Raw genomic sequence first — 144,179 nt, 5'->3', positions numbered from 1 at the left:
CATTATGTATAACTGACCACGCTCGAAGAGACATGTATCTCGATTCGCAGTAGCGAAATGCGTTCACTTCCGAATTCTTGGTTACGTGTTGCATAACACTTTTTGTTACCATTTTTTTGCGTGTTTGTGTGTTTATTCTCTGTGATTGATTGATACAGAATCAGAATTGAGTAAGTGGTGTTAACGTAAGACATTATTGTGACAAATTCGTGTTACGTGTAACCGGTGTCGTTGCCATTTTTTATTTGACGTGCTTGCTTGAATTAGAATTTAAAAAGAGAGCCTGCGTTAACCAGATACACCTCTTTTTATTACCATTATCTAATAATAATTTTACCTGACGTTTTGAAAGTGTTTATAAACTAAGCTAATTGTAAACTAAGAAACAAAACTATTGTAAACTAAGAAATAAATGAATTTTGACTTTGGTTTTATGAAGGCTGAAAGTATGTCAGCCCGTGATTTACCCATGGTACTACGGTAGCCAACAAGAATGCTCATCAGCTAATACAACCGTCTCAGGCACCTACGTAAAGTCTATGGAGATAATAATATGATATATAAATAAGGATAAGAATAAGAATAAGAATTGTTTTATTTGAATAAACTCGGTACATATAAATAGCAATGACGTCCTGGCCCTTAAACTAGGTAAGCCCGTGTCTTAAGGGCCAGTGACTTCCCTGGGTACATTTGCTCTGGCTAAATAATTGGTTTAATAAGAGTATGTTTCTTGTAGATAAGTACAATCACGAGTCAAGACTTTAGCTGGTGGGAGGCTTCGGCCGTGGCTAGTTACCACCCTACTGACAAAGACGTACCGCCAAGCGATTTAGCGTTCCGGTACGATGTCGTGTAGAAACCGATAAGAGCGTGGATTTTCATCCTCCTCCTAACAAGTTAGCCCGCTTCCATCTTAGATTACATCATCACTTACCATCAGGTGAGATTGTAGTCAAGGGCTAACTTGTAAAAAAAAAAAAATACCAAGAGTATCACTCTTCTTATTCAACAGGTTCGCTGGTGTATCAAAGCAGTGAAGTAAATTTGAAGCTGTATTATTTGTTTAGTATTACTTTTTCTGTTACCAACAAGCTTAACAAACAAACAAGCAAACGAAGAAATAAACTAACATGATTCTTCAAAAGGCTCAGGCTTCAGGCTGTATGGCCAAGAACATTAAATGTCACCGTTGCGACAAATTAAAGATGAATGTCGTAAAGCGTTGTAGCAAACTTTTTTACATAAAGCATAAAGTTTTCATTATTAAAGCAGAATTATCAAGTTTCTTAGATATAAGTAAATTGCCTCCCCCCCACTAGGTGGACCGCAGGGAGCCGCTGGATGCTGGCGGCTCGAGACCGTTGTGCTTGGAGGTCCTTGGAAGAGGCCTATGTCCAGCAGTGGACGTCTATCGGCTGATAAGGTAAGTAAATTGCCGGGTAGGGTAGGCCGGGCATGGGTATTTTCCTTTTGAAGTTTGGACCGTGGTGGCTTTGGAAGGAAGCGGATTTTAAGGGTACAGGTCCTTAATTATACAAAAAAAAAACGTAATGTTTTGATATTTTCAACAATAATCTTCGGGTTTACGTGAAGCTTTGTGGCGACGAATGGGGACTAGATTTCTTATACTTATAACTGTTGAGGGTCTGGAAACCTGCTACTTGTAGGAACATAGATTGACTTTTCTGCTATCATAAAATGAAGTATGTCTGGGTATTGCAGGCTCTTAGTCCATAGACATCTTATTACGTGTAACCAGTTTTTTTCTTTAGACTGCTTTTGAATATTCAGATCAGACTACATCTGCACCATAAAAAATGTTTTTTTTCCGCGACTTCGTTTTTATTTTATCGATATACTTTGATAATCGTTTATAACCGATTGTGTTAAACGATATTAGTAATGTAGTTATGAGGTTGTGATATGGAATTATAAAAATCGATGGAAGATAATTTTTCTAGAGATGACAAAATATGAATATGAAAAAACAAAACGCCATTTTTTCGTTCGAGTAACTGAGACTTTTCTCAATTCTGTACTATATATGAGCCTAATCCCTCTCATTCTGAGAGAAGACTCGTGCTCAACAGTTAGCCGAATATGGGTTGATAATGATGATGATGATGATTGTTACTCTGTGTTACTCGAAATATGAGTTAAAAAGATTAATATATAAATGTTAGATAGTGTCCCCCTCTGATCATATAGTTATGTACTAAATAGCTATATGTATGTTTACATAATATTTTCTGCCTTTATACATAGATGGCGTTAGTTATATTTGTAGTTCAAAAGCTCAAACAAGATAGCGCCACTACTACATACTCAGTAGAAATTATGAAAAAAAATAGGTAGATCAAGGAACCCTCTGACTTTAACTAGCCCTCTTCCCAAATAGGTCTTATTAGATGTTTATTTTTTTATAAATAAGGTATTCGTTATAAAAATATATGGTTAGTAGTATGAACGTAGTATCCAGTAACTAAGTAGCTTAGTAGTTTTTTCTAACAGAGCTTCAAGGGTAAGAACTACTGTTAAGCTTATATCTGTAGTCAAGCAATACTGTGTTCCAATTCAAAGAGCATGTTTTGTTTGTTTTAAAACTTTAATGCCTATGTACATAGGCATGAAATATTAGCTGTAATAATAAAATAAGGTCCATTTAATTGGCATAACACAATTTCTAGGGCAAATTTTCATTTTGAAATGGTTTTCCGGTAGTTATGTGCTATGCTAACAAATAAACTCCTTCTATTATAACATAATGCCAAGGAATTTTCATGCGCATAGATGCCGTTTAATTACAGGCATATAAGGCTGTTCAGGCTGATTGATACATGGAGGCAATAGGCAGTGGCGTGCACAAGGTTTTTAACTAGGGTAGGCACGATACATACAAGTTGTACCTATAAATGGAAAATTTCTCTCTCAATATAGGTTCGGAATGAATCCTCAGGGTATGCAGTGAATTTGTGCATCTATGAAGTGCACGCCCCTGGCAAAAGGAGGACGTGTTCCTTGCATGCTCTATTGCTCTGTTTTTATTACAAGTTAGCCCTTGACTACAATCTCACCTGATGGTAAGTGATGATGCAATCTAAGATGAAAGCGGTCTAACTTGTTAGGAGGAGGATGAAAATTCACACCCCTTTCGGTTTCTACCCGACATCGTACCGATACGCTAAATCGCTTGACGGCACGTCCCGACATACCGGAACGTGAAATCGCTCCACTACACGTGATTGCCGGTAGGGTGGTAACTAGCCACGGCCGAAGCCTCCCACCACCTAGAACTGGACCAATTAAGAAAACCTCAATGGGTCCAGCCGGGGACCGAACCTAAAACCTCCATCTTGTAAAGTCTGCGTCACGGAGGCCGTCAAATAATTATCCATACACCCGCCGTTTATAAGCGATGGTATTTATAACATTAGGTGGGTCATCTGCTTGGTTTATCAATAACTTAAATATGTATGAGAAATGGCGAAAGGATGTTTCTCATCTATGTATCTATAATTATCATCATCTCCTTACCCTTATCCCACTTAAGTGAGGTCGGAAAAATATGTCAATCTTTTCTATTCGTCTCTATTACTCGTCAACTCATCATCCACTCCTTTTACACACATGTCCTCTTTCACACAATCCAACCATCTCTTTTCTAGTAATATGACTTTCCTCCCTACTTATCTATGTATCTACAATTATGAAACTAAAATGAATCATTTGCGTGATTTCGAGGCTATGTTATTCATTGTTCATTTAGGAATACTCCAATATTCGCTACTCTAATTGGCATAAGTAGGTACTGTTTGCTAAATACTTACGCTGCACCTTGTGCTATTTTGTATTCTGTGGCTGGTAATGAACAAAATAGTGTAATTTTGGAATTATGAATTTTGAAAATGCGAGTCTTTAATTTCCAATGTCCCCTAACGCTATGTCAGAAGTTTATTGTATCAACAATCTATGATACAAAAACACTACGTTATTTTAAGTATCATCATCATTATCACTACCCAATATAGAAAAATATGGTGGGATGTGGAGTTTAGATCCACGACGGTATTCTAAAGCGGATTATCGGGCTTAATATTCGAAGTATAGTAAGAAAAAAAGGGTAGACAGTGCTCATCCGGAGACGATAGAACGTCTAATCCTAACGCCAATCCTAATTTGTGATGCCAAACAACATTGTAGTGTTGTCGATGTAGTTACAAGCACGTACCGTGTTATTTATGGTATATACCTATACCGCATCACATAGAACAAGTTCCTTGGATGCCAGAATGTCTGGATGCCTGGATGGATGAAGGTTACTTAACATCAGTTTAGACGATTTCTTTGTTCCTTTAAATTAGTAAGGATGTTTGTGATTCCTTTAACCAGCAACAATTACATCGATTTGGCTGTTTAGAATGGATATAGATTTTACCCTGGATTAACAAATTGGCTACTTATCACGGAAACATCCATGGATTCTGTGTAATTGTAAAAAAATAGAACAAACTCGAATGAAGTCGCTGGTGGCCTCTATCTATACTAATATTATAAAGCTGAAGAGTTTGTTTGTTTGTTTGTTTGATTGATTGAACGCGCTAATCTTAGGAAATACTGGTCCGATTTCCAAAATTCTTTCAGTATTAGATAGCCCATTTATCGAGGAAGGCTATAGACTATATTTTATCCCCGTATTCTACGGAAACGGGAACCACGTGGGTGAAACCGCGCGGCATCTACTAGTTTACTAATAAAAGTATAGAAGCATGAAAAGCGTGAAAGCTATATTTTATTTTTAAACTGTAGATTGTTGTCGCAGCACTTCGGATCCACACGTAATCACTGACGGCGGTGTTTAGGAAACCTCGGTCATTTCGGACTTCTTATGCACTTAATTAAATATCTATTATAGCCGCAATAATATATTTAATATCTCTGATGGGAATGTAAACGTGTAAATCGTCTAGTGCTCGCAAATCGCAGTGCGTTTCCGCCACCGTACAGGAAACTGGCGTTCTCAGAGAAACTGGATCTGTTACGTTGCAGGACAAAGACCTATCGGTCACTTCCCTGTGTACTTCCATCTGGAACCGAAGGAAAGTTGCCCATTGCCGCCCATATAAATGCGTGAACTTGATATTCACTAACACTTTTCCGAGCACCGGTGAATAGAGCACTTTTACTTTAAGTAATCTCAATCGAGAAATGTGATTGCACAAAATGGTGAAAAAAGGATTCTTTGTAAGTTTTCCATTGATCTACTTTGAATAGAGATATCGTTTTGGTTATTAGCGTTTCGCGTTCGTTATTAGTTTCGTAACATTTAACCTTCGACCTAAGGCCTAGTTTATATCAAGCGAGTTGTGCGTAAACGAGCTATTGCTATTAACTCATAGTTTACTTTGAACTACAGCACGCGCCAAACTAATCTTCCGCCATTCACCTACAGCTTTTTACGTCCATAATGCAGTGGATCGAATTAAGCTCCAATAGATTTATTTATAGCTTCATATTCATCTGGTGTAAACTATTTTTGTATACTACTAAATTCTTATGTATTACTAGCTGTGCCCGCATAGGTTTTTTAACCGGGTCTTATTAGATCTCAATTCAGTGGGAATATCGGTATAAAAATTAGTCTATGTGCTATTTCAGACTATAATTCAGCCAAATATCATCCGGATCCATTCAGCCGTTCTGGAATTATAACTGATATAACTTACTCCACTTTGTTTTATAAATGCACTTAACAGTAGCTAGTGTCGAACAATCATTCTTTACGCTTATTTGGTATTTTGTGTGACTAATCGTAAAGGGGAAAATCGGGATAAAAGTATTCTATGTTCTTTTCCACTATGGATACTATAATTTTGCCAATTAACATCTGGATCCGTTCAGCCATTCTGGCATCATAAGTGGTAAAGGTAAAACCTTACTTTGTTTTATAAATGTACATACGTTACAGAAGCTAGTGTCGAGCGATCATTCTTAACGCTCATTTGGAATTTTGTGTGACGAATCGTAAAGCTGATCATTTGTTTCAGATCTTTGCCGCTTTCGCTGCACTCGCGCTGGCTAGCGAGATCGAAGACAACGACCAAAAGAAGAGGGGAGCTGGGAAGACGACCACCCTAAACGCCATCCCAACAGGGGCTCAAAAGCCCGATTATACTTACAGTATTTATGCTCAAAGCCCTAGTGCACAAAGTAGCCCAACTCAATCCTATCAAAGTCAAGTGCCAAACTCTTTCTACCCCAGTCAAATCGCAAGCCAGTATTACGCTCCGTCTAACAATGCTGATGCACCACCATCGCACCTTCATACTCAAGTATCTCCAAATGTAAACTCACAGATTCCACAGCACACGCAATCTCAGTTCGTCCCTATTAATTTCGTCCCCAATCCCGGCTATCAATCGAAATACCAAATTGTATCCCCAAAGCCGAGTGGAAACGTACAGTTTGCTATATTACAGCAACCTGCAATACAACCTTCGTCAATACTGCAGTACCCTAATACATTTTACTCATCAGGCCACACAAATCATATCGCCCCTCAAAGTGCAATTTTAGGTTCGCAGGGGCATTTTAGTTTTCCTTCTTTCCAACCTTTATCGTTAGGAGGTAGTTTCCTGCAACCGTCGATGGTTGTTCTACCTCAAGGCCACGGGCTTTACAACAATTTGGTGTACCCTAATCCTACTCAAAGCTTTTATAACTATTACCCATCGGCTCTGCAAGCGAAATACAGCTATGCGTCAGGGCCGACTGTATCACAGTCCACAGACCAGTCTCAAAACACAATCTCTCAGTCGGTTACAAAGGAAGACTCCACTAGCGCGCAGAGTAGTGACTATATAACTCCTTCGGACACCAGTTCTGGATACAAGAACGCTTACACCAGAAGTACTTATTCCAAAATTTGAAGATGCCAAAAATTGCTTTTAGTTTATTTGTTGTTAATTGTTAATCCATTTATTTATTTGTTCGACGTATTCACTAAGTTGTTGGTTTTGTGTATATTAACAAATATATTGTTATAAATATTTACTATGGCCTTTTATTTATAAACGAGGTGTTTGATGAACTATCAATGAGTTATAGTTTTAGCCGAGGGCAGTTGTAGCATTATTGACATTAAGGTATGATTAGTTGGTTATGAAAAAGTGTTCGGGGTCATATTCTTTAAGTCTGTGGTTATTTAGTTATGTTTTTCGAAAATGTTATTAGGACAGATTGCATGATTTTTTAAGATTGTGGATTTAATGCAAATAAGTTTAGTAAACATATCTCACTGTAGAAGACTGAAGACTGCTGACAAAATACTTGTAGTAATTATAATGTATCTTCTACCTCTTTGTGATATTAGATTTTTGATGGTTTTATTAGATTTTACGAGCTTTTTTCAATCTATAGATGACAATATTTTGGAAATAACGTCCAACGCGTTGTGGACTAGTTTCATGACCAGGGTAAGGCTTCAAATAACGCTACGAGAAGACCGAGTAAGAAACAGCCTGTTTTTAAAGGTCTAGGCAGTTAATATGAGGCGGCGGGGATTTTGCAATATATTTATCAAAAAAACCAGATGAGTGTGTCAATACTTATCGAAATGCGTGACCGTAACATCTTGAACTTAGTGAAAGGAATACATAAGTGGCCGTTAATTGCTGCTTGTACAATTCGTATCATTTCTAGATACACAATCTATGCTACGATAACATTACAAATGCTTTCGATTGTATTTTTAGGGCAACATAACATGGGTAAAGAAATATATTTGACAGGTGATTTGAAATATGTACGAGTGTGTAATTTTTCAACATCTTGTTAAACATCCTGAATTTATTAATGAAGACCACTTTTAGGTATGAACCTATTCTTATTTTTATATATACAGGGTGCTCGGAAGTATTTCCCATAACTTCAAGGTGTTGACGAGTTCACTTATAGGGGCTGAACTGCATAACTAATATATTTTTAACTAAAAAATAAAATATTTTTATGTTTTCATACAAAGTAATTCAAATAAGTTCGTTATCAACCCATATACGGCTTACTGCTGAGCTCGAGTCTCCTCTCAGAATGAGAGGGGTTAGGCCAATAGTCCACCACGCTGGCCCAATGCGGATTGGCAGACTTTACACACGCAGAGAATAGAGAAATTCTCTGGTGTGCAGGTTTCCTCACGATGTTTTCTTTCACCGTTTGAGACACGTGATATTTAATTTCTTAAAATACACACAACTGAAAAGTTGGAGGTGCATGCCCCAGACCGGATTCGAACCCACACCCTCCGGGATCGGAGGCAGAGGTCATATCCACTGGGCTATCACGTCTTTTATTCAATTAAGTAGTCGAAGCAATTAGACCTTATTCAGATAAATATGTGTATGATATTATATGTTACCTCCGATAAAAGTAAGTGAACTTACGAAAATAGTTCATGGCCGGATATAAAATCCTGATGGATTTGAGCCATTCTTAACCGTGAAGTTACTGAGATTATGAAATAGATTTTTTTTTTTTTTTTTTTTATTTATTTTGTACCAATAATAGTAACACACAAAAGTAAAAAAGAAAAACAGTGAACAAGGAAACACTTATCTCTATAAGAGATCTCTGCCAGTGACCCTTGGCAGTGGGAGAAATTTTAAACAAAAGAAATGGATAGGTACAACAGAAAAAAAGTGAGAAAACATATTATACTTAATACATAAATAATAAAAGTAAATAATATTAAATACATTAAAAATAACACTAATAAATAAATTGAAATAAATATATAAATTATAACAGTACATATAAATACTATATATAAATAATAACTTTTATAATACTTTTATAATAATAATAACTTTAATTTTTATAATAATAATAACTTTATTTTTTATTGATTATAGACATCCATTCATCTTACACGGATACTATAGTACGCGCGTTAACAACTGAGTCTTAGGGCCATAAATCATTTCTCTATATCTATCTCGCTTGCACTTATGGGTCTTATGGAGCCGTCTAGTGAAGGGTGTAACAATGAAAGACATATTATCGATAAGTAAAGTTTATTATCGTATCTTGTTCACAAAATTAAAAAAATTAACAATATTTGATTTAATATAATACATATTTCATATTATATAATTATTAACTAAATAAAATTAATCTTCATCTGAGTCTTCATCATCAGAATCTTCGTCTTCTGCCAAATTTATTATAAGCGGCGCGTGATCTCTAATTAGAGCTTTTTGTAAAATGAAGCTACAGTTCGCTTCAACACACTTTTATCAAAATCGTCAATATTAGTGACGGTTTGTGGTTTCTTAAAATTTGTTCTTGGTATACAGGTACTGCCTGATTGTGATACTTCCGTCTTGATTCGGTCCACTGTCGCTCTGCTCACACCACAAACAAATGCGGCCATTTCACGTGGTTTGTTGAAATTTAGAGAAGCCACTTTATTCGGATCACTTTTCAATTCATTGAGAAACAGGAATACGTTGTGAATCAGTGTTCGAGCTTGAGGGCTAATATCGCCATGTAATTTCTTCAGATCAACGTTAGAAAATAAAGTATCCATAGTGCGCAACGAGTAACACATGAATGTATTTATTTAATTGCAGTAAACACATTTATAGCAAAAAAAATACGCAATGCAATTACATTAGAAACCGACCAATCAGAATCGTCCAAATCATTATTGACTCATCATTAGCACGTGCGCAGGTAGCCGTTTATCGATAATTAGGGTGCGCAGGTAGGCGCGCTGCACATTCCTATCTTTTTTGACTTTTATGACCGGACGACTCAGATGATAACGCGCATACTATAAACTAGTGTACGATAAATCGATTGACGGAAGTACTCGTATACAACTACCTCATTTACATTGTCTACACAATCCGCAGACGGTCAACAAGAGAGCGACTATGTCATTATTCATCATTATGAGACTAGTTGGCCTATTCACTAACTTTGGTATGTGATACACATGAAGTTTACCAAATACCTACTGGGCCAAATGGCCTATTCACTAACTTTTGTATTTGATATACACAAAGTCTATAATTATTTGCTTTGATTGTGTATATACATCAAATATTGTAAGTAATTCTTAAATTACCTGATTCGTATTCACTATTAATTTACTGTCAACTGATCAATACTAACCGGTGTGGAATACGATACGGTTCTTATTGATTTTATGTTAATTATATTAGGAGGTAATAACTGGGACCGATGGCTTAACGTGCTCTCCGAGGCACGGCGTATAACACCACCAACCTTTCAATCATTATCATCATCATCATTATCATTAATAACCCATATTCGGCTCACTGTTGAGCACGAATCTCATCTTAGAATGACAGTGGTTAGGCCACGCTGGCCACAAAATTCTCATAGTGTGCAGGATTACTCCGAAAGTTTTCCCACAGTTTGAGACACGTGATATTTAATTTCTTAAAATGCACAGAACTGATAAGTTGGAGGTGCATGCCCTGGACTGTATTCGAACCTACGAATCGAAGGCAGTAGCCATATTCACTGGGCTATCACGTCACATCTTCCGAATTCCGATCTGAGAATTTTAACTGAAAATTTCTTAGAAGACATAAATGTATCACATAGATCCAGGATTTTAACCTACTACCTCGTGATCCGAATCTACATAAGCTTACCAGTGGACCGACAAGACAGTTGAGCGATTATGTGAAAATTCTGTATCATTACATCTATGTTGCAATGTAACACTGTTGCGTAACGACGCCATAGGAAATTGTTCGAGCGAACACTTCATAAGCGAAGTATGAAATTGTATCTTCATTTGGGTGTGAGGCAATTTGGAAGATTGACAGAAGTCGAGCATCCGTTTGTGCCTACTTTCAAGTTATACGGCGTTTTGTAGGGCGATAATGGCTGACGTAGAATAGTGTAATAATTGAGCTTTTAACTTCCCGCTAGTTACTTAGTACCTATTAACGATTGATTGATTGATTATTTCATCAAAAATGGAGTTTTCGTTCGAATCTCGTTTTAAGACCCTAGAAGTTTTCAAGCTCGAAGAGCTTAGCGCTAGAAGCAACATTTCGAATGCTTTGTACTCGAAATTTGTGAGAAATTGCCTAGAGATTCAAGCGTCGATTTTATGATACAAATGCCCCTATACATATAATAGCTCCACAATTAATGGCCTCACTCTAATACGAGTAATCTTCCTCAACGAATCGAATGAATTTTGATAAAACAGCTGTATTTTATTTCTCATACAAATTTATTCAGATTTAGAAAAAAGTTCAAGCAAGACAGAAGACACAAGGTTGCTATAGTGCACTATAGGCAATACTTCAACATTCTATTGAACCTTTCGTATTAGATTTCGGCCATTTATTCACACTGGAGATACTGAGGCTTTAATTTTTAGCTTTCAATTTGTAATTTTTGATCGGAAACTAAATTTTCCGTAATTGCGCGACTTCGTCCGCGTGAAATTAATTTTTTCACAAATCCCGCGGGAACCAAGAAATTTTCCGAGAGTAAATAAAAATAAATAAATAAATAAATTCCAAATTTCAGCCAAATCGCTTCACCAGTAGCGGCGTCAAAGAGTAACAAACATCCATACAAACTTTCGCGTTTATAATACTAGTATGATTCAATAATGTGCAAATAGAAAAATGCCTATACAGTTGAGCTAAGTTATGAATGGAATGCTGTTGCCTATTGATGTTACCAAAGATCTTCATTAGATTCTTATCAAAATGAATAGGATCGATCAAATAACAGATACTCACATTCTTTTAATGAAAAGATTATGTCATATAAATCTTCGAAGTTCGTGCTGCTGTAATGTATATTTATAAAAAAAGTTGGTACCTACATATTTCCTTTATAAAAATAATAGATATGGTATTTCAATTGACAGTATAAAGAAGATACATAGCTATGCTTAGACTAGACCAGAGAATTTCGGATTTACGGATAGATCTTTACGTCCAGTCTCTACGTAGTATCTCAAAAGAATATCTGTTATTTTCAGAGACTCGCATTACGAGAAAGACAAAATCACTGGGATATAATTTATTTAAAGGAAAACGAACCGATCTATTTAGTCGACATTCAAATTTCCACTTCCATAATATTAGCGGAATTATTGGTAGATGGTTGGAAACCGCAAGGTTTCGATAATTCAATACCATCAGCCAACGAAACAGAAGTAGGAAAAGTCAGGTATTGGATACAAGGGTCACAAAGAGAGATCGCAATAGGATATCCACGTAGTATCGTAAAATAATATCTATTTAGTATTTTCGACTTCGAGTGAGACTTACATTAAGAGAGTGACTCATAAGAAGGCTCAGAGTCACACAGCGAACGATGGAATGAGCTATGTTAGGAGTATCTCTGAGTGATCGAATCAGAATTGAGGAGATCCGCAGAAGAATTAAAGTCACCGACATAGCTCAACGAGTTGCGAAGCTGTAGTGGCAATGGGCGGGGCACATAATTCGAAGAGCCGATGGACGTTAGGGTCCCAAATGACGACCCCGCACTAGTAAGCGCAGTGTTGGTCGACCCTCCACCAGGTGGACTGACAACATCAAGCGAGTCGCAGGGATTCGCTGGATGCTGATGACTCAGTATCGTGATGTTTGGAAGTCCCTACAAAAGGCCTATGTCCTGCAGTGGACGTCCATCGGCTGATATGATGATGATGATGACATTAAGAGAAAACCAAAAAAACTAGATATATTTTTTGAAAGGAAAACGCCAACATACAAAAAACCTTCACAGTTTTATTATTAGCAGGATAGTTGATAGATGGATAGAAACCGCAAGGTCTCGATAATTCAATACCAGGAGCCAACGAAACAGGAGCAGGGAAAGGCAGGTATCGGATGCAAGGGTCACAAAGAGAGATCGCAATAGGATATCGGCTCCGCTCAGGTGGGTTAGAAAGTGCAGTGAAACCGATAGTGACTGACACTCTAGGGCTTGGATATTTTTACATGAACGCGAAATGCGTACACTGTTAACGTACTTTTACTCGAATATTTTTTTCTTAGCCGTTGGACACTGGTGGATTACGATCGTGGTGTTAAAAAGTCCTCAAAGTTACGATTTGGCAGACGAATGCTGATGATTCAAGACCGTAGTGTTCAGAAATCCTTAAGATGTTTAAGTCTAGCAATGGATGTCCATCGGATAATTATGATGATAATGTTTTCTTTTATTTTAGGATTCATCCATAATACTGAAATAGAAAAACGGCTTGTGAATGTGTCGAAGTATGGACCAATTCGGAGGTTTTTAGTCATGAGCTTTGATGCTATGATGATATGCATGAGCTACATTTGTATAATCTAAGTAAACCAAACTTTACGTGAGTGAAGCAAATTTTTTTAATTACTATTAAAAAAAGTATATTAACAATATGAGGAAAATTCCCGCTTTCTCTCCAATTAGTCGTAAATACTGAATTACGGCAATAGACGAGGATCGAATCCATGTCCTTTCGTTATTGAGTCCGACTTTTTAGCTGTGGTGGTATCCGATCTCTTTTCCGTTAACTATACTTTTTAAAAAATAAACATACAACCGAACATAGAACCTCCTATTTTTTGAAAATCGGCTTAAAACAACATTATTAATTACCATCGATGTACCTACATGTTAATTGCCGTGAGACATCGATCCAAAGTGGAGACTCTCATGGTTTAGGCAAGGAGCTTCCTGCAATACATCTTGTGGGGCCCATAGCGGAAGGAGAGTTCTGTGATGTCGGTCGTAGGAAGAGAACATGATAATATAACGTCATTACGTAATGTCCGCGCGTGGACTTGATTTGACGCCGTCAATCATAATTAGGGACGGTTGCCTACTCCGTAGACAGAGGAGTAAATAGACAAATAGTAATCATCCATTCAAAAAAGCATTCTCTGAAAAAAAGAGAACATTTGATAAATAGGGACGATTTGATATTTGAAGTCACGACGCGACGCCATTTTTTTGGGAGTAACGATAGTCTAAACAGGAATAAACAAACATATTGTGAAAGAGAAATTACAGCCTATATTTGCAAATTAGATATAAGTAAAAAATTAACTTATTGTTTTTTATATTATTTTAATATTGGTAAAGAAATGATTTAGAGAACTCTGTCTACTTATTTAGTTTACTTCTCTGTCTACGGCCCGCTTATTCTGGGCGCTAGAGTTACAAGTAAGGGTGTATGCAAAGTATGAGAACCGAATTCCATCGATGAATTTGAGTTAAGAATAGGTTAATATGTGTAAAGGGAAATGTTTGTAATGTTGTTGGAAGAGTTTGTTGTAGTAACCTACTATAAAAATACCTTGAATTCAGACCTCTCAGGTTTGAGTCTGGTTTTTTAACCGTTGATATATTGAGGGTTTAAGTTCAAGATAAGGGTTCTTTTGACATATCCAGCTGCTGTTCAATTTTGTATTTTTCAAAATATTTCAGCCATAAAACTTGTATGACTATAACAAATAACTTTTTGTCTTGATTCTACTCAGGTCTAGTACCTTAGGAACTATAGCTCTGTAGATTAACCGCTAAACTAAACTTCATTCGTTACACTTCCGATAGGCCGCGCGGACCAGGGGGCGTGTAGCGATGAATGAAAAACCGACGACTGATGCACCTCATTTCCCCGCACGTACGATTTCACACCCGCGCAGTCTTTCCTCTCGTCGCCCGCATATCATGGGAGTGTCATCAACGACCTTTCCAGGTCATAATTCGCTTTTAATATTTTAGTGTCTTAAAATATTAATAATAGGATTATTTTTGTTTCGCAAATACAAAGTGTAGGTGACATTTCACCCCGAAACCAATTTTAACTACCCAACTATAGTTTCGACATAATACATAAGTACAGGTAGCTTCGGTTATAATATTATTGCTTATTTGAATAAATTATGATTATTTATTATGTATTTTTTATAGGTTATTTAAATGGCTAAACCTAGAAAATTTAAATATTAAATTTGGCTAACAATTCGCAACATCTGTCGGTTTAAATATGATTTATGAGTTGATGAAACATAAGCATTATGAAGAAATATTAACGGTATATTAGTTTTAGCGAAAATAAACATACCAATAAAATAAGTGAACGTCAATGCAATTAGTTTTATATGCTGTTATAGTAATTAATTCATTTTATTGCAATTATAAAGTGAGGCGTTTATATCTATAAAAGAATCGCTAAGCATCGATCGTGTCGTATCGAATCTATAATAGGTTTAGAAATAACGAATCAATTTAAATGTCTTTGAATATAGTAATAGTAGAAAAGTAGTAATAGTGATGTCCAAACTCTTGAATTACTTTTATGTAAGTAATATTAGAGATCCGTAGTATCTCAGTGGATGTGATCTCTGCCTCCGATTCCAGAGGGTGTGGGTTGGAGGACATGCACCTCCAACTTTTCAGTTGTGTGCATTTTAAGAAATTAAATATCACATGTTTCAAACGGTGAAGAAAAAACATCGTGAGGAAACTTGCATATCTGAGAATTTTCTTAAGTCACTGCGTGTGTGAAGTCTGTCAAACCGCATGGGGCAGCTAGGTGGACTATTGGCCTTACCTAACCTAACCTCTCTCATTCTGAGAGGAGACTCGAGCTCAGCAGTGAGCCGAATACGAGCTGATAATGATGAAGTAATATTGAAAATGCGTCGCTGGTACGGTAGTAAGCCTATGATGCTTTGGATCACGGGGTCCCAGGTTCGTTCGAATCTCGAGTCGTGTCATGAAATACTAAGCTTTTCTTTCTTTTAAGATAATAATTTACAGTAATATTATCTGCCTGGAGTTGGGACTTGGGAAGTTGGTATACACCCGTGCCTCGGATAGCACGATAACTCTGCAACGAGCGTGCTCTCCGAGGCATGTCAAAGCCTGACCCGGGACTTTATAATCCAAAGCTACATATCATAACCACTATACCAGCGAGTGTCTTATGTAAATAATGTGAACTTGCTTTGTCTTTTTATAGTCCGCTTTCTTAGGTATGCCGCCATATTGAATTTACAATGAATTTTTAGCTGCTGGGAGGCTTCGGTACTGGTTAGTTACCCTACCGACAAAGACGTACCGCCAAGCGATTTAGCGTTCCGGTACGATGTCGTGTAGAAACCGAAAGGGGTGTGGATTTTCATCCTCCTCCTAACAAGTTAGCCTGCTTCCATCTTAGATTACATTATCAATTACTATCAGGTGAGATTGTAGTCAAGAGCTAACTTGTAAGATATAAAAAAGGTCACAAAGTCCATGCATGCATGGATGTGATGATGATGCATGCAATCAAACTGAACTAGTTTGTACATACTTGTTGAATTTGATTGCATGCATATACAAAATTTAGCTCAATTGGTTGAAGATATCTGCTTTGAAATTTAGCTACAAGATTTTTCCCGAACTAACACATACATACAAACACATATATATAGACATATATACATTGCATGTTAAATTAAAGCGTGTAATATGAACTTGCTTTGTATTGTTTATGACTATATCATGATATTATTATCCCCTAATAACCAATAATGCCAGAGAATTGTATTCGAAAATTATAGATATGTATGCACTTCGGAAATGTTCATTTAAATTGCTCTAGACCACTAACATTTCGATAGGCAAATGTCAAATATGTAGAACGAAATTGCGAGAACTTTTGTATTGTAACTTTCATTATAAACACTTTGCGATTTCTACAACTTTTGAGTACCGTTTTGTTTAGTTAGTTAAGTTACGAAAAGCGAGCCTATTTACAAGAAAATTTGCGATATAAAATAATTAATCAGAAACAATGCTTTGTAATTAAAGTTATAATAAATAATTCCTTATTTGCATTACAAAACTAAGGTACATCCATCCAGCTTCCCGACCACCAAGTGGGTAACTTCAAGTTAAGAGTGAAAACGCACCTTCTCAGCAAACTCTAAATATGACCTAACTTAATTGCAGACAAGCAATAACTTATTGGTATCCATTGTAATAATATGCACAGTTTAAAAAACTAAAAAAACGCTTGATACCCATATTATGGGGGTGCATTTCAAATAGCTTGTCTGCCATCTTGTACGTCCGCCATATTGGATTTAAGTCACGTTACATGACGATTTTAAGTCACGTCACGTTCGTATTCCTGACAGCAAACTCTTTAATTCGATATACATATCATGGGGGTGGATTTCAAACAGCCAGTCCTCTATCTGGGTGAGGCTGCCATATTGGATTTGTAAAGACGTTTCTTAGCTAGTCATGTACAATACATTACTAGCTAAGAAACGTCATCAGAACTCTGAGCGTGTGCAAAATTTCGCCCTAATCGAAGACCGGGAAGTGGGTCAAATTAAGATTCCCATATTTTCTTACATCCATAGTTAGTTACAATATAAGCGTGTTAAAAAAAAGGTGTCCTTCTAACATTTTCCAAAAAAATGTTTATATTTCTGTAAGGTAACCAAAATAGTAAGCAAAAACGAACATAAGTATTAGTTATGAAGCATAAAAATGCATTACGTGAACGCACCTAATGCTTGCTATGTGAAATAATAAGTATAGTTTAAGCGACTATGTGAGCCGCGATGACTCGATATTTTTAAAACGTAGCTTGATAATAATCCTATTGTCTTTCTGTTATCAAATTGTATACTTTTAATCTAGATATCGTAACTAAGATGACAGGCTGTTAAACCAAAGTTTAAATGTCAGAGGCTGACAGCTGTTGTAAAAAGTCAATAACATCTGACGGGAATTTGAGCCGGTGCCTACTGTAAAAAATGTATATTTTTCTGTTTTATTTCATCATCATCATCATCATCACTAGCAACCCATTTTCGGCTATCTGTTGAGCAGTCTCCACTCAGAATGAGAGGGGTTAGGCCAATAGTCCACCACGCTGGCCCAATGCGGCTTGGCAGACTTTACACACGTAGAGAATTAAGAAAATTCTCAGGTATGCAGGTTTCTTCACGGTGTTTTTCCCTCACCGTTTGAGACACGTAATATTTCAATTCTCAAAATGCACATAGCTGAAAAGTTGGAGGTCCTCCGAAACTACGCCCTATGAATCGAAGGCAGAGGTCATATCCACTGGGCTATCACGGCTCTCAAAAGTAAAGTTATTTATCAGTAAAAGTAGCCCATGTTATTTCTTAACAACTCTTTATAGCATCAGCTACTTGTTAATGATTGTCTCGTAAAAAAGGTTCAGCCACTTCAGAGATTAGCCAAAACATACAGACGGATTGATTGTTTAATAAATTCCGTATGTAGATACTTTCATATGCATTGTAAATAGATAAGAAATACGTTGTTGGTCACGTATTGGGGTGGGCGTTCATCCCTACGTTGGTTTTTTGTTCTATGACTCGTACAAAGCGTTTTTCGTCTTCTTTTATCATACGCGCGGCTACAATCTAGATTTTCCTCCGGAAGTATGTTTCCTACCCAGGTGAATACACTAAAGGGAACATTACATAAAATTTTCTAGGCATAGTGTCAACTTAAATCACATCTACACTTATCATTGGACGATTAAGGGTCCCCGTGTCTCAAACGGTGAATAAAAAATATCGTGAGGAAACCTGCGGGTTGGTGGGATACTATGCCTAGATATATATTGAAAAATAATTGTGTATTTTTGCAATTCAATGATTTAAATTATACAATAAATATACAATTATATTATTAAACTGTACCATATTTGTGGAATATAATATTTATATTGTAAAACTTGCGTATGTCCTACGCCTTTCGTAAGTCGATATGTAGAGTAGTGTATTTAACAACTGAACAAGTGATACGCGCGTCCACTTTTGTATCTCACGGGCGAGCGTACGAACGCGCGATCCTTTGCCTTTCATTCAGAAAAAAAAGTAATCTATTTTTTTTAATTTCACTGCCATCGGACTAACGTCTATTCTCTACCTGTTCAGTCTATTATATCTTTTGTTTTTGTTTTGTTTATGTTTTAATTAAAAAAAATTTAATCCATAAATGAATAGAGCATATTATTTTTTTAGACCTTAATTCTTCTAAATTTAGGTCATAATTTGTTCAGCCTATTATAATTTTTTAATTCCTTAATAAATAAACTATATAGACAGTAATTAATTATTTCATGTCTGTAAACCAATTAATGTGCCTAGTCAATAGTAGAAAATGATTTTAATGATGGTTTGTTCAAATTATAGGGTTTCTACGGCTTCGCTTGGCCAGACGGGTGTAAATATATGGTGCAAGTAAATATGCGGTGACTGCTCCCGTGCCTACAGTGATTGAAGTGCGACGAACTCAAAGCTTTTGTGGAGTGCTTGATTAGCTATCATGATGGTATCATTGAAGGTAAGCATTTTTTTGTATTAATTTCAACAGTATTTACGAAGAATTTAGTGTTACTTAAATAATTTTTCTGCAAAATAAGGTTAAACGAAATCAATAACTTAATTATTTTTAAAAACAACGCGCCTTTTTTTCTAGAATTACCTCTTCTATAGACTGACAATAATTATAAAAACAATAATTTATCTAAGTTTATTAAAATAAAAACTTTATACTACTGATATTTTAGTTCAACCTTGGCTGAGTTTGTTGTGGGCTCTTCTCGGACCAAGGCGCGTTTGGAACCCTCATAACTTTAGTTTTAAGTTTTCGACTATTATTACCACCAATAGATTAAATTTTTAAACACAATATACCTGGTTAGTAATAGACGTTCTTTAGAGATGGATACGCAAGTAATTATTTAAGCGAAAACCTTTGAATGGATATGATAGTATTGCAGTGGTGTTGTGAATTGATTCTAGAATTTTTTTAGTGAGATATAGGCTAGCGATTCATTGCAATCGGATTTGCATTGCAAAAACGGTAAGCGATGACGCAGCCGATACGCGATGGTTTACCATTTTTACCATTTACGCGCGATACCCATATTATAGGTGGCAGGGAAAACGGTAGCTTAAGAGACATTCCATATTATTGCAGTGAGTAACTAATAAGAACCAGATACGAGGAACCTAACCGCTGAGTACCTACGGGTCCAAAGGATATCGTCTACATAATGGTGCAGATCTCTAAGTACCTACAGTATTCGCTTTCAGTATATACATTAAAATTGACATATAAAGACTTGGTCCACACATTGCTCTAGTGATTATATGAAACACGAAATCTTAATTCCCTTTAACTTAAATTATATAAATTACCCTAGATCATAATTATGTATTTAAAATATTTATTAAATTAATAAATTAATAATAGTGTGAATATATCAACATATTCACACTGATATTATAAAGGCGAAAGTTTGTTTTAAGTGTGTATGTTTGTTTCTCCTTTACGCTGAGGCTACTAAAGCGATTTGGCTGACATCTTAAATGGTAATAGATTTGTACTTGTACACTCTGTATCAACACATTTTACTCTGTATCAACACATAGGCTACTTTTCATCTCGGAAAAATCCATGGTTCCCACGGGGTTTGTGAAAAAGTGAATTCCACGCGGACGAAGTCGCGGGCGTCCGCAAGTATTTTTATGAATGCAAGTTAAAATTTAAAATTGTAATACTTACGTACACTTTAATTTTGCAAAAGGCAATTTATGTGTGACCTACATTTAAACAAGTTTCTAGTTCTGTGGTTGAAATCTGACCGACTAGCCAAAAATAAATTCGTTTGCTGTCGTACCACAAAAACCAGAAATTTTACATAATTTACGTACGTTTATGTACGTTGAGTAGTCCGATTTTGATAGGGTATATCCCGTTCCCATTTACGTTCTTAGATTGTTTTTTATTCTGAGCAAAGTTATAAATGCGAATGAGCTATTTATTTTCAATAGAATTTGCCGCCTTATGCATCAGGATGCTGAGACCTAGAATATGGAAATATTATTACGAGTAGGTAGTAGGTACATATGAGATGACTGTCTCATCATAATCTTACAAATACATTTTTTTTTATTCTTTACAATATTTTCTTTTATCTCATCTGATGGTAAGTGATGATGCAGTCTAAGATGGAAGTGGGCTAACTTGTTAGGAGGAGGATGAAAATCTACACCCCTTTCGGTTTCTACACGGCATCGTACCGGAACGCTAAATCGCTTGGCGGTACGTCTTAGCCGGTAAGGTGGTAACTAGCCACGGCCGAAGCCTCCCACCAGCCAGACCTAGACAAATTAAGAAAATCTCAATCTGCCCAGCCGGGGATCGAACCCAGGACCTCCGTCTTGTATATCCACCGCGCATACCACTGCGCCACGGAGGTCGTCAATAAATCCATATTTCCAAAAATTGTCAAGCGACATCGGTAGTTTAAATATTTTTGTCATTTTATTTCTGAATACAAGCTAGAAGAAACAAACAAACAAACAAAGCTCATACCTTTGTTACTTTTTTGTAAACATAGGTACCTCATTGACCAAATGCATTTCATTCAGAAATTTTTCCAAGATCTTACTCGTACATAAATATCTAACACATCCCAAATCTGAGTAGAAATATTTAATTAACCTAATCGTTAACATTTCGCATTTATTCTCGTATTAGCATAGAAATTAATAATTTATTTAATTTTGACTCAGTTGCAAAAGCCTGAGAAGCAAATAAATTTTATTTGCTTGTTTAGATAGCTACAAACATATTCCCAAATTAAATATATTAGATTATCTTCGTAAAATCTATCCTCAAAACAAAGCAGCAACTCAATTGAAAGTTATAATTATTAAAATTTCAAATGCTTATTACATCTTTTCCCCAAGTTGAATAGGTATGAGATTATCTCCAAAAAACTATATCCAAGTCCAAAAAACATGCACAAACATGGCTAACGTTCATTTCAATAACAGTAACAACTAATCCGTGATAGCCCAGTGAATATGACCTCTGCCTCCGATTCCGGAGGGTGTGGGTTCGAATCCGGTCCGGGGCATGCACCTCCTACTTTTCAGTTGTGTTCATTTTAAGTAATTAAATATCACGTGTTTCAAACGGTAAAGGAAAACATTGCGAGGAAACCTACATACCAGAGAATTTTCTCAATTCTCTGCGTGTGTGAAGTCTGCCAATACGCATTGGGCCAGCGTGGTGGACTATTGGCCTAACCCCTCTCATTCTGAGAGGAGACTCGAGCTCAGCAGTGAGCCGAATATGGGTTGATAATGATGATGATGAACAACTAAGAAGAATTATGGAATTAAGAACACTATAGTGATTTTATTAAATTCAATGGCGAAACACATATTCGCATTCTGGCAAATATTAACATATTTCGCATATCAAGTGGAACAATTTCATAATGATTGTCAAATATCTTTTACATCATAAACCTTGATATAATGGTGAATATATGTATTTTATTTATAAAACTATGTCATTTATAGTCTTGAAATCTTGATACCTTTTATGTAGACAACTTAGTTGAAATTGAAGTGATTTTTAGGTTGTTTTAACAGTCCTCTTGACTACTTTCTTTTAACTGTAGGTCAGAAGTACGGTTTGTATATTATCTAGTTTATCTAGGAAACTTATAACTTTTTCAACAAGTATAATTTTTATAAAAGCTTATACATTTACTTCGTGATTTCCGGTTTGGTAACGAAAAATGTTTCTTCCTCTTATGGATTGTTAATGACTTCATTAGCTTACGAGCATCGGTACAAAATAGGTCTCGCGCTGCGTGTACTTGTTTATGAAGCTGTATAAATGGACGTAACTAAAGTTTCAGCATGTAACTATCAGTTTTCATACACTCGTAGTACTGCTACTAAGAAGCACCGCTATATTTTGAGGTTATGGTTTCGGGGGAAGTGACAGAAACCTGAAACTTAACATGTATGGTATTTGGGTATAGGTCATTGTTCTTGTTGGTTATGTTATGTTATGTTATGATATGGTTATGCAAGTGTGTCCTACGACATTTTTCGTTAAAGGTATAACAATGAGCAAAGGCAAAGTCAAAGTCAAAGTCAAAATTCATTTATTTCAAATAGGCTTAGTTTACAAGCTCTTTCGAAACGTCAGGTAATAATATTAAACTTAAGATAGTGGTGATAATAATTATTCGAAAACTTAAAGTTAAAGTTACGAGGGTTCGAAACGCGCCTTGGTCCGAGAAGAGCCCACAACAAACTCAGCCAGGTTTATCCTTTTTTTTAAGCAATTAAGTCCAGTTGCTTATTGTATCTGTTCCGATTTTAGAAGTATCTAAACTTAAAATATTATCTTAACCACCAGAACATAAAGCACTTATTTTAACCCACTACTAGTAGGTTTAATTTTTGTTGATTGCAAAGACTTGACCCCATAGATTTCTATGCTTGTTCCTTAATAAGGTAAAATTGCAGATCCTAATTTGCTATAATATCGAATTCCACATAAAAAAACCCAATATAAGCTTATGAAAATGACCCTTTTATGTTTAAGTATTATGTAATCGATTTACAAATATCTCTGCATTATGGTTAGTTTAACATGGCTGTAAATAATCGTCTAGTCTATGAGTGCACCTACGCAGGCGTTATTTACTAATAGGTATATCATTTATACCGATGGCATCAATTTCAATAATAGTTCTGAGTAGGTTTGGACTATTTCACAACTATTATGATTAAATGGCAGTTTTTATATATTTAGGTATATAGCCGTGATAGCCCAGTGATAAGCCATGATAGCCCAGTAGATATAACCTCTGCCTCCGGTTCCGGAGGGTATGGGTTCGGGTGAAATGGTGCTGATTTGATCTGACCAACGCATCAGTTCCTCCCACTTTGCCAGTGATAACAAGTTTCTCTAAGTTATCTCCTTCTCTAACTCGAGGATCCTCTGAAGAAAGATAGTGGAAAATCTGTTTGAGATGTTGAGTTGTTTCAACACCGATGCATTGGTCCTTTGCACTGTCCACGGAATACGGAGCATTCTTCTCCAGCACCACATCTCGGAGGCGTCTATGCGATGCCGATCAGCTGATTTGATAATCCATGCCTCAGATACATACGTAAATATTGGAAAGATTAGAGTCCAGACAAATCTTTCTGTATTGTTTCCTCTGGTTCTATAGTAGTCATTTAATCACTATTTTATTATTATTATCAACCCATATTTGGCACGCTGCTGAGCTCGAGTCTCCTCTCAGAATGAAAGGGGTTAAGCCAATAGTCCACCACGCTGGCCTAATGCGGATTGGATGACTCACACACGCAGAGAATTAAGAAAATTATCTGGTATGCAGGTTTCCCCACGATATTTTTCTTTCACCGTTTGAGACACGTGATATTTAATTTCTTAAAATGCACACAACTGAAAAGTTGGAGGTGCGTGCCCCAGACCGGATTGGAACCCACACCTTCCGGAATCGGAGGCAGAGGTCATATCCACTGGGCCATCACGGCTCACTTTGCATCACTGCTACTAATTGGAACAAAACCTTATTCTTATTTTAATGAAGAATCTAAATTAAGTACAAAACTGATAAGCTTTTCTCATTGCGTAATTAGAAACAAAGTTTTGACATTTAAATAAATATCTTTATCTCTTTAGTTATAATCTTTTAAGTACGCGTGGGAAAATATTTTTGAAAATATTTCGTAATCTGTAAAGCTAAACATACAGAAAGGCACAACAAATTTTTGTCTTACGACCTTTAAGACCTTGTTATAATTTGACGGATGGACACGGTAATTACTCTTGATATTATTTGTTAATTGTGATAAAGTTGATGGTATATTACCTCAAGAATCGTCGTAAGATACTTACTCACAGCACAACCACATGCTACTTTTTTCCGTTAGTTATATATTGCGTGGAGTTATTTCTGAAGCTGCTGAACAAAGAAAGACAATTTCATTTTCAGTATTTCTTTGGTGCAGTTGCATAATAATACTGACTTGAGATAATGCAGTAAGTAGTTCTTGAATTTTGTGGTTTTTGGGAGGTATGCATAATATGATAACTTTTTTGTGTAAACTTTCGTAGATAACATACACCAAGGCTTTGTTTCAATTCTGGGTAACAAATATCAGATTCCTTAAAAAATCTGTCGCAATTTTATTGCGGGTCTTGTGGCAGTCGGTAAAAAACTTTTGACAGGCACAAAGTAACGTGGAAGCTACTTTTTGGACTTTATATAATGATTGGTTATACATATATTCGTAATAACTGTTGAGGAGGTCACCATAACTACAAGGAATACTTTTATTTAGTAATTTCATTAAATTTAAATATTAGTATTGATTCCATACAAAGCTCTCTACACTTGTACTTCCGAATGCAACGATAAGTACTTAGTAGTCTGCAACCAATCAAAAATAACTCCACGATTGAGGAGCCGGACTCAAAAGGGCTAAATCTAATTTTTTTACCAGAAATATTGTAGGATATTTACATAAGGAACGCCGGTATGTAGATACTGTGCAAGGTATACACAAATCCATTGCAAATTTTGGGTACTCTTTGCCTAACGTCTTTAGTATCGCCGGCACAAAGCACGAACTGAGTCCAGCGTAGCGAGGTTTTATTAAGATTTTGCATTTATTTTACAAGACTTAGAGTTGGACATATGGAAAACTAGGTAAGGTTATCTTAGCGTGTTTGATGAAGAGAATAACGACTAGGTATTCTTACTAGGTATATAACTTCTCGCTTAGTTAATTTGTTAAAAATTAAGTTAATTTAATATAATTTTTATTAATGTTGGGGTATTCGCACGTTAGGTATATTATGTAATAAATTAATTTTTATACTTATCTTATTTATGATTCATAAAAGTAAGTTTTTATCGTAATTTATAACTAAACATTGTCATAAGAATACGCATAATACCTATATTCACAGAATACTCTTCGCTTGAATAGCATCGTTGTGAAACTTCGAAAACAAAAGGTGGTTTCATAACGAATGGACTCTTTTATTTATTTCACATAATATCAATCTGTTACATAGTGGATTTGCATGTTTTAAATTTCATTGTCTTCCGTGAGATGTGACTATGACAAGAGCTATTTATTTTTGAGTTACTCTGCCAGCGGACGCCACGCGGTTTCGCGTGCGTAGTTCTCGTTCCCGTAGTATGGTTGATAATGTAGCTTCGCACTAGTAAAATAGTTCATAAATCGCACTCACATTCGCAAAAAATAATATTATTTTGAAAATTTATCCTTGATTTATTTGATATCTTTTATTATTTAGTGGAAATAGCAAATTGGGAATTTTGTGCCACTTAATTAGGGTTATACCACTTTTGTAATTATAAAGAGTTATATACTATAAAGAAAATAGAGAATAGAATGGAGGAAAAGGAAACAAATCTATAGGAAATTTCTAACAGCGACTATTGATGACATTTGAAAGGAATTGTGTATTAATATAAATAAACTATAATATAAAAACAATTTAAATAAACAGAATAAAAATAAGGAAAATGTAGTAGTAGTCCGAATAGTTACAACTTCATAGAGTTTGGATGTGTAATTTGGTGGCACAAACATTGTGAAGTATAATGCAACGGTGGTTAATTAAGGAAACCACATGAAAATACCTATCCACCGGAAAGTGGAATGCAATTAGATAACCACATAAATTGAGAGTAAAAGCTGGCGCGCTCCCTTTTCCAAGTGCCTGCCGCTGCAGCGACCGGTTTCATCTTAGGCTTTAGTATATTTTTTGCCATTCACCTGTTTACTATAAGAAACTCGTCTGTGCTGGCCACACCTCCTTTAGCCGGCTTTTGCGACAAAGTGCAGTGACCATTAACGGACGTCCACGTTTAAGGAAGGTATTAAATACTTGCTTCGTTGGTCAAGTGGTTAAAGTATGCGGTTTCGAATCATCGAGACGTTAGGTTCTTTTTTATTGAGAAAGAATACACCAAGGAACTTAAGCTAACTAATCCTAATAACGATACAAATCACGGAATGATGATCAGAATACTAGCTGCATTTCTGCCAGGCTGATCTTATCTGCAAAAAATGAGCCAGCCGTTCAATCACCAGACAAGGCAACTAGTCGCGATAAAACAATTATGTTGGGTTATGAAATATTGAGTTTTCCTTCTTTCTAAGACTTATCAGTTGTAACTTGCAGCAACCTGCATTTAGGAATGGGTAATATGACACCAACGTATCTCGGAGATCATCTTAAACCGTCAGTCTTGGCCATTATCATGGATATTTTTTTTTTATTCTTTACAAGTTAGCCCTTGACTACAACCTCACCTGATAGTAAGTGATGATGCAGTCTAAGATGGAAGCGGGCTAACTTGTTAGGAGGAGGATGAAAATCCACACCCCTTTCGGTTTTTACACGGCATCGTACCGGAACGCTAAATCGCTTGGCGGTACGTCTTAGCTGGTAGGGTGGTAACTACCACGGCCGAAGCCTCCCACCAGCCAGACCTGGACAAATTAAGAAAATCTCAATCTGCCCAGCCGGGGATCAAACCCAGGACCTCCGTCTTGTATATCCACCGTGCATACCACTGAGCCACGGAGGCCGTCATATAATATGATAGTGATTGTTACAGGGACAACCATGACCCTACGTCAATCAACTTATATTGCAAACAACATGGTTGTGAGTCTAAGCTCTATTTTCCTCTCATATACTGAGGGAGTTGTGGGCCTGTTGTGGGCCAATAAATATACGCTGTTGAAGATCATTAACTAATACAATATTTTTTTTTCATTTCCAGATTACGTTCAGTATTCTGTTGGTCGTAGTAGCAGCGGGCGCTGAGAAAAAGATCGAACTGCAAGACATAGAAGAAGATAACTTAAGAAATGAAAAGCAAAAGGACTATGATAAACCAGACAGTCGAGCCCAAGGTCCGAGCGCTGGCTCAGCTCCTGCCTCGCCACCACTTGATTTCATAAAAAACGGTTTTCTTCATTACTTTGAGGGTCCAGCACAACAGGCACAGCAACCGCGATACGTCCAACAATACGATGTAACCGAACAACCAGAAAGGGCGCCAAAACCTCAATATGGACCACCAGCGCAGCAAGCAATGCTAGGTTACTTGTCAAATGTGCCGATGCAAATATACTTAGTTCCCCAATACTATAACGAGCCTACAGAGCAAGTAGCACATCAGCAGAATGAAGTACAGATAGCGGCACCCGCTGCAGCAAGAGTACCAGTATATCAGCAACAAGAAGAACAACAAACTAATTACATTGAAGTACCAACGTATGTAACTCCAACTGGAAAGCCATACGTACAACCGTACACTTCACCAGTTATTTACGTAAGTCAAGCTCAACCAACGATTGCACCAGCGCCACCAACTGCGACACCAGTTTTCACTTACCAAGTACCTGTTGTCCAATATTCCACTGCCATATCCGCACCACCACCAAAGGGTTATTACCAAAGTCCACAGTATACGGAAACAAATTCTGTCGATGAAGTACAAGGAAACGAATTGAATATACAGAAACAGTATTCTAGTCACACTGAAATTCCATCAAAACAAGGTCCAGATTTTCCTCGATACTACAACTCTCGTGCACCTATTAGAGAAGATTACAGACCTCAATTTGAACTGCCTCACCCAAGCTCTCTTCTCATAAAGGCACCACCACCACATCTATCTCACATTCCCAAAGCTTTGCCAGAATATCGTCCTATATCGAAACCAGTCTACGCATCAGGAGGTTTTGTATCAAATGCTTTAACTCCAAGACCAAGTGAATCATACGTTACATTTAAAAGGCGTCCAACATCTTTATTAGATTCATACATTCCATCTAGTGTTCAAATAGAGTATATGAAGCGAGGATTTACTAAGGATCCATTAGCCGCATACGAAGCGTTGTCGAGTGCTCGATTCTTATCACAAACGCCTGTGATCCCAAGGCATTACGAACGTGGTTTCTTGCCGAATCAGCTCTACCATACCGCTGCAGGTGGTATCACATTTGGCCATCACAAACGAGCGCCAAAAATAGAAAAGCATTCACAACATTAGACGAAAAAGTGCAAAATATTTAAAGTAAACTAAGGATTTACAAATAATATAGTCTGAGTTAAACTTGTAAGTTCATCTTTAAAATAATGTTATACAATTTTGTTGATTTCATGTAAATACTCATTATTATATTTTAAGTTAAATGTTATTTAATTATAATTGTTATTAGTCGTGAGGTCAGTATTTTAATCTGCATTGTTGTCAATAAAAATTAATGTTAATATTACGTTATTGTTAATTAAAATAAAACACGTCATGTGGTAGAGACGCCATTTATGAAGTTGGTATTACTTTATTGCTATCCATTATCAGAATTATATAACGGATATAAGCTATAAGAGGCGATATGAACTTAAATGCATGTAGCTTTCTTGAGGGTTGTATAATCTCCTTATTTATGCAAACAAACACAGGTATAGCAATTTCAACTTCAATATTCAATCAATTCGTATTACGTATATAAAAACCGATTGGCACCTTACACAAAGATACTATATTTTTACTACATTTGTAAAAATTAGTATTTGTACTACCAGAACATTACTGAAAATAATGTCAGTCAAGATTTTACAAAATTATAAAAAGTTGTTTTTTAATTTAAATCATGAGTTATTTGTACAACGATTAGTGGACCATACTTTTTTTTACTCATATAAAACATGTGAAAATATTATTAGAAGGGGGTGAAATTGGGGATGAAAGCTTTCATCGATTTTCCCGAAGACAAAGTCGTGGGCCTCAGCTAGTATTCAATAAATTCGTACTACGTATATAATAGTCTATTGGTATCTAACATTTAGCTTACCTGTTGACCAATTTATCAGGTATTGAAACACAAAGGTCACTCTATCAGATATTTTGCAAAAAATCTACATGAATATTATATAAGTTTCCACACTTCGTGCAGGTATGCAAAATCGATTTTCAAACGTCTTTTTTTACGGTAATAACTAGTTAAACCTTAGTCAGCAATGAGCTGGATTTCAATAAAATATGAGCACTTTATCAGTTAAGTAACCCTTTTTTTTTATCTTTTATAGCTATGAGCTTATGAGTGGGTTTGATTCCGTGTGCATGACTGTACTTATCTGTATGATGTAAATCCAATGTTCAGAATATTTAATATTGGGTATCAACACCCCATTTAAGCTCATTGTTAAACACGAGTCTCTTCTCAAAATGAGAGGAGTTAGACTAACAGTCCACCACGCTGGCTCAATGCGGATTAGCAGACTTCACATCTAGAAAATTAGGAAAATTCTCAAGTATGCAGGTTTCCTCACGATGCGTTTTTCCTTTTCCGTTGAGACACGTGATATTTAATTTCTTAAAATTACTTAAAAGTAGGAGGTGCATGCTCCGGACCAGACTTTAATCTATGCCCTCCGAATCGAAGGCAGAAGTTATATCCACTGGGCTATCTCGGCTCTCTTGGGTATGGGTAATTCCTATATAATTTTATTTGTACCTAAGTCGATGAGGTTGAAGGCTGAGCTGCCGGCGTGACTACGAGTAATACTAGTAATTGTTAAGTATGGAGGTTCGTAAGTATTGAGATACCTAATAGTTAAAACATCACTCTTTGAATTTACTGGATTATATTTTTAAGCAAAACCTTTTTATTTATATGAAAATATTCAAGCCATTGAACTTTTTTAGAATTTAAACTATCGTGAGTGTTATTCATATTAAATGATTATGAAACACGGCTAAAACTCACGTGATATTACGTCGGAGTATGCCCGACTAGTTTCGAACCCATACGGGGCCCTAAGTCATGAGCTGGTTCTTGCATCGCGGCACGATCCAAACTCACGACAAACCATTGAACTTTTTTATTTACTTGGTCATAGGTTGCAAAACTTACTCGAAAAAACTGTTGCAAAAATAACTGCTTCGTTGGTCCAAAAGTAAGCCTATGCCTTAGATCACAAGACTAGGGTTGATCTACGAAATAATAAACATTTATTTATTTCATTAAATTTTCAGTAAAAATTCTCGATCAAATATTTAGAGAAACCGGCTAGCTGCGTCTCGAGCCATGTCTAGGCTTTGTAAAATTGTAAAATGTGTTAAAGACGTAGATTTTATGAAGTTGTAAGGGTAATCTCTATAGAGACGTGATAACCCGTGGATATGACCTCTGCCTTCGATTCGGGGGACGTAGGTTTAAGAAATTAAATATCCCGTGTCTCAAACGGTGAAGGAAAAACATCGTCATTTCTGTCTGTTATAGGCAATATTTTATCCCCGTATTCCCACGGAAATGGAAACTACTCACGAGAAACTTCGGAGCATCTGCTAGTATTAAATCTATATCTATAATTATAATAAAACTGTAACAGTTCCGATTCTGTACATTGAAGATATTTGAAAATTTTTGTTGGAGGGCATTACATGTATAATCGATACTAAAGAGATTAAGTATATGTATAATAATCGATGTTGTCTGCATGTTTGTCTGATATTTAAAGTTGACCGGGCATCACGCTGAAAGTACAGTATGAATTTTAATGAAACTTGGAGTAATTTGAGACCATAATACGTAGAAAATTATAGGATACTTTTAGTCGCGAAAATCAAATCTGAAGGGGGTGAAACAGGGGTTCAAATTTTGTATGGTATCCTATTAATATTATAAACGCGAAAGTAATGTATTTTTGGATGTTACTCTTTAACGCAGCTACTACTGAAGCGATTTGGCTGATAGGTATTTTAATCCCGAAAAAATTCATGGATTTCCGAGATTTGCGAAAACATGATGATTTTGATGGTATGAATATTTGTTACTTTTTCACGCCTCGGCTACTGAACCGAATCGCCTGAAATTTGAAGTACAGATAGACCGGAAAAATCCCGTGGGATTAGTGAAAAACTGAATTCCACGCGGACGAAGTCGCGGGCGTCCGCTAGTATTATATAATTCATGAAATAAGTAAACGCCATCTGTGGAAAAGCCGACAAAGTTCATTCGCGATATAATAACGCGACTTATGCACATTGTATGTTGAGAACCATTCCGTTAGCCTTTACTTTCTACAGCTAAACCTGTCTGATGGTTGATTTGAAAAGAATATGAAGAAGTTAGTAAAGGTTTTCATAGATGGCGCTCAATAAATCGTTACTTTTCGATTACATTACGTTATTATTATTTCGTTTTACCAGTTCTTATCTTTATAGATATATGTAAAAAAGAATTGTACTTGTTTTATTAGTTCTAAATTAAAAACTATAATGGTTTGATAAAAGAAACCTACAGTGTTACCAGGTATTTAATTAATTTATTTATCAAAAAACTTTCATTATGAAATGACAAAAATTGTTATTTATTTACATACATTAAAATTAAAAAGTTAAATTAGATTTTGTTTAATAAAAACGTTTTTTTAACGTTTACGTAAAATTGTTGTTATGAGTCATCATCATCATTATCAACCAAATTCGGCTCACTGCTGAGCTCGAGTCTTCTCTCAGAATTAGAGGAGTTAGGCCAATAGCCACGCTGGCCCAATGCGGATTGGCAGACTTCACACACGCAGGGAATTAAGAAAATTCTCTGGTATGCAGGTTTCGTCACGATGTTTTTATGAATGGTTTTTGAGAATTAGGCTAAATATAAAAATATATAATAATAAAAATGTACTGAAAATCATATTCATATTCTGTATACTTCCCGTTTTCAGATCAATCTTGTTCGTGTATCTCTGAATTGCTAAAGAACTCACGCAAGACTACCTATCTGAGTATTGGAGCAAAAAGCAGAGTACATCTACCTACTAGTGGTCGCAATTGAAAAAAACGGCCATAAAATTCCGTTACATCATAATGCACCTGACTACTGTAGCAAATATCAAGGCAGTGTAAACTTTAGGCAAGACAAATACGTCTTGATACGAAATACTTAGTTTTTGATATCTGTTTTATGTTTTACCACAGATACTACTGTGCTACTATTAGCACAGGTACTTAAGGACCTCCCAACTTCGATCGTGGATTTTATTTTCTAATAAATTACGGTAATTTTCAGTGGGACCTCAAAATACATGTTGATGAGCCAAACTAGTAAATCATAGATATAGATTTAGATCTGCGTACGTATATATTTTTTTCTGGATGATATATCAGCCTCTGATAACGGGAAAATATTTAATCATTATAAAGAAACGTACGTATCAGTGGCGTAGGATGGAATTTAGATGAATGAATGCATTGATTTTTAGAGGTAACCCGACAGAAATCAGCTTGCATGAACTCTTCGCCGCTGGTACATAATATAAAGTACGTACCAATTATGGATTTTATAGTTCACAAAAAAAAGAATACATATAACAGTAAACTATTCTTTATTTTACACAAAAATAATAAAATAAAGAAAATATTCGGCTTTGATTCAAATCATTTAATACCCCAGATTTGAATTAAGGTTTTGCGAAGTTAACAAAACAATTATCAATTTTATTGTCTTAAGACACTTTTGTATAGTGTCTGCGCTTGTTAGTGAGATTCGTCCCACCACGTTCTCATGAATAATACATTAATACATGTCTTCGGTTATTACACCCGAATACATAAATTTCAACGAGATGCCTCCATCTTGGAGGAAAAGTGAAAACCTAAGAGCGTGCCGAAAGTCGTATGTCATTCAGCAATTATAAGAGTAGCCAATTACTGTAAAATATACCTAATATAACTAGCATTTCTTGTTTTACTCATACGTTTATATGGTTTATCATATATTAGTCGGTCTCTTTGTGATAGACCTTTTTCGATTTTTTTTTTCTTATCTGTAGAGATAGCCTTTGGTAAGTGATGCTGCAATCTAAGATAGAAGCGGGCTAACTTATAAGGGGTAGGATAAAATCCACATCCCTTTCGGTTTCTTGATCAAACGTACCGGAACGCTAAATCGCTTGACTTCAAGACCCGGTACATCTTTGCCGGTAGGGTGGTAACTAGCCACGGCCAAAGCCTCCCACCAGCCAGACTTGGTCAATTAAGAAAACCTCAATCGGCCCAGTCGGAGATCGAGAACCTAGGACCTCCGTTTTGTGAATCCCTCGCGCACACAAATACGAATAGAAAATATTTTGCATATCATATATTTCAAAGAATATGCAAAGAGAGTTAAATTCTGTACTACACAATTTTTTTCGGTTTCCGACCTAGTGTCATACCTAATTCATCTAGTGATAGTACTATCATATTTACAGTTGTATCTGGCGATAAGCAAGGACAGTACTTGAGCTTTTAGGTTAGAAGGCTGGTAAAATTAAAGACAATTTAATACCCATGCACCATGTTTTAGTTTGAAAGAGGTTAATAAATCATTGTTGGCATGTTCTCAGCCAATAATATGTTCTAGGTGTATTACCCTATTGCAGGCGGTAGTTTCCAAAAATAAATAGTTTATGTGCAAATATTACCTGTTTTTTTTTTATTGAGAAAGAATACAATAAGGAACTAATGCTAACTTATGTTAATAATCTTAATAACTATACAAATCATGCCCACGTGGAATGGTGGCAAGAGCACTGACTGTATTTCCGCGCTGGATAGCCAGGCTGATCCTCGGCAAAAATAAGCCAGGCCTTCTGTCACCAGTTGAGGTAACTAGCCGCGGTGTAATGATTCAGTAAATTTTTTTGGCTCTGCGACTCCATGGCTCCACGGCAAAAGGTACAAACATGTAACTCTCTGTCAGGAGGTACTTGAGCCACTTACCGGTGTCAACTTTTTCCGCTGCGGCTCCCGGTCTTTCTGTCTCCCTGATATGACACAGTGCTAATGTTTCTAAAAAAAAAATCATAAGTTCCTTGACATACTTCAATATTTTTTTATTTCGTTATTTAAACCGTGTGTGTATCTACCTAATTTCCTTAATGACGTAACTTTATAATATAAATTCTATAAGTTCTCACGGCATTCACCCAATACAAATTTAGGTTATGGGGCATAATATTTTATAACCGCCAAAAATATGATTTGTGACTATTTAAACCTACTTTGATATGATGTTGACATACGTATTCCGGTCACAAAAATGGTAATATTTTTTGGGCAGGAAATAGTAAGAAATACACAAATTAATGTAACACATTCTCATCATCATCATCATTGACAACCCATATTCGGCTCAGTTTAATTGTAAGCGCTAATCTCAGGAACTACATTGAAAAATTCTTCCAGTTTTAGATAGCCCATTTATTGAGGAAGGCTATATTTTATTCTCATATTCCTACGGGAACAGAAACCACGCGGATGAAACTGTGCGGCGTCAGCTAGTATTATTATAATATTTAGAAATATAACAAAAAACTATATAATACAAGGAATCTATAGAACAGACGGCTCTACCTTATTCTCGTTTGTTTATAAACAAATGCCGCTGAACCGGGGCGTTGTTTTTTGATATAAACATCTATATCATTGGATTAAAAATCTCTATCATGGAATTCACAAAACTGCTGCGGATGAAATTACATAATTTACATATTATTGTAATTATAGGATCAATTTATGAGGTTCTTATGGGCAATTATACAGAATACAAGTTTAAATTAGCATTATTATATCATTGCCAATGTCAAAAGTTTTTGTACGCGCCTACAATCTGCCTTAAATCTAAGGATTCAAGATCATTTAGAGCTGAAACTTCAGCAAAAGAGCCATCTATTGTGTAAGTTACTTTTTAAAGTATTCAGATTAATATTGTATGTATAAGAATTAACATACATTTTAAAGTCAATATTGGTATTTACAATGACCTAACTGCATATACTCGTACTTAGCTTTTGCATAATTATTTGTACATGTTTGTCACATTAAACTGGCTGCTAATTTTTTTTCATTTATCTATACTAATATTATAAAGAGGAAAGATTTGATTGTTTGTTTGCATTGAATAGGCTCTGAAACTACTAGACCGATTTGAAAAAATCTTTTGCCATTAGAATCCTTATTCTATTGTTCATTATTCCTAGTGAACAAAGGCTTTATTTTATACTATCGTAGTCCCACGGAACTACGCGTGTAAAACCGCGTGGCGTCTGCTAGTAAATTATAAAACTTTTAAATCCCCTTCTCTTATATGACATGGGGCATGTACCAAATTGATATTAATTACGTTGATATTGCGAATTTCGGATAAATTAACACATCACTCAAATTGTTGCTACATACGCCTATTGTTCTCGCGTAATTTGTTGTATGGGCGAAACTCGGACAAAAGCTGGTATGTGAATATATTTGCAGAAAGATTGATTGCGGCACTGTTAAACGGTGTAATAGAATAAATCACATAAGCCAATCTATCACACTACTAATATACAGACGATAATTTTGTGTGTTGGTGTAAGTGTGTATGTTTGTTTGTCTGAACTGAGCCGATTTGGCTTAAATTTGTCAAAACTTGGCAGATTTGGAATGGAGATAGATTCCCTAGAATAACACGTAATAGTAATACTGCTACTTTTATTCCGGAAATTATAGTACTTGCAGGATGTTTAAAAAACAAAATTTTACACGAACATTCTCTACTTAGTACTATAAAATAAGTCTAAAAATTAGACTTGTGTATGTTAAAAATGTAATCAAAGACAAAACATAAAAACTATTTATTTTTCCGTTTGTCAGATGTGCTTGTATTTTCGCCCAAATATCTGGACCTACTAAAAAAATTTCACGCAATTTCTAAAGGTAGATTTTAAAGTCAATATTGTTTTAAAGTCAACTGCATATAAGTACTTCGCTTTTGCATAATTATTTGTACATGTTTGTCACATTAAACAGGCTGCTAATTTATTTATTTAAGTTATGAACTATACCTACATATAGAGAAAAATTCTTTTGTTAAGTTTGGGGCAAAATACTTGCATAGACTTGGTTTCATCAAATTATTAGGAAAGTTCAGAATATCACGCGGAAGAAGTCATGAGGGTTCGCTTGTATGTGATATTGGTGGATTAAATTGTTTTATGCGATCCATCACAGCTACCAAAGCAATTTGTCTCTACTGTCCGATTCACACCTTGATTTATTTTTCTATTAAGATTTCAGACAAGATGTGCTGTTATGAAACGATGTGCAAATGAGATAAATTGCCATAACTTGAACATAAAGCAAAGTGTCACCGTTTGCATAATTAGCGTAACTCCGTTAGAATTACAAAATTTAAGATTCCCAATTACAAACTGTGTTATTTACCATTGATATATAACATCGACGTTTTAATAGTGTATGTAAAATGTTAGGTACGCTACAATTTAACGTCTAAATATGTTAACGGGGTAAGAGGTTGGTTAATATTTTTTATGTAATTACAGGGGTGCTTGTAATTACATAGAACCGCAACCCTGCAACCCTGTGACCAACACTCAGCTTTCCGGTGCGGTATCGCCATTCCAGCACCTTGGGATCCCAACGTCCATCGGCTTTTCGAACTATATGGCCTGCTCATTGCAACTTCGCTTTGTGACTCGCTGAGCTTTATTTGACTTTGGTTGGTCTGCGGATCTCGTCATTTCTGATTCAATCGCGTAGAGAAACTTCAAGCGCTCCATCGCTTGCTGAGAGACTTTGAGTTTTCTAATAAGGCTCATAGTTAATTCTTGATTAATTTTTATTGTTTTTTTATCTAATTTAGTTTCTTATACAAGTTACATAAAATATGTTTTCTTTCGTTTCCATTCAAAAAAATTTCGTTTCCATCTCCTTCATAATTCATGCAATAATGGGTTAACCTCAGGAATAATATTTTTTTTTGTCTTTACAAATAAGCTTGCAGTGAGTAATTTTCAAGAGTTAGCTTTTTTCATGTATAAAGGAGTTTTTATTAAACTTTACTACTGCTTTTTGCTTTTGCGTCATCGTGAAAGAAGTGTCTTCTGTTATTAATATTAATAAAATTATTAGGTATTGCGTTTATAATTGCAATAATATTACTACGCACCCATCTTTATAGACCGGTAGCTAGATTTACGTGCTTGGTTATCTAAGTTTATGGTTAGGCGTGATCAAATTGCGTAGTTTATAAGAATGTTGTCTAGATACAATTTATATTTTGCGTCAGAGATGGCAAACCTTTTAAAGACTTTATTCACTATGGCGCAGACTGGACGCGAAGGTTTTTGGTTTGTTATTTATAAGTGTATGTAAAAAACAAACCACGAAAGAGTTTATGTGTGTTTAAGTGTGTGACTTTGTTACGATCATATGTTAAAGATAATGACCGAGAAAGACGGCTTTACGTGTTCTTCAAGGGACAAGGGTACTAACATAACGAACATTGTGACATGGATGGCCGCGTGGCGCAGTGGGTAGTGACCCTGCTTTCTGCATCCACGGCTGTGGGTTCGATTCCCACAACTGGAAAGTATTTGTGTGATGAGCATTGGTGTTTTCCAGTGTCTGTGTGTATTTATACATTATATAAGTATTTATATGTAGCATATAATTGTATATTAATATTATAATATCAACTATCTTAGCACCCATAATACTCTGTATGCTTACTTTGGGGCTAGATAGCGATGTGTATTGTTTAAGTATATTTATTATTTATTTATTTATTTATTGTAACTCCGGGATTCTATCTACTCATTTAAATTTTAATTTCTTGGAAAGAGAAAGAAAATCTCCTTATGTATTATGAACGTAGAGAATAGCCCGGTCCAGGTTTTAATATAAAGACCCTAGGATCAGAATCCCCATAGGAGTCAGTCTGGATACGTTAAAGCGCAACAAAGCCTATATAAATTTATTAACTAACTCCTATGGTCTTGCGACTACTACTTTTGGGTTCTTTCCAACAGAACGTAAGCTATCGGTTCCTGTCATTATTATTTAAATATGGTAGTGATTGTTATAGAGATTCCATCAAAATACATTATAAATATAAAAGTGGAAATTGTGGAAAGAGTGGCCAAACTCCATATTACAAATGCGTGCCGCTATCGTCTTTGCCGACAATATAAATCTTAGTGGGTGCAATACATTCTAAGTTCTATAGATTACATAGAACGTAGAAAAGTTCAAGATTTGACTTTCTTTTTTTAACGTATACCTTGATACTACCTACAACGGTCATCACTGCGGCCAAGTGCGGAAAAGAAGAAAAGTCATAAATTACCCGACAATCTGCATTAGCATCACCACACTTCACATTCGCTCTAAGTTCCAAATCATGCTTCTCTTATTAATAGATAGGAGGCCTGTGTGTCCTGTAGTAGGCGCTAAAAATAAGCCGATAACTATAGTTTATAGATATCTATAGTTTATAAATAATCTAGATATAAAGTAGAATTTGCACGAAACCTGCAATTTTCTGGTATATTAATAAGGTTAACCTGAAAAGCAAAATAATAATAAAATCATTTATTCACCCAATAAACATAAAATAATAAAAGAAAACATGAGACTTAAGGTTCCGGCTGAATGCTCTAAAAGATGATGAAAACTGAATATATACAGGATCTACCGGTTGTGCAATTCATTGTGAAGAGAAATCTAGTTTTATTCAAATTAAATCTAGAATTCTAGATGCATACTTAAACAAGATATTATTTAAAATTTATTATATTTATTTTATATTTTCTTTATATTTTTTGCGATCTACTCCGCACATAACTGCATTATTATCAAATAATATACGCATTCTATATGCATTTAAATTGTTTTATAAAAGTCGCTAATGATTTATGTAATTTAGTCCACTTCCTAATTTTGTTAAAAATATTTGGTAAGCACAAAACTCGAGAACAGCTCGACCTTAAAAGGCTGTAAAGGCGTTAAAGCACCAGAAAGACTGATATGGAGAGTCAAAACAACACTTGTTTTCTCATACAAACCAGTGATTTGACAGATCGGTCAGTTGGTTGCCCTAAAGAGGCCCTTAAAGTTTAAATCTTCAACAGTATTTTCTGAAGAGTTGCCACGAATCTAAATAACTGGTGACCGAGTATATCATTTCTCATATATTATTTTCTGATTGTGTAAGTGCCGTAGGTTCCTTATGGGACTTCAGTGGAGTCACCGGGGGGGGTTTGGGCGAGCGCAGAAGCATAAAAACTTGGACTATGGAGAGTTAAGACACTTGAAACATCCCAAAGGGTTTTTTAATCTGATTTGTAAGTGCTGTAGACTTCTTAATGGAATCTCAGCGGTGTCAACTGGGGGTTCGGGTGCACCCAAAGCATCGCCTTCACCAGATTTTTTTATTTATTTTTTTATTTTTTTACTAGTTAGCGCTTGATTACAATCTCACCAGATGTAAGTGATGATGCAATCTTAGATGGAAGCGGGTTAACTTGTTAGGAGGAGGATGAAAATCGGTTTCTACCCGTAACCCGACATCGTACCGGAACGCTAAATCGCTTGGCAGTTCGGCTTTGTAGGGTGGTACCTAACTAGCCACGGCCGAAGCCTCCCACTAGCTAGGCCTGGACCAATTAGGAAAACCTCAATCGGCCACCAGGGATCGAACCTAGGCCCTCCGTCTTGTAAATTCACCGCACATACCACTGCGCCACGGAGGCCGTTAAATTATAACAATTGGAATTGCACGAGAGTATATGCCATACTATAGCCTTAACAATACAAAAATTTCAATTAAAAATACAGTTTTACAATTATATTTTTAAATTATATAAGTTACCTAGAGATAATATACGTATCTCTCTCTATAGTCGTTGCTTCATTACTGAAGATCGTGGTCCTGGTAAGATCCCAGCCTCCTGCGGGTCCACGCCTTCCATCGGCTTCTGTTGGTGGCCATCTATATACGTCATCAACATACGTATATCTAAGCATAAAACAAATGTAGACGTCAACCTAAACTGGTCATATTTGCGTGGTTAACGTAACATTTTAAGATTTTTAACTCGCATTAATTGTTTATACAAACTTTATTAGATGGCCTCCGGTTATATAATGTCATGAGATAATTTTACTACCGGAAATTTCAACAGAAATTTTTGTCGCTTACCTAGGTGTATTTTATCTTGTCACAAAGAAAAGGAACATTAATTATAATAATTAATTATTATTATTAAATTATTAAAATGGCATAAAGACCGTCGAAGAACTTTTCCGCCTAGCCATGGACAAAGAAAAGTTTAGAAAGCTGACCGCCGACCTACAGTAATGGAGAGGCACTCTAAGAAGAAGATTAAATTATTATCGCCTTGATAAAGACCAATACTTGCATAGGCATACATAGTAGCTAAGATAATCCACTAACAGCTTGCTCTTCAGTATGGCCTTATTGATTCTGAGATGCCTTACTATAGGTACAACCCAGCATTAATTCTTGAAAATAGCAGTACATTGTTCTACTGTCTACTGGGACCAAACGATTATCACTGACAGGTATATTGTAGCCAATAGACCTGATATAGTGCTAGTCGATCGGTCAGTGCGCTGTGCAATAGTTGTTGATATTACAGTTCCACATGACGATAATCTGATTAGAGCCGAAAAGGAAAAAGTATCAAAATACGTGGACCTTGCTCACGAGATTACCGCCATATGAAATGTTGAGTCAACTATTATTATTCCGATAGTTGTTTCAGTCAATGGTCTGGTTGGATCAAGAGTCGGACACGGTAGTGACTCTTGAGACGGCGCGTATTGTGAGGAGGCTCCTCACTCTGGATTCCTGACCGCTGGTTCTTTGGGTACTCAAAAGTCCCGCAGCGGGAGAGTTGATTTTTTTAAAATTTTTAATAGTTTTTTGTATTAACATTGTTCAAAATTAAAAAAAGGGCATATAAATAAGTGATAGAAAAAAAAATATTAAGAAGGGGTTACTAAGATAGATATATAATTATCATCAGTAAGGTTTAATTAGTCTGTAACCCTTTTTAAATAGTCTGTCGGAAGTCATTGAGACAAAAGTTATAATATTTTTAAAATTAGTTCAAGGAACAATTCTTTTGTAATCATTAAAATTCAAATATGTAATTATTAATAATGTTACTATCATTTTACTGTTACTCTTTTCACGTGAAAAAGTTCTCATCAATGAGGACGAATCTCCTCTCAGAATGAGAGGGTTTCTGCTAATATTCCACCAGGTTGATCCAATGCGAATTGGCAGACTTCACACTTAGAGAATTAAAAAATTCTCAGGTATGCAGATTCTCACGATGTTTTTCCTTCACCGTTTGAGACACATGATATTTAATTTTTTAAAATGCACATAACTGGAGGTGCATTGAACCTACGCCCTCGGAATTAAAGGCAGTTTCTGATTATTATATAGGTTTTATATTTTCTTTATTTAGAAAATATAAAACCTATATAATAATCTACTATGTAACCTATATAATAATCTACTATGTAACTAAGTATATTCATACCTATAAAATAAAGATTATTATATAGGTATGAATATACTTAGTTATATAGCTAAATTAAGTAACATATTATCGTTACATATTTTATCGCTACTCTGGACCTATCAAAATGATTACGCAGTTTTAATACATGATTGAATGATACAACTCATTTGAACGGGTTGTGTCATTCAATCATCGATCAAAACTATCATTCGAGATGCATTTAAGCAATAATATTGAAAGATGGACCATTCTAATTTCCTATCGCACTGCGCTGTTGCTAATGATACATCGGGACTGATTTTCTAATGATCTAATGCTGGTAATGATTCAACTATGATTAAGCTGTAACTTGGAAGTGTATATTATTTTGTGCCTGCTATACAGTCTTTATAATCAATCATTTATTTACTGTCACTACAAGCGACATAATCATATATATACAAGAGAAGTGATAAAATAATGGTTTATTAATACTATTTTTTGATATTTATAAATGTGTGAAACAGGGTAGACGATTACTAGCTACGTCGCGCGGTGTCACCCGCGTGATTTTTGTTCCTGTATTAATACGGGGATAATATATAGCCTTTCTCGATAAATAGGCTATCTAACACTTAATGATTTTTTAAAATCGGATCAGTAGTTCCTGATATTAGCGCGTTCAAGCAAACAAACAAACTCTTCAGCTTTACAATTATTAGTATTGATGATTGCACAGTTTACATAAATGATTCAAAAATCATACAGTTACATCTACCTACCTGGTCTACCTGATGTTCAGTGAAAGCCATCACAATAACCTGAGGCAAAATGGTTGTTTTCCGCATTGGGCCGGCGTGGTGGACCAACCCCTACGTTACGCTAGAAATGATAATGTTTCTCTAGAAATTATAAATATAAGTATATAATTCGTTTATTAATAAATAGAACTGCGTTTGTAATCTGATAATATGTAACTTAAAACAATAAAAGAAATAACATATTAAGCGAACGCTTTGAGCGCGTTGAAGTCTTTTATATTGGAAAGTAAAACTTCAGTCTACGATTGTTTATAATTATTACAACCTATTTTTTGTAAGCCAAAACATCACCAACTCTGCCAAAGAGGTCCTTAGAGTAAAATAAACTGTGGCTGATCCTCAGATAAAAACGAAAGTGGCATTCACAGAAACAGTTCACAAGAATTAAAAGCTCGCTAGTTTTAGAAACTATTATTACACTTAATTAATTTAAAATAAACGCTTACACAACACTAATTTAGTTACATGAAACTGTCTCTTTTCTCTACTTTAATAATGTAATCACTTTGGCTCCGAACAACGGGCAAGTTCCCATCTTTGTTTATAAAGTAAAGGTGTGCGCATGTTACTCAATTTGTTTTTGATACTTCGCAAAACAATATTTACTTGTTTATTTTAGAATTTAAAAAATCGTGAGTGTTATTCATATTAATGTATTATGAAAACGACTTAAACTCACGTGATACTATGTCGGAGTATGCTCAATTAGTTTCGAACCTCTACGAGGCCCTAAGTCATGAGCTGGTTCTTGCAACGTGGCACGATCCAAACGACGTTGTATCATTTGAGTTTTAGACGTTTTCATAATAAATGAATATTAGTTGTATGTAAAAAAATATTTTGATTCGTTTAGTGAAAAATAAGTTGACTTAGTTTACTAGCGCTTTTGAAACGTTTGAGGCTCAACCACTGTATAGAAGGCAGCTGTAAATCTTCAGCGTTGTGACATGAGTTCGTTCTTTGGCGTCCTTTAAACATAAAGTTCAAATGTGAATAAAACGTGTTACACGCGAAAAGTTCGTCGTCGAGTGTAAATACCGGAATAGCGCGGCTGGTGAGAAGAACCGGCAATACACCTGACAGTTGTTCTTTTAAAATACCTTTATTTAATGAAAATATTTATTATGACTTTAGGTCTGTTTATTTTAAGAATATTACCTACTAATAGTCTGCTGCGACTTAGTGCTCTTGGACAACACTTTCTAACATATGCAATATTATTTATTTTAAATAAAATAATCGACTTTTTACAACATTTCTGCACTTAATCAGACAATTACCTAATTATTGTTTCTAAGTTTAGATTTATATTCCTCAAATATGCTAATGTTATAATGCTGAAGAGTTTGTTTGTTTGTTTGCTTGAACGCGCTAATCTCGGGAACTACTGGTCCGATTTGAAAAAATATTTCAGTGCAAGATAGCCCATTTATCGAGGAAGGCTTTATATGATCTCCGTATTTCTACGGGGACAGGAATGAAATCGCGCGGCGTCCGCTAATATAGTTAGTTATTGGATATTATAAGGATGGTTGTAATATTTTTTAAAGGCCACTTTTACATTAAATAGTTCAATAGCTTCAAATTCGTTTCATAAAAAACCAGTAATTGACTTTTGGCTATAAGTATAGTGGTACAAAGAAGATTTGAAAGTGTATTGTACAATTCACCATTTAAAGCTCAAGGACCAAGGAAAGGGGACAAGTACGAATCAAGAGCTTATTTAATTAAATACCCAATTATTACAATGTCAAATACGTCTATTTATGTGTATGTATGTACGTAAGACTTAATCAAAAAATAATTATTAGTTTATCATTGCAGTTTATATTATACAAATTTTTAACAGAATTAACATAATAATTGTCAAGATTATCGGATTGCAGTACAACATTTTAATCTTAAAATTTTCTGACATTACATTATAATCTAAAAATTAATTATGTTCTACAGCATTATAGTTTTAATTGTTTGTTACTTAATTGTAAATGTTATGTGGTTTTTTAGATGAATAAAATGTACAATGAGAAGATAACTCAGAGTAAACAAGTTGCTTTAATAGCTCCGCAGCTAATATCCGCAATGTCCTGAGTTCGAACCGTGAACTATTCGTATCCACTTTTATTGTAGTATATTCGATATTTAGCATAGGAAAGTGAATATGGGTTATGCCCAAAATATTTATAGTTGTAAAATAAATGAACTTACTTCGTTTTTTAACCGACGTTAAGAAACGAAGAAGAAACTATTCGATTACAAAGGTTTTGTATATAAAAATCAGTTTCTAAACAGTCTATAACATAACAGTTTGTAAACTTGTGTACCATAAGTGAATGTATGTTTCGGGTATTTCGAAGATTATAAGTAACAAATTTTTGTTTCTTTCTGTATAACGAACTTCGAAGATTATAAGGCCATGATTTGAGAAAAGTTCTATAAACTCAAAGTCTAGGTTGAGACATATACGTAGGCCCTTATACCAGTCGAATAGCGGGACCGTTTACGTGACGTAGATTGACTGATCGAAACGTATCCTTAAACTAGTTTGTGCTTGCATAATTCGTACTTGTTCAGTAATAAAATCGAGTGCAGTAAAAGTTTTTATCATCAACAGCAACTTTCTCACCGACCGAGAAGAAATTTGCAAAAATATTTAAACCACAAAACAATTTGCAAAATGTTTATCATTGTACGCCCGAAACTCCATGCGTGTTCCGTCTTTCGCTAATCCCGCGGGAATGAAGGACCTTTCTGGAATACAAAGTATCATATATTGTACTCCAAGGTCTAATTTTGTCTAGACCAGCAATCAAAATCTTTATAGGTTTAGCGCTGTGAAAAGGTGAGAAAGAAATGAATCGCCGCATCCAACTTTGTTGGACAGTGTTCGTGCAACTCTTGATGACAAAAGTCTTCGAACAGTACGTTTTACCAATACCTACCTATGGATCCGAGACCTGGTCAGAGTTACTCAGGGCAATAGAGGGAGCGATGGTCGGTGTATCTCTGCGTGATCGAATCATAAATTAGAAGATCAGCAAAAGAACTAAAGTCACCGACTTAATACAACGAGTCGTGACACTAAAGCCGCAATGGTTGAGGCATATAGTTCGCGCCATTAGACTTTTTGTTTACAAGATTTTCGAATGGACCCCGAACCGGAAAACGCAATGAAGGTTAACCCTCATCGATGACATTAAGGAAGATAGAAGAGAGAGCTGCTGGATAGGTACATAGGAATCGGGATTTGGTTTGGAAGCCCTTACACGAGACCTATGTCTTATGCATTGGATCTCCATCCATTGAAAATTATCCACATTTTATTTTGTTAATCCTATAGGATTAGGATCTACGTTATTAAACCGCAGGGCTAGTATTTAATTATACTTATTAGGGAGGAAATATGATGCAAATACACAATATGCTCATCCAATGCGCGGTGTGGTCTCGCATAAAAATTCAAAGTCATTACATTCACATTACCGAATTGCCATATAGGTATTTGGGGCGTTAGCCAATATTAGCCAATGTACTCTGTAATTTGGTGTTTTAGTATAATTTTATGACTTTTTAAAGTTATTATTGAATCCTTAGACCTCAACAGTTGTGGTTAAAAAAAGACCTTGGGTTTTTAATAGAATAGTTCTCAAACTGTGGAATTTTATGTTGGGTCAATTTTAAGATTATTTACATATTTGGAGTATATAATACTGTCAATATATTTATCTGTATGTGACAAAATTACTTATTTTGACAAATATTGATAAATATCATAATATTAAGTTTACATACAAATAAGAAAGATAATCGAAAATCTTTGTAAAATGTATCGGATTGCAATATAATCGTTAAATTTAGATAAATATTACAATGGAATATAAAGTAATATTTGTTTTTTTTTTCTGATTTTAAATAACTATGAACATGATTTAATATCACATTAAAGTTAGATGGACTGTATACATATACTAGGTATGGTCTTAAAGAGCTCTCTTATTTTTCCAAAATGAATTAAATATTTTTCAAGTTCCAGAAACCAACGATGTTGCAGGAATTCGTAAGAAATGCATATTTTCAAACAAATGCAGTAAACGGCGTAGGATTCTACTTATATGCAAATAACTTGAAAGTAACTCTGCCGTGGTCGTGGCCTATGGCACGTTCGCGAAATAAAGGTGCTATTTTTCTATTGAAACACTAGTGACCGTTCGCAACTTCTATTGCTATAATAGACTATTTTTTTCAAAAAACCATATGGCTTCAAGTCAAACTTAATCTACCTCAGGAAAATACATGAAAATTCAGATTTTCTTTTTTTTATCATTCTATGACATGCTCAACAGAGTAAATGGTGAGATATTTTTTCTGGTCTTTCTAGTCCCTCTTTTATTTTTCCCTTTTAATAGCTAACATACTTTTTGTATCTTTATTTATTTATTCATTTAAGTTACATCTCCATTATAATATTTAACACATGTCATAGATAAAATGCCTTAATTATTACAAATGGAACCCTGTGAGTATAAGTAAAACTTAACTCAACATAACATAAGATAAGTAGAGAGGCGGATTTATTGTTTTTCGGTCAAAACTTGGTTACAAGCAAGGTTTTAATGTTATGTAATGTGATGTGTAATGTTATGGATCAACAAAATTCAATTAGTGAATTAAAGACTTCTCTTAACGAGTGAAGGTTCATATTAAATCTAGAAATATACCCTCACAAAATAATTTATATATTTCAATCTCAGGTTTAACGTTCTTACGTCATAATTTATGTTTTACGTCTGTTTATGGCAACCCAGGACGTCCGCTCGGTGAAAGCGCGCAATCAAGTCTGTCGAACGCACCATAGCCCGTAAGTGCTTTTGGCCAACGAAACCTCTTCGCATCTCGGACTCTTCCCCGGTATAAAAGAACGTAACATAGTGATTCACAGACCCATTGCTTTACACGTACTCGACCACTAGAACACGGAATCAGGTAGGAACACAGAAATATTAGCATACAGTTTTAGTTTCTACGGTCATTGTAATAGAGAATAGTTTTGTATGTATCGTTTTAGTTGTAAGGTCAGGTGTATAAGTGATTAAGTGTTGTGAAGTGTTGTGATTGATGCCCAAGGGATTAAAAGGTTGTTTTCTTTTGACAGAAAGTGAAGCGGTTTACACAGTTTGCAGTCCAAGATGCGGTGGTTAACAATGGTAAATATTTACATAATTTTTCAATTTTTATGTTGACGGAATTGATAAGATAAGAAAACATTTAGCTTATTGACCTGTGAGACAGTTTGCTTGAATTTAACATATACGAGTACATTATATTTGAAATTTATTGAGTTACGAGTACATACCTACCTAAATAATAACTTTAGTTATTTTAATAATATTGTTAGTATATTCTTCATGTGCGCTGTACTGTAAAAATACGTTGATGATGATGATGACTGCTGAATTATGATGAAGATGATGACCTAATATTTATCAATAAGTTGCTTTGCAACGTTATCAACAATACAATGATGAAAACTTAACAAAGAGATAAGCTATTGGAAACTGCTGTAAGGAAATAGCCTTCAACGGATTGATGTTAATTAGACCTGGATTAAATTAATCGATGAGTCGATGATTACTCAAAGCATAATAAATACTTGGTTGGTCCATTAGCCTAGATTAGCCTAGCCATTTAGATATGACTTCTGCCTCCGATTCCGGAGAGTGTGGTTTAGATTTCCGCTCCGGGGCATGCACGTCCAACTTTTCTGTTGTGTACATTTTAGGAAATTAAATATCACGTGTCCCAAACGGTTAAGGAAAAACTTCGTGAGGAAACCTACACATATACGAGGAGCATACACGAGAATTTTCTTAATTCTCTGCGTGTGTGAAGTCTGCCAATCCGCATTGGGCCAGTGTGGTGGACTATTGGCCTAGCCGCTCTCATTCTGAGAGGAGACCCGAGCTCAACCGTAAGCCGAATAGGGGTTGATAATGAATGATGAATAGAATCAAACATTAAACACAACAACCCACACGGGTAGAGCCTTGATATGTGAGATGAAAGGCCCGAGTCTGTAGTGACATGGAGATTAATTAATATATTTTAATTTTTATATAATACTTTTATGGATTTGCATAATTATGAATATACGAAGTCAGAACGATCAGATAATATTTATTTCTTACTTAATACGAGCAATTTATAATGAATTTGAAAACAAGTTTTTTCCACCGCCAGCGGAATGGAACCCTTAAGGACTCCATACATCCTTCTCCTCCTAAGGGTCCACGTAATGGTCTTACTTTTATTTCCACCAAGTCAAGCTGAAAGGACTGAGCGAACAGAAAGAGTTGGAATAAGCTCAGTTCTTGTGAGCGAAGCAGATTCCTAGGTTCGTTTAACTCGCGAAGATAAAATCCATAGCAAAGTTTTTACAGTGAAACAGGTTATCGGGACTCACAAAGAGTTCTCTTGTCATCTTCTCATTGCAGTGCAAGCCAAAAAGCAAACCTCGTAGGGAGGTGGATATGCAAACTATTTAAAAGGAGAGAAAATTGTTTTTAAAGAGTACAATTTGTTCGTCCATTTAAAAACAATCATTTAGAGGTTGCTGCGTTTGCTATGGAAACGGGCTCAACTATTTTTTCAACTGTAAAATTGAATGTAGCAATAATGATTTTTCATAGACATAAATTAAATAGCATTAGTCCATTGAAATGTTACAATTTTTTAGGTCTTATCCTGCGTTTTTAAAAGAACGCAATTTTATTTTTTTGATGTGTAGGGTTCAGTTGAAAGCTAAAACCAAGTTTGTGGGGTCGCCACCTTTATCTTACAGCTAGACTTAAATAATAATAATAATAATAATAGCCCTTGAAGAAAAATTACCTGTGAAATGACCCAACGTGAATAACGCTTAGAAGGCTGTTACTATATCAGAAAATAACTCTGAACACTATGCTGTTATTTCTGAGCGGTACAGTGGCGAGTACGCGAGTAAATGGAATTTCTCAAGTACGGCTTTGTTATAGTGTTAAAGATGATTAAAAATAAATGTCGAAAATCCTAGTGCCGTACTAAAATGGTGGTGCCGGAAGTCAGAACAAACTTTTGATTGTCGACAATTGCAGAAGCAAAATTTATTAATTTGTTTATTAATTTATTACTGTACGGCATTTGTGCAATTCGTTTTGTACATATATACAGATACTTTACCCGAAACCCGTACATTTTTCCAGCGCAGGAGTCGAAATATAAGGGTCGCAAACCTTACTTTTCATTCGCAAACTCACCTGTACCGCTCAGAAATGACAGCATAGTGCTCAGAGTTATTTTATAATATAGTAACAGCCTTCTAAGCATTATTCAGTTGGATCATTTCACATGTAATTTTTGTTCAAGGGCTTGTAGTCTAAGCCGCAGCATCTTGAAAATGGGGTTGAAATGTTTTTAAAATAGCGTCCTCTAAAAAACGCAACCCCAAATGAATTTCAATAGAGTACATTTAGTGATAATTTTTCATAATCGCGGCAGTTTTTTTTATTTATATATAAATGAACATTATCATCATAGCTACTTACCAACTTACTTTCTATTTATTTCTAAATGAATACAAAACTAAATGTTACACAAGAATTAGAGAAATTCAAAACATTTACAAGTCGTCATATAAGTAAAACTGTTATATAACATTTTTCTGAATTATCACATTAAAAGTGTTAATTATCTAACTACTCGCTAAACGTGCCGATTCGAGTAATTAAGAATTATGTGTCGCGAATACCGAACAGGCTGTTCTTTATTCTCAAGTTATCTTAAGTAATATTATAAATGCGAATGTGAATTCGTTAGATTGTTTGTTTGTTACGCTTTCATGCCTTAACTAAACTAATCAATGAGCAAGATATTTTATACGTTGTGGAGGGTAGGTACGAGTACTATTTTTTTATTCTCTACAAGTTAGCCCTTGACTACAATCTCATCTGATGGTAAGTGATGATGCAATCTAAGATGGAAGCGGGCTACCTTGTTAAGAGTAAGATGAAATCGACTCTCCTTTCGGTTTCTACACGACATCGTACTAGAATGCTAAATCGCTTGGCGATACGTCTTTGTCGGTAGGGTGGTAACTAGCCACGGCCGAAGCCTCCCACCAGCCAGACCTGGACATATTAAGAAAATCTCAATCGGCCCAACCGGGGATCGAACCCCGGCGTCTTGTAAATCCACCACGCATACCACTGCGCCACGGAGGCCGTCGAAAAACTAAAAAGGGTATCATCAGCTCTCATCCAGATAAAAATTTCCGCGTGATAACCTTTAAAAGGTAATTCTTCATAAAATCTATTCTGATATCACAAAGTTTGTGGTATTAGGTGGTAATCTCTAGATCTACTGAACCGAATTTGAAAATTCTTTTACCATTATAAATCCACGTTATTGTATCTCCATATTTTCACAGGAACGGTAATTGTATAATGTAATTTGTGGCAGTCTATGATAACTTTGACCTTGCAATTTTATACGAAGAGCCATTCGATCAATGATTTTAATTATTATCAAAACTTTTTCTGTGATACGGGGCATTTTCTACTTATATTAATTTTGTGGTCCAGTAGGTATATTTCAGAGGTTCTTGAAAAATCCACGCACATGATACCCTGATTATTATTTTAGCTATATCATGTACTTATATGATACTGTGGCTATAGAAATTTCCCATATTTGTGCTGAAACATTTTTACCGTTTCTTGTAGGAAAGAAAACCTCAGTATTTTACAGCTCGATAGATGACTTGAACCTAGGAACTTGTGAATCTGAGCAGTGGCGTACACAGGGTTCTTAACTAGGGTAGGAACTGTCCGTACGAATAATACAAAATAGAAAACTCCTCCTCCTATACAGGCTCGTGATAAATTCTTAGGGTATGCAGTGCGTTTATGCATCTATGAAGTTCACGCCACTGAATCTGAAGCCATATAGGTCAACCATCCCGCGGTGTTCATTGAGGCAGCTAGACTGTAATTATTTTAAAAGTAGGTAAATGTGAAACTAAAATATTGATATTTAAAAACATACCAGAACGATAACGGTTTCTTGGCAAACGATCGAACTGTTCTTGTTGTGTTACCTAGATTTTGGTATGCACTACCTATCTAGCAGACTTGACCTCTTTTGAGTCGGGTTGTTCGTTTTATTCCGATCATAATTACAAATATTGTTTGTTTTGTTGACCTAGTGATACAAAAATGTTTCGCATAAAGAAGTTACGGAATTTATTTTTTATTGAGATAAATAGTTAAGCAAGTGCTTTACGTATTAGTTATTTTTTACTAACAGTAAATAATAAAGGTTTAAACGAAACGACGAAACAACGAAATTAAGAAACAAAATAATTACTTTACAAAACTAAAACATATTTATTTTTTTAACTAATGGCCAACTTGGCATAGGTACACTTTGCAAAGGTCTGACTTTATTTTTATAAGAGAGGGGAATTGGAACTTATATTAGACTAGCGGACGCCCGCGACTTCGCCTGCTTGAAAATCGATGTAAACTATTTCACACCCTTCTATTTATATTTTTGCAAGATTTTTAAAGTATAATAAATAGTTCACTAATCATTTTACATTTACAAATTTACCTTGAAAACTAAAGGATTTTCCATACAAACTTTCATCCCATTTTTTATCACCTTAGGGGTAGAATTTATCAAAACCCTTTCGTAAAGGGTAACTGCGTCATAACATCTACCTGCATTCCAAATTTCAGCCTGATCTGTCCAGTGGTTAGAGCTCATGACAGTCAGTCAGTCAGTCACCTTTGAGTTATACATATTTAGATTAGGCTTAGGTTGATGTTTCGCTCTGTAATGTTATAACCGGGACCAATAGCTCAACGTACTATTCGAGGCACAAGGATGAAACGCCATCAAATTAAAAAAGAAAGAAAATTCCAGAAAAATATTTCACCACAGGAATCGAATCCAGGATAGGAAAAATGCGGCAGTTAAGTTTCACAAATTGAATTTTATTATTTAATTTGTAAAATATTACCGCATATCGTGACTATACCCAATCTCGCTATAATTGCAATATAAATCAATTGTACATAGTTAAGATTAAGATATCAGCAATTAATTAACGTTTACGGATGATTAGACATCTGAAGAAAAATTGCCTGTCTACTATACACTTACAAGATTATATATCGATAGCTAAAGTTACAACACTACTTGGATGCCCAAAGCCCAATAATTTTTAAAAAAATATATAATAAAATGAATAATGAAATAAAAGTTAATTAATTAAAAATAATGATAATAATAATTGATGCATGGCCGATGTGGTAATATTGGCCATGATTTCGAAAACACAAGACAAGGTTTTCTTAACTTAAGTAAACTTGTTCTCTACTTTTTTAAACTTTCGAGGAATTAAAAGATAATATTATGGAAATATATCCCCTCATTGTCAATTTAAACGAATTTTTTTAACATAACTTGAATAAATAAACACACTCAATGCATATCTCTCAATAAATATCTTTGCCATTTTATGAAACTGTTGAAATCTTGAGAATTATTGTCTTGCGGAAAAAAAGGCTTAATATCTATTTTGCTCGTAAAAATTAAGCCAGTGCGTTTGTTTTTCCAGATATACATAAAACATATTAAGTGTGTATCTTACATAAAGCCTTCATTCCTTGATAGTTGCATAAAACAAGTGAAGCATAACATTATTCGTATAAAGTTACGAGACTGTCACATGATCTATTTAATATTTTGGCAAACGATATATCAGCAGAAGGTAATGTATCACAGTAACATAAAACGTCATCTAGGCAAAAATAAACTTACCATATGGTAAGGTGATGCAGGAATAACATTGCATGTATCAGAGTCGTTGCAAAACATTATTGAAAAACGTGTTAGAGAGAACACAAAGCCCGAATTTTTAGCGAAAGCTTTTAGAGCTTTTCATCATCATCATCATCATCATTGTCAGCCGATGGACGTCCACTGCTGGACATAGGCCTCTTGCATGGACTTCCAAACAAAACGGTCTCGAGCCGCCAGCATCCAGCGGCTCCCTGCAACCCGCTTGATGTCTTCGGTCCACCTAGTGGGGGGTCGACCAACACTGCGCTTTCCGGTGCGGGGTCGCCATTTATTTATATTTATTTATATTTATATTTATTTTTTATTTATATTTATTTATACTTATTTATATTTATTTATTTATATTTATTTTTATTTTAGAGCTTTTAGTTTTGGAAATGCACCTCTTCGATTTATTTCCAAAACCAACTCTCATTCTCAACTTTAACTCTGACATAAAATATTCTCCTTTCAAATGAGTAGAGTGAAGTTGATAGCAGACTGACTGCATTCGATTTCCACTTTTTGTTCTGGGGCGCCGTTTCAGACACTATCATGTAACTCCTATTAGAAGATATTCCAAGTGCTTTTAGAGTTGCATTTATAGGTGATCTGTATGTTTGTTTGCTCACAATGTCAATATGTAATCAGTACATATAAGTACAATTGAATTAGTATATGACTGTGATTTCGAAATAGCCGATATGATACAAATAAGTAGGTAAATGGTATATACATAAACATTTAATAAAGTTGTTTTCATCATCATTAGCAACCCATTTTCGGCTCACTGTTGAGCACGAGTCTCTTCTCAGAATAAGAGGGGTTAGACCAATAGTTTACCACGCTGGCCCAATGCGAATTGGTAGACTTCACACACGTGGAGAATTAAGAACATTTTCAGGTATGTAAGTTTTCTCACGATGTATTTCCTTCACCGTTTGAAGCACGTGACATTTTATTTTTAGAATTTCTTGAAATGCATATAATTAAAAAGTTGGAGGTGTATGCCCCAGACCGGATTCAAACCTATGCCCTCCGAATCGAAGGCAGAGGTCATATCCACTGAGCTATCTCGGCTTGTAACTTTATAGCTCTTTTAAATTAGCCTGCTATCTCATCTTTTTTTTTATTCTTTACAAGTTAGCTCTTGATTACAATTTCACCTGATGGTAAGTGATGATACAGTCTAAGATGAAAGGGGGCTAACTTTTAGGAGGAGGATGAAAATTCACACCCCTTTCGATTTCTACACGACATCGTATCGGAACGCTAAATCGCTTGGCGGTACGTCTTTGCCGGTAGGGTTGTAGTAGGGTAGGGTAGCCTCCTACCAGCCAAAAATTCTAAAATTGAATTTTCGCGAAAATTTAGCCAAAGGCTAGGTTTTCAATAGATAAACTGCGACTGCTGTTCTTTAACTTAATCGAGAATAACATTCGTTCTAGTCTCTCCTATAGTACACATCTAGTAACCATCATAATTAACAATGTAATACTTTGCTATAGACGTCATGTTAATAGATAGACCATGAAAAGTCAAGTGTAATTGACCGACATCAAATATATAACATCTTACTCACGTTTTTAAAATCTATACCTCCAGTATTGCGTAACTGAGACGGATTTTTTTCATTGCTCACACTCGTAATTTGTGAGTGAAGCAACCTAATGATAATATGCAACTGTCAAACTTCAATCACTTATACTTATCATTACGTGGATAATTACTGATTACTACTGCACTTGGGAAACACTCGCATCATCATTATGTGAAACAAACTACTAGGAAATTGTTATTTACCGCTAATATTCATATTTCCTTTTGCTATATTAATTATCTTTCATATATTTATTAGTCTTTTAACTATTAATTTTAACAATGTTAATATAAATATAAAATACAAAATACAAAAGACTATTAAAATTAAAAAAAAAATCAACCCTCCCGCTGCGGGACATTTGAGTGCCCAAGCAACCAGTGGTCAAGGCTCCAGAGTGAGGAACCTCCTCACAATACGCTATATTAATATTATTAAGAGGTAAAGTATACCTATACTTTAAATAAGTATAGACTTTGTGAAGTTGTATGGGATATTTTCTAGTTCTAACAAGTTTTGAAGTATTTTTCAGGCTAAATTTATACCCGTATATATTCCAACGATAACCGAAACTATTCGTGGGAAAGCGCCCTTATAGTTTATTATAAATGTGAATGAGTTTGTTTGTAAAGTGGCGTGGCTGGTGGGAGGCTTCGGCCATGGCTAGTTACCACCCTATCGGTAAAGATGTACCGCCAAGTGATTAAGCGTTCCAGCACAGAAAACAAACGTTGATTCCGGTACGATGTCGTGCAAAAACAGACAGGGGTGTGGATTTTCATCTTCCTCCTAACAATTTAGCCCGCTTCCATCTCCACTTACCATCACGTGAGATTGCATTCAAGGGCTAACTAGAAATACAGATAACACAATATAAAGTTTCAATATTCAATTTTGTCAAAGTTTTCCCTCTTAAGATTGCATGTAGATGCATAAACTATTTCAACATAGAAAATGACAACACACAGTACAATTTCCTTATTGTGTAACCGGCAAAGATCAACGGGTAATCTTTTCGGCAGATGTTAGTTCTCGTAAGTAGCAAGTAGTAACTGACCTGGATTTGAAATACAACCATTTTTACCAGTCATGATGACTTTGATAGCACGTTGTTGAACGAGTCAATTGATGGGTGCTGTGATTATTGTTTCGGAATAGTGACTACTATTATTTTGTGTCTCTTTTTTATTACTTATCTACAATAACATTGTAGAGATTTGATTTTTTTTTTGCATTGAACTGGCTCCGAAACTACTTAATCGATTTGAAAATATAGGCTATAATTTATCCCCGTATTCCTAGGAAACTACATGGGTGAAGCCGCGTGGCGTTTGCTAGTGCTACTTAAGCATAGATTAAAGTTAAAGAGCAATATACTTAATAAACAAACCTCATTTTTATCATCAGTATTGTCAGCCTAATTAAATGAGCACTACATGGCCAGCATAGGATAGGAGATATGAAGTTTAGACCCACCACGCTGCTGCTGCAATGCGGGTTGGCGGGCTTAGAGTGATGTTTATTTCAATAACGACCACTATCGTTTGTTAATAATGAGTGATGACGGCTTAACGTACTCTCCGAGGTACCTTATAGAGGCTAAAAGTTCGCAAACCCTATGCTTGACCGTGGTGGTTTTGGAAGGTAGCAGTTCTTAAACCAGATACTTAACTGTCTAAGTATAGTACGTTTTTTTTAATTTACGGGATATCTTGGGAACGCATGTTTTGAGTCGCCACTCTCTTAGCTATTAAAATAGATTGATTATAATGATTCATTAAGAATAATATATTTAAAGATGCGTGAAGAAATAATAGCCAAGTCACAGAATCTAACTAACAATTTGACTAGGATTTACTAATATACGTTTTAAAGAGAGTTAGAGAGTGTTAGTCAAAGCTATGTGGAGTTAGGAGCTTGATTATATTGACCTGAGAACTTTCATCTTAGATCATCACTTAACATCAGATGAGATTCCAGTGCCATTAAATATTCTATTCTACTCATCAATTAAAAACCAGGGTCACATGTTTGACCGTCGGCATAATCAAGGCAATCTCTTTAGATCAAGTTAGGTCATAAGCAACTTATCGATCAAGATATTTGCTTAGTATAACTAGGCACTGTCAGTAAAACCTTGCGAAAGTGATGGTACTTTCGCAGCATTAAAATTGCATTTAAATACATTACTCATTATATCTGATCCACGAATGACACGTAGGTCATTACGCGAAGTTATAATTTTATTTTCAAAACATATTATATGTTTACATATTATATGTGACAAACAATCTATGATTACCAAAATAATAAGCGTGTTGCAACTAAAATTCCGAAAGTTTTATGAATTTATAAATATTATACTTATAACAGTTAGTTATAAGAATAGTAGTTTAATAAATTTAAAATTGGCATCATGGCTCTCATGGCTCTCATTTATGATTATGATGATTACCGTTATATAATCTATTAGCACAAATATATTTTACCATTTGTACAAGTATAGTAAAAATTCCATGATCTATATAAGTTCTCGAGAACATTTTAAGTAGGAGACACTCGTACAGATATTAAAAAAAACAAAGCTACAAAACACATTAAATACAAATACAAAACCAACACGATCGAATCGCGTAAAAATCACTCAGCATCATTTAACAAGCTTTCGCTAAAATCCAAACAAATTATTACGATCTGTGCATGCAAAGATGAGCATTACGTGTTGGAGTAATGCGAGACGAAAGTGAGATTCTGCGGATTAAACTGACATATGAAAGAGAAAGTAAAATGTCCACCGGGATTGTAACATGGCGTCCAATCTATAGCTCCCGAGCCTTGCAATTGTTTAACTGTAATAGATTTCATGGAAAAAAAACTAAATCGAATGTAAAACTTGAAATAATGATAATAATATTAGGTGTTATATACATTGCTGGTGATGATACCCAAAAAGGTGTTATGTAGGAAAATTAATTTCAAAAAAATTTATTTCTTTAAATCACACTAATATTATAAAGGCGAAAGTTGGTGTGCAAGTATGTATGTTTGTTGTCCTCCTTTAGCTGCGGCTACTGAAGCGATTTGGCTGAAATTTAGAATGGAAATCGATTTTACTCTCTCTTAAACATAGGCTACTTTTCATCCCGGAAAAAACCTGGGTTCCCGCAGGATTTGCGAAATACTGAATTGCAGGCGGACGAAGTCGCGGGCGTCCGCTAGTAAATATTAAAAGGATTTTACTTAAATTCCAGAACGATTTAATTCATGGACAGAATAGCGAAAGAAATTCAGATCTTTCTTTTATAGGAGTGAAATTTTTGTCTTAAAATTAGATAAAAGTTGTTAGATAGTCTTTGAAATCATGCAACGACAATATTATTTGAAATTTGTACCAAATTAAGAAATAAAAACTTATTATGTTGGTTTAAATTATTGATAAATGAGTTCTGTAATTCAATTGTAAATAGTATTAATTACCATAAAACAAACGTGCATTTTCTCTCAGTATCTCAAGTGTGTAATATTATGGAACATTCATAATCACTCTTCCGTTTAGAATTAATTACTGTCAGTATGGTAAATACCAAATTGTCTGGTTATGTCATATTAAAATTATTTAAATTAGTAATTTTTAATTATGCATTTATCTTGTATCTATCGAAAGCAGGGGCGTGTCGTATTGCATAGTGCGGAAATAAGTGTTACGTAAAATTAAGATGAGGCTGTAATGTTTTTACGCCAGCGACGCGTAAATTGAACGTCTTGATAGTCTGGACTCAAACATTACTAATATATACTAGCTGTGACCGCGGCTTCCCCTACGTAGATCCCTTTTCAAGTAAGAAGAGAGAAGAAGTGAAAAGTATCCTCAGGTACTTCTTATCAGCTTTCAATTAGCTAATAAAAATTTTGTCAAAATCGGTTCTGACCTTTAAGACATTAAAGAGCCAGGCAAAAATTTTAACATTGTTTTTTTTCAATAAATACTAAAAGATAAATTAAAACACAGTGTAAAGTACTGCCATGTTCATTAGTCATTGTCGTATTCTACCCCCCTACGTAGATCGCTTTTCTGTATGAACAGCGGAGTAAAAAGTATCCTTAGGTACTTCTTATCAGCTTTCAATTAGCTAATAAAAGTTTTGTGAAAATCGGTTCTGACCTTTTAGATATTAAACAGCCGGGCAAAAATTTCAAAATTGTTTTTTTTTTTCGATAAATACTAAAAGATAAATTAAACACAGTGTAAAGTACTGTCATGTTCATTAGTCATTGTCGTTGACGTAGAATATCAAGTTTATTAGACAATCGAAACACATTAGATTTTTTTATTTGTAAAACGTAATAGTTAAAAAACTACAGTTTTTAAATTTTAAATAATAGTGGTAATTAATATTTCTATGTTTATGTTATTTCAGATCCTGTTCTGCGCAATGCTTTCAACCACACTAGGGATTCCCGATCCAAAAAAGTACAAGCAAGATTCAATACAAAAAGATAAAAAACCGGATGCTTTAACAAGCGAAGAAAGAAATTTTCTTAGAGAAGTTGAAGAAAAATTTGGAGTAAAATCAGAAGTTCCTCTCGACAGTAAAAATGAGAAAGAAGAGAAACCAGTAGAAAAAAATAACACAGACAGCGCCTCTACTGACAAAAAAGCATTTCCAGCTGTTATAGCAATAGAAATTGTGAATGATACTGACTCACAATCCAAAGGCAAGAGAACCATTGATGCAAATCTTGGATACGGTTATAGAACTGACAATGGTTATTCTTACTCATACTTTGGTAAATCAAACCAAGACAAAGGTAAATTTGTAATCTATCCTTATTCACAAGAAGATCCTCCCAAGTACAATATTCCCGAAAATAAATACGCGACCACAGCCGATGGGAAATATTCTACTAATGTTGAAATACAACCCTCGCAAGCCTATGAATTAGTACCCATAAAGGAAGAACAACCTTCTTATGAGTACAAGAAGCCTGCTATTGAATTTAAAACCCCATCAAGTGGTTACTCCGGTGGAAGAACAGCACAGACATTGTATACGACATACAATGGTCAAGAATTGTCTAGCTTAAGTGGACAGTTCCCCACGGTGATGCCTAATTACTTTGTAAACCCATCTCAGCTTCTTCAAAATCCTCATTACCAGAGTGCTGGACTAACACAAGATCATCTTCGCCCTCATAGTTCAAATTTAAATCAAAATCAGAGAATAGTCCCCGTTTTAGTACTGCGTGTACCCAGTTCCTATCTGAAAAATCCTAGTTCAGAATTGTATGCTAATTTGCCTAGAAATTATCCGTTATCACAACATTTAAACACTGTTAATCTGCAAAGTTTGGTGAACCAGTATTTTAAGAAGAACGGGTATACATTTGCACCGAATGTAATGTCTTATCAGAGCCCAGCAACTATATCTGGAGCTCCGCAGCACCATTACTCACAACCTTATGTCAAACCTATTTACACTCAGGCAGATTACTCCGGTGTGCAATACTCTGCAGTAAAACCCGTTATGGCAAGGTATCCATCGACTTATACACAACAAAAATATTTAGTGCCACAATCTCAAGTTCAATATCAAAACCCTCCACAACAGCAATATGAATATCAATACCAATACGTACCACAAACGCAGGTAAAAATGCAAACGTATTACATTCAACCAAATTATCAGGAAACGTCACAAGAAGCATCAGTATCTGATGGATACCAAGACCAGCAATCTGTTGTTCAACAACAATCTAATGATGAAAGTGTATCGAATGACGAGTATAGAACACAATATACAAATAATCAAGAGGCTAAAGAAGCAGTGGAATATGAAACTCAAAATGTTCCACAGCCGACAGAACAACCAGAACAACCTCAATACGTGTCAGCGAATCCAGAGTCAGCTAATTACGCTGTAAGTAATGAAAATCAAGAATATTCGAACGAACAAGTGTCAGCTGAATATCCTTCAGTAGCGATTCCCTCCTACACTTCATCGTCACAATATTATTCTCAACAATCTGATCAAAAGAATAGTATATCAGTATATCCATCTAAGTTAATACACACAGAACAATATCAAGAACCAGAGGCACCTGCGGTTTCAGCTCAAGATTATTCCTACTCAAGTCAGGAAACTGAAAATTCTGGCAAATCGCTCGTGCTTTCAGAGAACTATCCCAGCAAAGACCATACAATTGCTACTGTTTTACCTTACACATATAAAACAGCCAGGAGGCCTACACAAACCAGTGTCCAAGCAGTTAGCTATGTAACTCCAATGCCAAATACTAAATACCAGTCGCAGTACAAGATTATGGTACCACAGACCGTGTTTAGGAATGCCAATAGCGAAAAGGTATCTTACGTTAACTCTCATTCTATACCTATGCACTACACGCAAATTGGAAACTATCCTGATTCTAGCTCCGAAAACGAATACACTGCTGGAAGTCAATACGTGTCTTCGGTGGTAAGCAAACCTTTTACTAGGAATACACAAACTCAATCCAAAAGAATGGCTAAACCGGAAAGAAAGCCAGAAGGATCTTCAAGGACTAGCTCTAAGAAAACAAGTCAAAGGGGAGACGTGAAACATTCACAGTAACTAAATTTCGTAATGAATTTGAAGTTCTGTTTTGAATTCCTTGTTAATAGCATATGTGTGAAATGCACGCAATAATATTATCAATAAGTAGACAAGATTGCTGAAGTCCTACCTATAATATGGCCGAGGTACGATTAACCCCGTGGATTTACTTTGGGAAACTTCAACCTTCTATAATGATAACATTATAGTGTATGTATTGTAGACCTAATTTTGACTTTGAAAAATATGTGGTAATAGTAAAGCTGTTTGAGACAGAGCTTGTCCATAGAAATGTTTTGTAACTGCAGTCAGGCAGCTACTGGTATGCTATGTTCCTGGTTTGAGGGTGTCGCTGTAATTATAGGCACATGGCAGTATTTTACTTTTATATGGTGATTTGTCACTTCTTCTTCCACTGTCATGGTAACAGCTGGAGAGCTAGCCAACATTTTTGGGTATGTCAACCCCTATATCTGCAAGGTGAAGATTTTTTTTTAAATATAAAAGAATACAAAACATATACTTGAGGAAGGAATTGAGTTAGAAGAGAGTTGATTCCCAGCTCAATTTCCAGTTCTGTGTTAGGGTAGCGAAGAAGAGGTACAAGACAAATTTTCAGCTTGCCTCAAAAATCTACCCAAAAATGACGATCATCTATCGGACCTTAGGCCAATCAGAATATTCAAAGAAAAATTTGATTTCAAAAGATGTATAATTTGTTGTTTTATCGTTTGCGCTTTAAGCGGTTCTAATTATTTTGTGACTGCATGTGTATTGTTTATTTATATTTAGCATAAAGTGTATTTCTGTTTAAGGATGTAGAATGAAATAACGTAGATGAAATTGTGAAGATTATCGTATTCGATACGGATCAGTGAAGTGAATATGTTTAGTTGTAAAACGAATCACAAATATTCAAAAATGTTTCGAATTCTTTAAAAATGCAGTATGATTTTAATCATTACTATTATTCAATATAATTAACTACCATATTCAAACTATTTTGAGGTTTTGAAGTGTTATTTTAAACTTGGTTGCTAAAACTACTGTAGTATTACTATTTATATGAGTCGAATACTAGATTAAGCCTTGTACTATTGTGTTGTGTGTTTAAGCTATAGAAGCATGCATCTAGGAGGCCCCAGACGAGTGTGTATGTCTACTTTTATTCATGGAGTCCAGTTTAATTAAAGACACATCAGGTTAAGTGTTTTTCATCCTATATTGTTGTATTATTTTCGTTATACATCAGCTGAGAGGGCTGTTTTATGTGCAATATTTTTAACTAGTTAAGAAAAAGAGAAATATTGTTAGGTAGTTGCTGTAATTGTTACCTTTATATAAGAGATTATTAAGTGAAAAATGTTGTTTGGAATAAAAGAATAAAAGAAAATCGTGTTTGTTTTAGTTCATCCATGCGAAATAATTGGGAGAAATAATAATGTCTTGAATCAGGGTAATAAATCACAGATAAAAACTAAGTAATGAGCTCTTCACTTTTCATTATGTTATACCGGTCTGTTGGTAATTTGTCACATATGTCATGATTAACTTCTTTACGTTTACATCGGGGTTCGAATCCCCGATATGATCATCTAATATAAAGAGTTAAGGTTTGTGAAGTTGTAGGGGAAATCTCTAGATATACTAAACGGATTTTCAAAATTCTTTTACCACTAGAGAGCCACGTCATATGTCAGTGCCATGTGCTGTTCTTTGTCCCCGTATTCTCACTAGAACGTGAACTACGTGGGTGGAACCGCGGGTGGTCGGCTAGTCAAAAATAAAGTTAAACGGTTTGAGGACTGTTTTCAGTGTACTTTCTGGAATTGTAAACTCGACAGTGAAATTACACCCTTTGCCTCAGGATCACGTCAAATTATCGGTTCTATATTTACCTGATTTTCCCTTGATATAGGTTTTAATCCTATGGCCGTGAAGGATAGAGGATAGAGCTACCTATAATGGTGCGTACACTTTGTATAGTAAAATATCTAAATATCTTACGACACGACCTTACAGCTTGTGGTGCTAGTAAAAATACAAAAAAACAATTATAATTATTAAATGTAAAGTAAATTACATTTCTATAAATAAAATGCACACCTTAATATGGATAAACCCTCATTCGCACGAGAGTTTTTTTAACGAATGTTAAAAAAGCGTTCAAATACAACAAATGCATTTCCAGAAGTATGTTCCCACGACAATGTTTTTAAAACACGACACATTTTTTCGAACAGTGTTGCACTTTCATTTTTGGCCATTGGAATTAGACCTTCATATAACTTCATACTATATTTGAACGCTTTTTCGTCCGTTAAAAAAACTCTCGTGCGAATGAGGGTTAAGAGCATTAAATGGGCGTCTTCGTGAGCTTCGTCTTCGGAATGAATCACAAACTGTTTAACCCTGAACCTTGCTGTTGTAATTGAAAACATGTATTCGCTCTCTATTCTGTGATTAGAAACAACATTTAAGTTGACTCGTGCGCCATCTATTGCAAAATGTTTGTATTAAGCTTTGAAACCGTTTTCCGTAGTGCATTTACTGCCTATCTGGATCACCCTTAAATCAAGATGCTTCAGCATGATGAAGATGAAATGGGCTGGAAGAACACGACGAGAGAGTAAAGATTCTCCACGCTTCACCCGGGTAAGAATAACCTCTCTGGCGAAGTTAGAAATGCTATGGATTTTAATAGAAAAGTCCGTAATTCACAGCCCGATTTCTTGGGTTAATTCAGTATTTTACATTTTCTAGACTAAGGTCTAGTCTACTGGTAGACATCGGTCGTGGCTAGGTTATTACCCTACCAAAGATATACCACCAAGCCATTAAGCGTAGTATGGGTAGTACAAGCTTGCACTTTTGTCAGTAAGTTCCCTCTTCCATATCTAATTTTGAGCCTGAATAGCTCAACGGTAAGAGTGGTCGGACTCATTACCGAGGGGATGGTGGTTCAATCCCCGCCCCGTTGGTCTATTGTCGTACCCACTCTTAATACAGTATTTCCTGATTAGTCTGAGGGGATTGGGAATATTAGTCATATTTAAAAGGCATGGCAAATATTCTTAAAAAAAAATGACATTGCACTTAACTTTAGTTGAGACCGCAGTCATTGAAAAAAAGGAGTTTTACTCGTATACTGAGAAGAGAGAACGTACATTATGCGTAGATAACAAATCGCCAAAGTTCCATCCAAATCGCCATATCAATCGAGCTATTATGGGATATATGGGACAATGCAATAAAACATTTATTTTTATTTGTATACATTAAAGTAAATTTTACTAAAATAAACTTGCATTTCTCGCGTAAAATCGAATCGAGGTCCAGAAAATCCAGCCACCGTTTTAATTAAGTAATAGTTGTTTTTTCATCTTGACTATTTAATTGCCAGAAATGTGGAACTTTATCAGGCCGATTAGTAGCTCATAAAAAAAACTTCACAAGTAGGTACAGCAGTACTAGACTAAGCCATTAGTGTTCCTATCTTCCAAATAAAGAAATTATCAGGAATACAACTTAACGTTGACTATACATCCTGATCAAGTTACGTAATTGGTTTAAGCGTTCCATTTCCTTGAGATTATTACACACGGTTTGTACAAACGTCGAGCGCCTTAAGATTTTAAACTTACAACGTCAACGTTTAGATGTTTTGGAATTATATTTTTCGAAGGATATTTTTGAAAGAAAGAAAGAACACATCACAATATCTCCAGTACACCATGACGCTCAGCGTAATGCTACCATGACCTAATAAATGTGATCATTTGAATTTGGACACGTAGAATTTTGATTTTCATATATTTTAAAATTGTAAACAAATAATTGTATTAGTTTTATTTATTTGGAAATCATTTTGTAAAATTGAAATATTAATTATTTTCTTTGTTAATTTTCGTATTAAGTAAAAACGTGCTTATGATAAAGTATTTGAATTTTTATCGACTTCGACTATCGACAGTATTATTGTGCGTTAATAATTAAATTATGATTTGCTTGCATCTCTATTTTATTACTCATTTAATAAGTTCAAGTTAAGTGTGATTGATTTGATTCTTGGTGATACACTTAATGTATGTTTTCCAGCTTTTGTTTTAGTTTTGAAAGTCAGTGGCAAATTAAAAAAAATCAAAAGTATTCATAAAATTAAAAAAAATACCAATTTATAAGTTATGAGATTTTCTGCTATTTCGCGCGGAAACTACTCTTATAAATCAAATTTCAAGAATATTGTTCGAGCGTTTATTCAGTTTTAGATGGTGTACCAATGCTGACTTTGATTTATCCTAATAATCTTACTTCCTACTAATATTATAAACCCGAAAGTTTGTATAGACGTTTGTTTGCATGTTTGTTACTCTTTAACGCCGCCACTACTGAACCGATTTGGCTGAGATTTAAAACGAAGCTAGATAAAATCCTGGACCCTAACATATAGGCTACTTTTTATCTTGGAAAAATCCATGCTTTCCGCGGGATTAATAGAAAACTGAATTTTACGCTAACGAAGTTGTGGGCGTCGGCTAGTATTATATAGTAATTTTATTATTATTATTATTATTAATATATTTGAGCGCCAAACTTCTCTATCAGAAAAGTTCGACAAATTTCCAGTACATATGTCACAGCTTATATAAAACGTACTTGAAAAACACGTAGCACCTTTTCCTGATTCTCCGGGAACCAAACCAGTATGAGCACAGTACCGATCCGGTATCGGCGGCGGAAAATGCGGAAGGAACGGAAAAGTGAAAACTGCTGTACCCGCCCTTTTATGTGTCAACCTGTAGCTGGTTTCTTTACTACATTGATTAGGTTTCTGTTTACATTTTATTTATTTATTCTATTGTAATGTCAATACGGTGTAAACGTGATTAATACATACAAATAAATGTATGTGTCTGTCTGTGATTTTAAAGCAACTGTGTTTTTTCAAGTGCTTACATAATCAAGCTTTTTTAGTATCGTGTAAATATATAAAATTTTCTTCCATCTGTCTGTCTATCTGTGCGGGGTTGATTATGTATCTCTGGTTTCTCTGAGTCGATTTAAAAATGACTTTCACTTGAAGATAGAGAAGGTTATGGAGAAAATAAAGGTCACCCTTATTTCGAACAATAGATGTTTCTCGCGGGATTTGTGAAAAATACAATTTCACACGTACGAAGTCGCAGGCGCACGGTAGTTCTAAATAAATATTTATTATTTAAATGTATTTTGAATTTCATATATTACATAATAGTATAATGTATGTAATGTATGTATATGTAGCTTTTGAGATGTGGGGGCTAAGGAAATTGTTCTAAATTTCCTGGAAAGATTTCGTCTCGAATGATCAAGTTTTAAAAAGAGCCAATTATGACCGAAGCCTCATGACAATCATTAAGAGGATTAAAATCGCATTTTCTGCAAGGGGGATCCCTCTATGAGTTTCCTAGGCTGATCTTAGAAGGTAAGATACCCGGAAAACGTGCTCCAGGAAGACAGCGAAGAAAGTGGATAGATGATGTCAAAGAGTGGACCTAGTTAACATACACACAGCTTGAAAATATTGCAAAAGACCGGAAGAGTTTTCTACACATGACCGCCAAACTTCAGTTGGAAGAAGGCACCTAATGATGATGATGATGATGATGATGAATTGTACATAATTAGTTTAAATATTATTTTATTAATTGTATAGTTTTATAATTTTCTTGTATGATGAGGGTGAATGACACCATGGTTGCAAATCAAAGAAACGAGCATATCCTCTAATAGTTGCATAAGACTATACAATTATCATTTCGTTTTCACGCCAGGACAAGTCATGTATCACCACTAAGACCTTTGGCCGGTACCTTGTAGGGAGTTTATGTTTATTACAGCACATTTACAAAGTCGTTTATCAAACAAGTTATCGCGATTAACGCTTAGAAAGCCCGCTATTCTCTGTAGCCATTCATTCAAAAGACGCCCCGGGAATATCTAAAACTATCGAACCTATAAACTATTGGCAGGTGGGCTTACTTCCTGAGGCATTTCCCATTAGGCGAAGAACTGACGGAAAAAATAATTGAAATTTAACTTACGATTGAGTTTTTTTTTATTAGAGCAAAATATATTGTATTCTTGTTATATTTGATTCTATAATATACCCGTAAAACATTAATTTGATAAACAATGAAATACTGATCTTTATTATGTATGGACTGCAGTTGCATGTTGCACGTTTTTAAAGAACTAATTCAAATATTGGATAGAAGAGGCTGATAGATACTTTGTGGTAGTTTAATAAGTATCTTTACTATTTTCCTTTTTTTTTATAAACTTATTCATTACTAGCGGACGCCCGCGCCTTCGTTCGCGTGAAATTTTGTTTTTCACAAATCCCTCGGGAATATTGGATTTTCCAGGATGTGCCTATTGTTAACCCAGAGTTTTTTCCACAAATGTGACCCTTGTGTTAACCCAGAGTAAAATCTATTTCCATTCCAAATTTCAGCCAAATAAATACAGTAGTTTCGGCGTTTAAGAGTAACAAACATCCAAACATCCACACAAACTTTCGCGGTTATAATATTAGTAGGATTAACTTGCTAAGTCGATTGTTTAATTCATTGAACTGAATGACCAATGTTTCGTGTATTCGCTGGATTTAGGATCAGTTTAAAGAAATTTCCCGCAGGCTCTTGGAGTATAAGTTGTTTAGGTAATTGATATCAAAACACTGTAATACATGTTTGTATACTAATAAAACATTTATTGGTGTCTAAAACAACTGTGAGCTCTTAAAATACAATTCAAAGCGATTGGACAATTAAGCGAATCTTACTCACAGGTTTATGCAAGGAAGTGATCGTTGGCCAGCTTTATCTCGCTCAGACTTGTAAAGATAAGTGGAACTTTTACTGATAATAAATAAAGGCCCAGACTCCGGTGCAGTTTATTGAGATGCAGTACCGTATTTGTTACGCCATCGATAATGTCGTTTAGACGATTTATTTTATACGCAAAGGAAAATGCCCACCGGACAATACAACCTCGGCCCCGGGAACTCCGGGGTATACCATTAGCAACCCATCATCATCATCATCATTAGCAACGCATATTCGGCTAATTGCTAAACCCGAGTCTCCTCTCAGAATGAGATTGGATACAGATTGGCAGAATTCACTCTCGCTGATAATTAAGAAAATTCTCTGGTATGCAGGTTTCCTCACTATGTTTTCCTTCACCATCCTTCACTTCATGCATGGATATGCATGCCCCGGACCGGAGTCGAACCCACACCACGGCTGTACCTAACTATACATCTATAATACGGAATTATTTAAGAAGTGGATTAACAATCCCTCAAAGGCTGGCATAGTTTTAGCAGCGCCGCTGGTGCTTCGAATGACAAAAGGTGACGTCAGGACAATCACATGACATCAGATGTCAGATTATATTTTGTATTAGTGGCTAAATTAGTACTTATTAAGTAGTTGGATTATATTCTTATTTAAAATCTTGCGTGGGAATAAGTTTGTGAAGTTATTCAAGCAATGTAAATGATTTCGCACACATTTACATGTTTCTTGACTGGGGATTCGTCTGTGTGGTGTGGACTAGACTTACACCGAAGCCTAGTATAGGCAATTGATAATGTTCCGGTCTTATCTTTATGAAGTACAGTGCTTCCAAACCTTTGAAAGATCCTTAAGTAAAAGAACAGCGACAAAGTTTAATTGAAATGAAATGTTAAAATACCTAGTACTGTGTATTTTAAACATTTTTTCAAGAAAAAAAGGCTTCTTATCTCTTGATTTTCTGTCTCTCTGTCTATCTGTCTGTCAGTAAAGACTCTATTTCCACTGTAACCTTGGCTTACAATCATCATTATTCTGAATATATCCAGGATAGTTTGATGATTGCTTTACTGAACTATTTAAACTCAATAATAATTGTAGAAGTTGTAAATTGTTTATTTAATCTTTTTATTCATCGACAAATTACGTTTAACTCCAGTTTCAATTGATAATTTCATTTAAATAGTTATCTAGTTTCTGAATTGCCGTCACATACGTCTTTGTTTATAAGTAGGTTTTTTAAATTTGGTATTTTTGTTAAGTACTCTTTCACAACTCCCGTGACCCCGCACTAGAAAGCGCAGTGTTGGTCGACCCCCGACAAGGTGGACTGACGACATCAAGCGAGTCGCAGGGATTCGCTGGAGGCAGGCGGCTCAGGATCGTGGTGCTTCGAAGTCCCTTCAAAAGGCCTATATCCTGCAGTGGACGTTCACCGGCTGATATGATGATGATTAAGACTCTTTCACACCGAAATTAGTTACTCAATTTAGTTGAAATTTAGAATGAAGATACAATATACCCTGGATAAACACATAGGTCACTTTGTATCCCGGAAAAAGTCATACTTCCCGCGGGATTTATGAATTACTTAAATTCACGCAAATGAAGTAGTGAACGTCTTCTAGTATAAAAAAATTAATTCTTTTAGTTTGAGAGTTCCTGTAACGCATACCCAGTTATGCATTTTACCTACAATATAAATATGTACCCAATACGAAAAATCTTCTGCATACACAACCTAATTGGGATAATCAGGAAAATCCTAAACACGAAATCCCCCCTTAAGGCCCTTACACTTTGAGAGGCAATTCCTGTTGCGCAGACACAAGTGTGCAGTGTACACCAGTGTATATTGCACCCACCTCTGCACACAGATGCAACTGCACGCTCCGCTACCCCCGTATATATACCGTTGATTAACTATCCTTGAACTTCATTTCACCGTTGCTTGCCTCATAAAATACACCCTTAAGGTATCCAGCTAATTGAAGTATCGTGTTTGGGATTTTTGGTGCATGTGAACAATGTTGTGATCGTTGGAACTGTGATTGTTTGTGCTGATTTGATTATTGTATCATTTGTTCGAGATGACTACTGTACATCGGATGGTAAGTTGAGCATTTTTTAGTTTATAATGATAGTTTTGTTATAAATATTGAGGAATTATTTTCTCAAATACATACACAAACAGTCTGTCTGTATATAGTGACATACAAATACAGTAAAATAATTTGAAAGTGAGGGTGAAAAATACTTTACAAGCTATTCTCATTACAAATAAACAAAAGAGAATCATTCATATCAATCGAGACTTTTAAGAGAAGTGTGACCACAATAACCCTGACACACGATTTTTAGATGAAGTATGAAAATCATTTATCATTTTGTTTATAAAATATATTTTCATAATAAAGAAAGTAAAATCAATTCGGTCCTTATATTTACATTTATCAGAATTTAAATTTAGGTATTATAGAAATAACTTGTTCATCATGTATTCTGTGATTAATAATTAATTAATAGTCAATTAGATTTTTAATAAATTTGACCTGGATGCCCCGAGGTTACACCCGCGTTGTTCCTGATCCCGTGGGAACAAAAGGATGACATAGCCTAAATTATTTGTTGATAATGTAGTTAACATTTAAGGGGATTAGCTTGAAATAACTTTGAAAGCAAATCATACCTGGAAGTGATACATAACTTGTATAAACGATTCTTATTATAATATAAGTTTGACGGCCTCCGTGGCGCAGTAGTATGCGCGGTGGATTTACAAAACGGAGGTCCTGGGTTCGATCGCCGGCTGGGCCGATTGAGGTTTTCTTAATTGGTCCAGGTCTGGCTGGTGGGAGGCTTCGGCCGTGGCTAGTTACCACCCTACCGACAAAGACGTACCGCCAAGCGTTTTTTTGCGTCAATTTAGCGTTCCGGTACGATGTCGTGTAGAAACCGAAAGGAGTGTGGATTTTCATCCTCCTCCTAACAAGTTAGCCCGCTTCCATCTTAGACTGCATCATCACTTACCATCAGGTGAGATTGTAGTCAAGGGCTAACTTGTAAAGAATAAAAAAAAAAGTTTTACAAACTAATTTAATATTTTATTTTGTTAACCATTCAAAACATGCCTAACGTAAATTACCATAAAAATATTATTATTGTTTATAAATTTTTGAAACTAGCTTCTTTACTATAAAATAATTATTATATTTACTACCTACTTAAAGTTGTTGTTTATTTTCCATCCAAAACACATGGCTATGACATCACAACGATGTAACAAGAATTTACATATTACCAATTTTTAAGGCTTATTATTTTCTACGACCTTCTAATGAAAAATTAGCCTCACTCATGAATATTTATTGGAAGGTAAACACATAAATTAATATTGAATACGTTCATTCGATTAAGCTCTCTCTTATTAGGGGCTCTCTCTTATTATCTCTTTTATTAATTACCTTACCTTACCTTAGCTTACCTTATCAGCCGATAGACGTCCTGCTGGACATAGGCATATTTATTAATTATATGTAATAATATTATAATATTCATCTATTTACTTATTAAATTCCAAACAGTTATCATTGTAAAACAATTGAAGGATTATTTGGAAAAAGGGCCACTGTAAATCTGGTAAATTTTATACTAGAAGCAAAAAACCATGTTGACCTTGGTTGTTTATCCATACGTTAAACTTTTAACAACTAATAAAGTTTGGCTAATGAAAGTAGAGACTGAAATCGCCCGCCAAATTAAAAAAAAATCGCAGTAAGTTAAGAAAAGTTATAGTGAAAATATTGAAATAACTAAGTTACTTATTTATGGTAATGTATTCACAAATAAATTATTTAAACAAATTATAAAAACGCATGTTTTTTTAATTTGTTTAAATTATTTTTTAATTTGACTAAGGCGCTTTTACGAAAAAGTGTGATTAACGTTTGATAGGGATTACATATTGATAGGATTACAATGAAGCCACAGACACAATAATCTCATTTCGATTTTTTTACATTTGTTGTTCTTCCAAATGAACCCTTTAATTTGAACTCTACTGCCACACACATACTTCTATATATAGGGAGATCACGGGGATGTGATACCCGGAGGCGATGGTACCTAACAACCCATATCTTACCAGGTTACCTTTTACAACACCTCGAGTTTTACAAACGCAATGTACTCAGCAAAAAAAAACATTCAGATTAATAAACCATACGTTGAAACCATGAATGGGTTACCTACGAGATAATTTCAATCTTCGCTACTGATACCACCATTTTCCTAACAAAGGGTTGAGAATTTTTAATAAAATTTTCTTATAAAAAAGAAAAGCTCATCATCATTACTAACCCATATTCGGCTCACTGCTGAGCTCGAGTCTCCTCCCAGCGTGGTGGATTATTTGAGCTAGGCCAAATGATCCACCACGCTGGCCCAATGCGGATTGGCAGACTTCACACACGTAGAGAATTGAGAAAATTCTCTGGCATGCAGGTTTCCTCACGATGTTTTTCCTTCACCGTTTGAGACACGTGATATTTAATTTCTTAAATTGCACATAACTGAAAAGTTGAAGGTGCATGCCCCGGACCAGATTCGAACCTACACCCTCCGAAATCGGGGGCAGAGGTCATATCCACTGGGCTATCATAGCTATCATAGCCTAAACACTGGACCACCGAGGCGATGAAAAGAACGGTAGTGGTTAGTATGTAATGAAATAATAATTATGTATTGTGTGTGTTTTCTTTTGAAAGGAGATGGGAAGTACCAGTTGCTTTAATTATAATTTATTACAATTAACTGACTTCCTCCGCTTTATTTACTTTATATTTTTACGGAAGGTAAAAGAACAATGCAAGGAAAACGGTCCATATCATTGCTGGGTTTTGAAGACCGTTTCACTTGCTGGCATTTTGTTAAGTTGGAATTTTGAATAAAAACGAAAATTTATAACAAACCAACCATTGTCATGATCAAATTTGTAATTTTAAATACATCACAGACGTATAAAAATACATTATACACATATAAGGCAAATCAGAGTTTTAGAGATATTAAGCCCGCTCTACACTCGCGATGCAAATACACCGCGCGATCGCGACGTGGACTCCATATGAGAAAGTGTCCATTCATTCAATTCAATTCCAGGTTTGGTCGCACACTCCAACGAGAATGGACTACGATATGGCTGTTACGAAATTACGAACTTTTTTGAAGATAATTAATATCGTCCTGCGATTTCCAAACATACCTCACTTTATGAAAGTTATTATGGAACTATTAGTAAATAAAGGAGCGTGAACCTTTTGGCTTTGGAAGGTAGCAGATTTCAAGTTATGCCACTGTTGAGTTTCTTGCTGGCTCTTCTCAGCAGAACCTGCCTTCCGAACTGGTGGTAGAGTCTTTACAAATAGTCAAACTTGACGTTTCAAAAGTGCTTGTAAACTAAGCACATATCATAAATAAATGAATTTTGAATGTTTGATCCCAAATCCTCAATTATCAAAGTATAAAACGTCATTTTTGATTATTTCTTCAGAATATCATGAGGAATCATCCTCCAGTCGTCAGAGTACAGACACAGCTTTGTGTCAAACACTTCGCTATTGTTATCGAATATAATATTTAATCCTGTTGCGCGAAGAGTTGCTGCGAAGCCCAGTGACTGGTGATTAGGGATTCTCATATTATTATGCCGAGGAAAATATAAAATAAATACGCTTTACCACAGTCAACACTAAATAATTAACTACCGTATTTACCTGTGGTAGGACAACAGGCTGACGAACTTTCAGCTTTCCTAAAATGGGGTATATCTAACTAATGCAGTAACCCGGTCTAAAAGCTGCGAATTCTGCTAACGCCTCTACACTCACCGCTCACGGTTTTTGCGAATGCCGTCAATTTCGCGAGTGTAAAGCGGGCTTAACAGATTATTTAATTTCAATTGGCCATTGTACTGAGTGTTACTTATCACGTAACTTGTACTATACAAGGGATTATCTTGACCATTTTCATAATCAACGATTTAGGGACAACGCCTAACTTTACTCTTTGTTGATCCTACATATGACAACAAACGGTAATAATGGAGTCTGGTTTTAATAGTAACAGGTTTGTGATTTACATTTGGCTATGAAATAAAATCTCGGACAATATCTTTTATCCCACTGTTTTACATAACTTTCTCGTTGGTTCAGTGGTTAGCTTAGGTGACATAGGATCACGAAGTCCTGGGTACCAATCCAGGGTCGGACTATGAAATAATAAGAAATTCTCAATAAAAATTCTTAGCCTGGAGTTGGGAAGATGGTGGTGTTAAACCCTTGTGCCTCAGAGAGTCCTGATCATTGTCAACATCTGACAACGATTGTTAAAGAGTTAATTATATATTATCTTCTAAGCCCGCCAACTCATATTAGAGCAGCGTGGTGGGTCTAAGATCGAAATTCGATAATTATGAATGACTTAGGAGCTGATAAGACCACATCAAATAAAGCACTTGGGCTGGTTAAGACAATGATCCTACGGGCGGAGATTGAATGGACCTGCTGAATTATAGTCGGACCTAAAAAAAAGGCCATTTGTAGATAATTTAACATTTTAATATCGGTGGTTCACCGACAGTAAAAAAACCTTCTATAAAGTTTCCAGAATATAATATTTTTAAAGTTGTATGACACAACTAAACTGGCTTAAGAAATCAAGATGAATGGGGTATCATTTATGTAATAGACCTAATATTTACGCAATGCATATTTATTTGGAGATCGTCTAAGTTTCTGATACACATCAGCAATTTAAAAAATGTTAATTTTTCAAATTTATTCACGGTTATGGTTTGACAATATCACTAAAATAAACTAATGAAACATAAAACAGTTTTCATATAGTAAATGAGTGTTATATTTTTCAACTTTAGAATAACTTAAACGTAAATTCATCATCATCATTATCATAGCAGCCGATGGACGTCCACTGCAGACCATATGCCGTTTGTAGGGACTTCCAAACATCAAGATCCTAAGCCGCCTGCATCCAGCGAATAGGCTCTTTTGTAAACAGTGTTTAAACTGAATTATGGTAGTATTATAAGCTATATTTTATTTTGTCCCGTCAATAATAACCAGTAAAAAATTTAATGTAAATGAAAAAATATCTACTTAAAATTTTGGCCGCCGAAACACAACACATTAGCAAGTGACGTCATTCATAGAGATAACAGCGTGATTGGCGTTTGCAATGATGTGATTATATCACGACACCGCAAGCGCCAATCACAAACCGATGCCTTGTAGCGAATGACTTTACAGTTTATGATTGGCGTTTGCGGTGATGTGATAAAAATACAATTTTGTTTTATAAAAATTACGAGATTATTTTCACAACTAAAAATGTGATTAAAGTTTCTTGGCATCTAAACTGCCTCTATGCAAAAAGACTTATCCTATTCCTGGGATTTTATTTTTAATTAATAAAACAAGAAATAAAATCATTACCAAAATAAAAAGCTCTTTCAAACAATATTTAACTACTAGTCATAATATTACATAACGTATATTTTCACTAAGTATGGCATTTCATCGAAGGTAATGTGTTATGCGAAAATACTAGTAATACTTTCACTATGGGCCTGGTCGTGATTGCCAAAGGACCGACAATACTACCGAGTTGTTAAGTTCAACTGGTTGTCGTGATGCCCTTTGACATCCCTTTGTCCGTCCTTCAGTGACTTCAGTTCGATAGTGAAACTTTCTAATGGTAACCGGTACCTTACTCGAGATGATATCACTCAGCAAAACCCGGTATAGCTGTATATGGTAATTATTCTAATGTATTCGGCAGATTACGAATTGACTTGCATTAGGTATTGTACGTTATCTAGACAAGTGTTGTCAAACCAGCAAGGTGTAACATGAGATCAAGGCATTTGCAGGCTGTTTATTTACAACTTCTCGATTGTGGACATGAAGGAGTTTCTTTTATATATTTTAATCAAAAACTTAACCTTAACTAACCTTACGGGATTAAAAACAAAACTGTACCTTTAGGACTTCCTTCATTTGTGTAAGAATTTAACACACCCTCACTCTGTTTCTTTAAAGTTCGGGAAAGAGAAAAATCTCCACAAAAAAATCAGCCAGCTTCTATTAAAGAGTCTACGGCAGTTAAACAATTTAGAAAGAAAACATCAAGTAACTTATTATTTAAAACTTTAGTGAAATTGATGTAACTTTGAAAAATAAATTTTGTTATTATTTTGTTGTATAACTTTCTTGTTATCTTAACTATAATAATAATTAGACGTAGAACCGTGACAGTTGATATGTCTGCCCTGTTGATATGACTTCTGCTTGCGATTAGGAGGGCGTAGTTTCGAATCCTGTCTCAAACTATGAATGAATTGTGAGGAAACCTGCACACCTATGAATTTTCTAAACTCTCTACGTGTGTGAAGTCTGCCAATCCGCATGAAGCCAACGTATTGGACTATTAGCCTGTCATTCTGAGAGGAGACTCGTGCTTAACAGTGAGCCAAATATATTAATGATGATAGTAGTTTTAACTTTGTCTCCGTGGTATGCGCGGTAGATTGGCCAGATGGAGGTCCTGTGTTTGATCACCGACTGGGTCGGGTGAGGTTTTCCTAATTCGAGAGGTCCAGGTCTGGCTGTTGGGAGGCTTCGGCCGTGGCCGACCCTACCGGCAAAGATGTACCGCCAAGCTATTTAACGTTCCGGTACGATGTGTAGAAATCGAAAGGGGTGTGGAGATTTTCATCCTTCTTCTAACAACTATTACTGCTTTGTTCTCATCACAATACTCTCCAATATAAATACAATATAGCAGAGCGATAAACATGCGTGCAGTTGGCAATATGCATGTCTGTCATGCATGAAATTTAATGTTCGTGCATGATAAATGAATGCCGTTAAAGAAGTTATCTCATAGATGTAACGCAGTATGATGATTTATTGAAGAAAATGTTTACATTACCTGTTATTGTTTTAAATGAGTATTCACATGAATCTCATGTTTTTTTTGCATCTTGTATTAACACCAGCTACAAAAACTCTTGCTTGGTGCTTGAACCTAGCATGCTACTTTTGTTTGTTTTGTCTTTGTAAGAACAAATTACTTGCCTACTAATAAGCATATCGGATCAAATAAGTATTCATACTTCTTAATAATATAAATGCGCAAGTCTTTCTGTCAAATATTTAAAAAAAAATATAATAATTGTAGAGCAATCTTATGACTTATCACTTTCGGAGTTGTAACATACGTTTGGAATCATTAAATAACTATAGTTATAAAGTATCATTGCTAATTACAAGGGATTGAAATTCTTTACATACTTTTAGAGAAAATGCCGCAAACTGCAGGCTTCAAAGTATCGCTTAGGATTTGAACTTGTGACCTATAGATAGCGATCAAAATGCAGTTACCGCTATCCATCTTGCTATTCCTACACCAAGCCTTCATTATTTTACGCGTCCACTTTCTAGATTCTCACAAAGGTCTGTCGATAATTATATGTATTACTCCATGTAAAGGGAAATTTTGCTATTCCATTATTTAGCCACGGGCTCTTAGAGGTTATCTTTTCTAATAGTCCACCATCCCGCCCTATTATATAAGAATTATGTATTATAGTAACTTAACTGCTTCTTTGATCCAGTGGTTATCCTATGTGACTTTGGATTACGCAGAACTTTCCTTCCAATGAATTCTCAATATAATTCGCAAAATGATGGCCCGCAACTATAATACCGTCGGTCCCGGTCTTAAATCAGACTTATACAGGACCTGCCTCGCTAGAGCGTACTCTCTCAAAACTATTTTTTTTTTATTCTTTAGGTACAAGTTAGCCCTTGACTACAATCTCACCTAATGGTTATTTATAATAAATATAATAAATAAATATACTTAAACAATACACATCACTATCTAGCCCCAAAGTAAGCATACAGAGTATGAGCTTGTGTTATGGGTGCTAAGATAGTTGATATTATAATATTAATATACAACTATATATTACATATAAATACTTATATAATGTATAAATACACACAGACACTGGAAAACACCCATGCTCATCACATAAAATATTTTCCAGATGTGGGAATCGAACCCATGGCCATGGATGCAGAAAGCAGGGTCACTACCCACTGCGCCACGCGGCCGTCAATTTATGATGCAATCTGAGATGGAAGCGGGTTAATTTGTTAGGAGGAGGATGAAAATCGTGAGGAAACCGGCATACCAGAATTTTCTTAATTTTCTGCGTGTGTCAAGTCCGCATTATGTCAGTGTGGTGGACTAACCTAACCTAACCAATGTCATTTTGAGAGGAGACTCGTGCTCAACACTGAGCCGAATATGGGTTGATAATAATGATCATGATGATGATAATAGTCCACAACTTATATTTGTAATTTTATGCATACTTTCTCTCACATAACTATACTTCAATAATAATTATGATAGCCATTACCCGCGCATTTTAAAGGCAATTTTCCTATTCAATATTAACCGCGGATGCACAGAGGTCATCGTTTGCACTTGCCCTCTACCTCGAACCTTATTTATACTGCGCTTGGATACTGTGACTAATGTTTACTACATGAATCGCGAAAGCCTTACTTGATTTTGACTTTCAGTTGTAAATAAGTTACATAATTCTAAAGTACCTAGTTATTGTTTTTAATGCTACCCAACTAGAGACTATAGCTTTGTCGTTCACTTTTTTTTAATTTTTTTTCTCTCATGCAGTTATTTACTATATATAGCCGTGATAACCCAGTGGATATGCCCTCTGCCTCCGATACCGGAGGGTGTAGGCTTGAATCCAATCTGAGGCATGCACCTCCAACTTTTCAATTGTGTGCATTTTGAGTAATTATTTTTTAGGTGTTTGTGGTCAGTTGTTACTAACAAAAAGCTTGTAAACTCGCACCAAGACTTCAGTGTAGCGTTTTATAGAGACTCAATTACTCGTATCTATTTGGTGAAGCTAGGTTAAGTTTGTTAATTATGTTTGAAATATAACAATTTTATTTAATAAACTACTGTTCCTTACAATAATGAAGTCGTAACTTATGTAGTTAAAACTATATACTCGTTTTTACTATTCGTATTTTATTTAACGGTTTAACCCTTGTGGTTTCAATTCCAATGGGATAATATATAATATAAACTATGTTTTTCGGTGATAAAGTATCTTTCCAAACAAACAAACTCACTTTCGAATTTATAATATAAAGTATGGAAGTATGGGTTGTTCTTAGTGTTTAATTTTCTTTCCATTTGTTTCAGATATGGATACTAGTGGTATATTTATACATCGAGAGAGGTTGTTGCCAAGAAGGTTACCTCAACCAAGATCTGCTCCGACTACAACAGTATTCTATGAATGATGGACAAGTTGAAACCATAACAGGTTACAGTACCAACTTTGTACAAAGAGAACCAAATAGTCAATTATCTTCAGTAGGAGCACAATATCTAACTGACGATGGTTACAGTAACGGAGAATACAGTCGAGCTGGAAGAAGCAAAAAGGTTTACAGAATAAAAAATCCTTTTCAACACCAGGAAGAAGAAAGATCCCTACAAGATACTAATACTTCACAGGATAGTGGAGCAGCTGCCAGTAGTCAGTATGCAGCACTGCAGTACTCGTTACCACCTGAAGATTTCCTCCAGCAAATGAGAGCAGAGAGCCAATACCACCAACAACAGCAACAACAGTACTCCACACCAATCACCGCTTCACCATACACAGCCACTCCACAACCGCAATACCAGTATTCCACGCTACCAGCGTCAAATTATGACGCGAATCAACAAATAAATCAAATTTCTACAGTAGAACCTAAATCATTTACTCCAGCATATCAATCTAATACGAACGCTTATCAATCTAACACAAATGCGTATCAATACAACAATCAACAATATAACCAAGAAAATGCACATAGTACACCTCTACCACCCTACATGTCGACATCGTTGCCAAGTAATCAATATTTAGGGACACCCGTCAACAATTATGTGTCAAGCTCATCTTCTTTATATGTTTCTAGTCCACAAACTGCACAGCAATACGTATCTTCTCCATTTTCGAACACAGGTAATTTTGATTATAACAATAGAGTAACAACTGCGGGAAGTAACTCTCTTAGTTATGATAGCAACAACGATTTGAGCAAAAGAATGCAAATAGATCATTATGACAATGCCGCTAATGGAATACGATATCCTAGTGTGCATGGTCAATATCAAACTGATTTTCCTTCAACGACTGTGTCACCAACCTCAACGCCCAATAATGAAACTCCACGTGATTTTTGGCATAGTTCTTTGAATTCTGGTTACAGTGCATTATCAAAGCCAGAACAAAACTATCAAACACAATATCAAAATTATAGATACAATCAACAAGAAGGCAGGTATGACACAGATAGTTCTAACAATGATAACCATAGAAATGGTAATTTACCTTCAGCGAATAATTTGTATTTAAATTACGTTCAACCTGATTACCAGCTTCTGAATAACTTAAAAGAACGTGCTAGAGAAGGTAAAACAGAATTAGGCCAACCAGAAGTTTACTCTCTTGGTGATTACGGCTGGAGGTTATCTGATAAAAAATCTTCACTAGAGCCAGAAATTTCAACCAATATGAATTTCTTTAAGTACCAAATTCACAGTGTACAGCCTGACACTGGAGCTGTAAGTCAAGTTTCTTTTCAAATGGATTCTAGGAAACCTTATACTTATGACCAGAATAGTAAGCCAGTTACAGAAAAAACAGATGCAGAAGAATTCACGAAGGCAGCTGCCAAAGCACATGAGAATTATAAGCAACAACAAATAGAGGCCAATAAATATCTTACGAATTCGCAATATAACAGCAATTTGTTAGCAAACAGTTATGCCATTAATTCATATCATAATAACGAAAAACAAAGAAATAAACAATACAATGATAATTCAAATTCACAAGGACATGAACTTGTTACAGCATCTCCATACTTTTACATAAATCCTAAGGATACTTCAGATAGTTCACACAAGCAACCCTTTGATCATGATAAAGCTTTAAAAAATATTGTTCCAATTGATGTTACAAATGTCGTACAGAATTCTGATTCTCTTGCAAAATACGAAATTGATTTTAACAATAGGTACAACTTCCCTGGCTTCAATAAGGATTCAGAACAAAATTTAAAGCCTTATTCGAGACCTGATCCATATAACAGGGATAGAGACACCATGTATGCATTAAACTTAAAATCTAAATTAGACGATTCCTTAGACAAACTTAAACAATTTGAGCAGAGTTTACCATACTATGCAAAATCTCAAACACCAGAATCTGTTTATAATTATGGATCTAATTCAGGGAATAAACGTTATGTTAGCGATTCACAACAATCAAACTTTGTTAATCAAAATTCTAACAACCACCAAGATAACACACATTCATCAGCAAATATTCATCAGCATGGTATACAAAGACCACAATTTTCATCTGACATTTTGAAGTTTAATGATATACCATATAGATTAACACCAACTTTACATAATAACTTTGATCAAACCCATATACCAACTCCTTTGCCTTTACGAATTAATCAAAACGTAGATAATCATAATGTAGATATTACTGCCGAAATACTTGCAAAATTGCTATCAAATAAACACAATCTAAACAGACCCGATATTGACTCTCAATCTCACAATTTATTATCAACAATAAATGGTTTTAGAGTAGCCAACCCCTTTAATGTAGATCTTAAATTAGTCGCAGAAATGTTAAAAGGCAAACCAGCCATTGATGATAGTCAAATGAATTCTTTTCGAGGAGATATCAATAAACCGTTGCCAATGAAGTTTGACATATCTCAACTAATGCAGTTCAAGAATGAAAATAATGTATTGCCATCAGGTAGTGGTCTTGGTTCCTATTTAGATATTTACAATAGCGGACGACTACCTTATCAGGGTGTTAAATATTCACGAAGTGAAGAAGACACCGAGAATATTCCTATAGCGGACTCTTCGAATAGTCATCCCATAGGAGCAGTTGTAGAAGAAGATGCAGTAACTGGACAAGACGTAACTGAACTATCCGACAATGCTGAGGACACAATATCAACAAATACTGATGATGAAAAACCCAAGAATTTATTTGGCCCAAGACAAAAAACAGTCGGAGACAGGCATAGACATTTGAGTAGCGCATACTTAAGCCGGCACTCCTACAAAAGGAAATATCCTAAATCAGAAGTTGAAGAACCGTATCCATTACTGAAACCTCCTCCACCTCATAGTTCACGATACAGAGGCCATACAAAAGATAAAAACAGTCATAGAAGAAGAGTTAATAAACCTAAAATGCTTCGAGTTTACAAATCAGAACCATTATTCGAAAGTGACGATATTTCCCATCTCGGTAGCCTAAAGCGGTCTCTTAATGTAGCAGAAGAAAAATCTGATGTGGTAGATGACGAGAAAAGTTCGTAGAAGTACTTTCAATAGATCTTGGTTAACTTCATTTTGTGTACATACATATATTGAATAAGTCAATTCAACTACGACATACAATAAGTTTCAAGTCAAAGTATTCCTGAATAAGGTCTTTAATTTCGTCTAGTATTAATCACAATAAGATACATTATTATATTGGTAGAACTGTATTGCAATAATGTAGTCTTACTTTAAATAGTTTTTAATAATAATTTCTAAACGATATTCGGTGCTATAAAATATAACATATAATAGCATACTGATAATGGCATTTATTAACAAAGTTTTGTTGTTGTATAAAATAAGCTTTATTTAAGTTAAAAATAGAACCTACTTACAAAATTTGTATTAATTAACATCGTGTAAATATTGAATTAATTAATTGTTATCTAGTATAAGCATTTTTAATATTATTATTGTGATAAGTTTTATAGTATGTTGTTAAAATGTTGCTTCGTTAGTTTAAGTCATTGTTTTTAATAAAAACACCACAGTAAAGCCACAATATTTTTATTTTTGTGTCACTGAATACCTACCTACCTAATTACCTGCATTTCATGAGAAGTGGTGTCATCAAGCCCACTTATAAGTTTAAAATCCTAGAGCTAAATACAATGAACATTAAAACAGATAAAATATGTACTAAAGCACTTTCACACGAGATATCTTGAACGATAATTACAACTAACCATTAATTGTATTCTCTCGCAAGCGCAAGCATTGATCATGACGACGTTATTCATTAATTACCTTGTATACATTTTCTAGGTGTTTGTTAAATTTCACTTAATGCTTAAATTAATTATTAAGGTTATCTAATTGCTTCCAACCTTGTGAACACACTTAAGATTGGAAGCAATTAGATAATAAATAACCTAACATCATATAGTTACGAGTAAATTTATCAATGAATTATATTCATACACATAGAATATTTCGAGAACTTAACTACAAATAAATAAAAACGAAAACAGTAAAAAATAAATTAGTAGTTATAGGTACAGTAAAATGAAATATCAATAAGATATTAACTAGCAACAACTGTGATAATTTTTATTTCCTTTTTCACATATCGACGCTCCACGATTTCACCCGCGTAGTTCCCGTTCCCGTCAAAATATGGGGATTCAATAGCCTTTATCACTCACAAATAACGTGGCTCTCTAGTAGTAAAAGAATTTACAATACCACAATTTTTACCTCTTTGAAATATTAGTACAGACTAATTAGCCTAAGGGTTTGGCTAGCGTTGCAAATATTTTCCTTTCCTAAAAAGGAAAAGCCTGTGCAAACTCACTCCAGTTTACAACAGTTCAAAAGGTTTGTAGTTTAAAAAAATACACATGCTATACTACTACAATCATCATCATCATTATCAACCCATATTCGGCTCACTGCTGAGCTCGAGTCTCATCTCAGAATGAGAGGAGTTAGGCTAATAGTCCACCACGCTGGCCCAATGCGGATTGGCAGACTTCACACACGCAGAGAATTAAGACAATTCTCTGGTATGCAGGTTTCCTCACGATGTTTTCCTTCACCGATTGAGACACGTGATATTTAATTTCTTAAAATGCACACAACTGAAAAGTTGGAAGTGCATGCCCCGGACCGGATTTGAACCCGCACCCTACGGAATCAGAGGCAGAGGTTATACCCACTGAACTATCACGGCTCTCCAGTACTACAATATCTATACTATATATCATATACTATGAAGATACACTTACTGTAATCTACTATGTTCTCGTATATCTAAACGTTTCCGCATTGTAGGCATCTTCAACAAATCGTAAATAATCTCTACACAATGTTACACCTATTGGTATAGACATGAAAATCTAATATGACGAGAAAAATGTGCGTGTGCGTATGTCTCGCTTTCTGCTCTCGTCACTTCTCAGCTAGGCTATTGACCAGCAGATCAACACACAACACGTGATCTGATTGTTTTTATACATATAACAACCCGATACTCCATTCTCATTGTCGCGTGAATTAAATGATTAATAATTTTTGGATTTCTCAACTGCAAATGGTAATTATAAAATTATTTCGTGACAATAAATTACGTGTCAATAAAAATAATTGTCAAATCCATCTCACTTGAAATCTTATATTACATATTTAGTTCTATACTTTTCTTGATTGTTTAATCTTCTTAAATTGCCACATGAAAGGACTTACGAGTATGTTAGATATATAAACTGTTAGGTAAGCTATTAAACATGTATTTGGCTACGGAATAACTAAGTGAAATAAATTTTCCGTGATATTTCACCGCCTCGACTGGTGACAGAAGGGTTGACTCATTTTTGCGCAAAGGTCAACTTTGCTGTCTAACGCGCAAATGCAACCAGTATTCTTATTTATTTAAGATGGTTTAAGCTTTTTATAACCTTTTCTCTAATTCTGAATCTATATATTATTCAATGGCTGGCACAGTGCCGGTAATTTTTTTTTTGTTGATTTGTTTTTGTCAGGATGTTCTTGAAAAATAAAAAAAATACAAAAGCTGCGCGGAGCATTTAGATAAGTTGCATTTTTGTTTGCAACTCAAAATTCAAAATCATTTATTTCAATTACACGCTTAGTTTAAAAGCACTTTTGAAATGTTAACTTATGTCATAACTTAAAGGTGGTAATTAAAGACGAAAACTTAAAATTAAAGTTACGAGGGTTTCTAACATCTGTCGGGTTAGCTATATTATATAGCCAACTTAAAAAATCTATTTTGAAGACAAACTTAAATTTAAGGCACCCGCGGATGTTGATTGTGTAGTAAGTATTTCATAGAAAATAAAATAATTGAGTCTAGTTTTGAACTGGTATATTCATGAGTTAAGTAGCTTATTAATAAACTAACAATAAATAAAATTTACTAACATAAAATCACCATAAGCGAACTTTCTTCACCGCCTTACTTATTAGGCAATCGAATCGATGCGCCTACAGTTGTTAGTGGGCCACATGGTATTAAGTAACCGGCAATGGAATTAATTCAGATGATCGCTATATCCGTTAGACAAGGAGAGACAGATCTACCTACAACCTGTTATTCACACCCGAATTCTGTCGTTTTAACTTACCGCGACACAAATATATAAATGTGAAAGAAATGACGGAATCGACACAAACAAGCAGAGCTTGTTGAAAGACACACAACCTTTATTTCGACTGGTCGGCGTTTAGCTAGACAGTATGACTACCTTTGTAAGTTATTTCGATATACCTATGTCTTGTAACAATAATTTACAACAGCAACCTATAATTTCACTTTTTTTTGCAGACAAAATTGACGACGTTAGCCCTCCTACTGAGTAGCAGCTATGCAGGAATTTTGCACGGAAATAGCCATGGCTTTGGCGCAGAGTCAGCTATAGGTCTCTCCTCACATGGTATACCATCAAGTTACGAGCCTAGTTCGTTCCCAGTTGGATCGCTGCCATCGGCCTCTTACTCTGGACATGGACTCGTCGGAGGAGGCTTTTCCTCTGGTGGTCACTCCTCTGGAGGCTTTGCCGCTGGAGGTTATTCCTCTGGAGGTTTCTCCTCTGGAGGTTTCTCTTCTGGAGGTTTCTCTTCTGGAGGTCATAGCTCCAATCTCGGACTTGGAGCTGCAGGAGTAACTGGCATCTCTGTTGGCGCTAATATTGGAGGGCCTTTAGTGGCTGCCCCCATCGGTGCAGCTGGTGCTCTCCCAGGACTTGGATTCGGTGGTCAAGCTCCTCCCCCAGGACCTAAAGCTCCAGTCATCAATGAAATTCACGGTCTCGCCAACTCCAACGGTGCCCCAATCCAGTACCGCGTCCGTGATGAGCCCTACCAAGTCCTCCGTGAGGTTACTCACCAAGTTCCCCAACCCGTGCCAGTTCCCGTACCCCACACCGTTGAAGTCCCATACCCCCAACCTTACCCAGTCCAAGTTCCAGTAGTAAGACAAGTTCCAGTACCAGTTGTCAAGATCCAGCACGTCAAAATCGATAAGCCAGTACCGTACCCGGTTGAGAAGATCGTCAAGATTCCAGTGGAAAAGATTGTTGAGGTCCCAGTCGACCACCCAGTTCCCGTTGAGAAGATCGTCGAGGTCCCCGTGGTGAAACTAGTTAAAGTGCCAGTACCTGTCGTTAAATCCTACCCAGTACCTGTAGTGAAGACCCTTCATCACAAAGCTGTGAGCCACCACAGCCACGGATGGTCCAAAGGCCATGGATCCAGCCACGGCCACGGCCACGGATGGTCCCTGTGGTAAAACCAATAGCGTAAACAAATTGTAAATAGCTCATTCGCCATGCAACTTGGAGGGCTATTCTGTAAAGATGTTTTGCGTAATCGAATCAACTGATCGAATTCACCTCTATCTTTCCCATTCTAATGTACCGTGTTAACAGAGAGAGATAAAGGCGATTTGAGATTCATTGTCGAGTTACAAAAACATCGTTGTATGGAATAGCGCTACTGATCTGATTTTGTAAATATATTTCCTGTAAGCTCATCGTGAGGCTGCAAAGTAGGGTGATAACTAAGTCATTAATTTAAGGTAGTGTTGTGTATTCGACAATATTTGTTCGTTTTGTAAATAGTAATATAAGATTTATTACATCAATAAAACGATTATCCAAAGATTTATTTCTTTAATTTGTATCCTATACTTGTATAACAATGTATTATTTAGTATTTATAATAATACTCTTAGGTAGTCTCAATGCAGTTTATGAATCAGATTCAGAATATTTATATTCAAGAAATATTACATTATTATGATACTTTCAAAGATTTTTATATCTTGATTTAATCTCGATTAAAGATAACTTCAATGATTAATAAGATAATTTTGAAAACTACTACGTACTAAGATTCACTGAAGTAAGACCGTAAAAATCATCGATCGAGTTGTGTTAATATTTATTTTGCTATTGAAAGTAGGTAGGTATACCTCTTAGTGTGTGAGTGTTGAAATGGACTTTACAAAAAAGAGCTTATAGTTAAAACCAAAATGTACCGCACTAAAATATCTCATATAAGGCTCCTTGCAACCCGCTTCATGTCCTTGGTCCACCTAGTAGGGAGTCGATCACACACTGCGTTTTTCGGTGCGGGGTCGCCATTCCAACACCTTGGGACCCCAACGTCCATCGGTTCTTCGAACTATGTGGCCTGTCATTTCCACTTCAGCTTCGCGACTCGCTGAGCTATGTCAGTTACTGTGGTTTGTCTGCTGATCTCCTTCCATTGCACGCTAAATGATTTTGAGAAGGCCCATAGTTAGCGAATAATAATAAAAATATACTGAAATTATCAACGGTAAGAGCGGTCCGACTTATCACTGGTGGTGGTTCGATTCCCGCCCCGTTGGTCTATTGTCGTATCCACTCCTAATGTTACAGTCTTTCCTGACTAGTTGGAGGGGAATGGGAATATTGGTCATATAAAAAAAAAAAGCAAATATTCTTTAAAAAATCAAAAAAAGTAATATCGAACCTGATATTTAATAAAAAATATATACTAATAAGTAATTAAGAGGTATTGTAGAGTGTAATATGTGGATCTACTGAGTTCCTGAGCTAGCCCCTGGAGCTAAGTCCCGAGGCCGCCCCAAAAAACGCTGGCTTGCCATTGTAAACGCCGACTTTAGAGCCATCTAAGAATTCTAAAACTACTTAAGAAGGCGGAAGTCCAAGATCGAGAAAAGTGGGCGAGATTATGCCGGACCCCAAGTTGTGGGACATCTGGATCTACTGAACCAATTTGGAAAATTCTTTTACTACTAGTAAGCCACGTAATTTGTGAGTGTCATATGTTATATTTTATCACAGTATTCTCACGGGATCGGGGACAAAATACAGCCTATTACACTACTAGGCTAGTAAAAAATGAAATGAAAATATTTAACATCCTGGCTTTTTATTGATAAATTATTATGGCAAAGATTTACAAAAAATCAATATTTGCTAATTAGTAGATGTAGTAAAAAATCTGCAAAACATAGATAAAGCTTTCATAAATTGTTTTATAACCTCGTTAACTCAAATCAGATACAATTTATATGCAAGTTATATAATTGGGCAAGAGAAATGTGGCCGAAGGTTGACTCAACGATCAGCTGTTAATTTACATAATTTCCTATAGATTAGATATTATTGAATTTCGTTTTTTGATGTATACTTTAATTCTGGGTCACGCAATCTATGGAATATTTAAAGTATTTTTATGGTTGTTGCATAAACCATGAAACTTATACGGAATCAGAGAAACAAACTAAGTTTCAAGTTGTGCTCTTCAATACATAAGGCATGTGTAAATTATTTTCTGTTGTGATTTACTACGATAAATAAAAACAAAAAGTAAATGAAAATATTAGAAACTCAATTATTTTGTAAAATGTCAAAGAATTAACAAAATACGTCTCTCTGTGGTTGTGTCACAGAATTTTCAAAGGTCTAATGTAAAATCATAGACAACATTTGCTTGAAACTCCAGTCACCTAGGGGCTCTCCAGTAGTTTGTTTATGAAGGAAGGATGCAATGAAGGATGATTCAATAGTCAGCCCCTAGGTGAATACTGAATATTGGTTTGTGGGGGATTGTTCACTTCACGACTATGAATTCCAGGGTTAGAGCTGTGATACCCTCTGGGCAGGTATGATTCCTCTATTTCCAATTCCGGAGGGTGTAGGTAAGGAAAACATCTTGAACAAACCTGCATACCTGAGAATTTTCTTAATTCTCTCCGTGTGTGAAGTCTGCCAATCCGCATTGGGCCAGCGTGGTGGACTATTTGACCTAACCCTTCTCATTCCATGAGATAAGACTCGAGGTCAGCAGTGAGCCAGGGTTGATAATTTCACACAATTTTTTAGATTTTGACCGATGCATAGATAACATTGAACGAGGATATGGTGAAAACCCTTAAAAAAAGCGTTTAATCTTTGGGGTGCTTGGATTTTGTTTTATTGCATAGTATACAATCCTTAATAATGGATGTTAGTGGGATGTACACTTTTATAGCGTTTATAGTGCTATGACATTATGATAAGAATAAAATAAATATTATTAAAAAAATAATATTTAACAAACCGTAATAACCGTCATATTATTCAAGATTAATATTACCCAAAAAAGGCATGCAGAATTTATTCAAGATTCATTTTGTATAATAGTAACATTTATCGCATTTTAGAACAACTTTCCCTAACGTTAAACTTTTTTTTATGCGCCATAACAACGTGGAAATCCTTCCACACAACAAAATCTTGATTTCTATCTTAATTCGTCGAACTGGTTGACAACATTGTACTCGTAATTGTGAAATACTAAACTCATTTTGCAATTACGTAAAAGAAATGACATAGAAGTAAGTAAACCGGAAATTCTAAAAAATATCGGTCAGATTATACTTTATTGCTCATTTGCATTGTTACTTCCCACGGGGCCAATGAAACTGATAGAAGCAACTAAACTGGTTTTATTATAACTATTAGTATTTTGGTTACTTAATAAAGGGACAAACGCCATTACATAATACGATGGAACGATCGAAACTGTTCGATGTATATCGGTCAACAATTTGTCTTATGGTAATTTGGTGGGTTGCCAAAAGATGCCCATAAAAACTAATTTATTACTTTTTTGTAGGCCTATGCAATTAAATTATTTATGGTGATGGAAAAGATTAGTAAATGGTTTACATGTTACGATTACGAAATTAGTAGAACGGTTAATATTACTTAAATACAAAAAATACTTCAGCAGAGTTTTCCAACAATGCTTTAAAATGAACATGAGTAAGATCTGTAAAGCTCATCAGGGTTATTATGTAACTCGGTGTACCATTCAAGTAATCAGTCACTACATCGTTTTTCATCGTATTTTCTTTTTTGCAATCATCTAACTTTGTGTCTTCAACGAAATGACACAATAAACGTCATTTTACGGAAAGTAACTACTTAACTTCTAGTAGGTATTAGCAAGTAGTGATGTTATTTTAACGAAAAACTGATATATACGTATTAGTTTTGTTGAAATATTCATGTTAGACGATATTTAAAATAAAATATCACTGTCACTTGATGACAAATGACATATTCAAGGTAATTTCATAGAAATAACTGTATTAGATAATCACAAAAACGAAAATACGACAAAAATCGGTGTAGTGACTCATTGTTTGAATGGTACACTGAGATACATAATAAGGCCGCATGTACCGATCCACTCAGTTAATGCACCTGAAGTTGTAGACGAGTATATCTATACTAATATTATAAAGAGGTAAAGTTTGTAAGTTTGTCACATTTTTTAAATGGGGTAATCTTCGGAACTACTGGTCCGATTTCAAAAATTCTTTCACCAGTAGAATGCTACATTATCGGGGAGTGCTATAGGCTATATTTTATATTAGTATGATAGATATTCGCCGAGTTAACACAGTTTTTGTCATACAGGTCGGACCGAAAATCCTCTTAAGCAGACTTATTCACATGCGCTGCCTTAACCATTGTGTAAAATTGAAATTTATGTATGGAGGCTTTATGTATCTTTAAAAGTTCTACAAAAAAGACCGCGACACCATATATCTATCTTCTATATATTAGCAGATATAGTACCATTTGTGTTTTAAAAATTATTAATTTTATATACATAGGTTTGCGTCATTATTTATGGTACTTAACTTAAATCCTTATCAAAATAAATTATTTAATATTCACAAGGATATTATGGAGATATAGTTTCGGAGATAATACGAAATTTCTAAAAGACGCAGAAATTCCGCTACATGACGCCCCGCGCTTTCAATTACGTAGTTCCCGTTTCTGTGTGAATATGGGAATCAAACATAGCCTATGACACTCGCAAATAACTATCTATAGCTTTCTATTGGTAAAACAATCTTTCAAATCGGTCCAGTAGATCCAAAGATTATAATTTTAGCATAGAAGTCTCTATTTTCCTTTGTCATCGCACCACGCTCATAGGGCTGGACCGATTTTGCTAAGGGTAGGGGTAAGGTAGGGAAGGTATAGGGTAGGGTATGGTAGGGTACAGGTAGGGTAGGGGTTGTGTAAGGGTAGGGTAGGGGTAAAGGTAGGGTAGGGGTAGGGTGGGGTAGAGCAGGGTAGGGGAGTGTATGCCTAGGTTAGGGGTAGGGTAGGGGTAGGGTAGGGGTAGGGTAGGGGTAGGGCCTACCCCTATCCTAGGGGTAGGGAAAGGGAAGATTACGGGTAGGGTAAGGTACGGGTAGGGTAGGGGTAGAATACAGTTAGGGTACGGGTAGGGTAGGTGTAGGGTAGATGTAGGAGATCGATACTGAAGCCTATTTTCTATTTTTTTGTCTGTCTGTTTGCCTTTTTTTGACCGGGCATCACGCTGAAACTACAGAATGAATTCAAATGATACTTAAGACGATTTGAGACCATAATACGTAGAAGGATAATAGGATACTTTTTGTCGCGAAAACAAAATCAGAAATGGGTGAAGTAGGGGTAGAAAGTTTGTACGGAAAGTCCTTAATTTTTTTAGGTACATTTGTAAATGTAAAATGATAAGTGGACTATTTATTAGGTATAAGTTATAAAACTTGCAAAATAGAATGTGAAATAGGGGTTGAAAGTTGACATCGATTTTTACGCGGACGAAGTCGCGGGCGTAAGCTAGTTATTATATATCTAGGATTAAGGTCTACAAGTAGGTTTACTTTCGATAAACGGGTAATCCGGCGAATTTTACTTGGTTGGGCAGCGTTCTGGAAACTTAGCAACATCTTTTCGTTCAGCTGAAGTGGCAGTGGATGGACTGTTATGGAGTTATGGAGTTATAAATTATATAAATAACCCGATTTTGTTTTACATAATAAGCAGTAAATGAACAAAATAGTTGTTGATTTCTAGTTTGTGGATATGTTTTCATAATGTCATCGTCTTCATGCACTGTAGCTTACTTTAAAAACCTTTAATGCTTGCTACAGACCTGCAGTTTTAATTGTGTATTTTTACATAATCAAAATTTCTTAAAAAAAATGAACTATTCAAATCGGCCCAGGCGTCTTCGAGTAATCGCGTAATAACCTACATATAAAAAAAAAACATCGACTCGAATTAAGAATCGCCTTCTTTTTTAAAGTCGATTAAAATTGTACAGTTCTCAGTTTTGCCTTCACACGTACCTACGTTTTTACGTAACTAAACAGTTAAAACTGCAGGTGTGTAGTCTGCGTTATACTCGTACATAGGTAAAATGAAAATTATATTAACGTATATATTTACCTAAACCTACAGGAAAACATTTGACAAATAAAACTCTTGTAACACCGGAACAGAATTAGAAAAAAGAAAAGAGGCCTAAATTAATGCAATTAGGATTCATGATTCAATTAATTTAGCATATCGCCAAGGAATCATATGACCAACTGCGGGGACATCCGAATAAATAATATATTCATGGGCGTAGTAACGAAATAGCCACCTCTAACACAACTATAAATATGTGGTTCGGTTACGTTGTCATGTCATACACCTCCAAACCTCGGGACAAAAAACAACAACCTCTTTTTTTGGCTTTGGCTTTAAGCGTTTAGCTAATAGCCATGGTGTTTTTTGTAAGTCGCATGATTGATATATTGTTAAAAAAGTAGAAAAAGTAGAATCATTCATTTGATCGATCGATAATCTATATAATTTATGGTGTATTAGAATTATGTTGAAAATTAGTTTAAAATACTATTATTATAGAAGCCTAAACACTATTACTTTCTATTAGCAAAAGTTAAAATAATCTAACTCAAAACGTAGCGAAGCTATTTTAGTCTATCCAGTCAGTATATCGATTACAATATATATGCAAATATTTAAGAAATTGACAATGTTTCAGATAAACACGGTGCTGTTTACGGCACTGGTCTACAGTGCAAGTGCAGGATTATTAGGCGGCGGTCACGACTCCTATGTGTCATCAGCATTAAGTGCACCATCCGCCTCCTACGGTCCACCTTCAACTCTTTATGGACCACCAGAGCACCACCTTGAGTCAGGACCAGTAGCAGAATTAAGTGGACACTCAAGTGGGCTCGAAGCTAATCTTGAAGATCATGGTCACGCTCTCGAAAGCGCTCCATTACTAGAAAGCCCCGTTGCCAGTGGATATGGTTACAGCAGCCATGCTGCCTCCGCAGTCGAGAGCAGTGGTCACGGTAGCATAGACATCGGTGGTTATGAAGGCGCAGAACTCGAAGGTGGTGATATCGGTGGTGCTCTTGAAGGTGGTGCTTTAGAAGCTGGTGCTAGCGCTGGTGCTGCAATTGAAGGCGCAGCTATAGAAGGTGCTGCTCTATCTGGCGCTGGTCTTTCGGGTGCTTCTCTATCGGGCGCTTCTCTTTCGGGTGCTTCTCTATCGGGCGCTGCTCTAGGTGGCGCTGCCGTCGGTGGTGCTAGAGTTATTGGTTCTTATGTTTCTGTCGGTCACCCAGTCGCTGAGGCATCCAGATACGAACTCCAATCCGTTGTACAGAACGTCATCCGCCGCGTGCCAGTTGAAGTAACTCGTCACGTCAAAGTAGCTGTACCCCATCCAGTGCCAGTCCCCGTTCCCCACAAAGTCAAGGTACCAGTTCCCCAACCCTACCCCGTGCATGTAGATGTCGTCAAGCACGTACCTTACCCAGTATACAAGACTCAACACGTTGAAGTTGAAAGACCAGTGCCAGTTGAGGTTGTGAAGGAAGTGCCTTTCCCTGTCATCAAGAAAGTCCACGTACCTGTTGAAAGGCCAGTGGAGGTAATCAAGAAAATCCACGTGCCAATCGAAAAGCACGTTGAAGTGCCAGTGGCAGTATGGAAACCCTACCCCATCCACATCATCAAACACGTTACCCACTACAAGAAAAAGAGCTGCTGCTGGTGAAGCGAAGAGTCGTGATTGTGCCAAATAGTCAATATAGATAATGTAAATAATAGTCATTAGTTTGTACATATGTAAAATAGAAAAATAAAATACATCTTCTTAATTTCAATTTGTATTTCAATCTGCTCTTTGACTCCTATTCATTTCAAATTACGCTCAGCTTTCATTAATGCCATAAATGGCGATAGTATATTTGCATGAAATTTTGATGTATGAAACGAATTAAAAATATGAGTCTATTCTTTAGAGAATTTGCTACAACATAGAAAGGAAGTATATCAACAAAACAAAGCCATTAATAAAAAGCTTATGCTAGGCAGTAAAACTATAATAGTTGTCATACGACACAATTTCAAAACTTATATAAAATGCGACGTTACACAACTGATTTCTTTTGATATTATATAAAAAACAAACAAGTATAATACCTAATTCGTATTCAAATTATTTAATACGATTACATCGACGACATGCCTACTTAATGTTCAGTAAGATTGACGATATATGATCTCAATAAGTGCTCGCTAAAATTAACAGTGTTAACAAGCTTATGATCAAACATTTCATATCTAGGTCAGAGGTCTCAAACCCGATATCAAATGATTACATATCAAAGACACTGTTAATTAAATTAAAACTTTTATTTGGAACATTTTTGAAACTTTTCTTTTTTTTTTAATGTTTGTTATCTCAGAACTTCGTCATTTCTTAACCAATTTTGAAAATTCTTTTTTTTTTAGAAAGAGTTACTCTTGAAGTGGTCCCATTGTTATCAAGTCAGGATCTGATGGTGGGATCCTGGAGAAATCGAGGACAGCTTTTAAAAATCGTAAGAACAGTTATAGCGTTCTTACTTAGCCTAATGAAAAAACTTTTTTCATTAGGCACTCTAAAGTACTACAGTTTCTTGAAGGTCTGGAGTCGATCTGATGATGGAACCGAAACACACACGACCGGTACTTTTCAACAGCTTACAGCAGTTGCATTGTGTTTGGGCCTAACCTAACCTCCTAGATGGTTTGTAATTGTCATTAGGGGTCTGTTGATGAAGACGAATGACACTTAATGGAACTCCTCAACGACTTACAGTAGCTATCTTGTGATTGGGCTTGATTAATTTGTATTTATGAGAACTTTGCACCTAGAAAGGTTATGGGTTATGACTGTCATTAGGTGTCTGATGATGAAAACAAGGGACAGTTATGGAATTCGTCCGCATGGAGTTCGATTTATTTTTAATATGTAAAGGTTTTATATAAACTAAGGAAAATCTAAATGAGAAGTTTATACTGTACCAGTGATATTTAGAACTGTTATAATTTCTATATCTTTATCCTTTATTAATAATGAAATGAAAACTATATTAAATTTAAATTTTGAATTTTTAAATGTTGTGTCTGACAAATTGATCGAATCGTCAATCGATTTAGGCGTCAGGTGAAGCAAGAGTTAACGCTTATTTGGCCCAAAGGTTAAGCCTTGCCATCCAGAGGGGTAATAACGCCAGCGTATTGGGTAACTTGCCTATGGTGAACAATTAGATGGTGTGTATTTCTTAAAATTATTTTATTTATTATAGATTTAAAATTAATATTTGGAATTCCTCGACGGTTAACAGTAGCTACCATGTATTTAGTATTGATGATTAATTTGTATTGATGAGAACTTTCCACCTTAATGGGTTATGACTGTCATTAGGGGTCTGGTGATGGAGATGAAGAACAGTTCAGGGAACTCCTCATAGGTTTACAGTAGGTACTTACATTTTGTTAGAAATTTAAGTTGTGTGTTTGTTTGTTACATTCAAACAATTTAATGAACAGGCCAGACATACAACGCTATTCCATCTAAGGTTTTAACACACACAGAGCATACATACCTTGGGGGAATTTTTCTTGCCTAGATCTAAATCTAGTATTTATAATTACACTAAACATGGAAAAATAAAAAATACAACTGAAATCATTTTGAAGGCGGTATTAAACCGGTGTCGTAATAATTTAAGCCAAGTTAAGTTTCTGAAAGAACTACATGAAAGAATACTGAAAACCTAAGTCTTTATGATATCCATACATCGCTTGAATTAATACATCATTGGGTTAACATAATATATAGTTATTTTCGCTTTTTACTTCAGTAGGTACGTTTTATGTTTTTGAAGTCGGTTGTATTTTTTTATAATTTATATATCACTCGAATTGTTCTTTTCTGAAGTGTGAATGATGAGATGATGAGATTGCACTTTTTTTTATTATTCTTTACCCTTGATTACAATCTCACTCACACAATCCTGATGGTAAGTGATGATGCAATCTAAGATGGAAGCGGACTTACTTGTCAGGAGGAGGATGAAAATCCACACACCTTTCGGTTTCTACTCGACATCGTACCGGAACATTAAGCCGCTTGGCGGTACGTCTTTGCCGGTAGGTAACTAGCCACTAGGTTGCTTCATGGTAACTAGCCACGGCCGAAGCCGAGCCCAGTACCTCCGTCTAGTAAATCCACCGCGTATACCACAGCGCCACGGAGGCCGTCGAATTATTTAGCATTTTTTTCATATTAAATTTAAATTAGTGTTTTCAATCGACAGACGGCCACTACAGTACAGTAATTAAAAGTAATACAGAAATTTAGTAATTGAAATTTGATTTTTGAACTATTTCAATAATTATTATGAAAATAATCCAAAAAGACGTACAGAAAGCATCAAGAAGGAAATAGGTAATCAGGTATAAAAACATCTGAAATTCTGATTCTGTTATCTGAAGTAGGTTTACATTTTTTGAAATCGTGTTTATTTGCATATTCACCTCTAATTTTATTTACTAGCAAACTGTGTCGTAATTATCATTCAAAAACGGCTTATTAACATAATTTTCGAAAATTCATTTTGTGTATAAAATGACGTGGTTCTTCTTTCATCCTCAGAAGTTCCGGCGCTTCCATCGAAGAAGTAGCAAAAAATAAGTGTTCAGCGATTTACAAAATGGTACAAAATGAAAAAATAATTGTAGATATATTAATAAAAACTGAAATGAACAGTGCGAAAAAGATTCAACTGCCTAGGGCTATATTCAATGGACGATGTAATTGTATTAAATATAGTGAAAATTTAAAAATAAATTTTATCTGTGAAATCAGAATGAGCCATGCACATTCACTAAGTTTTGTTAACATATGTTTTATAGGTGTACTCGTATATTAGCAAGTATTATTGTTACATCTACATTGATACGTGGTTTTATGGCTTTTATTAAAAGTCTGCTACACTTACCACACATATTCATAAACATGGATTGAGATTTAAACTTTAATTTTCTTCTAAGTAAAGTGGACCTAATGAATTTAAAGTTCACTTAACATTGAAGACATTTGAAGTTCAATAAATCCATGTTTATGAATTTAGTGTATAATATTTTTGTGTTTAAGTGAAGTCTCAAGAGACCAAGATTTGAAAATTAATAAAACTTTATTTATTTCTTTTCAGAAGATAATTTATATTCTACTTTTGGTGGCGACGGTCGAAATACAATCTAAAGAATTAGATCCAGGACCGCAACCAATCGCAGAAGGAAACTCTCCACAATCTCCTATTCACAAACGGTATGCAACGAAAGAAGTCATTTTATATTTGACACCGAGTCAGATTAGAGCTTTGCAAACTGGTGAGGGCACCATTAGTTCTTCAGTTTTGGATGAATCCATAAGGGAACAGGAATTACAAAAGCAGCAAACATTGAAACAAAATGAAGACTTAGTTCGTGAGCAATTTGAAAACATAAAATCTGCTAGAGTAGTTATACCTGTTTATGAACAACAAGAAGAGAATATCAAAACAGTCTCCGAAAATCCTAGTATAAAAGAAGAGGAACCACAGATTGATAGTGAAAAGGTAATTAATAGTTTACAAGAATTAAGTCAATTAAAACAGTATAGTCCTGAAATTCAAAGAGAGGCATGGATCGCTTATAACAAAGCATCAATTAAAAAACAGAAAGAAAGTTTTAATGAACAATTTAAACAGAAATGGGACAAAATATTGGAACTTAATCGTAGGCAGTTGAAAGTGTTGTCAGAACAATCATCGCAAACTAAGAACACCGAAGAAATAGTATCATTAGAAAAACCTATTTTACAATTGCAATATCCTACTAAATATAATGATCAGAAAAACGCCATAGAAATTGAAAAATTGATAAGACAAGAGCATCAAGAAGAATTAGATAGACAAAGCGCATTAGTGCAAGCTGAAAGCATTGCAAAAGCTCCTCCAAAGTTAATTCAACAACATGTTACTATTACAAAACATGTGCCTGTTTACAAACATGTCAAAGTGCCTGTACCGACACCAGTCTTAGTTCCAATACCCGAACCATACAGAGTGAATGTTCCACACCCATATCCAGTTCCTGTGGAGATTTTTAAACAAAATCCTGAACCCGTAGGAGCAAGAAATAATAAAGATGAAAAACTATCTCATGTTTCTTTATCGGAGCAATCTAAAGAAGACAGATCATTTATTGTACAAAAGTATGTACCATTTACGTACGAGACTGAAAATGAAGCACCTGTAGGAATACCTACACATAGAACAAAAAAAGTATCTATTCTGCGACCCATTTGGAAACACTAAAGAATTTAATTTTAATTTATAGTTTGACTGATTTCATGTTACTGTTTTAGTTAGATGTTTTAAATAAACGAAAAATAATTATAAATATTTTTATTTCTTACCTATAATGTTGCCTGTGATAAATACCACCCAGCTTATTATTTATTTAAAAAAAATATGATAACTCTTTGTAGATTAACTACAAATTCTATGACTTTTCGAAATGTTCATTCTCTTTAATGATATTTAAAGGTACTCTGTTGTAGGTAGCTAAAAATAAAGCAAAAGTATAATTCAATAATTAAATAATTTTACATAATTATACCAATACAAATTATACCAATTTAAGTTTAATTTTTATTCGTATTTGCTAGACTTAGCAAAATGTAAAAGCAATGCCAGCAAACATTTTGCTTGTTTAAACATGCCAGGCGCCATGCTTATCATTCTGTATGAATGAAATTATTCACGCAAATAAAATGCTATTATGATCATGAATATACTCATATGTACGGTATATACTCGAAGCAAATGATATAATAGATGTCTTTACTATAAAAGTAGTAAGTGCCTACTACTTCTTAAACATGCTTGATTCAGATCCTTCAGATCTTTTGCTATCATTCCAAATAAATAAAGTTATGAAATAATAAATTAGTCTTTATCCATAATCGGATATGTTTGATATCTTATAGATCGCAATCGAGGTACCCATCTAGCTCTAAATATAAAAAATACCGATTAATCCAGTCATTTGGATTAGCTACCTACCTATTGTTATCTGGATGATTTTCGAGGAAAACTCGACGTAACAAAATGTAAATTACAAAATAGTACTTCAAATCTATAAATATCAGGTAACTTTCCAGGCAATAATACCTGATTTGTCTACATCTTTTAAGAGAAAAGATATAAAAGCTGTAAACCCAAGTATGGGTTGACGAAGTAGATTTGATATTTACACCTAATAACGCCGGATAAATGAATCATAGCAAATATTTATGTAAAAAAATTAAAGCATTTTTGTTTGTAGGTGTTTCTTATATACCTTTTAAAATCAATATTAAACAGTAATTTATCTTCTTGCAGTATGTAGTATTTAAAATTAATCTATTTTTAATTTAATTTATACTACATACATATATGGTAAATTTTAGAGTTCCATGATCGATGATATGTATCACAATAATATTACTTAGATAATTTTTATTTGACATGTTAGCACTTGACTGATGAACACCTCATGTAATGCTAAGATGGAAGCGGGCTTACTTGAAAAAGGCATTATAGTTTAATCTACCTCCGACGATTTTCCGGTAGGATGGTACTCGTAACTAGCCACGGCCTAATGCCTGCCACCAGACAAATGTGATCGGTGGCGTAGCTTCATCAAAGGCCTTGGTGCAAATATAAAATGGGGCCCCACTACTATCTAAACTGGTTAGACTAAATAAATGCATAAAATGCAAATCCAGAAAAATGCTAAGGTACTTTATCACCAGCTCTCAAGTTTTACAAGTTCAGTTCGATCGCGATTTTCTGGTAAGGATTCTTGAGGCCCCTGGTTCATTGCACCGCCCAGCCCCTTGGTAGCTACGCTATTGAATTTGATAAAACTTTTGTATAAATTGAATTGAAATATTCAACCTCAGTACATACTAATACACTACTGCAACCTAAGACAGTAAGTGTTGTGTTTGTGTGTTAACTAAAGGGACATCATTATCATTATTTTCGTTGTGCATACAGCACAACGAAAACACGTTATTATATTTTTATTTAGAGTGATATGCTACAGGAGCATTATATGTAAGACAAAATATTAATTTGTACAAACGAAAAGGAGATTTAAACCCACGTCTTACTAGACACGGGCATAAGTTAGTTATTTCTGCATATCGTCTCCAAAGAGTAAAAAAATCTTTTGTATCTATCTTCTATAATAAGATCCCCAAGACTGTGATGGACCTGCCAATGCATAGCTTTAAGCAATGTGTTAAAAAACATTTACTTAGTCGAGGGTACTACAACATTGATGAGTTCCTTAATGATAAAGATGCTTGGAGGCCGTTGGATCAGCTTCCACCTTCACACAGGAAGTAAAACTATAAGAAATGTAAACAGTAATTGTTATCAATTGTAAATTATAATACTTTTCAAAAGAGCAACTGTTGAGTTTCTTGCCGGTATCTTCTCAGCAGAACCTGCCTTCCGAACCGGTGGTAGAATCTTTACAAATATTGACTATTTGTAAAGGTTCTACCACTTGACTGACGTGTCAAACGTGCTTGTAAACTGAGCCTACTTGAAATAAATGGTTTTTGATTTAATTTGATTTGAGCAGGCTTGTGGCATAGTAACCCCGTTGCTCTACTCACTGATAGATCATCTATACTTAATATTATATAGACGTAAAGTTTGTAGGGGGTAATCTCTGGATCTACTAAAACGATTTTGAGAATTCTTTTGCGACTAGAACTTTTGCCACATTATTATCAAGTGTCATGAGTTATACTTTATCCCCATATTCTTACGGAAACGGGAATTACGCGGTAAAAATCGCTAGGCGTTGGCTAGTAATTTATAAACAAGTTTCTGTTTTGCTTACGCTCCTTCACACAGAAACGATGTCTGTCTGTACACTTTACTATTACAACCAAAGGCATTACTGATGAGAATATAAGATCTAGGTAAGGTATAGCAACAGTAAACATATTATAACGTGTAATATATATCGTCCGACTAAAAATAACAGCATTTTTTAATAAATATCACAATTGAAATGATCTTGTTTGTTTGATTTTTGTTCCAAACATAAGTAAGTACGTCAACTTTTTTAATGGCAGGTCAGGGAGATTATTGTATATTTGCAGCTTAGACACACCGTGCAGCTCCGAAGAGGGTTGGCGATTCTGTAACTTGTCAGATGTTTATATTGCCTAATGATCAGGACCGACGGATAAGAGTGGGTTAATTAGGAAATGTGTGAAGGTATCAAGCTCAAACATAAACCGTATACTTAGAGTTACGGGCCCAGGTAGTTGTGAAAAAATCCGTGTATTTAACAAAAAATGCATATTTCTACAAGGGAATCCATAGTCTTGTATTTGAATATTTCTTTTGACCTACAAGTATGATATTTGGTAAATGACATTGTTATTTGCCAAATACACAAGTACAATAAAAAATCTCAAAATTATACATTTGTACCTTGAAAGACAGGGTGTTTGAAATTTAAGAAAAGCTCGGCAAAAACTCCGCAATTCGAATTCTGAACTATTTATGAATAGAATAATGATCTTACGTACGGAACCCTCGGTTGCAAGCCTGACTCGTAATTGTCCGGTTTTTTCTGTATGTCAATACCTTAAAGGCATAATAAATGTAAAGCTATTTTGTCTATTTTTGTGTATAAAAAGGCAAACAGTTGAAACTTAATGCCATAAAGTCGAAGTACCTAGTTAATTAATCAACAGTAAAAATGACGACTGATAAATTATTAAAGATTTTAACGTGGCATTTATATAATAAATCACTAGAGACCGAATGTTTGTACATTGAATATAATTAACACCAATCGAGAAGTAATAGAATAGTACAAAAATACAAAAACAACTGAATTTTTTTTCCATTTGTGTATGTAAAGCTTATCTATGTCACCTTTGCTAAATGAATTTTTAACCGACTTCCAAAAAGAAGGAGGTTTAATGATCGGCCGTAGGTATATATTATGTTTTTAGATTATGCTTATTCAAGATCAGACCTAGGAGATAAATTATATAGATACGAGTTTAATGTGGTAAGTGGTTCATTCGATGTATTGATTTATTTTAAATCGATTACAAACAAGCTTCATGACTGATTTTCGGTTCCACTTTTACTAATTAATAAAGTCAATTAATGAAGTAAAAAAAAGATAATAAATATGATAAATAAAGCTATTCATGATCTAGAATTTGAGTACGGCAATAAAATAGATGCGATAAATAAATATCAAGTATTTAGGAGACAGTTCTAAATAAATTGAGTGTTCCGGTACATTAGAAAATCAAAATGTTACCAAACGAAATTTATTCCAAATTACTTATTCAAAAGTGAATTTTTGGTTTTGGATTTTAGTATAAAATAGCTGTCGTTTTTTAATTTTGCATCAGAGTTACACCTGATCTCATCAGAGACTGCAGCATACTGTGTCAAAATGCAGTTTTCTGTAAGTATTATATATTTAAAAATGGCTGATTAAAATATTCATTGATAATTGAATATAATTTAACAAATGTAATTTACATAATTTGGTGATTTTTATTGAATTGAAGATTTTTAATTGATTATAACTGACCATTGTCAATCTTTATTTTCAGATATACTTGACTGTTGCTTTCCTGGCATTTGCCGCGGCAGAAAAACTAGATGTGGGCCCGCAAGTGTTCGCAGAACACCAACCCGCATCTAAGTCGTCTCTAAAACCGGATAAAAGAAGTGTGGTCCAGGAGTACACGCTTTATCTTACTCCAGATGAAATCAAAGCTTTACAAGGTATTCAAAGTTCTGAAAATGTCGAAAAGGCGCAATCTCCTAAAGAAAGTCAATCTCAACAAGAAAAGGAGGATGATCAACAGCTAAAATGGTACAACAGTCAATTTTTACCCGAATCATCCCAATTAGAAATCCAAGCTGCTCAAGATGCCTTTCTCCATAAGCAAAATTTGAATTCGGGAATTCAACAAGGCAATTATCAATATATTAACTTATATTCCGAGGAAACGCCTAAAGAGGAACCAAAGGAGATCCAAACTGAAGCCGAGGATGCCAAACAATTCGAAGAGTTTTATAAGTGGCAAAAAGAACAGGATGAAAAAATAAAACAAGAAAGTAACTTGAAAACCGATGACAAGCAGAAAAACCAATTAGAAATCCGAGGATTGGCTTCCCATGATATCTTTTTCCAAAAGCAAAAAGTTGATTCAGATATTCAACAGGGAAAATATCAATACATTAACTTATATTCAGAAGAAATACCTACAGAACAACAAAAGGAGGTAAAAACTGAGAATGTTAACAATTTTGAAAAGTATTTTGATTGGCAGAAAAAGCAAGATGAAGAAAACAAGAAACAAATCAAACAAGAAATCGACTTGCAAAAAGAAGCCAAATGGAAGCCATTTTATACAATTTCTGCTAAGCATCATGAAAACAAGATACTGAATGAACAACTTAAGCAGCAATGGGACAGTATTTTAGATCACAATCGTATTCAGTTGAAGACTTTATCATCTGCACCAAAAGAAGCACAGGAATTGAAACAAAACGAAAAGTCCACTGAACAAATTCAATCGACCACAAAATCTGAAATTGAGAAAGAAATTGAAAATATTTTGAGAGATCACAGAGCTTTCGAACTATCTCAACAGAACGGTGTAAGTTTAGCGGAAGCGATCAACAAAAGGCCACCAATCCTGATCCACAAAGAAGTGAGTGTCACAAAGCACCTGCCAGTACCATTTGTCAAAAAAGTAAAAGTACCAGTGCCTACTCCAGTCTTAGTTCCTGTGCCTGAACCGTACCAAGTGAAGATTCCCCACCCATACCCCGTACTTTACAAACTGTAAATTTTACTATAACGTGAAGTATAGACCGTGGAAAGATGGCATACCAAAAATATTGTTACTTTTAAACCTTTTTCTGATTAGGTTATGTTTAGATATATACTGAGATTCTTGTAGGCCTGGAAATTTTTTAAATGACTCGTGGTACTGATTTAATGTTAAGTGTTTGTAAATTTAGTCATAGGTTGTTATATTTTTTGTAATAAAATTTCAAAAATATATTTTTTGCTTTTTAATATGTCACCCGCTTTATATAAATCACGACCAATTAAAATTAAAATTTAATTAATAGTTTTTGATAAATAAAAAGCAATTATTATAACTAATGATCTGAATCTGATGAACTTTTAAAAATCACAGATATAAACAAAATTATTTTAAGAGACTTTTTAACCTTTTAAATTTTATATTTCAGCTTAGTAATAGTAGTGTTAAAATAATTTGACAAAAACACATTTAAACGTATAAATTATTAATATCGTAGACATGAGTATGATAACAGTATAACGGCAGATTTACTATTGTCTTCTACATATATAATAGTGTAGGTACGTGCTGAACCGGTATCTGTCTTCAATATTTCAGTTTCGATTTTGCATCGACTATTTTTTGTCTGTGCAATAATTACACCGGCTTAAAAGCTGCCAAGCCGGTAGTGGAAAATATTACATCAATTATTTAGTTTATGAATCAAAGCAATTAAGAATATTACAGCTAGTTTATGGTTGCAATAGATTGTACAGCGTGAAATTGCATAAAACTGTTCATAACCAATGAATTCCTTAACATTATAGACATGCATAATTATATATAAATTTTCTAGATGACCGTCTCTTCGATCTTAAACCAATCGTCGACTAATCAACTAAATGTAAACTTTCTTACACGAATATCGGGCAAAGAATGGTGTTTCTGTAATGATTTTCAGTGCCCAAAACCTTTCGAGGTAAAAATCCTGATGATGCTTTTCTCGGACACTGCACATTCGATGCACCATGCCGGCGCTATATTTGTGTCACCGTGTTGATGGCGGCTAAGTAACTGGGAATTTTCCTTTGAAGCGATTATTTTAATACCTCATTTACACTCTCGCGCGAGCGGCGAGACGGGCCGCGAGGCGAAGTACGAAGCCAGTGTGTAAACAGTGCACTCGTGGTTCGTCTCGCTTCTCGCGACGCTCGCGTTCAGAGCAATTTCCTAGGCACAAGTCATGAGTCGAGGTACGAGATGATGTACGAGGCGCGAGTGTAACTGAGCTATAAGAATATCAACAGTAGATGAGTTATTTATTAGTTTTAGTGCTTTATTGGAAATGAAAAATGTTAAAAGACGAAATAAAATGGTCTTAAAATATTTTCTACATATCTTTAGTGTCTCTAGTTGATACATATCTTTGGCGGCTTAATTTAAAAATTTAGTGGAACGTGGAGAAGATTTTGTATAATAATAGTTAGGATGAAGCTAGACGCACGAAAGCCGTTACAGAATAAGCTACTCTTAATCGTACGACTGATCGTATGAATTAAAATAAATAAATTCGTACGGTTTACGTCTAAAGAGTCACTTCCTAATAGTTCAGGGATAACCTTTTCCTATAACAAAACAATAATTCGCAGGGTTAACTCGCTAGAGAGACGACTATTATACTCTGCAGGGTTACTCTCTTATGCCTGTTTTTGCACCAACAACCACAATCTTCGGAAATAAGAATGGTGGTAGTACTTCCCAAGATGACCTCTGTTAAATATGGCTCTATTTCGGCAAGTTGATATTATGATACTAACATGATATAAGTTAATAAATGTAGTTCTCATCAAAAAAATCGAAACAGTCCGCCTGACCAGAGCATACGGACTGTTTTGATTTTTTAGTAAGTAGTAGTTAAAGTTAAGTACTCATCATTTCAATCAATATGACCTTGAAAATATTATGATGATCAGATCTGATGTATTGCATTACAGCTTAAGCTCTCAGACAGATATTGTAGCTATTGAAATACCTAACATTTTGCTGAAAGCAACGTATTTATTTCGACATATTACGTAAAAGTAACAACTACCTCATTGGTCTAATGGTTAACGTGTTTCGTTACGAATAATGAAGTTCTGAATTCGAATACTGGATCGCGATTGCCTTTCGAGAAATTCAGTATCAATTCGGAGTTTGGAAATTCAGTATCAGTATGGATGGATCACATACCCGTGCCTCGGAGAGCACGTTATAATATCAGCTCCAATCATGATCATCAGCAGCGGAGTGGAACTAATCTCATAAAAATATCAGCTCCAGTCGTGATCATCAGCAGTGGGGTGGGTTTAACCTCATAGAATTGCTTAGCCACTATGCAATGAGTCCTTAATTAGACTAACTATGAAAGTTCTCGAACTATTAAATCTCTTCCAAGTTTGAGCAAGAAAGTCACAAGATTCCATAATAAAATTATCAGATAAGATAAATAATGAGCTGTTACAATTCTAAACATCGATATTGCATACGTAATTGGTTCCGCAAATTACGCATCGTGTCTTTATCTACCGGCATATCAATTAGAGACAATCTATAGACTAGCTATCGGTGAAGTTATTGTGACTACCAATTTGCGCAATATTCACCCACTGCAACTTGCATACTGACTCAGTTTTATGCCGTTTTGAAATACATTGCTTAAGAAACAAAAATCTAGACCATCATCGCCTACGGTGGAAGTCATAATAGATAATCAAATAATAGATCTTATTTCAATTAATTAACCAATAATGATATGTACTACGTAGGCATAAGTGTTCTCAAAAGTTTATCTTGCCCTAATTAAAATTATCAACACGTACCGGTATTACATAAGCTGTATTAATACTTTGTTAAGCTGACAACGTAACGGTACTTAAATCAAATGTTATTTAACGTCGTGGAGATACTAACATAACAATATTATGCAAATCTTATAACCGTTCTTGAATGTTTAACTCTGCAAATATTGACCAATAAACCATTTAAGCTAGTCATTTCAAAGGTAAATAAATTTGACAAACATAAAATTCAACATTTTATTAATATCACAATTTCACTGGGACTCGTCATACATCCTTATCATAATAATACTAAAAAAAATCAAGCAGAGAATTGAATCTACTGAATAAACATACAGTACCGCTTTCCTTAATCACTCCTATTAAAAACGCATTTACAAACAATAATACAATACATTATACATACTGTCATAATTTACGTAATTAACACACTTCCTCACATTTTTACACTACCAAAGAATTCACGGGCTATTCGACCAATCTACGTTTTTCTTATATAAATAAATCAGGTACATTAAGATTAAATTTTGAAGCATAACAAAGCCTCAGCTCATCCCAAATACTGATGCAATCAGTATCGACAGGCAAGAAGTAAACCTTAAATAATATTTGAGAGTGTGGAGATATTCTCCTCGGGTGTGCCTGTAAGAATGAAGCTAGGTAGTTAATTGTAGTGTTCGAATTTGTAACCCTCTCCGCTTTCGGCTCCAAGTGCTTGAGTGTGTTCAGAGTAGTACTGTCCTTGGATCTCTGGCTGTTGTTCGGCGTATGCTTTCAAGCCTTCACCACCTTCGTAGCTTCCCGCGAATTGTTCATAGCCCCCCTGCTCGTAACCGCCTTGTTGACCGCCGTGTTCTGGAGCTCCTTGGCTCAGACCTCCATGTTCGAGACTACCTTGCTCGAAGCCTCCATGACCGATGCTTCCTTGTTCAAAGCCTCCGTGACCGAGGCCACCTTGCTCGAAACCTCCGTGACCGAGGCTAGCAGCGAACTGTTCAGTATCCAGCCTGTGGTCTTCCAATACCAAGCCACCGCCATGACTATGTTGTGCTTCGGGGTGGATCTGCTTCAGGTTTTGTTCAGATTTTCCTTTTTCAAGAGGATGCTTCAGAAGATGGCTGTGCTCTTTCTTGACGTATACAGGAACGGGGTGGAAATGCTCGAATTTGATTGATTGATGTGACTTGGCGTGTTCGTGTTGGACATGATGATGATGTCCCGATTCGCCGATGACGCCTTGATCGAACTTCTCTGCGATTTGTGGGACCTCCTGGTGAATGATGCCAGGATACGCGGCCGCCACGGCAAATAGTCCCAGGAAAATCTGCGAATATATTCAAATGTTAATTTAAGAAATACACTAAAAGATTTTTTGTTAGTGTCACTTCTAGAAAATACCCAAACTTTTCCACTATTGTAATAAATTGAAACCAGTTTTAATAAGGTTCTTCGGAAAGCAATAGCGCGACGAACCCTGCCTGTTTATGTAATAAGAAAGGCTTCCTAGAGTAGATGTATTACAATAGTAAATCGATACACGAGGAAGAAATATCTGATTGGCGGTTCATTAACTCTGCATAAATTAATACTTATACACTGAATATTTATTCACACATTTTTTAAGTTTTTTGCTTGACCTAATGTTGCTATGCCAAAATATTTATTGTTTTTGTTTTATTTATCACTATCACTATAAACACAAAGTACTGTACGCACATGGTACTTCATTGCTGCAGGAGCTGCTGTGTCGGCTCGATGAAAGGGTGGGTAATGCAGGCAATTGCCATTTGCATCGCTTATATACTCAGTTTCACTGACGCACGCGTGTGTGTGTGCTCTGTTTTAATATTACGTGTACTTCGAACGGTACATTGGCACGCCGTTCGCGTCTTAAGAACAATAGTTAGAAATTTGTTTGAGATACAAGAAAAAGTCAATTGGACGGAATCAGCATTTTCTATCGGTCTTACGTGACACAAAACATATGCAACTCTTAATATTAGAGATCTGCAGATTTACATACGTTCTACTTAGATAAGCAAAACGGTAATATAATTAAGTGGATAGTAACAAATTGAAATAAACAAGCAAACAGGATGCACCTATTAAGTATGCAATATACCAATTTTATTTAAATGTATGCAGATATATTTTTATGTATCTAGTATTAAAATTGCAGAACCACGGCTATGCATCCCACGTATCTCTGGCTAGTAGCCAATTTATTTAGTCTCACAGTTCTCATGATGAGAGATTTCGAAAATAGAAAATACTTATTGAATTTTTTATATTGTTGGTTTTGTTGCAAAACTACATGTTCACAGATTTCAGATTATTCAATTTGTTTGAGTTGTATATTACAGATATGTAAGTGGGATGTCGTTAAAAGAACCCTATCGGTTCATATGACTGTTTTGCGAGTGATAAAACAATTTATTCTTTTTAAGAGGCATAACCGTCATAACACGTGGCATATATATTATTAATATAAAAAGAACCGTGTCATTGCGTTGAATTAAAAGATTAATTTCTTCACCGCACCAAAAGTTGGCAGTCTTCATGAATCATCAAGTTTAGTCTACTATATTATAATAGGGGAATATTAGAGGACATCGGGCTGCCACAATACGGGTTACCGAGCTTAGATTAATAATGTTTTGGCTGAGTAACGATCAAAGACCACTATCAGATGTTAATAATAATGTATCGGGACCAATGGTTAACATGCTATATAAGGCACGGGATTATACCCCGCATTTAAACTGAAGACCTCATAAAACTTTTGTAGGTAGGTTAAAAAAATAATCGATTAAATTATATGCGTACGCTCATACGCATCTACGTACTTTAGTAGTTACAGTTACCGGTCCGTGACACCATACTGAAACGTAAAATCTTTTATGCTTTTCCTACAGAAAATTGCTTGTTTTCCCTTGCTTTATGAACATGTTAAGGGTTCCTTTCTTTTGAGGTACACACCTATATAAAGCTTTCGAGAATTATTTAATTTAGTGTTAAAAGTAGGAACGTTGCTTGGTTAGACGGAAAAACTTAACCTGGCTTTTTATCAAAATGTAGTTACATTAGTTACCTTAAATAAAATATTGTATACCATACTTCCCATATATATTTTTTTATTTCATTGCTTGCGACATCGCTTCGTTAATAATAATTGCAATCTAGATTAAGGCCAAACAAAAGCGATGATACATTTTTCAAAAGCTATTGCAACACTTAGTCTTGAAGATTAATCTGCTTTTGTAATATAAAATTACTTATAAAATATTTTAATATTCCTTTCTTGGTCTGACATTAGGCCTCGATCTACGTGATCTACATGATTCGCTATATAAATCATGACGACAGTGTAGAGCTAATACTACGGATACCTACATTGTTTCAATAAAAATACAAAAGTAAACATTACTTCTAAAAAATATTTCAAAAACCAAGTAATTATATAGTTTTGTTTCATCTTAATATTAAAGCCATTTTATGTACATAACTTAAGCACGAAATTCAGCGGAGTTAATCGCACATTACCGCAAGATCCGCTCAAATTGTAATACAGTTGTATTTTATTGGCATTAGTAACAAAAACGCAACCATTGAGAAAATCCATTTTTATATGGAAAAGCTCCGAAAAATTACTAATTAAATTTTTATATATGTATAAACCTGTTAATATGAATTTATCCTTTTTGTAACCTACTTCTTCTGGAAAAAAGGTAATTACTACACCCTAGAAAGTATTTCTGTACTGATTCTTGCACTGATGTGTATAATTATATGTTGTGTATAATGTTTATATTAACAGCAAATTTTAAATTTAAATTCTAATATTTATTAAAAATTACATAGTGGTCAAAACGGCCCACTAAAAATGTATGTAGCTTCGTGCGACTTATGCAGTGGTATGCGATCAAGTAAAACAAGATAAAGTAAAAATGGCATATTTTTATCTAATATAAATATGAATTTTATGTATTTCATCGAAAAACCGATTAATTGATTTGAACAGACCGGAACTAGATAATTAAGATCAGAATGAAAGATGTTGAAAGTATAATTAAATTTAACCAGTTAAGAATTTTTCGATTCGCTAAAAGTACATATTCATAAGATACTAATTATATAAAAATAGAGTTTAATTTACTGTAACAAAATAATAAAATATGATAAAGTATAAAGAAAAGAATATCTTATTGCTTTAGATATAAAACTTATTTTCGGACAAATATGTGGACCTTAGTATTGTTTACTTTACCCCACAAGTTCCGTTATTAAGTAAAAGCCAATGTAATTATACAGATTTTGTAAGGGGATAATAGTGGTGATAAATCGCGACGTAAAATGCAATATTTTGTGACATAACTGGTATACACTGATGCAAGGCGATACGCATTTATTAATTTACTCCTATAGATCAGTAACCGATTTGTAAGCGATATCTGCATATTAGGTGGCCATTTTTGTCCCACTTGCTTAGCAATAATCTCGACAGGTAAGTAAAAAAAAATCAAATCTGCAATTAGCTCTCCTTAGTCTGCCAGGAATCTATAAATGCGAAAGGTCATCACGTAATCTCGAAAACCGCTTGATGTACAACGATAAAAATTGGCAGGGATGTAGTTAATAGTTTGTACAAGTAGATATCAGCTAAGAACGGATTTGGCGATAGCGCTGGATTAAGAAGGTCTGAGGGCGGATGAGTCGCGGGCGTCCGCTAGTAATAGATACAAATCGCTGGTAAAGTTTAAAACAAAAACAATGAGAATTTTTTAATTAGTGAGTTTCAATGCTAGTGCCAAGTTTGAATCTTGTACTCATACGTTCTTTTGGAGAAAACTATGTAAAAACTGCTAGGAAAATACTAAAAATAAAACGTTCTTTCACCTTCAAACCACAAATTTGCAATTTTTTTTTATTATTTACATGTTAGCCCTTGATGGTAAGTGATGATGCAATCTAATATGGGAGCGGGAATACGAGTAACTTGATAAGAGGAAGCGAAACACCCTCTTCGGTATCTACACGACATCGTACTGAAACGCTAAATCGCTTGGCGGTACGCATTTGCCCGTAAGGTAGTAACTAGCCACGGGCAAAGCCTCCCATCAGTCAGATATAAAACAAATAAGAAACCTCAAAAGCCCGGCCGTACCACTGCACTACGGAGGCTGTCAAATAGGTTTTAAAGCAATATTAGTAGTATAGTATAGTAACTATGGGTTTTTGGATTACTAATTGTAATGGAATTAACACGTGCGAACCCTTACAATATTTCATGTTCACCAATGAATTCCACGACTAAATACTTATTTGGTAAAAGATCTGATTCACGACAAGAATACTCGTAATATTCCGTGCCTTGTGTTTATCAAATTGATTTATGTGAGAACTGCGAGCGCGTTTAAGTCTTTTGTTAGCCTGCTTCCTATGTAAGAGTACAATTTTAATGTATGTAAAAGTATAAGTAGTTGAGCCTTTGATCTTCTTATCTTGTAATTTTCATTTTTCTTTTTTGTGATTTTTCTTTTTAAGACTAAAAATGACATAAATTAATGGATATTTTAGTTAGTAGGAAATCGTCATCTAGTCACTGACCGTGCGTATAACATAGCTTTTAGCGTTTTCTGTTCTATGATACATAGTATATCTCTGGCGGAAGCATATAAAAGTTCGATTCCCAGCTCAAGTCAATAGCATAAACATGATTAAAGTGTCTGTTTGTAGCAAGTGTCTAATTCCTTCTTCACTTTTTTACCATAGAAATGCCAGGCATCGCAGAGGTTTGCATCCATACTTAGTTGATGTTTAGTACGAAGCGTTTCAGCTCTTCATTCCTGATCTGCATTGCAAAGCTATGGAATGCCCTTCCAGCTTCTATTTTCCCTACCACCTACAACATGGGTATTTTCGAGTCAAGAGTGAATACTGAATAGGTATTTTCTATTCAAGCGTGTTCCACCATAGGCAGCATCATTGCTTACTGCACTTGTAGCCGATCAAAAGAACGCCCTCTGAATCAAAGATATCTTATCCACTGGTTTCACGGCTATAACTTAGAACTTACTTAGAAGATACTAAGATGAAAGCGGGCTTACTTGGAAAAGGTACAAGTTTTATTCTAGCCATACCTCTGACAGTTTCGAAACGTTTCGAAAACTTGAAAAATGTATTGGAATGACAGATCTTGATCACGTGACCTGTCGATAGCAAATATCTTTACTATACATTTTTCTAGTTGTCGATCGTAGAAAGAGAATCGACGTGCTACTTGGCTACAGGGGCTGTTGTGACTACCAACAACTAACAACCGCGCCCAGAGGTCGTCAATTGAACGCAAAGTAAATGTTAAAACGAATTCGGACATAGTTTATAAGTATTTGTACTACAGGAAGACTTCATAAACCTAATCTGTGTCAACTATTAAGTCATCGCCAACTGAAATTAGAACAAGCAAGAACAGGGAGACACTCGATCTCACTGACATTACGTAAAATAACACTAAGGTTGCCGCAAGGCGACGCAACCAGATCACAGTGAAATATGAATCTCAATGTTATTTCAAGAGCCAGCTAATAAGCCGTGCTACAGACGTTCAGTTTTAACTTATATTATTTAAATATCAGTTAAATGAAACTGTACAGTTAAAACTGCGCGTTTTAACTGTACAGTTTTAACTAATCGAAATTTCTATCAAAATTATTAAAAAAAAACTATACAATTAAACTGACGGACACACAGATGATTTAACTGAACAGTTTGACAGTTAATAATCATAAATAATAAAGGTATATGTAATAATAATATATCCATCACTAGCCCCAAAGTAAGAGTAGCTTGTGCTTGTGCTATGGAACTAAGATAGCTGATTTCACCCTATAACAGACAAATGTTGCTCCACACAAATATTTTGCAGTTGTGGAAATCGAACCCACGACCGTGGATTCAGAGAGCGTACCAACTGCGCCAACGGCTGTCTAAGTTAAAACTATGCAGTTAAAATTGAACGTCTGTAGCGCGGGTTTCACATATCAGCCGGATTAGATATGATGTCCATTTTTTTGTAATAATTTTGACGTATAATTGCTTATTTGAATTTTTAGGGTTCCTTAATTCATAAAAGTTTTTTTTAATAAAATCGATATTAGTGATCATCATCATCATTATCCATATTCAGCTCACTGCTGAGTTCGGGTTTCCTCTCAGAATGAGAGGGGTTAGGCCAATAGTCCACCACGCTGGCCCAATGCGGATTGGCAGTCTTCACACACGCATGGAATTAAGAAAATTAAAGTAAGTTTCCTCACGATGTTTTTCCTTTACCGTTTGAGACACGTGATATTTAATAACTTAAAATGCACACAACTGAAAAGTTGGAGGTGCATACTCCGGACCGAATTCAACCCACATCCTCCGGCATCGGAGGCAGAGGTCGTATCACTCACGGCTATTAGTAATTTTAACAATAATTATACTATATTTTCAAAAGTGTTTGTAAATTAAGCCTACTTGAAATAAATGAATTTTGAATTTTGTTTTTTTAACTGCCCCATTCAACTCGGCGAACATTTGGAAATAGTGTAATTGAACCTAGAATCTAATGCTGGACACAGTGCCTTGTACAAGGTTTTTAACTACAGTGTAGGCACAATCGACCATATTTATAAACATTGATCGAGATTTAGTCCTCGATTTTCTTGAAAGTAAAATGAACTTAAAAAAACAAATTGTACGACATGGCAATTTTTTACTAAAAAACTCTCATAACATTCTTGTGATTAAGATCTAAGGTATTCATTCGTTTTTTGTATCTACTTAAAACTCTCACTGAATGATTAATAAATATGTAAATAAGTTCTTATTTGTTTAAGTTATATAGGTTACTAAAACCGTCTTCTCTACCAGGGAGACGGGACTAAGACCTAACCATTCTGAGAGGAGACTCTATGTGGATTGTTAATGAAAAACCATCTTCTCTACCAGAGCAATCAAGGAAACCTCACCTCCAACGCGAGTTGGCGGGCTTAGGGTGATAATGTTAAATTCATTAACCACCGTTATCAGATGGTTAACGATAGTAACCGCGACTGACGGTTAAAGTAAGCCGAGACAATGAAGTATAACACCACCTCCGGCCTGATAATTTTAACTGAAGATTTCTTAGAAGATAGAAAAACTCAATATCTCATTGCTCGACCCTGGATTCGAACTCAGAACCTCGTGATCAGAAACCCCTTGTGCTAACCATTGGAACAACGTACTCTACTATTTACTTCCAAATATTTAGCTGTTTAAATACTGTCGTTTTTGTAGCAACCCATGCGTGACACCCTTTTGCCAGACATCCATTAAAAAATCAGACCCCACTGTCTGGCGAATGGGTTGCCACCCTGCTAAATGTCTGTCAAAGTAATATATATCTCATATTATCGAAAAAAGTATTGAAAATGTATTAAAAAAATATGCATTACTAGCGGATGCCCGCGTGAAATTCAGTTTTTCACAAATCTCGCGGACATAAATTTTGTCCGGTAACCTATGTGTTAATCCGGAATAAAACCTATTTCCATTCCAAATTTCAGACAAATCGCTTCAGTAGCCGCAGCGTAAAGGCGGAACATACTTACACACACACTTTCACCTATAAAATATTGGTGTGACCTACTTAAACTTTACAGGTTTATACCAATGTTACTATTAAAACAATTTCAGAAATATTTAATATTGTTTATTTTTTTCTATAGTAATTATATTATGAAGGGAGGCCTGTGGGTTGTAAAAAATATTGTTAATGAAGCCGAAAAGGAAAAAGTATCAAAATACTTGGACCTTGCTCACGAGATTACCGCCATGTGGAATGTTGAGTCAACTATTATTGTTCCGATAGTTGTTTCAGTCAATGGTCTTATAGCGAAAAGCTTCGACCAACACCTTAAGAAGCTTTCGCTTAACTGTTGGATCAAGAGTCGGATACAAAAGGCAGTGATTCTTGAGACGGCGCGTATTGTGAGGAGGTTCCTCACTCTGGAGCCCTGACCACCGGTTGGGCACTCAAATGTCCCGCAGCGGGAGGGTGAATTTTTTTTATTAATTTTTAATAATGTTTTGTATTTTATACTTATATTGTTAAAAATTAAAAAAAAAGAAGTAATAAATAAATGAGAGTAATTGAAAATTTGTTAATGATAATGATGATGATGATTAACAATTGTCCGTATAATTCCACCAAGTCATAGTGTTATCACATGTAAGCAGCTAGTTATGCGCCAACGTACTCGGATGTGCGATTTTCTAGCGCAAGTAACGCTCAATAACTGTGACGTGACGAGATTTGATTCGTTGGGTAACAGCGGCCGGTAATCGCCCGCCAATCTCTAATGATTTGCATTTTTATAACTAAGTAGGTAATGTACGAAATTGACCGAACTGTCCTAATTTTTTTTGGCTTCAAAGGCTATCTTTTAAAAGAAGCCGTGATAGCCCAGTGGATATTTATGTTTTATTTTTTTTATTTTATTTATTTAATTATGTATAATAATTACATGATAAAAATTAAAAGGTGCAGACATAAACTTGTTAAAGTTTTTCTATTAACTTGATATTCTTCGGTTCGGGTTCGAATCCGGTCTGGGGCATGCCCCTCCAACTTTACAGTTGTGTGCATTTTAAGCAATTATATATCACGTGTCTCAATCGGTGAAGGAAACATCGTGAGGAAACCTGCATACCAGAGAATTATCTTAATTATCTGCGTGTGTGATGTCTGCCAATCCGCATTGTGCCAGCGTGGTGGACTATTGGCTTAACCCCTCTCATTCTGAGAGGAGACTCGAGCTCAGCAGTGAGCCGAATATGCATTGATGACGTAATTGCAATAACATTAATTTCAGAAATAAAAATAAAATTGTTGCACACCATACTAGGTTACAAAAAATTAGTAATTCTTTTAAGGGCAATTGCATACGTTTTTATAATAAACTTCCACATGAAGCTACTGGAATGTCTCTCAAAAAGTTCAAAGTGTTTATTAAACGCAAGTTTTTGGGAAAGGCTTATTATAGTGTTAATTATTATATTAATGATAAAAAAGCTTTCTGTTAAACTCGAATATACGACTGTGTGCTTAGTTTTAAATAAGTTTGTAAAATGGTGGTAAACAAAAAAAACCTTGGCTGAGTTTGTTGTGGGCTCTTCTCGGACCAAGGCGCGTTTAGAACCCTCGTAACTTTAGTGTTAAGTTTTCGACTATTATTACCACCATTACATTAAATTAAATTATGACATAATCTTGACCTTTCAAAAGGTTGAAAAAAATAACATAAAAATTGAACTATTATGCTTCTAAAAGTTCTTTATATTTTATAGATAAGCCTTTAATTTGATATATTATCTACTTATCCATAAATCTAAGATTTTTTTTATCTAAATGAGACCACAGAAAGGTACATACGCTACGACATTGTATTGTACCTACGGTACATACGAGTCTTTAGTAGTATTTTTACTAATATGCTTGTACTCGTACAGTAAAATAAATTTAACGGGGCTTCTTATGTATTGGAAGTAGAATAATCGCCTATACATCTTCATTCTTATTCAGATCAACAAAGTTCACTTCCTCTGCCAACTCGTCATACAATGCCAGTGAGACATATTTTAGGTAACTTTCTCACACAACATCAGGCAAATGGAGGCAGCTTGCATTTCTAATAATACACTGTAATCTTTGGTTTGCAGACAAGTTTTAGCTCTTCGACTTAATCGTCGAATAAAAGATTAATAGACATTATTGCAATAGAAGGAAATATAATTATGTAAGTAATAGGAAAATGTCAAACAGCTCTTTATTTACCTAATAGGTAGGTACTAATTAAGTATTGTTATTGTGTTTCTTTTGTAATGCTCAAGATGTCATCAAAGGAAGTACAGTTTGCAATTTCCATGCGACTAGGTGGCAATGTCCCAACTGGTAGATAAGTAGGTATACCTATACAACTCGTCTGAATCAACTTGACACCTGGCTCGAATGACATTTGTTTAAATTAAATACTTTACGGCAACACAAGTTTTGATTTATTATATACTATGACTGAACTATATTTTACTTAAGGTTCGGCGAAAGAACGGGTTTCTCTTTAATTAATAGTACCGAGATATTTATACTCGTACCTACTTATTAATATTACTTTTTATTAAAGGTACTTTAATAAACTGCATCGATCGCTGCCAAACACTTTACCACAAAAATCGGGTGATTTGTTACTATTTGTTGTTGTTGTTTGAGTGATCAAAATATTTCAAAAGAAGTCTTTTTAAATTGAACTACCAAAACGTAATATCTTTCGTAGGTACGAAAAATTACCACATGATTATGTGGAAGTTTCGGTTACGACCTACATTGAGACTGAAGCTGAAATTCGGTTTTGGCCGTGCAATGAATAAAGCTGTGTTGCTAATGCTAATTAGCGCCCTCGTACGGGGAAGCGGGAGGAAGATCGAATTTCGAGCCAGGTGATAAGTTATTTCGCACAAGTTATACCTTCCGGTATTTCTTTGTGAGACCGGCACTCGGCAGCCGCCTGATATTATATTTTGCTTTATCATGCTCTACATTGGCATCCGCCACGCATCCGCGGAATGAACGGCGCGAATCCGAATAGGCACGAATTCCGTGAACATTAGGGTGAACCTTGTGAGTAGTCCTTTTCAAGAAAGAAGTCCCCAATACGCGGCGCTAATGTCATAGTGGCGCTCTTTGTCATTTGTGTAAGTCGCTGTCAATTTTAGTTTCACACGGTTAATCTCTAAAAAAAATTTACTGATTGCATTTTTGGCATCAGTCTCGATCACTAATCACCCCCAGTTATATTGGATATATTATATTTCATGTACAGATTTGACCCTTCTACAGATTTATTATAAGTATAGATAGTACGTTTTTTATGGAATAAGCGCAAAAAATACATCAATTATTTTATTTATGAAAATTTTATTATTCTGTTTATTCTTCTGTTAAAAAAATGCGTGCGTACAAAGTTCACATGTCAGAAGTGAAACTTCTTTGGCGAACTAATTTATAAATCTTGTTTATATTTAGACAAATCTAATACTTTAGATTTCCGAGACTACGAGGAAGGGAAAAAGGAAGGTAGGTTAGGAATTTAATTGACATTAAAATATAAAAAGTATTGAAAATTAATGTAAATTATAAATTTAATTTTTTCAATTTATTTATTTAATATTTACAATCAATCGATGTTTCATTGTTATGCCATTCAACTACACAAACCGACATTTTTAGGGAGCTCTTTACACAACGAAAACGATTACAACAATGAAACATTAATTCTATAGCAACAGTTTTTATAAACGCGTAAGATCATTGATTTTTGATCTTTGTCAGAAGGATAACGGTTAGCGAGGCAGGTTCTGTTATAGTATGCGCATTATCATCTGAGTCGTCCGGTCATAAAAGTCAAAAAAGATAGGAATGTGCAGCGCGCCTACCTGCGCACCCTAATTATCGATAAACGGCTACCTGCGCACGTGCACGTGCGTAATGATGAGTCAATAATGATTTGGACGATTCTGATTGGTCGGTTTCTAATGTAATTGCATTGCGTATTTTTTTTTGCTATAAATGTGTTTACTGCAATTAAATAAATACATTCATGTGTTACTCGTTGCGCACTATGGATACTAATATATAATAAATTTGGCAGAAGACGAAGATTCTGATGATGAAGACTCAGATGAAGATTAATTTTATTTAGTTAATAATTATATAATATGAAATATGTATTATATTAAATCAAATATTGTTAATTTTTTTAATTTTGTGAACAAGATACGATAATAAACTTTACTTATCGATAATATGTCTTTCATTGTTACACCCTTCACTAGACGGCTCCATAAGACCCATAAGTGCAAGCGAGATAGATATAGAGAAATGATTTATGGCCCTAAGACTCAGTTGTTAATGCTATTAGTATAATTAATGGTCGAAGTGTAGTAGGCATAGATACCATAGACAAAAAATATTTTGTAAAAATTTTAATAAAAACAATTCAACCGACTTCCAACTCAAAAATTAACCTAAACTAAAAAGCGAGAAATAACTTCTTATCTATATGCTACCTTCTGATCAGTTTGAAGGCGGTGCCAAGCCAGTGATGTTTTAATTCAAGCCGTTTAAATTACAACGTTTCTGTGGTTTCTTTAGAAACGGCTTTATAAAATTAATCTAGTCCAAACACAAGGTAGCTACTGTGAACCGTCGAGGAGTTCCCTTAACTCTCCTTTATCTCTATCACCAGACCCCTATTACAGTCACAACCTATCCAAGTGGAAAGTTCTCATCAATACAAAATTATCAAGTCAAAACACAAGGTAGCTACTGTGAACCGTCGAGGAGTTCCCTTAACTGTTCTTCGTCTTCATCACCAGACCCCTAATACAGTCACAACCTATATAGGTGGAAATTTCTCTACAATAGAAATTTATCAAGTTCAAACACAAGGTAGCTACCGTGAACCGTTGATGAGTTCTCTTAACTGTCCTTCGTCTTCATCATCAGACCTTTAATACAGTCACAACTCATCTAGGTGGAAAGTTCTCATCAATACAAATTAATCAAGCCCAAATAAAAGGTAACTGCTGTAAATCGTTGACGAGTTCCATCGTCTGTGTTTCGGCTCCATCATCAGACCAACTCCAGACCTTCATGAAATTGTAGTGGCTTAAAATACCTTATGGAAACACTAATAAATGCACTAGCCGTCTCTACGATTTTCGAAAGTTCCCCTTGATTTCTCCAGGATGCCATTATCAGATCCTGACGTGAAAAAATGGGACCATCTTGGAATCAAACCCTTCAAAACGAAAAAAGAATTTTCAAAATCGGTCCATAAATGACGGAATTATCGCTGGACATACATAAAAAAAAAACATACATACAGCCGAACTTAGAACCTCCTCCTTTTTGGAAGTCGGTTAAAAATACAGTCGTTTAGTCGGATATCAAATAACGAGTATCTAAGGCCTTAAAGTAAATTAAAAAAAAAAACGTCGTCCAATCAGAGCTTACGAACGGGTAAACGTTTCCCCCTCCACGACGTAAAACGACATTGACTTGACAATCGACATTTTGATTTTGATTTTCAAGTTTCAACGTATTTTAAAAACTTCAACGTTCGTTTCTTTTCTTGTGCTGTTTGGAATTTCGACAGTCTTTTGAAAATTTAATACATTTCTGAATAATTCATTGTTAAAAATACTTAACCCTGATTTTTATCTTGTGAATGGTGTTATTTTGTTATTGTAAAAATGATTGTGGTAAACGAAGACATCAAAAAGATGTTGTGAGTCTAATTTCTGTTACTAACAATTTATTTTAACTAAAAAACTGTTTCTAATAACTTATTCATTAGCAACAGCAAGCTATTTCCTAGTCAAAATGACTAGCTTACTCGTGTTTAATATTATGTAAATCATTAGCAGACGCCCCGGGGTTTCACCCGCGTACTTTGCGTTTCCGTGGGAATACGGAGACAAAACGTAGCCTAAGGCACACAAATAATGTGGCTTTCCATCGGTGAAAGAATTTTCAAAATCGGTTTTGTAAATCCAGAGATAACTACAACCTCACAAACTTTACCTCTTTGAATAAAAGATTAAACTGTGCAATGACTATGGTTTTCAGTTTCTATTTCTTGATTAATCTACCTCCTTACAAAAGAATAAAGTATTGTATATGTTCCTAAAGCAATATTATATCTCTTAATATGGTTTTGCTTGTTATGTGATTTCAGCTCATGGGTTGTCTTTTGTACACAACTTGTGTTAGGTGTGGCATTTTCGTGTGATGTTCTGTTTTCAAATGGGGTGATACTCATTAAATAACTTTTCAAGTAAAACTTAAATTCATCATTTGTACATATAAAAGGTCTGCATTATTTTATAATGTAATAAATAGATAGACCATCTAACTTGATAGTTAGAAGGACTCAAACAAAACTCTGTCTTCTTTTCTCATATGCACTTCTAGGGTTTGGTAAGCCCTTCCCAAGTCTGTGTTTCCTAAATTTTATAACTTGGGTATCTGCAAAACAAGAGTGAATAGGCACCTATTAGGCAAGCATCCCATCTTAGACTGTATCTACACTTACCAACAGGTTAGATTACAGTCAAATGTGAGCCTATTTGCATTTGAAAAAATAACTATAGTCTGAACTCCCCAGCTAGCATCTGAAGCTGTGCACTGTCTAGTTTTTTTTTTTAATTGCGATGTATGAACAATATATCAAATACAAATGCTATTCTGTGGTATGCACCAAACTCTGCTCTGAAGTTGCTATAAGCCAAACTGCATGTATATGTATAATGCCACAGTTATGATATAATGTTCACTGCATAGCCATAAATGTCTTGTGTTCAGAGCGAACCAAGGTTTGGCAAGACTTTAAGGTTAGGGCCTCTGTGGTGCAGTGGATTTACAAGACGGAGGTCCTGGGTTTGATCTCCGGCAGGGTTGATTGAGGATATCTTAAAGATTGGTCTGGCTGGTGGGAGGCTTTGGCCGTGGCTGGTTACCACTCTACCAGCAAAGATGTACCACCGAGCAATTTAGCATTCTGGTATGATGTAGTGTGAATTTTCATCCTCCTAGTCACAAGTTAGCCCGCTTCCATCTAAGATTGCATCATCACTTACCATCAGGCGAGATTGCAGTCAAAGACTAACTTGTAAAGAATGAAAAAAAAGATAACAATGTAATAAATAGGTGTGAGTAAACAGCTTAACTGCTCCAAAGTTAAAGAGTCAGAATCGAATGATAGAGGTCTAGTGTTTGATTCCCAGTTGTTGCACTATGAGTATGAGTGATCATTCCTGTCACAGGCTTTCCACATATTTGAAGGACAACATCATATTTGTTTATGTAATTCAAAAAAGACAAAGTCTAAATTCATTTATTTCAATTAGGCTTAGTTTACGAAGACTTTTGAAATAAAATAAGGTTATGTTATGAGATAATTGATAAGCCTCAATAGCTCAATGGTAAGAGCGGTTGGACTCATCACTGAGGGTCGTGGTTCAATCCTCACCCTGTTGGTCAATTGTTGTACGCACTCCTGGCATAGTCTTTCCCGACTAGTTGGAGGGGAATAGGAATATTGGTCATATTATAAAAAATATGGCAAATATTCTTTAAAAAAAAAATGTACTCAGGTTTCTTTTTATGTTGTTCCAGCAATAAAGTGCACAGTGAAATATCTCAGAATGTGAGAATATTGATGGAAGAACTATGGAGCAATTGGTCTCACCTGGGCGTAGATGAGGAAACTAAAATTGTTCACATCACCAAACTGGTGAATATTGAAAAGGACTTTCACAAAGATGTCATATCTGAGACATGTTACAAGTTGCAGCAGATGGAACAGAAAATAGCAAGTGAGTATTGAGTAACTTGAATGACTTGTTTCACTATTTTCAGCAAAAAACTTTTGAAAATATAATACTAGTGAACGCCCGTGACTCAGTTTACGTGAAATTTTATTTTCTACAAATCCCACAGGACTACTGAATTTTTTAAGTGTGGAAATGGATGGATTTGGATTTACCGTGCAAGTGACAATAGGCCCAGCACCCGCACAATGAATCCATGGAATGCTGAGAGATTGCTCTGCTCAATCATACAATTTATCTTAATACCAGATTTAATCAATATGGTTAAGTGGTTTAGTTGTAAAAAGTAGTGGATAGATTGATTAAATTTATAATATTAACTATCGACCCATACGAAAGTTGCCCATAGGCTTTTTTTTTAAAATAAGAATGAGTTTATTTGTTTAAATAATTTTTGGTAATGTTAAAAAATAAAACCAGCCAAGTGTGTATCACAAAAGTTTTATAAATGAATTGGTATATTTTGTATATTGATATATTATTTTAATTATAGAATTAAAAGATGAGACAGAAGAACTCAGCAGATGTCTCTCAGTTGACATATCAGTAATAGAATACAAGGACGACATGTTGATGGTGGATTACAAGAATGCTTTGGAGGAACAACTTTCTGTGTGAGTAATCATCAGTCAGTAATGTATGACTAAATATGTTTTTTACATAAAATATAATAATAATAATAATAATAATAATAAAGCCTTTATTTACTGAATTTTATAAACAAAATATTATTACAACATATCATTGACACTGATTCATTTCTTCAGCTTGCCCTCGGGCATAGGCCTCCTCCAGACACTTCCATAGTTCTCTATCTCTTGCTTTCCTTCTCCATCTGTCTCCTGCTGTCTGTCTGAGGTCATCCTCCCATCTTTGGCAGGGGCGACCTCTTTTCCTTTTTCCTATCCTAGGATACCACTCTGTCACATCCCTGGTCCACTTATCCCTTTTATCCCGCATGAAGTGTCCTGTCCACTTCCACTTAAGCTTCTTAATTGTTACTGCCACATCTCTGACCTTGGTCTTGCTTCGGATAGTAGAGAGTCTGACTTTGTCTTGTTTTTTTATATGAAGCATGCTTCTTTCTAGATACATAAAATATACTTCTCCTAAAAAAATTGATATAGTCTGCAAGTACTGTTTTGATTTTTTTGATGATGAAGATATCAGGATATCATAGAATAATTATTTTACTGATGACAGATAAAGCCAGAAGAAAAAAAAGTATAAGCCAAAGAAATGGTTGCCTCTGAATATAAGCTCTTCTAGCTATTTTATTTTTATTACCAATTCCTGTGGTATAAGACGCAGCTTCACTGGTTTCTTGACAGTGTTCTCCTGTCAATCCTTCCTTTAGCCTCCTGAACATAACATTAAACCCTATGGTGAGATTCGTCAGGTCTGCGTCATTTAATGTATCCTTAACCTAGTAACTCCCATCTTACTAGTGTGTATGTTCAGGTATGAAGTGATAGCTGGTCTCACCACCACCTGGATTTGATGTATCTTTTTTGATATTAATAAAATTGAGGTGGCAATTTATCATTGATAGATATAGAATCCAAGCTCAACAGCGTCGCATGAAGATGGACAGGTTACTGGAATGGCAGCGTGACCTTGTCGAAAAGCTTGGTGTGACCTTGCACGAGTTGCAGGAAGAACCTCTGCCAGCCGAAGAGGAACTGAACAGAATGAAGGAGCACTTGGAAGTCTTGCAGAAGGAGAGAGATAAACGTGCAGAAATATTCCTGAACACGCAAGTCGAGATTAAGGATATTATGGGTTTGTATATTTACAAAAATTTTTAATAAGTTCTCAGTCATTTATCAGAATTTTGTGAAAACGGCGGTAAATATTTGTGTATGTACATAAATACTTACCTCAATTAGTAAGGGAACTTGAGATGCTATATAATATGTAGTTATATAAGAGTCAGGGGTAATTTAGGATAACAGCTTCTTAAAGACACAAAAATCTTACTTTTACATTAAGTAATATTTATTAGTATGAGTACATTTTTAGGTAAACTTCAAATCAAGCCAACAAACAAGTTTGAACAGATGGCGGTTACATCTATGTCTGTGGACTTCAAGGTGACCGATCAGAACATGGAGCGGCTGGCGATGTTGCGGCAGGACTTGCAAGAGAAATATGAGCAGACCAATAATAGAGTAAGAATATTTATTAATTTAACACAAAACATGGAAACAATTTATTTTTTATTTTTATTCAATACTCTTTATTTGTACTCCACAAAAAATAAAAGAAAACAAGCAAAACAGAAACATAAGAAAAAGTAGAATACAAAAGGCGGCCTTATCGCTTATTAGCGATCTCTTCCAGGCAACGTTAGGCTTAGGAACTTGTTAAGATAACTGTAGGTGGTGTGTACGTAGTAATAATGTACATTATACATACATACAAATTACTACACACGAATACATAAACCATAATACACAAATTATATATTATATCATTATGTTGTATGATAAATATTCTAATAAAATAAAATATGTCACTAGTGACTAAGATAATATGTCTTATGATAAACAAATCTATATAATAAACAAATATATAATAAACAATCTATATAATAAACAAATAAATCAAAGTAATTGGATACAAATACTGCTTCATAGCAAACTCTTTCAGAATATATTGTAGATTACACTGTATATGTGGGTGTTGGGGATCCAAAGTGATAGAATATTGACCAGCACCAAAGCATAGTGTTGGTCGACCCCTAGTAGGTGAATTGAGGACATCAAGCAGCTTACAGGGAACTGTCAGGATTGTAAAGTGTTTTATAGGCAGATAGATCTACCATCGGGGTTAGGATCAGGGGTGTGATTTTGTTATGTAACTCGCTTTTACTGATGACAGGTTTTGGAGATGCGCGAGCGTCTGTCCCGACTATGGGACTGCTTGGAAGAGGACCAGATGTACCGCGAGAACTTTCTGCAAGCTCACACCGGTTGCCATCCCCACACCGAGGCGGCCATTAAGGAAGAGATTAAGAGGTGCGACCAGATCAAGAGGCAGAAGATTTCGGTAATTAATCAATTTTTTTTAAGCAAATTGGTCAAAATGGTTTGGTTGGTGGTGGAGAGGGAGGGGAGTGGGTGTACCCCTAGGACTTTTGAGAATCTGTGCTTGTGCTATATTAACATTGTAAATGCTGAGTTTGTTGTAATTGTTGTGTCTGTAACCGTTGTAACTGTTTAGTCTGTAAACGTAACTGTTGGGTCTGTACCCATTGTTACTGTTGTGTCTGTTGCATTTTATACATAATGTTACATTAAAATGTATACATGTATATCCACACTTTCTGAGGAATTTGTGAAAATCAGAATTTCACATGTACAGACTTAAGGGTGAACAAATGTTTGATGATGAACTAATTAGACAGTGTCTGTGTTTCTGCCTCGTAATTTGAGCACCTTCAAGGCTGGAGTGAATAAACATCTAGGCAAGCTGACTTTATCTTAGACATTATTATTGCTTTTCATTAGGCATGATTGTGAAGTCAAGCGCAAGCCTGCAGAATAATAATAGTCATCATTTTAACCCTTTAAGTCCTTTGCCACTCTATCATTTTACTACAGCCTTTCTTGATGAGTATCGTTTACCAACAAACAAATAAAAAATGAGGGTATAAATTGCTAGTCATTTCACACCTAATAATAATTATAATTAACTTGTTCTTAAATTAATTAAATAAATTTGATTTATAAGCTTGGGATAATTAGATATGGTTAATATATGTAAAAAGAATATAAAAAAAAATATATTAAATTTTTTATTAAAATATAAAGTAATTGTAAATAATGGCTTTGAATGTTGTTTTTATATTTTATTTATAGGTAAGATTTAGTTTAGTATTTATTTTAATTATTTAATGTAAAACTTAATACTGTAAATAACAATTATATTTTATTTATAGAAACGCAAACAAGCCTTTATTACTATCTATCTACTATCACATTCATGTGAAATAATTATCATTATATATATTTTATATAATATTTTATAAACAAACCATACATAATTTAAAATAAATAATTTATGAAATGACATGCGCTTTCTACCTTCATTTTGAAATTATGTTTTTGTTTTTTTTTGTAAAATGTGATTCAAAATATATTAACTATATTTAATTGTTCTAAGCTTATTAATCAAATTTATTTTCATTAATTTTAGGCCAAGTTAATTAAATTATTATTAGGTGTGAAATGACTAGCGACTTATACCCTCATTTTTAATTTGTTTGTTGGTAAACAGCAGTGGCGTGCACAAGGTTATTAATTAGAGTATGCACTATACGTACAAAGTGTACAAAATGGAATATTCCTTCTTCATATACAGGTTGGTAATTAACTTCTCAGGCAAGGCAATGCATATTTGCAATTATGAACTGCACGCCATTGGTAAACAGTATTTATCGAGTAAGGTAGTATAGGTTAAATTGATCCGATTAAAGGCAATTATTATTAATCTAAGTCTGACATGCCCAGCAAAAGTCTGAAGGCATTTTTTTCCTCTTGGATAAAAAAAAGAATAATAAAGAGATTACAAAACGTTTCAGGTGTTCGTAGCCAACGTCCGTACTAAGATCAAGCTGATGTGGGACAGTGTGATGTACTCGCAAGCACAGAGGGAGGAGTTCCTGCACTACTACCAGGACATCTTCACTGAGGATACCCTCACGCTGCATGAGCTGTACTTGCATAAGATCACCAAGTTTTATGAAGAAAACAAGTAAGTTTGTATTCATTGGCTATTTGTTAGATATAATCTTTATCACTCACGTAAATCATACTTCACACTAATATTATAAAGACGAAAGTTTGTGTGTGTGTATGTTTGTTCCTCCATTACGCTGCGGCTACTGAAGCGATTTGGTTGAAATTTGGTATAGAAATATATTTTCGTCGTCATCGTCATCAACCCATATTCGGGTTAGGCCAATAGTCCACCACGCTGGCCCAATGCTGATTGGCAGACTTCACACACGCAGAGAATTAAGATAATTCTCTGGTATGCAGGTTTCCTCGCGATGTTTTCCTTCACCGATTGAGACACGTGATATTTAATTTCTTAAAATGCACACAACTGAAAAGTTGGAGGTGCATGCCCCGGACCGGATTCGAACCCACACCCTCCGGAATCGGAGGCAGAGGTCATATCCACTGGGCTATCACGGTTCTTTTGAAATATATTTTACTCTGGATTAACACATAGGCTACTTTTTATCCCGGAAAAATCTATGGTTCCCGCGAGATTTGTGAAAAACTGAATTCCACGCGGTCAAAGTCGCGGGCGTCCGCTAGTTAAAATAAATCACATGTTGCGTCTTTTGTTCTTGATGAACTCTGTGTGCAGTTTAATATAACTTGAAAGATAGGGATTTCATTGTTATGTCGAAACTATTCTACCAGAGGCGATATCAGGAGAAACCATAATCCTGATTAGATGGCGATATTCCGAGTTTCCGAGAAAATTCCATAATCATTTATTATTGCAATTGGCAAGATACATTTACCATCTACATCTACCGACCACCTTTATATATATAATGCATGTATCTGCAAATAAATAGATTGATTAATTGATTGCAAATAGGGAGCTCAAAGTTTCTTTATTTTATTTTTCCAATGAATGAGGAGATCTCGTTCATTTGATCGCAAGTAAATTGTACTAATTTGCGTTAGATTGGATCAGATGAGGTAACTTTAAAAAAACCAAAGTTACTTACAGCTCTTAGGGTAATCTGCCAATCCGCATTGGGCCAGCGTGGTGAACTATTGGCCTAACCCCTCTCATTCTGAGAGGAGACTCGTGCTCAGCAGAATACCGAATCATCATCTCCTTACCCTTATCCCACTTAAGTGGGGTCGGAAAAATATGTCAATCTTTTCCATTCGTCTCTATTACTCGTCAACTCATCATCCACTCCTTTTACACACATGTCCTCTTTCACACAATCCAACCATCTCTTCTTTGGCCTTCCTCTCCTCTTATGACCTTCCACTTGCACATTCAACATTTTTCTAGTAATATGACTTTCCTCTCCACGCATTACATGTCCATACCAAGCTAACCTTCTACTCCTCAATTTTTCTGTCACTAGCGCAACCTTCAGACTTCCTCTTATATACTCATTCCTTATTTTATCTATTCTTGTCACACCACACATCCATCTCAACATACGCATATCAGCAGAATACCGAATGTGGGTTGTTAATAATGATAATGTTTCACAGCTCAATTCCTTATTTTTACCTGCACAGTATGCCAATTCAGTTCAGATTGCTTTCGTAAAAACCATATTGTAGTGAAAGTAAATTTTTGTCTGTACAGGTCTATCTTCGAGTTGGTGGTGACGCGCAAGAACCTGTGGCTCAAGATGATGGAGCTGGAGGCGCGCGCGTCCGAGCCCGGCCGCTACCAGAACCGCGGCGGGCAGCTCCTGCAGGAGGAGAAGGAACGGAAGGTCATCCACAATAAAGTGAGTTTTCTACATTATATAGCGTGGTTGCTAATGACATTTTTTTTATTTTTTTTATTCTTTACAAGGTAGCCCTTGACTACAGTCTCATCTGATGGTAAGTGATGATGCAATGTAAGATGGAAGCGGGCTAACTTGTTAGGAGGAGGATGAACCCCTTTCGGTTTCTACACGACATCGTACCGGAACGCTAAATCGCTTGGCGGTGCGCCTTTCCAGTAGGCTGGTAACTAGCCACGGCCGAAGCCTTCGACCAGCCAGACCTGGACCAATTAGAAAAACCTCAATCGGTCCAGCTGGGGATCGAACCCAGGACCTCCATATTGTAAATCCACTGCACACAGGCCTGCGCGATGGAGGTCAACTTTACGTCAAACTGATTGTACAAAGTGGACGCCGTGACTTCGTTTGCGTGGAATCTGACACCATGATAATAAAGAATGTCATGGAATCTGAATACCATGACATTCTTTATTATACTAGCTGACGTCACGCGGTTTCATCCGCGTAGTTCCCGTTCCCGTGAGAATACGGGAATAAAATAACGTGGCTTTATAGTGGCAAAAGAATTTTCAAAATTGGTTCAGTAGATCCAGATTAGTGAGATTATGAGATTACTAACAACACCACAACCTTTATCTCTTTATAATATTAGTACAGAAATATGGATAATCACTCCTTTTGAATATATCTATTGTTGTATCAATCGCATTAAAAATCCGTTGCGTAGTTTAAAGGGTACGGTTGTAAGTCGTAAAACGGTAAAAGATAGGCACAATAAACAGAAATAGTAAATTTTCACAGTAAAATATCATCACGGTAAACCTAAAGGTTACCCTTCGCAGTAAAAACCGAGACAGAATATTATATTAATTTAATAATGTAACTAATTTGATTAATTAAATTTTTACAATTTTTAGTTACCCAAAATCGAAGAGCAGATCCGTGGATTGGTTGTGGAGTATGAAGCAAAGTCTGGCAGCGTGTTCACTGTTGATGGCAAGCCTCTGCTGCAACTGATAGAAGACGAGTGGGAAATAAGGCGGGCCGTACGTATATTGTTTAATATGTATTTGTTCTGTGTGATCTTATAATTGCAACTTGATGATGATGACTATCGAATCAGACGAACCAAAGTCACTGATCAGCGAGTCGCGAAGCTGAAGTGGCAATGGGCGGGGCACATAGTTTGAAGAGCCAATGGATGTTGGGGTCCTAAGGTGCTGGAATGGCGGCCCCGCACCGGAAAGCGCAGTGTTGGTCCTAGGTGGACCAATGACATCAAGCAGGTTGCAGGGAGCCGCTGGATGCTCGAGACTGTTTTGTTTGGAAGTCCATACAAGAGGCCTATGTCCAGCAGTGGACGTCCATCGGCTGTTAATGATAACGATGATGATGACTATTATGTGTCAATCTTGTTTTACATTTGTAGCAGCCCTTATTGTCATGCCAACTGTTATTTCCAACGCGCGTTGGCCAATGCATTTTAATGATTATAGTCTGGCAAGTTTGTTGACGACAATCCCATGATAAGCGGGCGACGGGGCGAAAGACTGCGCGGGTGTAAAATCGTGCGTGCGGGGAAGTGAAGTGCATCAGTCGTAGGTTTTTCTTTCATCGCTACATGCCCCTATCCCGCGCAAACCATCGGGAATGTTACGAACGAAGTTGCCAAGCTATAGTCATACCTTGATTACTTCGTAACGGTTCGGTTCCACTGTCTTAGAACGTAGGTTTATTATTTTAACTATGACTCTGTTTCTCAATTCTCTTGTATTGATATTCAATAAACATTGACAATAAACATCGAGACTTTATTATTTTCTCCAAATTTTTGGCAGTGGCACGCAATAGATAACTGTTTATACTATAGATAAACTCAAAGATGACTGACTGACATAGTGATCTATCAACGCACAGCTCAAACCACTGGATGGATTGGGCTAAAATTTGATCAATTCTACCCCCAAGGGGATAAACTAGGGGATGAAAGTTTGTATGTAACTTTGTCAATTTTGCGGCGATTTAGCTGAAATTTGGAATGAAAATAGATCTTAATCTGGTTTAATACATACTTTTCATCCTGGAAAAATCCATGGTTCCCGCGGAATTTGTGAAAAACATGATTCCACGTGATGTCGCGGGCGCCCGCTAGTAGCTGATAAAGATTAGACTTCTCAGACTAAACAATATATTGTCAGTCTGTTCTTTATATGCTAAACATTGTATAATGTAAGTGTATTTAAATTTTATTTGACATACATTTGATAATATTTTCCAGGAGCGACAGAACAAGATGTCGGCGCGCAAGCAGGCGCAGGCGCTGACGCCCACCACGCCGCTGCTGCGCTCGCTCGCCACGTCGCCGCTCGGCAAGCGCAACCGCACCGCCGCCGGGCTTGCGGCTACCGCCGAGAGGAACAAGTATGTCCTATCACTCATTTTGACGGCCTCCGTGGCGCAGTGGTATGCGCAGTGGATTTACAAAACGGAGGTCTTGGGTTCGATCCCCGGCTGAGCCGATTGAGATTTTCTTAATTGGTCCACGTCTAGCTTTGGCCGGGGCTAGTTACCACTCTACCAACAAAGACGTACCGCCAAGCGTACGACTTCCATCTTAGACTCCATCATCACTTACCATCAGGTGTGATTGTAGTCAAGGGCTATCTTGTAAAAATGAAAAAAAAAAAATTTACCCTAACTTTTCTCATTCCGAGTGCTCAACAGTGACCCGAAAGATGGATTGTTAACTCAGACTAATTAGATAAGGACCTGCCTCGCTAGGTGTTTTATGTCGAAGTATATGATCAACAATCTATTGCTATTATAGAAATTAGCTCTATAGAATCGATGTTTCATAGTTGAAATTGAGTTCGTCAGTTAAAGAGCTCTGTAAATATACTTTTTGTGTAGTTGAACAGTGTACATACATAAACAATAATTTAAAAAAAATACCGATCAAATTGAGAACCTTCTCCATTTTAAAGTCGGTTATAAAATGGTGTAAGATATGTTTGTGAATTTAGGTAGACACTAGTTCATTTGTAATGACGATGATATTGAGTCCATTACATTCACCCTGATAATAACTATTTCTTTTTGTATCGCAGGCCGCCAAGCAAGCGCCAACTTATCACCGGCAGTGCAAACAAGGCAGTGAGCGCTGTAGCAGCCAACCTATCATCGTTCAAGAGGTCTGCCATATCTACTGTTAAAAGGTGACTTCATAATTTACTCATATAGTTTTTAGTCTACACACTTTCATATATATTCTTTATTTATGGTATTTCAGTGCGCGGTTATGAAAGAAAGCGATAACCTTGACGTCCAGGCAAGTTCTGATTTGAGGCATAGAGAGAATTGTAATAGTAGTAAAATGTTTAAATTATAGTGTAGTTAGTTATTAGTTTATTAAGGTTTCGTAGTAAAGGAAACCTTATAGTTTTGCCATGTCCGTCCGTCTGGCTGTCTGTCCCACCACGGTTTAGCTTAGAGACTATGATTGAGATGACTGAGATTCGGAGATTTACTAGAAAGCTGTTTCGCATCAGTATGTACATTACAAATCTCGTAAAATAAAATCCTGAAAAATACTATTTAGGTACCTTTTCATGAGCCTTGATAGTGGATATGACCTCTGCCTTTGATTCAAAGGGTGTAGATTTGATTTGGGGCATGCTCCTTCAACTTTTCAGTTATGTGCATTTTAAGAAACTAAATATCACGTTTTTCAAACGGTGAAGGAAAAACATTGTGGGAAAACCTGCATACATGAGAATTTTCTTAATTCTCTATGTATGTGAAGTCTGCCAATCCGTATTTGGCCAGCGTGTGGTAGACTATTGACCAGATCCCTCTCATTCTGTGTAGAGACTTGTGCTCAACAGTGAGCCGAACATGGGTTGTTAATGATAATGTCAGTGTGGGTATTGTTTCAAAAATACGGTGACAGCTACGTTTTTTATATTTTTCTGCATTATAAAGGCTTAAAATGCTATTTAAATTTCAATGCGCGTGGTCTGACGCGCATTTGGCTGGTTTTGTTATTAATTATTTACTAGATCAGTTTTCATGTAGTTCTTTGTTATGTATTTGCAATAGTAGCTGTATAGTTGTCCACTTTAGGACTCTAATTGGCTTTGTAGTCGTGAGTTGTACAGATAAGCATTAAACAGTAGACAGTTGGTGTGTAAGACTAAGTATAATACACATAATTATGTCTGACATCTTCCAAAGCTATAAACAGACTTTCCAAATATAAATAAATAAGAATATATAGCTAACTTGTCATTGAATATAAAATACCACTATTAGTTTTATATACACTTCTATACTAATATTATAAATAGGAAAGTTTGATTGTTTGTTTGTTTTTGAACATTATACAAGCTTTGAATAAGCTCTGAAACTACTGAACCAATTTGAAAAACTCTTTCACTGTTGGGAAGCTAAACTATCCTCGGGTATCCTCGGTATAACTATTGGCTCATCAATTACTAATTACATAATGACTTATCGCACCAAAATTAACAAACAAAATGTCTGTAATTTTTTGAGAAAATGAGCTTGGATTAGTATATATATATCTTATACTAATCGATTCTATAAATACAGTTTTTATAATCGCATTAAATCGTTGATCATATACTTTGAAAGAAAAGTAACGTCTAGCAAGGCAGGTCCTTGTGTTATTAGTCCGAGGCTATATTTTATCGTGCAACCGCGTGGTATCTGCCATCTATACTAATATTATAAAACTGAAGAGTTTGTTTGTTTGTTTTTTTAAACGCGCTAATCTCAGGAACTACTGGTCCGATTTGAAAAATACTTCCAGTGTCAGATAGCCCATTTATCGAGGAAGGCTATAGGATATTTATTATCCCCGTATTCTTACGGGAACAGGAACCACGCGGGTGAAACCGCGCGACGTCAGCTAGTCTCTAATATTTATTATACATTTACAGGCGCATAAGTGGACGCCTGGCGGCAAAGGCTCTGTCAGAGCACAAAACTGAACGCGCTAAAAGAAAACTAGATTATGACTCAAACAAGAAGACTCCTCAGCCTAAAGCGAATGGCAGCATTCTGAAATACAAGCGGACGGTAAGCAAAAATACAGTATTTTTTCTTTTTGAATATGTATGTACTTGTAATCATCATATTTGGTCTAAATAAAAGTTAGACGAAATAAAAGTTAGTCGAATTAGATTTAAATATGAACAATAAAAATTTTGTATAGTACTTGGTGTTCCAAGTAGGGTCCGAAATATACAAATTTTAATAAAAAATAGTAAAAGATTATTTTGAAAACTCAAGTTAAAAATTGCGTATTTTATTTATAGTATAAGTAATTAACATATGTCAAACTAAAGGATGACCTATTTTCGCTTTAAAACGATCTAAATGTAACTCACAGTTTACCTGAAATCACGTGAAATACAAAGATGGCAATAACTTTACAAGTAACAAGGTATCTGCGATCATTACTTCCGGAGCTACAGGGATTTAAAGGGTCAGATTTGCGGCGCTGCCGCGGATCCCTGAAAAACGCTCCATACAAAATGGTAGGAGCTTATGACGTCGTAGGCAATTAATGATCGTTAGATTTGTATGGGCGTTTAAACAAAATTACTAATATCTTTGTTATTTCTGCGTTTATGTTTATAGTTCATATATTAAAAAATGTCACATTTAATGTAAGGAAGCTAAAACTGTATGAATTTTCATCTAATTACGATAAAATATTTTTAGTAGATTTTGAAATTTTATAATCTTATTTATTTTGCAAATATCTAGTCAATCTTTGCTTTGTATGTATAAATTAGTTAACATTGACCTTATTTACCTGAATGTATCATAAAAATCAATATATTCAAACCTAGTCATCATCCCCGTTCTTTGTCTTTCTCTGGCGTGAATAGTCCACGTCTCTACACCATAAAGTAAAATCGGAAAAATGACACAAAATGACAATGAGGGCCATTAAGACATTAGCGCCGCGTCTATAGGACTTGTTTCGTGGCGCGGAGTACTCCCCGCTACTATAAGTACTACCTGTACTTGAGGAACTCGTAACAAAAATAATAATGTGATTTGTACGGAACCCTTTTTTATATTGATTGTTTTTCTTTCCATATTTGCAGTCACGTGGTCGTCGGTCAACTAACAACGCTAACAACTCAAAATCGAGTTCGAACGCGGACAAAAACCCGCTCACTGACACCACTTTGCTGACTACGTATACCGACTTCAAGGTGAGCTTACTGACTTTTGACGGCAACACTCCATGATATGTGGGCGACGGGGGGGAAGGACGGCGCTGCCGTGAAGTCGAGCGCGCGGGGTCGAGGGAAGGACAGCGTGGGTATGAAGTCGTCCGCGCGGTATATCGCTACCCTCCCGGCGCGCGCGAACCATCGGGAGTGTTACATACGTTTTCTAATTTTTTTATTTTTATTGTTTACAAATTAGCCCTAGATTACAATCTCACCTGCTGGTAATTAGCTGGGGTGGTAACTAGTCACGGCCGAAGCCAGACTTAGACCAACTAAGCAAACCTCAATCGGCCCTACCGGGGATGGAACCCAGGACTTCCGTCTTGTGAATCCACCACTGCGCCACGGAGGCCGTCGGAGGAGGTCTCACTCAATAAAAAACATTTTTATCCTTTATGAAGTTACGTATATGATCAATATGGCATACATGTTGCAACCACGGTGATTAATTTGGATATATTCATAATAATTATTAGCCTAATTTTAATGAAATGGATCAAAAATAATCAAAAAATGTAGCTGTTAAATTTCTATTTCAAGGTAAAACAAACTGCCTTCAAGATATAATTTTGAACAAACTGTTGCAAAAAAACATAGACACTGCTTTCAAGGTATATAACTATTTATATAAAATCAAACCTACATGAGTAGGTATGTCCGCGATTTTCTCAAATGCTGATGATCCAATTTGGATAAGATTTTCGTTATTGAACGTACGTGTAGGAACCGAAAGGGGTGTAGATTTTCATCCTCCTCCTAACAAGTTAGCCGCTTCCATCTTAGATTGCATCATCACTTACCATTAGGTGTGATTGTAATCAAGGGCTAACTTGTAAAGAAAATAAAATCCACCATCATCAGTGTCTTCCAAACATCACGATACTGAGCCACCTGCATCCAGCGAATCCCTGCGACTCGCTTGATGTCGTCAGTCCACCTGGTGGGGGGTCGCTGGACCAACACTGCGCTTTCTAGTGCGGGGTCGCCATTCCAGCACCTTCCCCAATGACCATCGGCTCTTTGAACTATATGCCCCGCCCATTGCCACTTCAGCTTCGCGACTCGTTGAGCTAAATCGAACTGGAGTTCGTCTGCGTTTAAAGCTACTTATTATTAATATTTGCTTACAGGACAACATTAACGAGCGTCAAATAAGTCGCAGCTCATTGGCGCAAGGGAAAAACCATGAAGCACCCGCCATAGTAGTCTTCCACGTCAACTCGGGGAAGACTGAGACTCCAAAGAAATTGAGAACAAACGCTCCACTGACTCCCAAGGTCGGCAAAGAGAACATGCAACACGCGAATCTGCCAATGACACCGAAAAGCAACCTTATTTCTACACCCTCAAGGCTCACGCGGTCCGCAATAAAACAAAATGATGGTTTTGCAACACCCCGGGCGCCTTTGAGTTGTAACAAAACCAATGTGAGGCAAAACACAGCACCCAATATGTCGATGAAGGTACAAAACGGACAGACACCCATAAGATCTAACTCTCACATGAATTTGATGAGAGCCAAGAACTTACCACCGATCATGTGAATTGTTACATGCGCCGTACATTTTAGTATGCGGGTATAAACATGCGCAGTATTTAAAAAAAAAATTGTATTATGGCAGTACAGGTCGCTTTGTATTTGTAGAACGCTGTGAAATCGAAAATTTTACACTAAGATCGAAATTATGGAAATTATAGTCGCAACAGTAATATATATAAAAAACCTCATCATAAACTTATAACGTCGGCCACAGACGGTCAAGTATACTGTCTGCAACGTGTTGAGATGTGGACAGATAAAAAATATCGAAATATGCTTATTGGTGTGGTTTCGATATTTTTAACTGCCCACGCTTGCTGTAATAAAAGCCTTATCATAAACTAACGTCGGCCACAGACGGTCAAGTATACTGTCTGCAACATGTATAGATGTAGGCAGAAAAAAAGTTACGTTACGTTAGTTGCATACTACGCCTCTTTTCTTCAATAACGTGATATCTCAAAAAATACTATTTTAGAGGAAATTATTTATAACCTAAAAAAAAAAATTGTGACAAAATTAATGTTTTTCAAGTAATATAATTTTAAATTTACTTGAATTGAAAGAGATATTAGTTTAAACACGAAATTTTTTTTTAAGTTAAAAAAAAAAGACTTGTAGAATTGTGTTAAAGCTAAGAGGCGACTTGACCATCTGTGGCCTGCTTAAGCCAAATATACAATATCATTGTTTATGTAAAAACATAGTTGTTGACTGTAAATCTATTAATTAAACACTATTTATTCATAGCGATCTATAAGTATTGTGCAACTTAGCATCTTTTATTTTGTGATCATAGAATAACTTATTTTTTTTTTTGTTGCTAAAACGGAATCTCTACCTTTTGATAATAATGTATAGCAGATTTATATCATGAAGACTGTTTGGTTGTATATAAATGTTTTACCAATTAATTCATTAAAACAATTAAATAAAACGCATGCACTTTGCATGAATACTTTTTAAGTACATAATAATTAATTATTGGAATAAGTAGGTAGATGACCCACTGTTAAGTGGAAACTATTGCCAACATTTTACAGTACATGCAATTAACTAGTCTGGCAAGTTGATGACACTCCCATGATATGCGGGCGACGGGGGGAAATACTGCGTGGGTGTGAAATCGTGAGTGCGGAGAAGTGAGGTGCATCAGTCGTAGGTATTTCATTCCTCGCTACGGGAGTGTTACGAACGAAGTTGCCACGCTATAAGTTAAGAAGTGCACAAGGTTTTTACTTAGGGTAAACACTATATGAAGAGCCGTGATAGCCCAGTGGATATGACCTCTGCCTCCGATTCCGGAGGGTGTGGGTTCGAATCCGGTCCGGGGCATGCACCTCCAACTTTTCAGTTGTGTGCATTTTAAGAAATTAAATATCACGTGTCTCAATCGTTGAAGGAAAACATCGTGAGGAAACCTGCATACCAGAGAATTATCTTCTCGTGAAGTCTGCCAATCCGCATTGGGCCAGCGTGGTGGACTATTGGCCTTACCCCTCTCATTCTAAGAGGAGACTCGAGCTCAGCAGTGAGCCGAATATGGGTTGACAGTGATGTGATGTGATCATATCATCATCATCTTTATCATAAAGATTTTATTTTTATTAATTTTTCACAAATCCCGCGGGGATGAGGAATTTTTCGGGATACAAAAGTAGCCTATAAATTGTTCAATAGCCTCCACTTCTAGTAAAAATGCAATTAAAATATGTTCAGTCGTTCCAAAATTAGTCTGGAGAAAAAGACAGACAGACACAAAAATTAAAAAAGAACAACCTTGTTTGTTTTGGTCTTGTGTAAATAACTATATACCTACACTATCATATCTATTTTTTATTTATATGTATTGTGTCATCGGCAGCTAAAGAAAACCATTTATAATTTAAATAGTGTTTAATTGGGTCATTTTCAAAATATATAATAGTTTATTCCAAAGATTCAACATATTAGTACATTATTTTCAAACATAGCAGTAATATTGTGATTGGAACCATCCCATTAAGAAATCCATATATGTACTCTTACTGTATTTATACATACATACTTGTAGGTAAATCAATTAAAAAACTTGCATCGTAATTAGATGAAAATTCATACATTTTTAGATTTCTTACATGAAGTATAAACATAAACGTACAAATAACAAAGACATTTGTAATTTTGTTTAAACGCCCATACAAATCTAACGATCACTTCGATTGATGACGTCATTCATTTGGACCAGACTATACCCCATATTTTTTAACGACCTGAGGCAGCGCCGCCAAAATGACCCTTAATGGCTGTAGCTCCGACAGAATTATCGCAGATACCTTGTTACTTCTACAAAATGTCTAGTATTAGCATACTTTTAATATATATACAACACCTGCGTGGTTCCCGTTCCCGCAGGAATACGGGGGTAAAATATAGCACTCTGCTCGGGGATAGTGTAGCTTCCCAACAGTGAAAGAATTTTTCAAATCGATTCAGTAGTCCCAGAATCTATTCGGAACATACAAACAAACAATCAAATATTTCCTCTTTATAATATCAGTATAGATTTAAAAAAAAAAAACTCATAAGCCCTATCGATACTAAACTGTCTTCGTGAGATAAATCTTCTATATTGAATATTATGTTACACTAAATAGCACTTTTACGAGTATTGATATTTTGAATTGTTCTAAAATATTATGTTTGTATTACAACTTTTTAAGTAGATTTAATAATATAAGATCTTTTTTTTTTTATAGATTTTTAAGTTGTTCGTAATTTTAATTTTAGTTTTTTTAGTTTACTAGTTTGTAGAACAATTGCGGTGAAAATAATTATTTTTTGGTAAAAATAAATGTAAATATAATAGTGTCAGTGTTTGTGTTATTCTGTATCCATTTGACTCCTAAATGGACGACCGGTCGCCCATCGTATCCGTTACGTGACATGTAAAAAAATATAACTACCACTAAGGGCAATAGGCGAGCACAGTATCATGCTCCGCGCGATAGAGGAATATAAAGCTTTTTTAAATGGCTCACAACGGTAGATTAAAACCGCATTCCCTGACTGTCGGCTTCTTCAACGCAGACGGGCTCACCGATAAAATACTCGCGGGCAGCGAATGGGTATTCATATTATTATTACTCAAAAACGCACTATTTTGATTGGATTAGTGCAAGGAAACTTTTCGCTTTATTCCCCGTGGTCTCTGCGTCATAGTCCTAATTTTATTTTATTTTGGCAAAAACAGTCATTACAAAAATATATTATACTAATTAAAAAATCATAATAGACAATAGGTACATTGCCGAATTTTAAAATATCAAGTAGTGATGAATTTATTAATTCAACACTGCCAGAAGCCCCAAAGGCAGCGTAAAAGAGCTACTCTAAGCCTCGTGCCTTGAAAATTCGACCTATAGATACTTACAAGCGTATCAAAATTTCATCATAATTGGAAAACAGGCAAAGATGCAAATTTATTTTCAGAAAGTGTGTTCAAAGTGCGTTTCCTCGCAAATATGTTATAAAACGTCGTATGACATACGTGCGCTTTGATAATAATTACAGCCTCTGCTTACTTGTAACCCTCGCCTACGGCTTGGGCTAGCATCGCATCGGATATAATTTTCAACTTACTGCACTTATAATCGTAATGTTTACATTTCAAGTTTACCTATCTAAGAACACTTGGGTTATTACGACGAATCTAACGATATATTAATTACGCAAATCCATTCAGCTGTTTGGACGTAATAAAGATTAATATAATAACGCAAAGCGATTAATCGACGCCTCCCATGACCAGAAGGCTGGCCTATATTTTGGTCAGAGAATAAGTATTGCCATACAACGTGGCTATGTGGTATGCGCGGTGGATTTACAAGACGGAGGTCCTGGGTTCGATCCCGGGCTGGGCCGATTGAGGTTTTGTTAATTGGTCCAGGTCTGGCTGGTGGGAGGCTTCGGCCGTGACTAGTTATAACCCTACCGACAAAGACGTACCGCCAAGCGATTTAGCGTTCCGGTACGATGTCGTGTAGAAACCGAAAGGAGTGTGGATTTTCATCCTCCTCCTAACAAGTTAGCCCGCTTCCATCTTAGACTGCATCATCACTTACCATCAGGTGAGATTGTAGTCAAAGGCTTACTTGTAAAGAATGAAAAAGAAAAAAAACTTCTGGGCACTTTACCAATGAACATCGATTCGGTAGAACTCTACGACGCACAAGTCTTTAGTTATAATTTTATATTTTCTTTTTTTATTACAGGTTTAGGTAGTTAGTTTTGTTAAATATTATTTTTTTAGTAGGTATAAACAACAAAATAAAAACATTATTTTATGAGAATGTAAAAAATAAAGAGTATTACATAGTTACATTCATACATGCATAGGTACACGCGAAAAACATAACCCGATTCGATTCGAAATTGCGGCCTTTTAATTAGTTAAATAACCACGGCCTATTAGATTTGTACATAGCAATAGTTTCAATGTGATTTGTTTACCATTTATGCTGAATAATGTCGATATTCTTTGATTTCAATGTAAGGTCGAGTGGTAGGAGGTTCAGAAGGGCAGTGGATGGTGATAAAAGTGATATAGAATGTATTATTAATCGTGAACATACTGATCGCCTATTTGGGACACCTAACATAGGAAGCTTGATGTAAGTATCTATTTATTTAAAAGTACAAGCAATACAAGGAAGAAGCAGTATACTAAAGACGGCCTTATCGCTACATAGCGATTAACTATTTTATACTTGATTTTTTTTTACTTCAACCTAGGATTATGGGATCCTCTACTTGGGGAATCCTATAATCCCAGGCCGATACTACTTTTTCTTAAACCATAAACAAACAT

The 144,179-nt window shown here is 35.3% G+C and overlaps 11 protein-coding genes across 11 annotated transcripts in view; 10 read left to right on the top strand and 1 right to left on the bottom strand.

Annotated features, from left to right (window-relative positions):
- Window positions 1-5,085: 5,085 nt before the first annotated feature.
- LOC112054993 (uncharacterized) lies at window positions 5,086-7,053 on the top strand. Its single transcript, XM_024094958.2, has 2 exons — window positions 5,086-5,244; window positions 6,048-7,053. Exons 1-2 carry the CDS (start codon window positions 5,224-5,226, stop codon window positions 6,927-6,929), a joined length of 903 nt encoding a protein of 300 aa, XP_023950726.2. The 5' UTR covers window positions 5,086-5,223; the 3' UTR covers window positions 6,930-7,053.
- Window positions 7,054-18,803: 11,750 nt separating this feature from the next.
- LOC128198843 (uncharacterized) lies at window positions 18,804-29,281 on the top strand. The gene is made up of 3 exons (XM_052886160.1): window positions 18,804-18,917; window positions 19,236-19,386; window positions 27,728-29,281. The coding sequence occupies exons 2-3, from the start codon at window positions 19,369-19,371 to the stop codon at window positions 29,003-29,005; spliced, it is 1,296 nt and encodes a 431-aa protein (XP_052742120.1). The 5' UTR covers window positions 18,804-18,917; window positions 19,236-19,368; the 3' UTR covers window positions 29,006-29,281.
- Window positions 29,282-48,017: 18,736 nt separating this feature from the next.
- LOC112054989 (uncharacterized) lies at window positions 48,018-63,611 on the top strand. Its single transcript, XM_052886224.1, has 3 exons — window positions 48,018-48,125; window positions 48,295-48,346; window positions 60,042-63,611. The coding sequence occupies exons 2-3, from the start codon at window positions 48,329-48,331 to the stop codon at window positions 62,232-62,234; spliced, it is 2,211 nt and encodes a 736-aa protein (XP_052742184.1). The 5' UTR covers window positions 48,018-48,125; window positions 48,295-48,328; the 3' UTR covers window positions 62,235-63,611.
- A 7,374-nt stretch (window positions 63,612-70,985) lies between these two features.
- On the top strand, window positions 70,986-84,106 carry LOC112054985 (uncharacterized protein DDB_G0283357-like). Its single transcript, XM_024094951.2, has 2 exons — window positions 70,986-71,169; window positions 80,390-84,106. The coding sequence occupies exons 1-2, from the start codon at window positions 71,149-71,151 to the stop codon at window positions 83,603-83,605; spliced, it is 3,237 nt and encodes a 1,078-aa protein (XP_023950719.2). The 5' UTR covers window positions 70,986-71,148; the 3' UTR covers window positions 83,606-84,106.
- A 2,280-nt stretch (window positions 84,107-86,386) lies between these two features.
- LOC112054988 (keratin, type I cytoskeletal 10-like) lies at window positions 86,387-88,226 on the top strand. Its single transcript, XM_052886163.1, has 2 exons — window positions 86,387-86,821; window positions 86,898-88,226. The coding sequence occupies exons 1-2, from the start codon at window positions 86,810-86,812 to the stop codon at window positions 87,858-87,860; spliced, it is 975 nt and encodes a 324-aa protein (XP_052742123.1). The 5' UTR covers window positions 86,387-86,809; the 3' UTR covers window positions 87,861-88,226.
- Window positions 88,227-94,465: 6,239 nt separating this feature from the next.
- LOC112054987 (uncharacterized) lies at window positions 94,466-95,583 on the top strand. Its single transcript, XM_024094953.2, has one exon. It carries the CDS (start codon window positions 94,466-94,468, stop codon window positions 95,501-95,503), a length of 1,038 nt encoding a protein of 345 aa, XP_023950721.2. The 3' UTR covers window positions 95,504-95,583.
- Window positions 95,584-98,583: 3,000 nt separating this feature from the next.
- Window positions 98,584-100,139, top strand: LOC128198877 (uncharacterized). Its single transcript, XM_052886331.1, has 2 exons — window positions 98,584-98,592; window positions 98,913-100,139. The coding sequence occupies exons 1-2, from the start codon at window positions 98,584-98,586 to the stop codon at window positions 100,137-100,139; spliced, it is 1,236 nt and encodes a 411-aa protein (XP_052742291.1).
- A 4,177-nt stretch (window positions 100,140-104,316) lies between these two features.
- LOC128198876 (probable inactive protein kinase DDB_G0270444) lies at window positions 104,317-105,727 on the top strand. Its single transcript, XM_052886330.1, has 2 exons — window positions 104,317-104,328; window positions 104,480-105,727. Exons 1-2 carry the CDS (start codon window positions 104,317-104,319, stop codon window positions 105,725-105,727), a joined length of 1,260 nt encoding a protein of 419 aa, XP_052742290.1.
- A 3,027-nt stretch (window positions 105,728-108,754) lies between these two features.
- On the bottom strand, window positions 108,755-110,383 carry LOC112054986 (heterogeneous nuclear ribonucleoprotein A2 homolog 1). Its single transcript, XM_024094952.2, has 2 exons — window positions 110,248-110,383; window positions 108,755-109,855 (listed from the first exon to the last, which is right to left on the bottom strand). The coding sequence occupies exons 1-2, from the start codon at window positions 110,257-110,259 to the stop codon at window positions 109,196-109,198; spliced, it is 672 nt and encodes a 223-aa protein (XP_023950720.2). The 5' UTR covers window positions 110,260-110,383; the 3' UTR covers window positions 108,755-109,195.
- Window positions 110,384-122,688: 12,305 nt separating this feature from the next.
- LOC112054991 (protein regulator of cytokinesis 1) lies at window positions 122,689-142,183 on the top strand. The gene is made up of 14 exons (XM_052886157.1): window positions 122,689-122,903; window positions 124,793-124,992; window positions 125,501-125,621; window positions 126,560-126,789; window positions 127,030-127,178; window positions 127,891-128,058; window positions 129,593-129,765; window positions 131,368-131,515; window positions 132,436-132,564; window positions 133,797-133,939; window positions 134,626-134,733; window positions 136,480-136,618; window positions 137,659-137,769; window positions 138,921-142,183. Exons 1-14 carry the CDS (start codon window positions 122,869-122,871, stop codon window positions 139,332-139,334), a joined length of 2,268 nt encoding a protein of 755 aa, XP_052742117.1. The 5' UTR covers window positions 122,689-122,868; the 3' UTR covers window positions 139,335-142,183.
- Window positions 142,184-143,803: 1,620 nt separating this feature from the next.
- LOC112056464 (cilia- and flagella-associated protein 61-like) overlaps window positions 143,804-144,179 on the top strand; it is a 25,157-nt gene continuing 24,781 nt past the window's right edge. The window contains exon 1 of the mRNA XM_052886329.1: window positions 143,804-143,982. Within this exon, the coding sequence (XP_052742289.1) occupies window positions 143,837-143,982 (146 nt within the window). The 5' untranslated portion in view covers window positions 143,804-143,836. The remainder of the gene's footprint in view (window positions 143,983-144,179) is intronic.

Source organism: Bicyclus anynana, chromosome 16, assembly GCF_947172395.1.
Source record: "Bicyclus anynana chromosome 16, ilBicAnyn1.1, whole genome shotgun sequence".
In the NCBI taxonomy this organism is placed as follows: domain Eukaryota; kingdom Metazoa; phylum Arthropoda; class Insecta; order Lepidoptera; family Nymphalidae; genus Bicyclus; species Bicyclus anynana.
The sequence above is the reverse complement of the archived record's forward strand: the minus strand, read 5'-3'. Positions and strand labels throughout refer to the sequence as shown.

Coding starts and splice junctions, on each gene's coding strand:
- LOC112054991 (XM_052886157.1), top strand. CDS start 122,869: ATGATTGTGGTAAACGAAGACATCAAAAAGATGTT. Junction 132,565..133,796: donor AGTGGGAAATAAGGCGGGCC/GTACGTATATTG, acceptor AATATTTTCCAG/GAGCGACAGAACAAGATGTC. Junction 137,770..138,920: donor CTACGTATACCGACTTCAAG/GTGAGCTTACTG, acceptor ATTTGCTTACAG/GACAACATTAACGAGCGTCA.
- LOC112054993 (XM_024094958.2), top strand. CDS start 5,224: ATGGTGAAAAAAGGATTCTTT. Junction 5,245..6,047: donor TGGTGAAAAAAGGATTCTTT/GTAAGTTTTCCA, acceptor CATTTGTTTCAG/ATCTTTGCCGCTTTCGCTGC.
- LOC112054987 (XM_024094953.2), top strand. CDS start 94,466: ATGTTTCAGATAAACACGGTGCTGTTTACGGCACTGGTCTACAGTGCA.
- LOC112054985 (XM_024094951.2), top strand. CDS start 71,149: ATGACTACTGTACATCGGATG. Junction 71,170..80,389: donor TGACTACTGTACATCGGATG/GTAAGTTGAGCA, acceptor CATTTGTTTCAG/ATATGGATACTAGTGGTATA.